This window comes from Talpa europaea (assembly GCF_964194135.1).
Source record: "Talpa europaea genome assembly, chromosome: 7".
Classification (NCBI taxonomy): Eukaryota; Metazoa; Chordata; class Mammalia; order Eulipotyphla; family Talpidae; genus Talpa; species Talpa europaea.
In genome coordinates, this window is record NC_140074.1 from 99,340,651 (window position 1) to 99,484,829 (window position 144,179).

The following is a 144,179-nucleotide window of genomic DNA, read 5'->3' on the forward strand; positions in this document are numbered from 1 at the left end:
ACCAAGCAGGAACATCCAGCGGCTTGATGACAGCCCTCAGTGGCCATCATGTGTAAAGGGATCCTCAGGGTACAGGATCTAACCAAATCTTTTAAAATTTGAGGCAGTGAAAGTACAGTAACTTCACCTAAATCCCACAAATCATCCTTACTTTGAGTCACCACCTCTCCTCCACATGCATTCAATCCATCAGCAAATCCTGTTGCTTGACACCACCCCTACCTACTAAATATCCACACCCCTACCACCACCCTAGTCCAAGCCATCACCAGCTCCAGTCAGGTTCCTGCAATATCCCTTGACCTGCCTCTCCCCTCTTGGGCTTTACATATGCCAAGTACTGTGGTAGGTGCTGGTATTACATTTACATTCTAGAAAGAAACATATGCCAATCATGCAATGTCAGCCAGGGATTATAGGACAAGGGCAAGCTTGCCTTAACCGAGAACAGGTGTTCCTGCCAAACTGGGCCACCATTTCACTCCCATGGAATACTTGATTTATGCTATTACAGAGGGAGAGAATAAAGCAGGAGCTTTTCAGACAGCCACTTTCATTATTTGCTTTTTGCTATGAGAATTTTCATACATTCCTAATTCTGTAATATCTCTATTCTTCAACAGGAAGCCTACCACCTAGGTTCCAAAGACAAAATAAAAAGTTGAGTCAATTATCTTAGATGTCAAAGAGGCAGGCAGGACACATCCCAAAGAGAGCAGCAGGAACCAGCCTGTGTTCACAGAGCTTCAGCAGAATGAATATTTGCCTGCCTTCTCTAGAAGAGTCTTATTCTCAAGCTGTGAAACAATTCAAGGACAGCCCTCTCCCTGCAGAGGGGGCAGGAATTGAGAGCTACTCTATGTTACCCAGGGTAGGCAGTACAGGGCAACTGCAAACCTTCACACTGCTGTCTGCGCCAATATTCTGGGTTTGTCATTCACTTTAAAAAAAAAAAAAAGGGCTTTCCTGGTGGCGCAAGGGTTAAGACGCAACCTATGAAGCTAACCGCAGCCACTGCAGCAAGAGTTCGATCCCTGGCCAGTGAGCAACCCACATGGCGCAGCAGACCTCTCTTGCCTCGCCCACTGCTCCCCTCAGCAGTGTATTTCGGTCAATCTGTTCCCTTCTGTCTCTGGTGAATCCTCTCACCCCCCGCACCTCTGGCCTGTACCCCAGTTCTTGTATGCATAAATAAATAAATCTTTAAAAAAAAATAAAGAGACAGGGGGACTTTACTTATTAATTTAAGACCTGAATGTTGGCCAGGAAAATCCCATAAATCTGGAAACAGAACAACAAACAAGTAAGCCAGTGAAAAGAACAAAGTAATTATAAATCATGGTAAGTGCTGCTAAGGATGGAAAGTGGGTAGCAGGACAGGGATGAATCCCTCATCAGTAGGTCTGCTGGGCGGTAGGAAGACGACTTTAGGTGGGATTTCAGAGAAATCCCCTGTCAGGAAAGGGCAATCAAGCAGAGACCTGCAGAAGCAGCAACAGCAGCTTCCTCAACCACCTGGTGCAATGGTGCCTCTGGGATGTTTTTGAAACATTGACTGCAAACTGGCAAGAGGACTACTCACCCACTCCTCCAAAGGGCAAAGAACTGAGTGTAAAGTGCATGATGACATCGTTGACCGTGACACCACCGCTCGACGTCTCATCAATCATGCGTTTGACAAGCTGAGGAACAGAATAAGGCTCCAGGTCAGCAGTGCCTGAGACGCTCACTGTGAGCTCTCCAGAAGGAACTCCTGGCTGTGTACATTAGCAAGCTATTTGGGCTTGTGGATATACTTGAGGCAAGACCTGTTTACTCAATCACCATGGGGGGCTGGGCTACCCAAAATGGCAGCCAAGGAAGTCTTCCTTTAAAATAAGGGGACAGTTCATTAACATTTCTGTCTCTGCTCTAAATTATGGCATATGATTAGTAGCTATCATTTAGCTTTATGAATTGCCAACAAAATTTGAGATTTCAGACTTCCTATTTCTGAAGACATGGTTGGCCTTGTATCTCAATAGGCACAATGTCCTTTCATCTGGCTGCTAACAAGCCCTGAGAGTCCTTTGTAGAGAGTGTCAAAGAGGACAATAGTCATCACAAGTGACCCAAATGCTGGGAGGCACTCCCTACTGCCTTGCACCCTGGCTGGCACATTTTAGGCTTCAGTGTCCCTACCTATTTTCTATGGTCACCTGAAATTCCAACCATTGTTTACTAATAACCCAGTCCTACTGGGCCCCAAACATTGGGCTTAACTTCACATATCTGTTGCTATCTGTATCTCCATAGCATCACAAGCTCTAGAAGCTGCCATGTGATAGACTTTCTCTTCATTACAGTCAGAGACATTCCAGAACATGTTTGGTTTGTGGACTTATCAGACCTTAATTGGTGCCATCTTCCTCCTTCTAGTTTTCCCTTTCCCTTTCAGGAGCAGAGGGCTCCTGAACCTACCTTACCTTAAAGCCACTGTCCCTTAGCAGCAATCGGTCACTGTGATGTGAATGCATGCACCATGCAGTAAGTTGTGGTATGATGCAGCACAAGTTGCTAAACAGGCTGGTACAGTAATATGACTCTAACAACAAAGGAACCAACTGGAGAAGCTGAAGTCCTGGACATCACAACCACTTCCAGGATAGTCCCAGAAATCCCTGTTCCACACAGCCCCACCACAAAGGCTGTGAAAACTGTTACAGTAAGAGGGGAAGACTCTTACACACGAATGCCCCGAGGAATAACATCAGGGAAGCTTCTAGTGCTGGTACACATAAGTCTTCCAATTATAGGGGAGGTGTTTATAAACCAAAAAACTTGTGATACCCACCCCTGAAGACTCAGAACTAACCCCAGGGAGTATGGCAAAAGTTATCGTAATAACCCCAGGGCCTCGTTAACCAAGACAAGTCTGTAAGTTCAGCCTCACTTGATGGACTCTGGTATTACAAAAATAAATCATTTGCCTTACAGTAACTAAGGACATGATTTGTAACAGTGGCTTATGCTAATAAGCTATTCTCTTTAAGTTTACCTTATTGTTATGAGAAAACACATAGAAAGCCAGGGGCTTTTCACGTTCATTTATGAATTGTATGGCTTCATCTGCATTCTTCACAGGCACTATTGGAAGAATTGGTCCAAAAATTTCTTCTTGCATCACCTTGGTTTCAGGATTAACATCAGTAAGTATTGTTGGGGCTGAAAAAAAAAACCCACAAAAAACAAGCAAGGTGAAAATGTAAAAGTAAACAACAGAAATACAAGATTCATCTTACATTTATTTTATCAGGTCATCTCCCTACTGGAAAAAAAGGCCTAAGTATGTGAATGAACCGTGCAAATTAAATTGGTCTCCAAGCACATGAGTAGGATCTCTGTGCAAGAAGGGGGTGATATGTACATGGATATAGTCAATTCAGCACCCCTAAAATATTTACTACTTATCCCTTTACAGAAAGGAGCTTTGCACTATTTTATTGTTTTCTATATTCCCTGAGCTGGTATTCCTACCAGTCATAGATGACAGTAAAACCACTCAATATATATATATATATATAATAATCATCTTTTTAGAAGTTTATAAAAAAGACTGTATATAAAAAAGCAGTATCTAATAATTTTTCAAACATATATTTTATTTACTGTTAGTAAAGAGTGTTATTAAAAACTATCAAGCTGCCATTATCAAGCTGCCAGGTAAAGGTAAATTTCCATTACCTATGTAACGTGTGGCTTCGTCAGCCTCCCCACCAAAAGCTATCTTTTGTCCTTCAAGCAAACTTAATATCCTCTTAAAATGACGAAGATTGATGATCCTTTCATAATCAGGAGATTCTTTGATATTTTCTCCATAAAATTCCTGTTTAAAACAACAGTATGTAATTGTCACAAAAGGCCTGTATTTCTTTTTTTTTTTTAGATTTATTTATTTATTTATACAAGGACCGGAGTATAGACCAGAAGCGCAGGAGGGTGAGAGGATTCACCAGAGACAGAGAGGGGAACAGAACAAGCAGACTGACAAAATACACTGGTGAGGGGAGCAGTGGGCACAACAGAAGAGGTCTGCTGTGCCATGTGGGACCCTCACCGGCCAGCCAGCCGGGATCAAACCAGTGCTGCAGAGGCTGTGGACAGCTTCACAGTGCAGCGCTCAACCGCCTGTGCCACCAGGGGAGGCCCAAAAAGCCTGTATTTCAATTTAATAAGTACAAAACCTACTCACTTTCCCAAAACGATCTGGTTTATATCCTCATAGGAGCCAACACCCCACTCCCCAAGGACTGTTAAGAGGAGCAAAATCGTACTAAGTCTGAGCATTTTGGCAGGTCAAGGATACAAATTAAAGAGCACACACAAGTCCATCATTTTTCAGTTCCAGGGGGGTCATATGGGCCCCTGGGGTGAATGTGAGAAGATGTGGGGTAGATCTGCCCTCTCCTGAAATGAGCTGGGGAGTAGCAGCAGACATCTTATGGTGCAAAGCCTAAAATATTGACTACTTATCCCTTATAGGAAGAGTTCTGAGCTTTACATTGTCTTCTATCTTCTCTGGGTTGTTTTTTCTACCAGTCATAGATGATAGCAAAGCCGCTCAAAAAATTCAAAATACAGTTTGCTAAGTTAACCACCATAAAAGAACTCCCGAAGTCACACAATGCTTCTTCTGTACAACAAACACAAAATACTGAATGGCTACAATATTGCAAAGCCTTGTCAGAGCTCTTAATTTACTCTCAAATCAAAATGAACATCACTCACTCACCTGCCACCAACAGTCTCAAATCCACATGGTTAAGACTCACCAGGATTTGAGGAGAGTCTTTACGCCTACATCCTTCTTAAGAGATGTACAATTCCCACATTAAGACCCTTAGCACCTCATGCCCCAGTGACCCAGCCTGGAGTACTCTACTTTCCTAATAAATAACTTCATTCTCTGATCGTATTGGCTACTCTCAGTGTTCTTGATCCCTTCCTTCTGTGTTTAATTAGCACCGGTTGAGTAAACAATGATAGTTCCAATAATTTCTTCACCCAGGGGGTTTAAGGACTGTCCCCCTGCCCCCGCCAATGAACTCATTCACACTGGTGGGTCCCATTCCTTTCTTCCAATTAAAATCCCAGATGTCTTCAAGGCTTAACTCAGGACACTACCATGCAGTCTTCCTTTACTTCCTTATTAAACATCTTCAAACACCATGAAAGATTGATAACCATGTCAAGAATATACTAGAAACATATTTAATTAACTCACTTCTCCAAATCACTGACCTTCCTAAACCCTCCACCTACATAACAACTGACCTCACAGCAATGGCCAAAATATTGGGTTGTCAGAAAGTCATGATGTATATTTTCTATGCAAAAATGTGTCATGACTTTTCTGACAACCCAATACCAAGGGGCCTCTGATTATACCTCAAAGGACTGACAACATTCTCTCAAGACAAAACCCATGCTTAAATATTTTCAACCATATGCCACAACTAGTCAGTTGTTAACATCAATCAACTAGACAGTTCAAGTGGTTTAAACACAGACTAACCTCATTCCCAACAGACATCCTATGAAAAGTATACAGAGCATTTTTAAATAGCCAATAAATTCAGTCACATATGCTACTGGAATTTTCCTGGGGGGTGGATAAGGGAACAGAGATGCTCTCTGCAAATAGTTAGTCGGACTTCATATCTTAATGAAACCAAGGAATGAAATGTGTCAAATACAAACCTGCACAGTCTCCTTAATCTTCTGTACGATTTGACTCTGGAGAGATGGTTCACAGAGAATGTAGTCGGGAGCAATGCAGGTTTGACCACAATTCAAGTACTTCCCCCATGTTATGCGTCTGAGGTGAGGAAGAGAAAACCCAAATAACAATGTAACTCAGTCGACTATTTACTTATCACATACCGTTATACAGTTTGAAAGTTTCACAAGTAGCAAGATTACTTGGTAATCTTTATAATAAATAAAATACTTAAAAAAGCTTATCTCTAAATCAGTTGGTTGAACCTTAGAATGCATTTTTCAACTGATGTAAAATATTCTAAGGAGCAGGGAAGTTCTCACTCCATGTACAAAAAATAGTACTTTATAAGCACTGTAGCCCATGACTACTGCAGGAAAAGAGAAAGTCTCCCAACACCCTCCTTCTCCTCCAGCTCCATCAAGAGAATACTCTGGGGGGACTTAGAGTATGGTGGCACAGGGGTTAAAGACAGTGCTATCAAGTTATCACCAGCCACTGCAGCACGAGTTTGAAACCTGGCCAGGGAGCTAACCCACTGGCACAGCAGACCTCTCCTGTCTTGCCCGCTGCTCCCTTTAGCAGTGTATTTCAGTAGATCTCCCTGTTCAGTTCCCTACTCTCTCTGGTGAATTCTCTCAACTGCCCCTGCACCTCTGGCTTACACCCCAGTTCTTGTATGCATAAATAAATAAATCTTTTAAAAAAAAATAAAATCACATTATAAAAAAGAGAGAAAGAATACTCTGGATGCCAGGAGTTCCACACAGCTCTGCCTGTGCTGGTTGTGGCTTTAGATAATGCTAGCAAGATGTTCAGGTGTAAAGCAGAACAGCAGTCAGTCTCTAAGATCACCCTCTTCTAGGTGGAGCCCCTCCCCGCTTTGGGAAGTCATTCTCACATATGGAATGATGCACATGGCCTGAAAACTCATTATCTGAGGGTCTCATTGTAAGAGCAACAGTGAGGAGCAAGCTCGGAGCCAGTGCTGGTGCTCATAACCTACTCTATGATAGAAGGTAGAGCTTTCTAGATTCTACCTCTGAGGTCAATTTGGTGGTAGAAGGTAAAGCTTTTCAAATTCCACCTGCCAAATAGTGGCCAATAGGAAAAGGGGCAGAGCTGAGGCTGTTGGCAGTTAAAGCGCTGAGATTCTTTATCAGAAAAACTGAGGAGGTTTTTGGGCAATTAAACTGCTAGGGCTTTTGACCAGTTAAACTGTGGGACTTTTGGCAGGTAAGCTGCTAGGCTTCTGATGGTTAAACTGCCATCTGTGGAGAAGCCTCCAGCTTGCCATGTACAGCTTCTGTTTGTATCTCAGTCAATGCTCAGTGGACACCGTCTCGGGGAGGACAGACAGCACCTGGTCACTTGCCAGCCTGTGAATACTCTTCCCTATCCCTTTTTCGCACATCCTGTGTAAATTGATCCTGCTACTATTGTTTCACATGTGCCTGCTTTGCGTCATAAGCACATGGCTGAGGACCCATCACCCTAGTGATCACCCCCTGGGTTTGCTGGAATTTCATCATGCTTTGGCAATTATACTTCTACTTATTATGGCAACCTGGACCTTGACCTAACTCCCTATATGTCCTCTTTGCTCCCCACCTCTGAAGGGGAGAAAAAGCTATACACACAGTCAATTCTGGGTTTTGTCACTTCCTGGTAACTAAATCTGATTTAGCAGAGAACATGAAATCTTCTGCTTTCTGGTTCCCAGGTGCAAGATGTTATTCTCAGATAAAATAAGAGTAATATGGTTTTATCAACAAGGAAATTCAGTTAAGAAAGCAATATAATGTTCATGCTGTTAGGAACTTAAAGATTTTGTTAGGCATTATCTACTTTAGACATTTTCTTTGCATTATCTACTTCCTGTTTCATCTGCCAGCATAACCATACAATTTCTCACCAGATCTGTAATTTAGAAGAGACAAATCATTTTCATAATACCTAAGGAAAGCCACATTATCTCAAGACCTACTGTACATTTTTTTCAGACAATGGAACCACGAGACAATTTGTGAAAGAATTCTGTTACGCTTGAGAACACCAACCATGAAAACTTAAGAATACATAGGGTTCAATTGCAAAGAGAACACACTGACCTGTTGGGAAACTCTCCACTGTGCTCAGAAAACACCAGATAACCAAAGGGCGAATCTCACCTGCAGGCAATGTCCAAGTCACAATCTTTGTCAACATAACATGGACTCTTCCCTCCCAGTTCAAGAGTCACAGGGGTCAGATGCTTGGCGGCAGCTTCCATGACAATTTTTCCAACTGTAGTGCTTCCAGTATAGAAAATGTGGTCAAATCGCTGCCTCAGGAGCTGTGTGGTTTCCTCAACACCACCATTAATAACAACATACAGATCCTGAAAAAAGAAAAACATAAACACTACTAGCAGAGCTAAACTAACCCTACTACTTAACATGAACAATTTCTTCCCCATAGACATGTACTATGCAGGAAAACATGGAGACCGGGCCCTGTGAGGACCGAAGAGGAAGCTGACTGAGGACAAGGTGGGAATACTTTCAGTGTCTAATGGCATCTGAGAAACAACAAGCGACCTAGAGAGCCCAATGTTTTCCAATGAGCTCAGCGGTGAAAACAAAAAGGAGAACAATGGTTGAATATGACCAGGGAAACGCATGAAATTAAGGATGGGGATGGAAGCTGAGGATACTGGTGCAAAGGTGGCCATAATCAATGACCACAAGATAAGTCCCAGATGAACATCTTAATCTGAACATTTTCTCTATACACAAGACAGCTTGGGACTTAGTCTATAGCAGAAACTAAGTATTTGCTAAGTAAGTGCTCAGCAATGAGCAAGAGCACTCACTTTGGAAGTCAGATCTGGATTGAATCTGGGCTGTTACTCACTAGCTTCTGTGACCTTCAGCAATCTACTGAGTATCTCTGAGCCTCAGTTTCCTTATCTATTATTGCTTTGGACTGAACCTTTGTATGCCCTTTTATGAAAGAGAAATCTTGGGTAATAACAGCATGAAAAAAATGATGGAGAATAGATGGCACGGAAGGAAGACAGAGGGAATGTCCAGAAGATTCTGAGGTTAAAAAACAAACAATAAGAAACAAAGGATTCTGAGGTGTGGCAGGAAGTAAAAGTTGGCTTTGTAGACTCATGTTTCCATTTGACTTCCTACTAGTTAGGAGGGCTCATTCTCTTCATAGTTCAACTGCCCAACAGAGGTTTCAAGTTTTAACTTGCATATGGCTTAATCTACAGAGCATATGTGAGTGGGTCCCCAACAACCTAAGTGAGATGGTGCAAGCATTATTATCCCCATATGGACAATGAATAAAGAATTTACCCTTGATGAGGGGCAAAGCAGGACCTTTAAATCTCTATTCCTAATCCTACTCAACCCAGGACATCTCACTGTCTTCATCATCCTTCTGAACTAGATACAACAGCTACTAGAACAATTAGTAAAATTGTTTTGTGAGCTGCCTTAACAGTGATAAGACAACAGAGACCATTATTATTCTAAGAGCCAGACTTGGCGTCTAGACTATTACAAATTAATGTGTACAATTTCAGGTATGAAATTTTAAAGTTGCCTTTCAATGAAAGCTAAATGAAGAGTCTTGCTTGCAGCAATTTCATGTAAAACTAAGTAGTCCCAACTTGATGGGGGCATCATAAACTTCATCCCTAGAAGGGCATGAAACTATCTGATTTGGGCAGAGATGAGCCACCCTATGGATGAGATCATATCCTTTGTTCAGCTTTTGATACTCTTTAATACCAGCACCTTAATACTAAATGAAAGAGGCCATTTTCTTTCTGTAATTCTCATGCTAACAAACACGCCCACTTTAAAAGCAGAAGTGTTCTTATATAACCAAACCCCATTTTGACAAGAGGTTATCAGTATCCAATACAGTACCAATTCTCATTAAATAATTCACTTCATGAATAGACCTAAAATTATGTTAGCTCAAACAATGGTTACTCCAAAATGACAAACAGCAGAAGAGTATGGCTGTGGTAAAATAGCAGGTGTTCCTTTGAAGCCATGGGCCTAAATATATTGTGTAACCATAACAGTTGAGCCATTCCACAGTTTATTTTGGAGCTTAAAGTCTTTGGACTAAGTCAATACAGGCTTAATGGAATGAAACCAAATCCCCAAGTAGTCAGTGACATGGAAAAATACAAAGATCAAATGTGTGTTCCCCACAATAAATACGCATGTTGAATCGAGAAGCTCTTACCTGATCTATATATTGAGGGAGGAGCTTAGCCAAGATATTGGCTGTATTTTCACTTAGTTCAGAAGGCTTGATAATCACAGCATTTCCTAAACAAAGCAAAAAGCAGAACAGTATCATCTAAAACTTGAATAACTTCAATAGTGACCAAAACATTGTTCGTGTGAGAAGTATAGGCAGGGTAAACACTCCAATTATTTCTCCAGTTCTGAATTCTGCTCATCCTCAAAATAAACATAAAAGCTCATCTTACTTTCTCTTCCTTTTTACTTTTTCTCATTATCTTCAAGTCATTAACAACAGGCTCTATCAGTCTCACCAGTCCTCCAGTTTTCTCTCACTTTTCTCATCTGTCCTTGGAAGGATCAGGCAAACAAGTTATGTCAAGATAAAACTGTTGATCTGGATCTCAAAGAAGTGACAAAATAATCTGTTGGCAATTTCTATATAGTCAACCTAGCATTATCCCCTTCTTTGAATGAGGAAACCAGTCAGACAGAATCAAACCACTTATTTACAATCAGAACTGGCAACTGAAACCACATTAGACTATGAATGCCTGACTCCAAATATCTGGACTCAGATGCCTCTATACTCTCACAAGTTCATTCCCTGTGTGCTTCAAAAAATAGTCACCACACAAATCTCCTCTAGAGTCCATTTTAAAAAATATTCATGCTGGGGGCCTCCCTGGTGGCACAAGGCGTTAAGACACAACCCATGAAGCTGTCCGCAGTCTCTGCAGCATGAGTTCAATCCCCAGGCGGCCAGGGAGCAACCCACATGGCGTAGCAGACCTCTCCTGACTCACCCGCTGCTCCCCTCGGTGTATTTCTGTCAATCTGCCTGTTATGTTCCCCTCTGTCTCTGGTGAATCCCCTCACCCCCTGCACCTCTGGCCTGTACCCCAGCTCTTGTATGCATAAATAAATAAATCTTTAAAAATATAATAAAATAAAAAATATTCATAAATTCTCAATACATTGCCAATGTAAACCCAGGCAAACATCACTATCCTTAATTTACAACCAATGAGAGGGTAAGTCCCAATAAAAAGATATAAAGATATATGCTAACACCAGACCTGCAGCAATGGCTCCTATCAGAGGCTGAATGACAAGAACAAGGGGATAGTTCCAAGCTCCAATAATCAGTACAACTCCCAGGGGCTCTGGTTGAACATAAGCCTCATCCATCATCGTGAGCAGGTTCTTCTTAGCTGGTTCAGCAGTAACCCATTCAGGAAGCTTCTCCATGACAAGATCAATTTCTCCAAGGATGGTAATAATTTCATGACTGTATGCATTGAATTCACTCTGTTATTAAAGAATCACAGTTAACCTTGCAGAAGTGTGACACACTGAGCTCTAAACATCTAGGACCTCAGGGCAAGTACATCTACAGTGACAATTGGCATTATCAGACTGGCTGGTCTGATATTCAGATTCCTTCTGCAACCTCCAAATCCTCAATAAGGACATGTTAACTCCCAGATATATTTAATTCCTCCAATACCCTTCTGACACAAACCATTTAACCTAGACTTAAATGTTGCCTCTTACTGGAAGAGTTCCCTGATGGATAGTGGTCTGCCTTGATCATACCTTATAAACCATAGTAACTGTGCTTTTGATTTGTATCTTAGTATTTCACCCACAATATACTATTTTTTAATTATATTCACATTTTATGCATGTTTTGCTTAATTGCTATGTATGTTTTGTTTCCCAAATAAATTTTAAAACTTCAGGGGCAAGAAATTTACTATATTTCTTCAGTGATCCTACATATACACATATTCACACAAACAATCTGACACTTATAGAACAAATGATTCAAACTTCTTAAGTATCTTACTTTTATCACTTCCTCTTCAAAAGTGATATAAAGGAAATTTTATAGTTAACCATTGTAATTACTGATACTGAAGTTACTACTCTGATTGGGGAGTAGTAGGGAAGAGAGACAAAGCCAGAGCAAGGCCTTATTATTCTTGGAACGAAAATTAAAAACAGGGCCTTCCTGGTGGCACAGGGGTTAAGCACAGCACTATGAAGCTGTCAGCAGTCTCTGAAGCACAAGTTCGATCCCCTGGGTCCAGGGAGCTACCCATAGGGTACAGCCTGGTCCCTTGGCTGCTCCCCTCAGCAGTGTAGTTCAGTCAGTCTGCCTATTCTGTTTCCCGGCTCTGTCTCTGGTGAATGGTCTCACCCCTAGCACCTCTGGCCTGTACCCCAGTTCTTGTATGCATAAATAAATAAATCTTTTTTAAAAATTGCAAAAAAAAATTAAAAACATAACGATAATATAGCGAAATATATTTACATCGTAAACACTACTTCAAACCTCGCTACTCATAGCATGGTTCTGTTGTAGAGCAACCCCGATACAAAACTGGGTGCCTGACTGCGGGTCCTCACCCGCGCGCTTAAAAGGACTTATCAATGCTCTACTGCAGGCACACGTGAAAGGTTAATAAAAGGTTTATTTACAAGGGAAGGGGAAATGAGGACATGTGCCACCCTCCCCTTGGTGGTGATGGGATTTGTCTTTCCCAATGTCCTGATGGCTTTAGTCTGGAGTGGGGGTGGAGTCCACAAAGCCTGTATGAGATTATCTCAGGACATTCTTTCCCCTTAACAGTTCCAAAACAGGTAGCCTGGTACCTCCTGGGAGCTCGTTAGAAATTTTTAATCTCAGACTCCTTTCCCAGCCCAAGTGAACCATAATTTGCAATTTAACAAGATCTCCAGATGATTCCCCAGCTCACTATAGTTTGCGGAGCACTGAGCTAAAACAAAACAATTAAGGGGAATTTGGGAGCAACAATGACAACCCAAAAAACCCCTCTGTCTACAAAAGCAAAAATAAAGTTAAAAGGCAATAAATAGACCCGGAGAAAATTATCCGCAATATATTAAATTACAGTAACCCAGAATTAACAAAATTCCTCCAAATAAGGAAAAGGGTCATAGATGCAACAGAAAAACAGGCCAGAGCACAAAAAGTAATTCACACGAAGAGGAATTCCCGGGCCAGAAACATGCACTTCTGTGTCTGCCAGAAGAAACACGCACAACAGGACTGGCTAAGCAAGGTAAGATGATCGGCCAAGCCAGGGGAAACGTGTGCTTTAATCCGCACTGTTCTATATAATACTCCCACAATGCTTGCATAATCAAAAAATTTAAAAATGCAAAAGCTCAAGGGGAATGCGGTCCTCAAGTGGGGCGTGGGGGTGGTGCAGGCTCCTCCCCCGCGCGCGTACTTTGCACAGGTCAGCACCGACAGCCGCCAGGATGTCCTTCTCGCGCTCCTGCATCATCCTCCGCAGGGCCTCGAGCTGCTGCAGCCGGAATCCCAGGGGGCGCGACCGGCCCGACCGGAACGCGTCTCGAACCCGCTGGACTTCGCGCTCCATGGCCTTGTCCTAAGGCGAAAGGGGAAATCGGGAGGCGCCGCCCGGCAGCGGCGGGCGTGATGAACGCCCTCGCGGGCGGGGACCCTCTTCTCTGTCATCCCTCCCGCCGACCCCGAGCGGTACCTGGCTGGCGTGCTTACAGCGCCGTCGCGTCCTCTACAACCGCCGGCCTCCAACTGCCGGATCCCGACGCCGCGGGGTCGGCCTCACCCGGAGCCACGCGCCGATTGGCCGGGGCTGGTCACGTGACACCCACGGCGCGGGGTGGGGACACCCCGGCCCCGCCTGCGCAGCAGCCGCCCTCTTCCTGACTTCTGACGGCTGCGGGACCAGGGGTCTGTGGCCCGGGGAGGCTGCGCGGGGTGGGGTCGCGGTGCGTCCCGGCCCGAGGAACGAGCTGGTGAGAGGAGCCTCCGGGTGGTTCCAGGACCCGGGGTGAGGCGTCCCCGAGAAGTGCGTGGAGAACGAAAGGCTGAGGCGCTGAAGAAAACAAAACAACAGTCAAAAAGCTCCCGATAGCCTGAGGAAGCGCGGCCCTAGCACAGAGATGCTCGGGAAAGGGCTCGTCCTCCCTCCTCCAGCCTGTAGTAATCAGACGTGGCAAAACAAACATCAGGGAGACCCGGGGCCACCTAAGGCGCAGGGCGTTGCCTCAGCGAATGTGGAGCGAGGGCGCCATCATCCAGCGCTGCCTAATCTCTGGGGCCCCGAAGCTGACGCCTCTCCTCCTCCAGGTCAGTTGCCCCAGCTCCTTCCCGCACTCTCAGTTGCCCCCTCTTGAAGCAGCATGGGTAGATTTCAAGACTCTCCTCCCTAAACAAAGGGGAAGATAAACAGCTGGGACTACAACAAACTTAAAAGCTTCTGTACAACAGAAGAGACTGTAATCTAAAGGAAGAGACATCCTGCTGAATGGGAGAGCGTATTTGCACACCATGCAACAGGTAAGGAACAGATACCTAAGATCTGCAAAAGAACTTACGCCAAGCAAACAACCCAGTCAAAAAATGGGCAGTACTAAAAGGACACCTCTCCTAAGAAGAAATGCAAATGGACAAACTGTTCACCATCACATGATCAGGGAAATGCAAATCAAAACTGTAATAGGGTGGTCCCCAGGAAAGGGGGAGGTTCCCAGCCCCACCCAAGGGAGGGTGGAGCTGAGCAGGAAGAGGAGAAGCAGCAGAAGAGACTGAGGAAGGAAGCAGGATGGAGCCAGGAGACCTGGAAGAGGCGCATGGAGCCTAGAGACACGTGGAGAAACTGTGCTTGTCTTTTGGTCATGGACTCAGTGACACAGATGTGGGTGAGACCCGTGGGGAGGTGACAATGGCAGCTTTTATCTTGATGTTGATTTTGCTCTTTTCCTTCCGGACTTGTCCGGTTGTTGGTGACCCTTTTCTGTGGGTCCCCACTGGAAGATGCTTTAGACTTTTAGCAGGCTTTGGGGCCTTGTTCTGGGCCGGATCCCATATGGATGGACTTTTACCCACGAGGGGACGGGTAACTTTGGGTGCTTCATTTAGAAACTAGACTCTTTGCCTTACCTGTATTGTTTCCTAGTTTTATTAAAGTTCCTTCCCATTAGTCTCATGTGTTTTGTGTTGATGCGGTGGATGACAGAACCCATTTAGAATAGGCAGGTTTGCGGGGCTTGGGCTGCCCCTCTCCCTGTCCTATAACAAAACCACAATTAAATACCACCTGACACCAATGAGAATAACTCACATTAAAAAAAAACAAACAGGGCCTCCCCGGTGGCGCAGAGGTTGAGCGCTGGGTTGCGAAGCTGCCCGCAGCCTCTGCAGCGCCTATTCGATCCCTGGCTGCTCCCCGGCCACCGGAGGAGGGTCCCACATGGCGCGCAGACCTCTCCTGCCGCCCGCTGCTCCCCTCAGCAGTGTGCTTCTGTCCTTCTGCCTGCTCTGCTCCCCGCTCTGGCTCTGGTGAATTCTCTCACCCTCCCATGCTTCTGACTGTACCCAGTGCTTGTATAAATAAAAATAAATCTTTAAAAAAAAAACAAAAAACTGGAAACAACAGATACTGGCAAGGATGTGGAGAAAAAGGAACCCTATTACACTGATGGTGGGAATGTAAACTGGTCCAGCCACTCTGAGAAGCTGTGTGGAGTTTCCTCAGAACACTAAAAATAGGGCCTCCCTGGTGGCGCAAGGCGTTGAGAGACAACCTATGAAGCTGTCCACAGCCACTGCAGCAGGGTTCCATCCCTGGCCAGAGGGCAACCCACATGGTGCAGCAGATCTCTCCTGATTCACCCGCTGCTACCCTCAGCAGTGTATTTCAGTTGATCTGCCTGTTCTGTTCCCCACTGTCTCTGGTGAATCCTCTCACCTCCGTGCCTCTGGCCTGTACCCCAGTTCTTGTATGCATAAATAAATAAATCTGTAAAAAAAAAAAAAAACCCACTAAAAATAGATCTGCCATATGATCCAGTGATGGCACTCCTTGGAGTCTACACAAAAAACACTAATTTGAAAGGAAACTTCACTCCTGTGTTTGTTGCAGCACTATTTACAATAGCCAAGATATGGAAACAATGCAAATGCCCCAAAACAGATGAATGGATCAAAAAGTTATGGTCATCTACACAATGGAATGCTACTTACTGATCACAAAAGACAGACTCATGCCACTTGTGGCAGCATGGATGGAACTGAAAGGGATTATGCTAACCAAAATAAGCCAGAAGAAAAAAGATAAATGTCAGATGGTTTCACTTATATATAGAATATGGAGAAAACTGAATAAAAGGTCAAGAAAAAAAGACAAAACTTGCAGGCTGACCATAGATCTTTGCCATACAGCAAGGAAGGGTGAGTAAGTAGGTCAAAACAGGAGGGAAGAACACCAGGGAATATGGTGATGGTTTACAGGTGATATGGTCGTAGGAGAACTATGGGTTATATACCTGAGGGAAGAAATCAAATACTGTACAAAAATGAACAATGATGTTAAAAAGAAAAAAAAGGAGGGGGGTGTCCTCCCAGGTTAGTGCCCTGAGGGCAGGAAGCCATGCCTCCATTTGTTCTCGATGTTAGGCAGCAGTGTAGGAACATCATCATCGCCAATCCATCCATGGCTGCAGATCGCTCCCCAGCTACCATGTCAGTTTCTGCTCCTCTTTATAGCAGATTGGAAACTTACTCAACTCAGATTTTTCTCCCTATTTTTTGGTTGCCAAATGAAGTAATTCTCCTATCTCATTTTACTCATTTCAGAAATAGTTGATACAACTGACCATTGTTATAGTCTGGAGATCTTTTCTTGGCTTATTTCCCATTATGATGTAGTCTTCCTCTGCTTGTCTTTTTACCTCCCTGACTAAGTCCTCTGGGTTTTCTTTTGCTGAACCTTTCTCCCCTTTCTGGCCTCTTTAGTGTTCTGCTGTCCTAGGGCTTACTCCTATGACCTCTTCTCTTTTCACAGTCACTCGCTCATCTATGATCCCTTGGATGGTGGTCAGAGAAGGCTTTAAATTCCATCTCCAGTCCCACTCTTACCTCTGAACTCCATGGATACTTTCAACTACATCTTATTGATCACTGTTTGAATTTATAGTAGGAACCTTAAAGTTAACTTTAGATAAAATTATGGTTTATCCTCCATCGAACAACTAAAATGTACACCTTCTCCAGTGTCCCCATCTCATTAAATAATAACACAGGAGGGTGTTCTTCCCTCTTGTTACTTAGAACAAGATACTGGGAATCATCCTGGACTCTTTCCTTTGGGCCTATCTTCAAAAAGTATATATTGAATCCAACCACTTCCTCCCTAGTTCAAGTCATAGTCACCTGTGCTATGCATATAGCACAAGTCCCACTGGATTCCCTGCTTCTTCTCTCAACTCTCTGGAGGTTATTTATCTTTCACTGTTCAGTTCTACATGTGCCCTTTTATAATCTTGTGTCACATGGGCTCAGAGTATATAAATTCCTTTCTCCAGGTTCTTATGCCACCGTGCTTCCAATACAATTCTACCACTTAGAGGCAGGAGTGGGAAATCAGGCAGAAGGAGGAGGAGCAAAAATAACTTTCTGCCTCTGGACTCAATAATGTAGTAGTTGCTGGCCATTTTGAGTGGAAGTAGAGATAGGATGATTCCTGACTAACAGTTTGTTCATTGGTTAAAGAGAAAAGACTGCAGGTGAGCAGGCTTCTTACATCACAGGGAAAATGTGTAGCCACCAACACATACCAAGTCTTCAGGCTAAATTTCCTAAGGGTTACCTGTGCTTGGCAGGCCAACCATGTAATGCCAGTATCTAGAACTGAGTCCCAAGGTTTAAATTAGGCCAGAGTTCACCATAGTATAGCCAATTATCTTTTTGATAAGATATGATACAGAAAAGTGACTTTTTTTTTTTAAACTCTGAGCTGACAAACATTATGTAAGGGACTAGATAAACTAAGATATAAATCATGCTACAAATTTTAAAAATAGTGAAAAGAACTCCAGTATTAAAATATGACAATAATCAGCATAATCTAAGGTAAATTTATCTCTGAGGAGCAAAGAATTGCTTCTCCCACTACAGATAAGATGTGGGGATTTCAGTGCCTTCCTGGTGGGCCTACAGGTTAAGTCTCAGTGCTACCTTAAGTCTCAGTGCTACCACCAAGACAGCCTGAGTTTGATCTGGGCCAGGGAGCTGACCCTCATGGCGCAGCAGACCTCCCCAGTCTTGCCTGCGGCCCCCGTCAACAACGCATTTCATTAGATCTGCCTGTGCTTCTCTCCACTCTGTCCCTGGTGAATCCTCTCACCCCCCTGCACCTCTGGCCTGTACCCACAGCAGACCTCTCCTGTCTTACCCACCACTCCCCTCAGCAGTGTATTTCAGTAGATCTGCCTGTTCTGTTTCCCACTCTGTTTCTAGTAAATCCTCTCACCCACTACACCTCTGGCCTACACCCCAGTTTTCTTTTTTTTTTTTTTTTTTTTTTTTTTAATATTTTATTTTTTTTTTTATTTTTTTTTTTTTAAGATTTATTTATTTATTTATTTATTTATTTATTCAAGCACTGGGCACAGTCAGAAGCGTGGGAGGGTGAAAGAATTCAACAGCGCCAGAGAGGGGAGCAGAGCAGGCAGAAGGACCGAAGTACACTGCTGAGGGGAGCAGCGGGCGGCAGGAGAGGTCTGCGCGCCATGCGGGACCCTCCTCCAGTGGCCGGGGAGCAGCCAGGGATCGAACCGGCACTGCAGAGGCCGCGGGCAGCTTCGCAACCCAGCGCTCAACCGCTGTGCCACCGGGGAGGCCCTACACCCCAGTTTTCTACACAAAAATTAAAGTGGAAAATGTCAGACTGACCTGTTGATTAGCTGAAGTTGGGACATAGCCTGTAGATTGAAAGTTTCAAGGAACAACTGGTAACTCTCAAGCCCACATACCTGATTCATGTATCCCAGCTGACTGTATCCCTTGCTTTAGACAAAAAATATTATGTTGCCTAAACTCTCAGGGCTCAGACTTTGGAGAGAGCTCCTCTGGGCCCACCAGTGTAAATAAAGAACTTCCCTCCTTCTGAGTGCTGCCTGGTTACCTGACAGAATCCTGCATAATGAAATAAAATAAATATAATCTTTTTAAAAATGTGGGGATTTCTTCAAAATAATCTATTGTGATTCTACTGGAACAGTTGCCAAGAATTTGACACTTTACTAAATGTTGAACAGTCTATCAGTTAGAACATGAATTGGTAGTGTTTTGTTGGGCATACTTAAAAACCACAACCAAATCCCTTAACAGAACAAGGTTATTTTTTTTTTAAAGATTTATTTTATTTATACAAGAGCCGGGGTACAGGCCAGATGCACGGGAGGGTGCGAGGATTCACCAGAGACAGAGTGGGGAACAAAACAGGCAGACTGATGAAACACACTGCTGAGGGGAGCAGCGGGTGAGACAGAAAAGGTCTGTTTGCCATGTGGGTAGCTCCAAGGCCGGCGGGGATTGAACCGGCACTGCAGATGCTGCGGATAGCTTCACAGTGCGGCATTCAACCGCCTGAGCCACCAGGAAGCCCACGGTCATATATTTAAGTAACCAAAGAGAGGACTAGGCATTCTTTTACCACACTCCCAAGTTGATTTTGAAAAATATGTACTCACTGATTAAGGAAACTATGGGCCGGATGAAATTACCACTGCAGGTAAAGAACAAGTTAGTTCTTTAATGTAGACTGGTAATGTTAGTATGCATGCCCACATACTCTTCCTAACCTCCCCCTTCTTTGTTTTTTTATTTTTTAATTTTTTTAAAGATTATTTATTTATACATACAAGAGCAGGGATGTAGGCCAGGGTGGGAGTGACAGGATTCACCAGAGACAGAGTAGGGAGCAGAACAGGCAGATTGACTGAAATACTCTGCTAAGGGGAGCAGTGGGCAAGTCAGGAAAGGTCAGCTGCGCCATTTGGATCAGCTCCCTGGCCTGGGACTGAACTGGCACTGCAATGGCCACAGATAGCTTTATAGTACTGAGACTTAACCCCTTGCGCCACCAAGGAAGCCTGGCTTGGATTTTGATTTTGCTGTTTTTTTCCCAGAGTTGCCTGGCTCCTTCTGCCCCTTTCCTATGCTTCCCACCAGAAGATGCCTTAGATTTGTGGCAGGCTTTTGGGCCTCGGGGTCCCTGCTTTGGGCCAACCCTTTTTGGCTGAGCATTTACCCATAAGGGGATGGTTAAACTTTTGTGTTTCGTGTGTAAACCATTTTAATTATATTCTTTCTCTTCTCTCCATTGCATACTAATTGTATTAAATTTCTTTTTATTGAAGGCCTTATACACTAAGAGTATGTTTATCTTTATGCAGTGGATGGCAAAACCCACTTAGAGCATGCAGGTTTGGGGGGACCCAGGATACCCCTCAGTGTGCCCTGCAACACCTGGAATTTTTGTTAAAACTATTATGAGGGAGGGGGGCGGAGCAACATGGCGGCGAGGAGACGCAGCGAGTAAGATCTCCCATTAAAAAAAGTTAATAGGGAGGAAAAGCGGCAGGTCCCAGTGAGAACTGGGACACGGAAGATAAACGGGTGACTCCAGCAAACTACCCGAAGAAGAAAGTGGTCATAAAAGAGGACTAGAAGGGAGGGAAGCGCAGAACCCTGCTCCCCTCCCCCGCCCACAGAGGCGGCACTCTCCGATGGGCAGAGAGGAGGAAAACAACAAACCAAAACGGCCAACAAGAACAAACGACGCAGCAAGCGGGACTGTGAGTAGAAAGGAACTAGTGCAGCCACCACACCCCGTGAACGGGAGCTGAGGCGAACCCTATAGGATTCGCCGCTGCGGTGAGCGAACGGCTCCGGGCGCCATTAGAGAAGAACAAAGACTCCGGGAGACGCGCACAGCCCAGGCTGCCGGTAAGCTTGCGCGGAATGGGCGCGCTTGAAAAGCAAATGCAGACCTGGATCGCGGCTGCCCAGGTACCCGCGCCTGTGACCTAGGCTTGCGGGGAGACGCGCGGAGGTCCTCACTGAGGTGAAGGTCCCTCCCTGAGTAAGCAGGAACCAGGCGCCCAGGCACAGGAGCGGTGCAAAAGGCGCCATTCCCGCGCCACTGAACTGGGCTACAGCCCGCGTCCTGGAACTGAGGGCTTTGAACTGAGACCCGGGGCACGAAAATTCGGGGCGTGGGTTCTCCACGACGGTGGGGCACAAGGCAGACACAGCACCCCAAAGCTGTTGAGGTGTACCCTACCATTCCCGCTCTGTTCCCTGTCCCACGGGGTGGGGGGAGGCGAAAAACAGCCCCCCAAGGACAATAGGAGAGATCTCTGGCGCCACCTAGCGACCAGGAAAAAAAAGTCACTAACACCCCATAGAACAGGAAATTTCTTAAGACTGCTTGAAAAGGGCAGAAAGCTTCTGGAGGACCCAGTGGCCAGCCGGGAAGTTAGCCCACTCGAGGCCCCTTCCGACCAGCAATCTGAGCCCACAGAGGGAGCAGGCACCCACGTCTGGGGCAGACCAGGTACGCAGAAGAGTGTGCCTGAAACCGGAGGCGCAGGGACTGCATCCCGCTTCACCATTTTAGAACAGGGACATTTCTTCAGTAAAAACTGCCTAAAACCAGCAGAAAGCTCCCCCAGAAGACAGAGATGGCTCCTGGAAGAGCCAGAGGGGAGCGGAGAAGTTCACCCAAGATGCCAGTCAGTCCGAGCAACACAGTGTCCCAACGCATACGACAAATTAGAAAACAGACAGTAGGGAGTAGAAGAACCACACGCAACCTAACAACTCCTCAGGAAAGAAGCACACCACAAAAAGAAAACCACTCCCCAGATTGCAATGACAGCAACTTGGAAGAACTTCTGAGCCTTCCAGAAAGAGAATTTAAAATTGCCATGATTAAAAAAGTGATAGATCAGAAGAAGGAAATTGAGTCCCTAAAGAGGGAAGTAAAAGAAATGCAGGAGATCAAAGAATTAATGGAGGAACTAAAGAACTCCGGGAAAAGCAAGGAAAGCAGAATAGATGAAATGGAAGAACGAATAAGTTCTCTTGAAGACACATAAATAAAAAGAACCAAAACAGAAAAGGAAAGAAAAGTACGAAGGAAAAAGAATGAAGAAAGACTTCGGGAACTATCTGACTCCATGAGGAAAGGAAATATAAGAGTTATAGGAATTCCAGAAGGAGAGGAGAGAGACGTAGGAACAGAGAAAATATTCCAGGAGATAATTGAAGACAACTTCCCAAATGCGAAGAAGGAGCTGAAAATTGATATACAAGAAGCAAGAAGAACACCAAACTTCCACGACGAAAGGAAAAACACAGCAAGACACATAATAGTAAAGCTCCCAAGAATCCAGGACAAGGAAAAAATAATGAAGCTGACAAGAGGGAAGAAACAGATAACATTCAAAGGAAAACCAATCAGGCTGACATCAGACTTCTCTGAAGAAACACTACGGGCAAGGAGAGAGTGGAGGGACATAGTCAACAGACTCCAAGAAAACAGATGCCAACCAAGAATACTCTATCCCGCAAAGCTCTCTTTCCTCCATGAAGAAAGAATACGGACCTTCCCAGACAAAGAGAAACTCCAGAATTTCATTACGAATAAACCCCCACTCCAAAAAATACTACAAGGAATCCTAAAGCCAGGACCTCAGAGGGACGAATAACAACGAAAGAAGACCAAAAAAAAAAAAGTTATTAAAAGAATAAATAAAATCAAAGGAAAGACAAACATAATGGCAAATACAGATGTTAACATATCAATATTAACTCTAAATGTAAATGGACTAAACTCTTCAATAAAAAGACACAGAGCTGCAGCCTGGATTAAGAAACAAAACCCAACCTTTTGCTGTCTCCAGGAAACACATTTAGCTACAAAAGATAAAAATAGGCTCAAAGTCAAAGGATGGAAAACAATCCTACAAGCAAATGGGCCAAAAAAGAAAGCAGGAACAGCTATACTTATATCAGATAAAACAGACTTCAAACTCAAAAAAATAAAAAGAGACCCCAATGGTCACTACATTATGATTAAGGGGACAATACTTCAAGAAGAAATAACACTCATTAACATATACTCACCAAACGAAAGAGCACCAAAATATATCAGACAACTGTTGTCCTCTCTGAAAACAGACATCAGAGAAAACACATACGTAGTGGGAGACTTCAACACACCACTATCAACAATGGATAGATCAACAAGACAAAAAATAAGTAAAGAAACTAAAGCTCTAAATAAGGACCTAGAGCATTTGGGCTTAACAGACATCTATAGAACACTAAACCAAAAAAAAAACGGAGTACACATTTTTCTCAAGCGCACACGGATCATTCTCCAGGATCGATCACATACTGGGGCACAAGACAAACATCAACAGATACACCAAGATTGAAATCATACCAACCATCTTTTCTGACCACGAAGGCATCAAACTAGAAATAAATCATAAAAAGAAGGCAAGGAACTATCCTACCTCATGGAGATTAAAAGCCACACTACTGGAAGACCACTGGACTAACGAGGAGATCAAAGAAGAAATTAAAAAATTCTTTGAATTGAATGACAAGGAGGACACCAATATCCTAAATGTATGGGATGCAGCAAAAGCAGTAATAAGAGGAAAATATATAGCAATAGAAGCTCACATCAAGAAACAAGAAAGAACTCAAAGAAACAACCTAATCTCGAAGCTCAAAAGATCTAGAAAAAGAACAACAAAAAAACCCCAAAACCAGTAGAAGAAAAGAAATAATAAAAACCAAAGCAGAAATAAATGAAATTGAAACTAAAAAAAACAATCCAAAAGATCAATGAAACCAAGAGCTGGTTCTTTGAAAAAATAAATAAAATAGACAAACCCCTAGCCAGGCTCACAAAAGAAAAAAGGGAGAAAGCACAAATACACAGGATCATAAATGAAAGAGGAGAAATCACAACGGACACAGCAGAAATCAAAAGAAAAATCAGTAACTACTATGAACAGTTATATGGAAACAAGTTCAACAATCTAGAGGAGATGGACAAATTCCTACAACTCTACAATCACCCAAAGCTAGATAAAGAAGAAATAGAACACCTAAACAGACCAATTACAAGCAGCGAAATTGAAATGGTAATCAAAAACCTCCCCAAAAACAAAAGCCCAGGACCTGATGGATTTACAAATGAATTCTACCAAACATTCAGAGACGAATTAGTGCCTATCCTTCACAAACTCTTCCAAAAAATTGAGAAGGAAGGGACAATACCAAACACGTTCTATGAAGCCAATATTACACTAATACCAAAACCGAATAAGGACAACACAAAAAAGGAAAACTATAGGCCAATCTCCCTAATGAACACTGATGCAAAAATCCTCAATAAAATTTTAGCTATCAGAATCCAACAGTGTATCCATAAGATAATTCACCACGACCAAGTTGGATTCATTCCAGGGGCACAAGGATGGTTTAACATCCGAAAATCAATCAACGTTATCCAACACATCAACAAAAAGAAATATAAAAACCATATGATAACATCAATAGATGCTGAGAAAGCTTTCGACAAAGTGCAACACCCATTCATGATAAAAGCCCTTGAAATTCTTGGGATACAAGGAACATACCTCAACATCATAAAGGCCATCTATGACAAGCCAACAGCCAGTATCATTCTCAATGGTGAAAAGCTGAAAGCAATTCCATTAAGATCTGGAACAAGACAAGGATGTCCACTCTCACCACTGCTTTTCAATATAATACTGGAAGTCCTAGCCAGAGCAATAAGACAAGAGAAAGACATCCAAGGAATCCAAATAGGAAAAGAAGAAGTCAAACTATCACTATTTGCAGATGATATGATACTATACATAGAGAACTCCAAAATCTCCACAGAAAAACTAATCCAACTCATCAATCAATTCAGTAAAGTGCCAGGATACAAAATCAAGACGCAAAAGTCAGTAGCCTTCCTATACACAAACAATAAATCTGAAGAAGAAGAAATCAAAAAAACCACCCCTTTTATTATCGAAACAAAAAAAATCAAATATTTGGGAATAAATCTAACAAAAGAGGTAAAGGACCTATACAAAGAAAACTATAAAACACTGTTAAAAGAAATAGAAGAAGACACAAAGAAATGGAAAGACATCCCCTGCTCATGGATTGGAAGAATAAACATTATTAAAATGGCCATCCTACCAAAAGCAATATACAGATTCAATGATATTCCAATCAAAATCTCAATGGCATTCTTCAAAGAAATAGAACAATTATTGATGAAATTCATATGGAATCACAAAAAACCCCGAATAGCCAAAGCTCTCCTGAAAAAAAAAGGAGGAAATGGAGGCATCACACTCCCAGACTTCAAACTATACTACAAAGCCATAATCATCAAAACTGCATGGTATTGGAACAAGAACAGACATACAGACCAATGGAATCGAATAGAAAATCCAGAAATAAACCCACAGATTTATGGTCAACTAATCTTTGACAAAGGAGCAAAGACTATGCATTGGAGCAAAGAAAGTTTGTTCAATAAATGGTGCTGGGAAAACTGGGTCGCTACATGCAAAAGAATGAAGCTTGACCACTACCTCACACCATACACAAAAATCAACTCAAAATGGATTAAAGAACTAGACATAAGACCTGAAACCATAAAATACATAGAAGGAAATATAGGCGAAACACTACGGGATTTGCACATCAAAGACATCTTTACAGACACATCACCCAAAGCAGTGATAGTGAAGACAAAGATAAACAGCTGGGACTACATCAAATTAAAGAGCTTCTGCACAGCAAAAGAGACAATAACAAAAACAAAGAGAAACCCCACCAACTGGGAGAACATTTTTGCACCCAACACTAATGATAAAGGACTGATCACAAAAATCTGCAAAGAGCTGATGAGACTCAGCAACAACAAAGAAAATAATCCAGTCAAAAAATGGGCAGAAGAGCTAAAAAGAAACTTCTCTGAAGAGGAAATGCAAATGGCCAACAGACATATGAAAAAATGTTCAACATCACTTGTCATCAGGGAAATGCAAATCAAAACTACCATGAGATACCATCTCACACCAGTGAGAATGGCACATATTAAAAAAACTAGCAACAACAAATGTTGGCGAGGGTGCGGAGAAAAAGGAACTCTTCTGCACTGTTGGTGGGAGTGCAAACTGGTCCAACCACTATGGAGAGCTGTGTGGAGATTTCTGGACCTACTAAACATAGAGCTTCCATATGATCCAGCAATTCCACTCCTAGGTATTTACCCAAAGGACACAGAAACATCAATTCCAAAGAGCACCTGCACCCCTATGTTTATAGCAGCACTGTTTACAATAGCTAAGCTTTGGAAACAGCCCAAATGCCCAAAAATAGATGACTGGATCAAGAAGATGTGGTACATATATACCATGGAATATTACTCAGCATTCAAAAAAGATAAACACATGCAATTTGCAGCAACATGGATGGCGCTGGAAGGGATCATGCTCAGCGAAATAAGCCAGAAAGAAAAAGAAAAATACCGGATGGTCTCACTCATAGCAGGAATCTAGAAAACTTAAATAAGGGACCAGGAAAATGAATATAAGAAAGTGAAAATCAAAATCAACAAAAAACTATGAACCAGAGACACTTTTTGGGGGGTGGGGGGCGGGAGGGGAAGGATTGGGGTCAGAATGGGGCGTTTGCAATTGTATGGGGGAATATAAAAATAAAATTTAATATTAAAAAAAAAAAGTTCAAGAGTGAAAACAGGAGAGAGAGGGAAAGATAGTTCTGTGAGCCTTTAAGAGCTCAAGGGATACAATGGAGATAAACGTTTCTTCTTGTTTGAATAGTTGCAAATACATTACAATGATTATTTGGTATTTCTGTAATAGTCTACTTCTTTTCTAACCACTTGCATGTGAAACAAAATGGTTAACAAATTGAAGTCAAATTTAAAAAGAAACAAACAAACCCTATGATCATATAAAAAAAAAAAAACATCAGAGATACTCCAATGGGAAAACCAAATACATAATAGCCAATGGTATTCAAGATGGCACCCATCTTTTGTTTTCCTGTACCCCGCAGGACTCCACTACTGGTGCACTAAAGAAAACCAAAACCAACATGCAGTCATTTAGCTGCCATGATATCAAGGTTTAGGATACAAGTTTGGATATGGTCAAATAGTTCTCTCTCAAAACAAGCATTGCACATTATACAAAAGATCAAAGAAAACATTATGCTTCTAAAGGTATGTTACCAACAACAAGCAATTGCAGCTTTCATCAGAAACCTACCAGGTACGCATTGTTTAAATCTCAAAAAATATTTTGCAAAAATGTATGTTTAAAAAAATGTAGAGGTTTCAAGTGTGGAAATCTCAGCAGAAACTAGTCTAACATCATGGCTGAAAAATAATGCAATCATGGATTGCGAAAACTTCCACTGCCAGAGTGGTGACCATCATGTTGCTCTCTTCCACTTTATTCTTACCACAGTCAGTATTCAAATATGGGAGCCATATCATCTGAGTGACACTGACAAAGTAGAAGTAATGCCTCAGGAAAAGAACAAGAGGGCAAATGCACCTAGAAATCTAATTGCTGAAACTGAGAATATGCCTCTAAGGATGATTCCAAGGTCTTCAAACACCTGTAAATTTACAGAAAATCGCCCTAGAGTGGAGCTTTCTTAGGGGTCATGACTAGCTCAGAGGTAGCACAGTGCACCACTTTTAAACTCAATGATGCTCCTTGCTTCCCTGGAGCTGTGTAGTGATAGGTCTAGGAAACAAATCTAAACCTCAATCTCTCTGAAGTTTTCTTAGGGGTCATGACTAGCTCGGAGGTAGCACAGCCTGCCTTGGACCACTCACCACTTGGCTAGGATAGCACACAGCATTCAAGTACCAGATAAATAGAGGAAGATGGATACCTCAGATCCTTCCACCTCAGGATGTTACACACTTAACCCATCTTTCTCACAAGAGACTAAGCCTGCCTGAAGCAAGGGTTCTCTCTTTTCAAAAATAAAATCACAGACATTTAATTCAAAAGATAGAAACACAAAACAAATATTTCTATGTATATTAGACAGAACAAAACCACTCCAAATACTCACTGCAAGTGAATCAAACAGATGAAATGGAGCAAAAATTGGCATCACTTGGCTCACAAGGGAAATAATATCTCTGTTGGAAGAAAAGAAAGCAGTGAGTGAGCCAAACAGAACATTTAAGTGGACTACTAATTAACTACTGATCTGACAAACTTGGCAAATGGAGCCGTTAATGCTGTCAAAACGCTATACTTCTATTTAACAAAATGAAACCTCACCCTTTTAAATTGAATTAGTTAGAATTTACATTAGGGAGATGTGCTAGGCTGCTACTATACAGGTTAATCCTTTTCATTTTTTACCACTCAGATACATATTTAATAATGTACAAATCCAAAGAATCTCTGCATCCAATCCTGAGCTCACGAAAGAACTGCCTTCAGGGGGTCAACTTGACAAGGTAGATGGCTCCAGCCTCCCTCTCACCCACGGAAGCTGTCTTAGTCAGCCAGAAACAGGTGTGATCATCATGGTGTCTTCTATTGTCTCTTAATCTCACCTTATGTATTATGTGTTTAGTCTCAATAGCATTGAAAATAATGACTCTGGAGTTGTTGTTTTTTTTTTAATGTATTTATTTATAAAGAACTGGGGTACAGGCTAGAGTTGTGGGGGAGAGGGGTGAGAGGATTCACCAGAGACAAAGTGGGGAACAGAACAGGCAGAATGACTGAAATACACTGCTGAGGGGAGCAGCGGGTGAGAGAGAAGAGGTCTGCTGCACCATGTGGGTATCTCCCTGGCCGGGGATCAAACTTGTGCTGCAGTGGTTGCAGACAGCTTCATAGGTGTCATCTTAACCCCTTGCGCCACCAGGGAGGCCCTGACTCTGGAGTTTAGAGGAAGACTAGGGATGTGTGGTAACTGAGTGAGGTATGGGCATATTCAACACAGTTATTCTTGAGAGAAAGGATCAAGAAAGCCGTAAGTGGCAGTCCGATCCAAGTGGACCACTAGGGCTGAAATACTTGACCTAACCTGTCTCTGAATAGGTTGCTGCTCTCCTGGGAAAGAGACAAAGAGCTTACAGTCAGTTTTCAGTAAATGAGGACAATGACACATCCATTCCTGATCCTTTCATCCAGCTGTTGGAAAATGATGAGTCAAAGGAGGCCACAAAGCAGGAAAATGATGAACCTGCAAACCTGAGGACAGAGAGTCCTGCCCTTATCTGTGTTAGGTATGACAATTAGTGCACCACTTTTAAACTCCATGATGCTCCTTGCTTCCTTGGAGCTGGGTAGTTATAGGTCTAGGAAACAAGTCTAAACCTCAATCTCTATGAAGCATGAGTTTTCAGGTTACCTTTGACGTATGTAGTCACATCAAAGATGTCACAGACATTGTGGCTTTGACAGGCCTGCCTCCTCCTTTACTGGCACTCAGGGAGTTAATGCTTTAAAACACAGGCAAGGAGCCTGGACCAAGTCCACTTAATGGAAGTCACATGAGATAGTGCTGGACTCCCCAAGAGCTGCCAAAGACCCTTGTGGTTATGAGAATTTTACTTGTGGATCATTAAGCATGATGTGAATTTTGTTCTCCCTGGACATTAAAAAGGAGGCCAAATGAAGTAAAGGAGAGAAAGGATACCAATATAAGAGTCCAGTACTATCAAACTAGCTGAGAGACTACACACAAGTCCCTATGCTTCTCCAATGCTTCAGGTTGAAAGTCTACAAAGTGCCAAGCAGAAATAATTTTCATTATTTCTTCAAGTATTTTTTCCTGTTTCCAATTCTCTCTATGCTTTGATAACTCTAATTATAGTTAAGTCCTCATCATCATTGATAGGTCCCTTAACTTAAAGTGAAAAGACATGTAATAAAACCAATTTTACCTTAGTTTAATTGATATAAACAAGAGCTAAGTTATTGTGGTCACAAAAACATTATAAAGCTTCTAAATTAAGATCCAATGCATTTCTACCATTAAACAATAATTTGTATTCATTCATTAACTCATTTTCCAACCAGTTTATTCCACTTCAGGGTAACAGGTAGCCAGAGCTTATCCTGGCAGCTCAGAGTATAATGCGGGAAATTTGGAGAGAAAACCCTTCCATTACAGGGCATACTCACACCCATATCCACACTCACTCATACAAGGACAACTGAATGCTAGTAAAACTCATGAGCACATCTTTGGGATGTGGAAGTAAAATGGAGCACCTGCAGAAAATCCATGCAAACTCTACACAAATTGGCCCCTGCTGGGAATCAGTTTTTTTCTTACCAATTTTATAATGAAACAATATTGAACCAAATGATGTTATTCAAGGACCTGCTGTACATGCTTCTTATGCCAATTATGGCTTGGCTGATATGCCATTCATATTGTCCCAGTCTTTTTTCTCTCTGCATTTCATTTAGGACATGTACTATTGCTCTATCTTCAAGTTTACAAATTTTCTTCTACAGTATCTAATCTGCTGTTAATATCATCTAATATATTCTCATCTCAGGCATTTTTTTTTCAGCCCAAGAAGTTCAGTTTTAATTCTTTGATGTCTCACCTTATTGAAACCATATGAACATAGTTAAACCAATTTCAACATTCCTATGTACAAATTCTTCGTGCTTCATTTTTAGGTCAGTTTCAGTCAATTGATGTTTCTCATTATTTTGGTTTCTTGCTTCTTTGTACATCTGCTAATTTTAATTGGATGCAGACATTGTGAATTTTACAATGTTGTTGGCATTTGTTGCAACAATTTGCAATTGTTAGATATTGCATATTACTGTATTATTCTAAATATTCCTATGCTGAGATGCAGTTAAGCTCAGTGATGCAGTTAAGTTTCCAAGAAATAGTTTGAGGTTTATTTTTAAACTCTGTTGAGTGGGACCAGAGCAGCATTTATTCTAAGGCTAATTTTCCTTCTCTATTGAGGCAAAATCCTTCTGAGAACTCCATCAATTGTCCCATTCATTACAAGTTTTGTTTATTCTGGCTGATAGGAACACAAACTCTTCTCAGCCCTCCTTAGCTCCAGGAGTGTTCTGCCTATTCTTTTCAATCAAGTGTTGAACATCCCACATGGCCTCCCTGAGCTCCCAACGTCACTTCCTCACTCCAAAGACAGAGGTGATTTGCCAGGGTCCTCTTCTGGGCGTGGTCTAGACACCCCGTCCCAGTAACCTGAGGCCATCACAGTGCTCTCTTCATTTATTTCACTCTTTAGGGATTATTATTCTTGCTGTCTGTTCCTAGTTTTTGAAAATTATTTATACACACACACTTAGATATTTTGTCCAGTTTTGTAAGTTGCTTAAGGCAGGTGGGTAAATCCAATACGTAATACTCCATAATCCTAAAATTTTACAGTATGTTTAAGCATTAGTCTAAAACCAATGAGGTCAGGAAAAACTAGGAGAGCACACTTGAAAGGAATAAAACTGAACTTCATAAGAAAATTTGAGGCAACAGGTACAAATTATTGAAGCTTTTTTATAAAGAGAATTTAGTTTATTCAAAGGATACTTTATTGCACCTAAATAATTATGCAAACACATAATTACCAAAATGCAATAAAATTCAACCTAAGGTTAGGTCAGTGATTTATGCAAACACTGTCTGTTCAATTCAGGTGTGCATGCTCTTAGCATGTTCTGGACTGGAAGGTGCCTTTCTGAGAATGAGGATCTTCATGTTCCGTTTTTGTGTAGAACCAGTATTATAAACAAGAACAAACCTCACTCTGTTTGATAAATTAATCAACCCAGTATTGGAGAAGTGGGATCATTTTCATGGCTTCGTTCAAATTTAGTACTGTGGTTCTCACTCCTGGCTGCCTACAGATTTCCAGTGAATCAAAATGCTACTTACCTTTCAGAATCAGAAAAGTATAGTGAATAAAGAAAGCATAAGATATAAAACACTTTTTTGGAAGATGGTACATACTTGTCACTTGTAAATGCATAAGCAACCACATCCTTCAAAGCTGCAAGCGAAACACCAACTGTAAGTCCACAAACACCTGGAAAACACAGAATTAACAAGGAATGAGAATTCCCCGTGTGATAAATCCTGGTACTAACTTCTCATTAAGTGTCTGTGTTGATAACTTAAGAAATGCAATGATTTAAATACTGTTTCTTATGAAAAGAGCAACTAAGGTCAAATGATTCTGACTCCCTTTTCTTAAGCCTGTAAGTCTTTAAGGGAGGCTTCTAGAAAAGATGCTCATTAAGATGTCAGCACAATGAGAACACTGAAACTGCCAGAGGCAGGACTGGTTCAGGAACATGGAGGGCTAGTCACACTGATTTTGGTCAGAAAATAAGCCTGCATATGAAAACAGTTGCCTTTAAAATGATGTCAGGTGTAAAATTATTTCATTGATAGCCAGTAATAGAAAATCACAATTAAAGCTTTATTTAACTGAGTAAATTGGGAACATGAAGTATTTCTGTGTACCTGACTTACATATACATGTAAGTCAATTCCTAGAGAAGTCCTTATAGGTATATTTTAACTTATCAGATGAAACTCCACGTGGACACTGGAGAGAGCTGCCATACTCACTGGCACACAGGAGGACAGTGATGCAGGAGTGCCATGCCTGCTGGGCATTCCCTGCCCCCAGAGCGTTGCCCACTCGAACACTGGCTGCCACACCAAGGCCAAGAGGCACCTGAGAGTGAGTGATCACAAGACAAAAAAGAAGTAAGAGGGCCTGAACATTAGAATGTTAGCACACTTCAAGGAAAACCACAGGGAGAGTCAGAAACCCAGGTTCTAGAACTAGTCTATTACACCCCAGCTGTGTGACCATAAGCATATTTCAGTTTTGCTGACACTCAATTTCTTGATTGTTAAAGATGTATAATGGCTGCCTGCTGCCTCCTGTATCCAATGTATCGGAACAGAACCTCTTAATAACGCTGGATTTGAGGGCCATAAAGGTATCGCCTTTATTGTCCAAACGCATACTCTCAAGACTTAACCCAGCCATATTCTAAAAGTATTAAAGATATAAATATATAGTTTGTAAAAACTAAATGAATGAGAAAAAACACTTAGAACAAAGTCTGGCACAAAGAAGGAACTCAAAAAATGCTGATGAAATCTGACTCCATCACTACATATTATGTGCCCACGGTTTCACATGTGTAATCACCCAGTACATTGAAATATCTTCCAATGCCAAAACTTTATTTTAATGGTAGATTATGGAAATCTGAAGCAATAAACATCCCTGCTTACTATTGATCTCCAGGGTCCTTTTGACCCCTTATTATTCTGTAATGCAGTGCTGCCCTCAAGTGCTGTTTGAGTAACATGGATTATATAGAAAACTGACGTTACCTATCACGTCTGCTTTTAACAATTTATGCACCAGCTTTACCTTCTCATTCCTACTAGAAAAGAAGCATCTTCCCAAGAGCCCTCTAACTTTTCACTGTTTTGAGAACTAGCCTGAGTATATATAAATATAAATGTATATTAAATTGTTAAGATTAAAAACTTGAAACAACAGTGTACTTGGCTATCTGAAAATTTATGAAGCCTGTGTGCCCAAAGTATACAGAACTAACATCTAGTTTGAGACGAATTAGTGGCTTCCATGTTCAACTCCCTTGCCCCCTAAAATACTATTAATAAAGAGGCTTAACCAAAAAAGAAATTCATTAACACTGAGAATGAGAGAGCAGATGTAGCAATACTTCTGGAAAGAGGGAAAGTAGGTGCCGTGATTCTGGGGTAGAACCCAGGGCATAAACAGGAGAAGGCCAGATGCTGTGAGTCCCTCCCGCCGCAGCCCCAGGAGGCATTCAGCTTCAAGTGGAGCATGGGGGAGCAGTGAGCATGAGTCTGGGAGAGTCACTGGAAGACAGTAAATAGCACAGTTGGACCCCCCGCCCCTCCATATCACCCCAAGACTCACTGAACACAGAAAGACTGGGTCAAAATGGAAGAGCCAAGTGGAGAGCTCCTCGTTGGGCGAGTACTCCTTTTTGGTTTGTTTTGGGGGATGAATAGAACACGAAAGGCAGAGGAGGGTGGTGGGTGAGGCGGTCACATGGTCTGTTTTATGTCCTTGCCCAAAAACTCGGAAATAAAGATGCTACTTGACAGAAATCACCTTTGTTTTCCGCTCCCTACTGAACCTTCTCATTCAGGGGAAAGGTCTGTGGAGGAAAATCCCAAAAACACAGGACAGGAAAACCATGTGAGCCATTTCTTTCGTAAATCAGAGTATTCATTCACACATACAAAAGGACTAATAAGGATCACCAGATTTTTGAGGAAAACCGAGAGCATCACCTCACAAAAAAGTAAGATAAAAGACCAACTGACCTAAGAGGAAACAAAGAGACGATTCAAGGAATAGAAAAGAATGTTTGAAGAGTCAACTTAGGACCCTCAGAACCATTTCAAAGACAATGCAGTGTAAAACAAGAACAGTTTTCCATGAAGAAGGGGCTATAGGAGAAAAAAAAAGTTCTCAGAAGTTAAAAATGAAATTGAAAAAAGTGTACTCACCAAGACAAGAAAGTTTTTTTAATGTAAAAAAAAAAAAAGATTAAAAGCAAGAAAATGAATCAAGGTGATCAACCTCTACCTAATAGGAAATTAAAAGAGCACAGAAAAAAATGTACAGAAAAGGGAGAAGAGATAATATTTTTCAAAATTTTTAGAGTTGAGAAAAACAAGTCTTCACACAGAAAGGGTCTATCAACTGCTAATAGCAGTTCATGTAAAATAGTGCCCGTGGAGAGATCTGCCCCGTGAAATCTCAGAACTAGATGGACAAAGAAAAAAATGCTAAAACTTTAAAAGGAAAATCATGTTGCTAGAAGGGAAAAAGAGCCAGGTTAAAATCAGACTTAAATTGCTTGCTCTAAATGCCAGACAAACATAAAGCAATGCCTTAACAATTCTGAGGCAAAATGGCTTTGAACCCGAATGTCTAGGTGCAGCCAAGTTATTAAATGTATATAGGAACATAAAGGCTCTTTCAAATATGCATGGCTTATGGTTTACCTCCCAGATAATGAGGAAACAGTTCTCTGACAGACTACTTCAAAGTTTTTTTAAAGGAGTCTAAGAATGTAGAAGAAATGGACTAAAGAAAATGCAGCTTAATTCCTAAGAGCCACAGGGTTATGTCACTTCCTTTCAGGTTGGCATTTGACCAGAGGGTAACCACATTCAACGTGCGCATGGAAAAGTGCTATTTGTGTTTGGGGCCTATATTGTTTGTCTACAGTGACTGCAAGCTGTTCAGATTCTTTCTAGCAATCTAAGTGTCACCAAAGCTTTTAAAAAGAAGTGCAACTCTAACAAAGTCAGGTGGATGAAAGCATTCTGGAAAGAATGGTAAAGCCCTTAAAGTAGATAATGCATTTGCTTTTGAACAACATAGACATGAACCTGCCAAATACCAGCAAGAGTTATGCAATAAAACTATTGATGCAATAAAGAGATCAAACAGAAACACCAAGCTAAATTTATAATGAACGGGTTGGAAAAAAAGAAAGAACTACAGAAACTTTGGAACATCAAAGGAGTCAAATAAAATATCCATCTTGTCTGGGCCCTTCTTGCCATCAAAGGAAAGCAGCTAGAAGAAAAAATGGTCTGGAAATTACAATAGGATGTGAACGTGGAAGATGTTTCTGCAAACTTCACTGCAACACTTTTTATAAGCGCATTTGAAAACCTCCTCTGGAGACTCAGAATTTCTAAATTATTGATTTTTTTTTAACATAAGGTCACCCAAATAAAAGGTGATGAAAAATACATATGCATTGCTATCTGAAAAACATCAGATATTATGGATGCCAGATTGCATCTCATTGGTACACCTTCTCTGATAAATACACTTTTGCAAATTCTGAAAATTCTGTGGAAATGACAGCCCATTTCAGCAGTCTCTGTTCCCTTGCCTACCTTCAAAGATAATGCATCAGATCCGGCTCTCACCCAGTCACGCCACAAGGTCTCTCATCATCCAAATCCAAAGGACACTTTCCAGCCATGTTGTAGCTCTCTCTCAGCAACCCACCACTGTCCCTCATTCCCCCCTGCCAGTCCTTCTTCACAGCTGCATCCCCCATGTCTTGTCTTTCTCCGTCCCATAGTGGCTGGTCCTGTCTCTTGGCTAGGCTTTCCTTCTTTTCCTGACTCTATTCTGGGGGATTTGCTAGGCACTAAACACTCTTCCTTTTTATTCCTAGGTGACCAGGTCAATTCCACTAAAAAAGTTGTTTTTTTTAATTTTAAGATTAAAAACAGATACATGGAAACAAAAGCCCATATTCCCACCACCCAGCTGACGTCTGTTGATATTTTTAAAAATAAGAAACAAAACAAAGGGAATATTGATACGGGGTTGGACTATTCAAAAGGTATCAAAAGGTAAAAGGCATTACTCCCACAAGCCAGAAGCTCTGGAGTCATTTTTGATTCTTACCACTCACTGCCTTGCTGTCCATATCCAAACCCGGCTCACAGCTTGACAGCTCTACTTCTGCATATGACAGATTCATCTGCTTTTCTCCTCCTCCACCAACAGCTTCCTTCCAGCCCTCCCCACTCCCACACCTGCTCTCCTCTAAGCTAGTTTCCCCAGGGCAGCCAGCCACACACCCCACTCTTTTCCTCATACCCCCTCTACCAGGTCCCTGTTTCACAGCCAAGTGCTCTTTTCCCTCCTGGGGCCTTTGCTCAGGCTACTTTCGGGCTGGGCACACCTCATCTTCCAAGTCTCAGCTTATTTAGCAAGTCAAAGCATTCCTGACTGCCCATATAAACAGGCATCTGTGTGATGCATCTCAGACTTATTTTGAGTTCTTTCACAGTACACTTGAGCATGCACGCACATATATGTAATGCTCTTATCAACATTTTACTTGTTGGTCTCCCCACCAGACAAGCTACAATAAGACAAGGACTAGCTCTATCATTCTCTTCATGGTAGTCTAGTGCCAACTCCATTTTTGTTGAATTAACATGCCAGGCATTGTACTAAGTGTTTGATAGGTTTTTTATTATTAAATCTTCAACTGCAAATTGGATTTTTTTTTCCTATTTTGTGTATAAGGAACTGAAGTTCAGAAAGGTTAGGTAACGAGCCCATGGTCACACAGTTGGGGAGCAGCAAGGCCAGGACTCAAATCTAGTGTAACCGGCTGTGAAATCCGGCCCCCTTCCCTTTATGGCTCTGTGCGCTCCCCCTCATGCCCTTTGCCTCCCTTCTCCCTGTGCACAGAATGATGGGCATCAACAAGGTGGCTGAGTGGATGCAATGACAGGCGCCCAGTGGAGTTCATGCAGGATGGTCCTGAGTCTCAGCCGGAGGCTCTTACCGTGTAGGCAGCAGAGGAGAATGCATAGATGACAGCCTGGGCTCCAAACTCTGTCACATTAACCAGTCCTGAAATGTTGGCACACACAAAAAACACATTTCAAAGGTGGGTTAGAGCAAACATAAGAACCTATCTTAATTTAAGGTCAGTCAAGATTGCTGTAGCTGCATAACCTGGTGCAGGAATTCATCATCTTTGCTGAGGAGACTCCCAGATGTCCATTTCAAGGAAGCTGCTAAGATGTTATGCAGTTTCATACTGCACAATCCTAGCTTCCCAACTTCTCCCCCCACTCCCCTACCCCCAGGGGGGAAAAAGCAGGTTTAAAGTAGAAAACGGTGAGGTTGCTCGAGTTGCAGGCCATTCCTCAGGGAGACACACCTCAGGGTATGGAAGGGGAAGGACAGATGGCAGTGGAACCCAATACAGAGCTTCCGGGACCAGTGGCACATTCAAGTGCCCATAGAAACCTTAACATCAAATATCATTATTCCGTCTCTGTTGCCTTACTAGCAATAAGATGGCAAAGGTGAATACCTATGACCCACATTATTGTAATTTTGATAGAAACATAAATTATGCCTAAAATGGAGTCAGATCAGTCACTCTATGTTTGTGAATGTCTTGAAAACTTGGCATCATGCCTGGCAAAAACTGGCTGAAGCAGAAGATGTGAAGGAGTCATAAGACCTGGATTTGGGCTTTTGTTCTCCCACTCCATGACCTTGGCAAACCTAACAGTGGCCTTCCTTTGTGAGTTTACAAAATGGAAGGCAATGAGAAAGAGCAGAAGCCCCGCCAACCTGAATGTGCTTATAGTTGGATGAGAATTTAAATCTATATTGAAAGCTTCTATGAGAGCCTGATAAAATGGAGGCGGGAGAAGGAAAACGTAGGTTTCTTGCCAAGCTCTGGAGACATGGCCAGTTATGTTTCTACTAAACTGTTGACCAACCTGCAAGTAAGGTTCCGATCTCGAAGGTCCACCACTCAATGCACAGCATGAACATACTGGGAACAGCCAGCTGGATGAAGGAGCCCCACTCCTGCAAACAGTCCCTGCTCCAACCTGGAGAACAGGGAAACAAACATTTACCTTTCAACTTTCTTTGATACCAGCAATTCTATTTCAGATGCCCTCCTCTACCAAATGGCCAGAAACTGGGAGTAAACACTATTCTCTAGAAAACAAATAAAGATGCCGAACGTGACCAGTTTGAGAATGGATCTTGCAATACTTAGTGAAACCAAATATATGCCCTATCACCCACACATTTCACTGCCGTTATAAATGACAGGGAAACTTTTGTAGGGGCCATAAGAAAAAGGAAACCATCACCGGGGAACTAGAGAAGTAAAGTATCATAGACAATCAGTACCGGGCCTCCCCTGGAGGTGCAGCGGTTGAGTGCTGGGTTGCGAGGCTGCCCGTAGCCTCTGTAGCGCCAGTTTGATCCCCGGCCGCCTGCAAGGTTCCCATAAAAAAAAAAAAAAAAAAAAACACAAGACAATCAGTACCATTTCTGCCCTGGCAAGACGCAGCCCTCCTGCCCACCTAGGACTATGGAGGTGCCTCCTTTTTCTCCTTTTCCTAATAAACCTGTCCTTTCAAAATGCAATATACAAAATATATATTTTTATATACTTTTACATAGATGAACATTGTAATTAAAAGCAGAACACTGGACAGACATATGGCAATAGCAGTAAATCCAAAAATACATTGTGCTCATGGGCAAGAAAAATTAAAGTAGATACTTTGCATAAAATTTAAAAATTATGGGCCTCCCTGGTGGCGCAAGGGGTTAAGCACCGCACTATAAAGCAATCCGCAGTCTCTGTGGCATGAGTTTGATCCCCAGCCAGTCAGAGAGAAACCCACCTGGCAAAGCAGACCTCTCCTGTTTCACCAGCTGTTCCCTCAGCAGTGTGTTTCGGTCGGTCTGCCTGTTCTGTTCCCCACTCTCTTTGGTGAATCCTCTCACCCCCCCACATCTCTGGCCCATGCCCCAGCTCTTGAATGCATAAATAAATAAATCTTAAATTTTCTAGATTCCTGCTATGAGTGAGACCATCCGGTATTTTTCTTTTTCTTTCTGGCTTATTTCGCCGAGCATGATCCCTTCCAGCGCCATCCATGTTGCTGCAAATTGCATGTGTTTATATTTTTTAAATAAGGGACCAGGACACTTTTTGTGGGGTGGGGGGAGGGAGGGGAGGGATTGGGGTCAGAATAGAGGGGTTGAAATTGTATGGGGAATATAAAAATAAAAGTTATTATTAAAAAAAATAAATAAATAAAAACAAATAAACCAAACATGGCTAGTAACTAATGAAATAAAAAATAAAATAAAATAAAATAAAATAATCTTGATCAAAAATAAATAAATAAATAAATAAGGGACCAGGAAAATGAATAACTATAAGAAAGTGAAAATCAAAATCAACAAAAAAATATGAACCAGAGACACTCTATGGGGGGTAGGGGGCGGGAGGGGAGGGATTGGGGTCAAAATAAGGGGGTTGCAATTGTATGGGGAATATAAAAATAAAATTTATTATTAAAAAAAAAGAAAAAAGAAAAAGAAAAAGAAAAAAAAAACATTGACTTCATAAAAAAAAAAAGACAACAAGCAGGAGGGAGAAGAAAAATTAAATAAATAAATAATAAATCTTTAAAAAAAAAAAATCCCATATTGACTTTTATATTTTCAGTAACTAAAGTATTTTTTATAATTTTAAATTTCCCAAGAGATAAAAATAAAAAACTCTGGGTAAATACCTATGAATGGAAAAATAATGTAAAAAATATATAAAATAAAATAAAATAAAAAAATAAAAATCTCTCTGGGGAAAAAAAATCCCCAAACCAGAATTACATCTTTCTGAATAACAAAACATGATATTGATGTCCTCGTACCTCCTCAGGTGTTGATGTAGATTTTTTTCCACCAAATATACAGGAAAAGCAGCACACACAAGAAGTACTGGGAAGTCATGTTTGCCCAAGCAGATCCTCTGAAGGAGAAAAAGTCATTACCTGTGAGTGTGTTCCTTGCAAATACCATTAAACAGACAACCTCTGACAAGTTTTTGCTCCTGTGTAAGAACTGTAGTTATTAGATGGGCCTGGAACTCCTAGATTGTCTTCTTTTACTGTTTTAATTACCTGATATATTTGGAATAGACTTGTTTTCTTTCCACTGAGGTTGACTTTTGAAATGTTACTTACTGTTCATCAATGGAAAAACAAACATAAAGATTATTGCTATTCCTTGTCCTAACAGCCTTGAATAAGCCCTCAAGTAAATTTTTAAACAGGATTTGAAAAAATGGGTCTATCAGTTACTGTGTTCAAAATATTGGTCTAGGTCACAGTAGTTTTATTTCCCAGGATGATAATAAATTTGTTTTCTGTTAGAAAATAACCTCAAAGCATCTTTGAGGTTAGATGACATTTACCATACAAACGACATGATGCCCCATTCTGTCACAGGGCCAGGAACCCCTCTGTTATTTTCTCATTTCACTCCTTTTGACCAGCCCTGTATTTTTTCCTCCTCTTGCCCACCTATCTCTAAACTGTCCTTTGTGCATCTGTTCAGGAAACTTCAGAGAGACAGTCTGTGAGGTGGCCCTGCCCAGGAAAGCCCGGTGCCCACTGAGGTATTCGTGGGTCCTTGTCACCAGCTCTCAAACTTGCTGCTGACTCTCATTTCACCCTTGACCAAAGCCTCTTTCAGTTTTCTGGCATAAGAAACAGATTATGAATGTTTTAATTGAGTACTCTTATGTTCCAACCCTACAGCATCTTTTATTTAATGGTTTTTGGATATATTTTATTGCAAACAACAGTAAGAAATAAATTTCCATCACTGTCCAGTACCCAAGTTACTACTATGTACACTACACACACACCCTCCACAGAACAAGTCTCAGAGTTACTCCCATAGCATCTTACATGTTTAATTCTATTCCATTTCATTCATCATATATTTCAACTTTTTAAAGTACTGGTCATGACTCACTAAACCAGTTTTCGTTTATAAAGAAATACATTCTCCTGAAGCACCTAAGCACTGGGCCCGGTCTATGGGGCTGGCAGGATCTGTCTACCAAATGGAAGGAGGCTGGCTCTGGGTCAGTGCACTGAGGGATGGTCCAACAGTATGGCACCAACTGAGAGACATCCAAACTGACAGTGCTTCCTGTGTGTGAGCCTCGTCTTGTCAAGTTTCATAAATATGGACTCTGGCTCCATTCTTACAATTCAGGCAATGGGAGAATCCCCACAGGCAACTGCCATCTTACAGACCACAACAACGCCTTTCTCGCGGCTAGCTCCATTCAACATGGCTTCCTTCCTCCAAGACACTCTCCCAGTATCCCCAGTCTAACCCCTGCGTCGACTCCTTCCACAGCCCTGACTGGTATGTTCTCCAATTGTCCAAGTCACCAGCTCTTACCCTGTCATTTGGAGCACACCTCCTCGTATTCCCTACGAGACTGCTTCACTCCCCAGCATGGGACCAGCAGCAGGCACAGGACCTGCTGAATGAATGGGCTGCTACTTACACCACTCCGAGGTCCAGCACATACAGCAGGACATTCATGCCCACGTTGATGACATTTGCTGCGATCCCTGTAATAACTTGAGGTAGGATGATTCCCTAAAACCCCCAAGCAAATAAGAAAACATTTGCATTCTCAAGAGCTAATCAGGTAGGTGGTGTGAAATTATAGAAGATAAATCTGTATGTGAATATATATTTATCTACACACTATTATCCATAGGTCTCTGCCCCCAGTTCCTGGCATACAGCTCCTAAACCCCTTGTAATTTCTGAAGTGATAAGAGCACCAGGGGCATCTTATGTTGTAAAATTTGATTTTTTTTATCTTATCCCTGACACAGAGCTCTTAAATCCCTTGGAATTTTTTGGATGATAACAGTGTGTTTTGTCCTAAAAAGGCTACTCTGGGTGGCTCCTAGATGAGGCTGAGTACCGGCAAGACCAAAGGATGCTTAGAAGCTGGGGGCTTTCAGCCCCAGCCCCCATTGTGGAGAGGAGTGGGGCTGAAAATGGAGTTAATGACCCATAATGCTTATGTAAGGAAGCCTCCAGATATATCCCAAAAGCACAGGATTGGAGAGCTTCCAGGTTGATGAACATGGAGGTGCTGGGAGAATACTCCCCAGAAAGGGCGTGGAAGCCCTTCCCACATACCTGCCCTATGTGTCTCATCCATCTGGATATCCATCTGTATCCTTTATCCTATCCTAATAAGCTAGTAATAAACATTCATCATAACTTAGTAAATAGTAAACAGTTTTCCTGAGTTCTGTGAGCTATTCTAAAAAATTATTGATCCTGAGGAGAGAGTGGTGGGAACTTCTGATTTATAGATGATCAGTCAGAAGCACAAGTGACAACCTAGACTTGCAATTGGCAAATATGAAACAGGGTGTAGGGTTAGTCTTATAGGATTGAGCCCTTAACTGGAGGGATCTGAGACCATCTCTAGGCAGTTCCAGAAGTGAGTTAAATTTAGGACACCCAGCTATTATCACTGAATTGCTTGGTGTGAGAGAAACCTCCTTCTCCCCTTACCCCCACGAGTATTAGAAGTGTTACAAGTGACAGTAAAGTAAAACACCCAGTTGTTCCTAAACAGGTGGTCAACTGAAGAGTAGAGTTAAGTAGACAACAATTTAAATGACAAGTTTCACAAGACTGCAACAGCCAGGAATTGAAATATAGCTATGTCTCTGCCATTGGTGTAAAGAAAAGATCATTTGGGAGCCACTTGGGCCAAGTTATTTAACTTCTCCATAAGGCCGTGGTGAGGGTTCACTACAGTTATCTTATATAAAACACTCAGCATGGTGTTGGCATGAGATTCATTTACAGGGTATGAACTAATATACCTAAAACATATATAATGTCATAACTCAACATTATCTCAGTAAACATAATTGAACACAACACATACATACGCATGCACACAAACACGCACAACACACAAAACACCCAGTGAATCTGCTTCCTAGCAAGTGTACAATAAATGTTCACCTTTTTATTTTATGTGCCACGCCTTTTGCATCTATTGCTTACTCTACACTAGTACTCTGATAAACATTCCTTTGCTAAGCAAGACTTCTACATTTCCCCCTGCATTTAAGCAGAATTGTCTACTACCGAAATAGAATGGCTGCCATGGACAAAGGCAAAGGGAAGGTAAACAAGCTGCTCAGTTACATGGTAGAGAGAGACAGTGTGGCAGACCTCAGCTCGCACCACTGCCCACACATACGCCCTTAGCCCTCTTGGGAACGTGGCCATAGGAACTCTGAATCCTCTTCCACTAAAATAGAGGCACCCAGTCAGGACAGAGACCAGAAGCCAACAGAAGAGGTGAGGGCTGGGGTGTGGGGGCTTCAGAGAGAAATAGAGGTGGCCCAGAGGAACCCGACAGATTGAAACTGGCATCTCCCCTGTGCTAGACAGAATTCATCTATAAGATTCTGTGTCTTCCAAAGAGCTCTTGGGTAATGTTGCAAGGGAAAAGAAATTGTGAATTACTTTTACAGAAAATTCCCTAAGAAAAGTGTAAATTTTTAGGATTATGAAGAATTACTATTATTAAAAATTATTATTAAAAAGAACCTGTACCTGATTTTGTAAATATCTTGTCTGGAGCTGGAACAGCAATGCTGCCTATAAGATAAAGCAGAAAAACAAACACCTGTCATTTAATATAAAGGTATAATCTCCAACAGTTTGCTTCAGTCTGATTTGTAATATTCCTCTTGATACATGACTTCAAATTCAGAGAGCCACAACCACACAAAACAAAGACTAGGGTGCTATGTAAATGGAGGTTTTCAAAGTGGACTCTGGGAAGATTGAACAAGGGCAATCAAACAGGCTGAAGGAGACGCTGCCCACTGCCTTGACGCCTGGGTGGCTCTGAGGGTGCCTACTAGCCGGACTTCTCAACATACCAGAGGAGCCTAGGAATGTTCTGATTAGTGAGCAGGCAAAGGTAACCAAAGAATAAGGAGGGAAATGCTTCCCCTTTTCTGTGTTTGTATTTAACTTAAACTAGTGGACCTCAAAGCTCAGGCAGGGGTAACATGAAAAACATGTCAAATTTCTGCATGCATAACAATGTTGTGTACAATAAAATAAGTAGGGGGTGGGGGATACATGCACTTGACAATATTCGTAAGCTGCTTCATGTACCCAAGAATATCCTTGAACTTACCGGAAGAGCAGGAATAAAAATCATCACATAAATTTGGGCTATCCTGAAATAAACAAGACAGCATTCAGTTAAGATGAAAAGAACTGGGTCAGACTATCTTCTATCAAATTCATAAGGCATTTTCAAAAAAATTAAAACTAAGGATAATTTATATAGGAGAAATTAATCACAGTTTTAAGTGTTGGTTTTTCTACAACTCAAACTAACATTCCATTAAGCCTGCTAAATGTCGGCTTTCCAAGCAGAAACCTGACAACTTCAAATTTTCTGCTCGTTCTTAGCACAAAAGGTAGAATGAACACAGCAAAATGAACTAGATGTTGGGCAGAATTCAGAAACCTTTTGAGCCAGCACTCTAGCTGTTCTTTATAGTAAAGCAAGCCCAACAGTCTTCTAGAAAGGAGAGGAGCCTCCTTACACTCCATATACCCGAATGACAATACCAGATGGCATGCTGGGATTGCAGGTTTAGAAAATCCAACTCTGAAAACAAAAGTGAAGGCAGCTGTGTTGCTGTTCTACTTTTCTCAGGGGAAAAATATTCTCTGCATTTGCAAAATACCCAAGCAGAGGAACTCCGTGATAGGCAGACGGGGTCAGGGCTATTATGTTCTCATGCTATGTCTGTTCCCTCTGGAAGGGTGTTCTGTCACTACATCAGATAGTCCTGTGCCAGCCCCAGGACTCTCTGTCCACAGTCACAGCTTCTAGTTTCCATAAGGCCCGAGTCCAGGTAAATGACTGAAACTGTCAACATAGGTAAGATGACCAGACAGCCACTTGCTCTTAACCTGGAGTTCTGACATTAGAGATGATACTGACCTGGAGACTTCAGGGTCTTGCTTTAAGAACAGCAGGATGTACTCAGTATTGATGAAGATGGCCCAGCAAGGAAAGCAGCACCACATCAAGATGAGGATTCCTCTTTGAAGTATGATCCCCACCCGTTTTAGGTTCTTGCCTCCAAAGGACTTGAAGAAACAAACACAATAATAGAGAGTATCAGTATGAACTCACACAGCAAAAGGTGGCCAAGGCCTGGACCACCTCACTACCAGAGGCTCCCACAAGGGGAAAGTGTACCATGTATTCTACCATGGCTTCCCAATGCAGCAGCTAAGCCAAGGGCAGCCGGGGAGCTAGTTAGCCCTGGTGACATTTTAAACATGCCCAAGAATGATCAGTTCCTGCTCTTGGGAACAAGGACAGTCAGACATGGGGGGCATGACAGCAAAGACCAAAGCTTAAAAGGTACAGGAAGAACTGAGGCCATATTGGAGCCTTCCAGATTCTTTTGGTAATTGTTTCTTGAGCTCCTGCTATGTGCCAGACATAGTCAAAGCCCTGTGGATGAATTCAGCCGCGAACAAAGCAGGCAGAAGCCCCTGCTCTCAGGGAGCTAACTCTCTAGTGGGAAGGGGAGAAAGACAATAAATAAGAGAAATAACCAAGGTAGTCTAGGGTGTGCTGTCTAGGATATGGCCTAAGTGCTGTAGAGCGAAATAAATCAGAAAAGGGGGAAAGAATGTGGAGTGGAAGAACAATTTTTAAACTGGGAAGGGGAGGCCCCGCTGAGAAGGTGTTCTCCAGCAAAGCCCTGTGGGAGCTGAGAGCATGAGTGGGTGCATGTGTGGGAGATGCACGACAGGGCAGCCAGGTGGCCAGAAGCAGAGTGGGGAGGGCAGCAGGCCCCAGCAGCCGCCACTGTGAGACAGGCTCACTGGAGAGGTCCAAACAGAACGACACAATCTGGGGGGAAAGACTCCTCAAGTGAACAGGAGCTGGGTCCTTGACGCATGGAGTGGGCAATGGAAGGGCAGGGCAGGTAGCAGAGAGAAGCAAAGCCCACCCAGATGGAGGGACCGGGTCTAGGACTCCAATATCTTTTGCAAAGCTCCATTTTATTTAAGTAACTGAATAGTTGTCTCTTTCTTACAACCCCCAAAAGAGCCTAAGTTAAAACTACGGTAAAAGAGATAATGAAAAGGAAATTTATAGAATACTATGCAAATATTTAAAGAGAAAGGTGTATACCTACTTCACCAAAACAGAACTTTCCCAAACACATTATTCAAGACAGGGTAAAGCTCTTAGGGGAGAATCAGTTTAGAGTGAAAAACAGGATGAGCTTAGTTCTGATCAAGCTGAGTTTGAGATGTTAGAACATGATCAAATATTGAATCTGCCCGTAAGATAGAAATATGGACAAGAGATGGAGATGGTGAGTTTTCAACCTCAGGATGGAGGGCGCACCACAGCAGAAGTTGTGGGCATGGGGCCTCTGAGCAGCAGGGAAACCTCAGGGAAAGCAAAAGAAGAACACAGCCAAAGAGGTGACAAGAAATTTGGGAGAGTCTGCAATTGTGGAAGCTAGGAGTGTTGTAGAGGGCAGAGAGCAGCCCAGTGGGTGAGGGAAGACTGGACCTGATGGTTTACTCACGATAAGCCTAGAGGCCAGGCTCACGAGATGTGCGGGAACGGAAATGGCATGGATGGGCATGGAGTTGAGGATGGGCGTCAGGACAGGAAGCACAGAGAATATGTCCAAGAAGGTTGGTTTAAAGTTTAAGGAGGGGCCTCCCCGGTAGCGCAGCGGTTGAGCACTGGGTTGTGAAGCTGCCCGGAGCCTCTGCAGCGCCAGTTTGATCCCCGGATGCTCCCCACCCACCGGAGGAAGGTCCCACATGGCGCGCAGACCTCTCCTGCTGCCCACTGCTCCCCTCAGCAGTGTACTTTGGTCCTTCTGCCTGCTCTGCTCCCCGCTCTGGCTCTGGTGAATTCTCTCACCCTCCCGTGCTTCTGACTGTACCCAGTGCTTGTATAAATAAATAAATACAGATAAATCTTTTTTAAAAAATAAATAAATAAAGTTTAAGGAGAGGTGATGGGGTGGTGGGTGAGGGAAGAGAGTATTAGGGTTGTGGAGATCAACTAAGACAGAAAAAGGAGCAGAAAGACCCAGAGGCCAGAATAAGTAAAGCTACCTCTATGTGGTATTTGCCATAAGCATCATGGTATTTGGCAATAAAAACAACTAAAACCAGAGTAGAAAGTCCCCTAGATTGTCTCTAATATGAAAGACAATTGACAAAATTGGGGGAGGGTGATCCTCACCTGAGACATTGGTGTGTCACAAGCGGAGGCCAAGCCAATTCCGACTGAAACCCCAGTGACATTCACAACCTGCAAGGAACAACAGGCCAGGTGACTGGCAAGAACAGAGTCACTGCCAAACAGCCCCCTTAAACCAAGGACCCACAGCAGCATCTATGGAGCAACTTAAAATTGGATATAGAACACTAAGGCTCTATAGCCACATCTACCCCTGTCAATTATCAACAGGAATGTACACAAAAAGGACCATTATCACGATAATCTCCTTGTGTCAGCCAGGTGAGCTTCTAACATACAAAAGGTGCTACACTCTCTGATAGCAAGTGGTCAGAGCACCATGTTTTCTACATGCTGGAATCCACCTTACGAAATGCTACAGGAGAAATTCTTCCAAGACTTAGTATCTTCAGCCCTCCTTCCTTTGAGGAAATGGTTGAGCAACATTTAGTGCACCAGGAGAATCCTTCAAGCAGGGAGGGAGCGTGAAGCGGGGCCTGCGGCATCTCTGGTGTTAATTACCCAGGGCTTGAGTCTTTTTCCATAGGTGTTTCTTTGATCCTATTCTGCTAGCTAGTCCTTTATCCTTCTGTGTTGAAGGTACTCTCATAAACCAATTCAAATTCTTTGTGGCACATGGTGGGGTATACAGAAATATTCTTCTATTTATAAAGCAAACACTTTGGTAAATCTTCTCATTATGCCCAGAAACTTTCACTATACATTCTGCATCTTCAAGATAGGCACTGAGAAAGAACAGTCTACTCAATAAATGATTCTAGGAATTCTAGATAGCCACATGTCAAAGAATGAAATTGGACCACCTACACCACATGCAGAAAATGGATTAAGTTTCTAGAAGAAAACATAGATTTTGTTTGACATTAGCCTTGGTGATAATTTTCTGGATTTGACACCAAAAATGAAGGAACAAAAGCAAAAACAAACAAATGGGATGACAGCAAATTAAAAAACTACCACAGACCAAACGAAACAATGAACAAAATGGAACAGCAGCCTGTCAAATGAGAGAAAATATCTGTAAAACATATCTGATAAGGGTTAATATCCAAAGCATTAAAGAACTTACACTTCTCCATAGAAAAACAAGAATAATCCAAATTAAAAATGGGCAGAGTATCTAAATAGACATTTTTTTTTAAATAAGAAACAGAGATGGCCAATAAGAATATGAAAAGGGATTCAACATTGCTAACCACCAAGGACATGCCAAAACCACTATGCACGATCACCTCACACCTGTTAGAATGGCTATCAGGGGAAGAAAAAATAAAACACACAAAAAACAAGAACTAAGGATGTGGAGTGGAATATTTTATAGCCATAAAAAAAAAAGAAGGAAATCTTGCCATTTGCCACAACATGGATGAACCTTGACAGCATTATCCTAAGTGAAATAAGTCAGATAAGACAAATACCTTATGATTTCACTTATGTGTAGTGATAGAATCTAAAATAAAGCTTTCTAATTGTAGAGAACAGACAGAAGAAGTTTCTAACTGTAGAGAACAGATTGGCAGTTGCCAGGGACAGAAGAGGGGTGGGAGGTAGATGAAAGGGGTGAAGGGGGTATAAACTCCTAGCTATAAAATAAATAAGTCATGGGGATGTAATGAACAGCACAGTGATTACAGCTAATAATAATACTTTATTTCATATTTAAAAGTGGCTAAGAGAGTAGATCTTAAAAGTTCCTATGACAAGAAAAAAAGTTGTAACATGTATGGTGACAGGTGTCAAACTATCATTTCCAATACATACAAATATTGGAGCATTATGGTGTACCCTTGAAACTAACATAATGTTACATGTCAATTATACCTTGAATAGAAATTGCCAATTTTTAAAAGGGTTCTGTGGAATAACAGTAATAGAACAAAGTGTCCCTTCAAATTTCAGGTAATTACCTGCTGTTAACGTCTGCTCACACCCAGTGGATGACCAGGAGTATACCCCATGCCAGGGTCACCACTGCCCTATGTGGTGAAGGGGTCAAGTTCATCCTTGGAGTGGACACCTTAATAACTGGTATATAAAGCTTTCTTCCTTCTTGACTCCCTAAAGGTTTAACCTAAACTTTCAAAGAAAGCAAAAATATCCCCAAAGCAGAATTAGTTTACCCATTAACAGACCTGCAAATAAAAATGTCTGAGTCCACACAGCAAGATCATCTCAACCAAAAAGTTGAAACTTCTGTGCCCCCTCCCCCCCATCTTAAGGGTTTATACTTGCCTCCAGTGGGGTCAGAGAGACATTTTATGAGACTGGGAAAGACCCATGCTATCACCAACAGGAGGTGCATTTTTCACTTTCTTTGAAAACCCTGGATGAAATGCAAGAGAGAGACAACTTTCCACTGTATCACTAACAAAAAATCAGGGCAAAAGACTTCAGAGACGGTGGAATATCAATCTAATGGTGGAGTAGTGCTACTGTTACAGGGCAGGGAGAGGGGCAGCCCAAACATGCAAACCTGCCTGTTCTAAATCGGTTCCACCATCTGCGCATCAACACAAAACATGAGACTTTAATGGGAAGGAACTTTAATACAACTAGGAAACAATACAGGAAAGGCAAAGAATCTAGTTTCTAAATCAAGCACCCAAAGCTACCTGTCCCCTCGTGGGTAAAAGTCCACCCAAGCAGGATGGGCCCAGAGCAAGGCCCCAAAGCCTGCCACAAGTCTAAAGCATCTTCCAGTAGGGACCCACAGAAAAGGGTCAGAAACTACCAGACAAGCCCGGAGGGAAAAGAGCAAAATCAACATCAAGATAAAAGCTGCCATTGTCACCTCCCCACGGGTCTCACCCACATCTGTGTCACCCAGTCCACGACCACAAGACAAGCACAGTTTCTTCACGTGTCTCTAGGCTCCATGCGCCTCCTCCAGGTCTCCTGGCTCCATCCTGCTTCCTTCCTCAGTCTCTTCTGCTGCTTCTCTTCCTGCTCAGCTCCACCCTCCCTTGGGTGGGGCAGGGAACCTCCCACTTTCCTGGGGACCACCCTGTTACACTACCTTAATGAACTGTGTACTTCAAACTCATGGTAGACAACTTAGTTTACTTAAAAATTCTTTGGTTTCATCTCATAATAGGAAAATAATTGTTCGTTTCACCGGTAAATTTACATACTTAGGACAAACTCTTTGCAAAACCTGGCCCTTCTGTCCTGAGAGCTCTGGGCACCACGGGACGATCTAAGCCTCCAGAACACACTTTTCTAATTAGTTGACACGATCTCCTTTCAAATCTAAAAATGGCTCTTGCCGGTCAAGGAAGACACCTTCCTATAAAGACATGTCAAAATAACACGAGACAAAATAATACAGATCAAATCCCGAGGCTTTATCTTGTCAGCCCAAAGAAAAAGATAAAAACGTCGAGACCTACCGACACCACAACCGTAACCGCATCCAGCTCGACTTTCCCCAGATGGCCACAGAAAATGGAACTGGCGACGCCGATGAGAAAGAGCATCAGCTGCGCAAGGAACTGCCAAGGGACAAGCGGGAGTTGACGGGGCGCCGGCGGGACGCTTCTCCGGGCAAAGAGAGCGACCCCGCGCGTCCCGGACCGGCGGCTGGGGCCAGGGGCCGGGGACCGCGGCCGTCGGGTGGGCGCTGGGCCGCCCACTCACCACGGGGCCCGCGAGCGCCAGCAGCGCGGTCACCTCCCGCCGCAAATCGGGCGGCAGCGCGCCCCGAAGGCTCCGCAGGCGGCGCCAGGGGTGGGCCGGCCTCCGGGGTCGACCTGGGGCAGCAGCGGGGGGTCCGGCGTCGGCGGCCGCGGGAAACTCCATGACCGAGCGGGACCCTGGGGGTACCGCGCAGGGTGGGGGCGGCCCGGCGCTGCGCCGCCCCGCCCATCAGCCCGCGGGCGGTCCCCACAGCCCCCCACAGCCCTCCCAGCCCGACCCCCGCGCTTCCGGACCCAGCCCCCGCCCCCTACTAGGCCTCGGGCCGGGGCGTCGGGCGCGGGCGCCCACAGATGGCGCCGCAGAGCCCAGTTGGGGTTTGGGGGCGGCGGAGACCTCGGAGAGGAGGGAGAGGGTCGCCGTCTGGGCCCTGGGTGTTGTGGGGGGGAAGCCGCGCGAGCGACGCTCAGCGTTCAGGAAGGCGACTGTGAGTCCGAAAAGTAAAATGAGCGTTTTGCAGGCGCTTCAGGGGGCATTTCTCTCTACCGCATTTTACCACTGTGTTGACGTATTTTACCACACCCCCGCACCCCCAGTGATGAGCTCCTTGCCAGCAGGGATATTCTGCCTATTTGAAGGCCCCTCCATGTCCCTGGGGAAGGGCTGGTGGAGCGTGAGAAACTTCTAGAAGATAGGGGTGTCCCGTGAGTCAGGAGTGAGGAGGGCCCTTGCTTCCTTCCTAACAGAGTTGGGAGGAGGGGAACTGCTGGGGCCACCTACACTCAGGCCCCACCCAATCCCCCAAAGGTGAAGGACACTTTCAGTGCAAGACCTTATCTTGGTCCCTGTAAAATGACCCTCCAGCTTCCCAAGAATGAAGCACTGTGGGTGGAGCTGTCTTTACTCCCCTGCCCAAAGCTGCTCCTCACAGTGACTGACTGCTGATTTATCCTTATTCTTTCAGGGAGAAGGCCAAGCGAGCCTAGTTGTTTGTGTCCATCCCAGTTCCTAGGGTTCCTCACATGGGCTAAGGCTTGCTGCCTTGGAGTGTCCCTAGCCCCACACGGTCAATTCGCCTGGTACTACTTAATCCAAGACCTCAGTTTGAAACATTGTCCTCCCACCACCCGGAGAGGAATTCTCATTGGTTGTGTGGATTTTTATAGCCCAAAGACTACCCCAGCTGTTTTCCAAGGCTGAAGGGAAGGGAGCATCAGTTAAAACCTCATCTTTTTGAGACAGGACCACACAAAACCTTCTGGATGAAACTTGTCCGCCGCAAAAAGCTTGTGCCCTTTTTAAGCAGGAGGATTGATGGGAACAGGAGATAAATAGAGCCTGCCCAGGTCACCATCCTCTCCTTTCCTAACATTCTCTTACCGTTTCTGCTGCATTTCAACTTTATAACCCCTCCCTATTTTTCAAAATAGGAAATGGTCTTCTTCCCTCAGTTTGCCTGGACTAGCCCTTCAAACTCTTTCTCTGGGATGCCGGCCAGTATAGAAGAATGAAGTGCTGATTCTGAATGAGGCCTTGGGCTATAGCTAGCATCATTTCTCCTTGCTTCTGCCAATCATGTCAATTGTGCAGGTTTTAAGACTCATCCTTAACATGCTGATCAACACCATCTGACTCCTTCCCTCTTAATAGTTTGTTTTCTCTCTTTCCATTTCTTAAAGCCTCTAGTATCCACAGTGCCTGAGAGCTAGAGCCCACATAAATATCAACAAGTGTCATTTGCCCATTGAATAATAATCTAAGACACAAGGAAATATATATTGTAAAATATATTTTAAATAATTCAGACGGTAAGAATCCTTCTGTACTCATTATATGGGTTTGTGTCTAAAAAAAAACAGTATATAGAAGAAATATCAATGCAGAAAGATGAATGCATTAGTACACAGTGGTCCTTGGTTGAGAAGTGATGGATGGATGGATGATCACTCAAATGTATACTTTCAGATATTGTCTTGAAAAAGCACATGTAGTTCCTTTTCTTCATTCAAAAGTTTATCTTTGAACTCTCAGTTCTTGAAATCCATGGGCATGGCTGAATTACATTAACTAAAAACAAATTGCCACCACTGGACCTATGAATGATTTGCTTGTAAGCCTGCCTGATCTGACCCTATCTCTCTCTTGCCACATCACTGAATTCTGACATATACTCGCACTAAAATCCCCACCAGTAACAGTAAAATGAACCCCAGGAACAGGAGTCCTCGTTGCAGCAACAGCTGTCTCCTGGACAACTTAGCTAAATCCCTTGGCTGGATATTCACAAGATGTTCTTCTTGGTGCATCTGCTGATCCCACTGAGTCTCATCTTTTTTTTCCACATCTGTCATTAAAATTTCTCCATGGCTTTCTGGGGCTGCTAGAGGGAAAAAGGGATTTAGTTAGCAGCTTAACAGGATTTTCTCCCCCTCTCTATAAAAGCTGATGTGGATATGTGCAGTGGGGAGGAAGTTGATTTAGGAAGCAATTGCTACAATGGAAATCAAAGAGGGCACCTCTTTGTGTGAGGGCACCTCTTGGTTCACTCCCTCATATATACTGAACAGACCCTACCTACTATTGTCCACTTGGGAACTCCAGACAATTCTGCCCAGACACAAGCACCAGAGAAATAAGGTGGTTCTCTGAGTTAAGAGTCAGGGGGGAATTTTTTTTAAAGATTTATTTTATTTATTTATGCATATAAGAGCTGGGGTGTAGGCCAGAGGTGCAGGAGGGTGAAAGGATTCACCAGAGACTGAGTGGGGAGCAGAACAGGCAGATTGAATGAAATACACTGCTAAGGGGAGCAACGGGGGAGACAGGAGAGGTCTGCCACGCCATGTGGGTTAACTCCCTGGCCAGGGATAGAACTTGTGCTGCAGTGGCTGCCAATAGCTTCATAGTGCTGAGACTTAAACCCTTGTACCACCCGGGAGGCCCCTCAGGAGGAAATTTTTTAAGGAGCCAATATTTCAGAAAGAGAACAAGGCCAATGGAAGAAAAAAAAATGAAGCTAAAAAACATTCAAGGCCACTAACAGAACTGAAGAGAGATGTGAATCCTCACATGGAAGGGCCCACTGCATATGAAATAGGACAGTGACTCAGACTAGGTTTTAGCCTCATGACAGAATATTAAGAATAAGAAAAATGTCCTAAAGGCTTCCCCAGAGAAAAATTAAGGCAGATAACCCAACGGAACAAGAATAAAACTGGCATCCAACTTCTTAGTGAGCATAAATGGATGTTGGGAATATGGCAATGCCCTCAGAGTTCTGAGAAAAACTAATGTTGAAAAGGACGGCACCAGCTGGCCCTTGCCAGACAGCTTCCTCCGTGTCGTGCACTGTTCTCAGTCCTTCCTGTGCATGATCTTGCTTAACTCTTCCCCACAAATGTATAGGGTAACCAGTCCATTACCCTGATTTTATAAATGGTTCATGGTAGGAAACTTGGACCAACACTTCCCCTGAAGTTAATTATAAAAGCTGGATAAAACAAATGAGAAATGCCATTTTGAAGAGGTCAGAATGCTAATAATATAAAAAGCCACCAGGGCAAGATCTGGGGGATGCAGGACACCCAGAGAAGCACTCTGGCCTTGGTGGCTGCTTTGGGCCTGAGGTTTCTCCATCTGAAAGAGGCAATGCTTTGGAGAGTTAAGTCTCTATCAAAGTTGGGGCCCTGGAAAACCCTTCATACTTGAGTTTGGAATTCTGAAGAGCTGCACCCAATATTTAAAGATGAACCAGCCCTCACAGTGGTTGTAGCTTGCGTTCAGGTCACCTCGGTGGTCCAGAAATCTCAATTTTTCTGAAACTGCTGTAGACCGCTGGCAACCCTAAGTATTTGACAGAGGTAGAGGAAAACCCTCTCTGAAAATAGAGGGCATCAGTTTAGACCGCAAATGACTCTTATCATTCCAATACTAATGACATTGACATTTACAAAGTCTAGAACACAATTGAAGATAATCAGACACCATGAATGAGAACTGGCAGAAACAACTGAAGTGACCACTGACTGCAATTTAGCTGATCTATGGACTCAAAACGTTTTTCATTGTAAAGGAGCAAAGACTAGTGTGAGAACATGACTAATCTCATAAGGAACTAGGATGACTAAAATGGACAGAACAAAAAAGATAAACATATTGACATGATGTTCACCTGATGTTCACCTGATGTTCACATGATGTAACTTGTTTAAAGCCCATGTGTGTTTGCCCGATGAACAGCAGAGACCCCACTGAAACAAACATGCAAATGTCTGATATATGGTCAAAGCACAGGACCACCAAGCATCAGAAATGCCTGTAGAATGCCTGGGGAAGTATTAGATGTCAGCCAAGGAATTGCCCGCCGGTAGCCATTACAATCATCGATAGCAGTGTGTTAATATCTGGAATTAAAGCAAACAAACTTCATCTGTTTACTTCAAAGTGGGTGTTAACTGAGACATTCTGCAGCAACGGAGAAAAGGGAGTAGGATCAAAAAAGGTGTGGGAAGGGCCTCCCTGGTGGCACAAGGGATTAAGATGCAACCTATGAAGCTATCTGTAGCCACTGCAGCATGAGTTCGATCCCTGGCCAGGGAGCTACCCACATGGCGCAGCAGACCTCTCCTGTCTCACCCACTGTTCCCCTCAGCATTGTGTTTCAGTCAGTCTGCCTGTTCTGTTCCCCACTCTATCTCTGGTGAGTCCTCTCAACTCCCCACAACTCTGGCCTGTACCCCAGTTCTTATATGTATAAATAAATAAATCATTAAAAATAATAAAAGGGGGGGTGGGAAGAGCACAAGGGACTGTGGTGATGGTACACAGGTGAATTGGTGGTGTGAATTTCACAGGGACTATAACCAAGATGAGAAAGCATAAAAAAAAAGAAGAAGAAGAACGGTGTAAAAAATTATAAAATATAAATAAATATTTTTAAAAGTGGGTGCTAATTGACTTTGTGGTTTGTTTCTGAAATAGTGTCGTCCTATTTAAAAGGGAGTTCACAGCAGCAGATCTAGTTGTGCCCCACAATTGGCCCCTCTGGGAGCTAGACAGCCCTGTTCTGAGAGCTGAGACAGCTGGATCGTACCTGGGTAAAGGAGGTCCTGAGAGAGAGGAGAAGTGCCATCCTTGTTGACTTTCAAATTGGCATGTACCTGAGCCTAGAAGATGAAACTCAAAGTTAATCCGCAAGGCTCAGTCACAATGAAGCAGGAAGTTTCCCAAGTCTGCTGCTTGGGGGAGTCTGCTCCTTAGATTCTGCTGCTTGCTGGAGCAGAGAAGTTGCTGGGTAAACTGCGCTGCTTGTTCACCAGTGGTAACCATGGCTACCTTGGCCCCCTTCCCAAACAATAAAGAATGTGTATGCTATGATGGTATGGGATAGCAAGTTTCCTCATACAAACTGTATAAAACTGCCATTTTTACCCTTGGGTGCTCAGCCTTTTGGGAGCTATCCCACTGAGCCCACCTGTGTGACAAGTAAATCTCCCTCTCCACCTGAGTGCTGTCTCATTTCTCTGAGAAATCGCCATAACAACAGTGTCAATGAAACACCCCACTTTACCACCCAGTATAGAAAAAGCCAAGTCATTTTCTTTAATTAACGTTTACCATTGGAGCTTCTCAAATTCACAAGTATGGAATCTTCTTTCATAAAGATTGATATAGGGTCAGCTGGTGGGGAAAGGTTAAGTGTAACAGCTTAAGAGGCGGGAAAAGGTAAGGCCCAAGATCATTTTGGATATTCTCTTCGGTTTTCCTTCACCTCTTTTATCTACCCCTGACTTTTGGGCCCCATATTGACCCTAAAAGTTGAAGAAAAACATGTACTCAGGTGTCTAAAAGAAATATTTTGAAATCATAAGAAATAGTAACAGGATGAATTTGATGGCATCCCACCTTTCTCCAAATCTTACCTGAAACTGGCATTTCAGGTGCAAGGTGGTAGACTAGCGTGGGCTGCAAGGGAGGAAAAAAGCCCCCATTTTTCTATTCAACAATTAAGCAAAGGGGGATGGAGGGAGTCAGTGGCATTAGCCCTTCATATCTGAATTAAATCTGTTTAAAACAACAATAACTGCAAAGCAACATTCGTGATAAAAGCACAAAGCACCTTTTAAAATGAAAGAGATGCCTCAGATGCTTGCAAGTTTTGTCTCTTTCCTACCCTTTGTTTGGTTTCCTTATAAGAAACCATGCGATATTTATCTTTTTCCTTCTGACTCATTTTGTTTAGCATAATCCCTTCCAGCTCCATCCTTGTTGCTGAAAATGGCCTGGGAGGAAGAGGAGAGGGGTTAAAATGGCAGGGAAGAGCACAAGTGACTGTGGTGATGACTCCCAGGGGCTGTGGAGGTGGAGAACTACATGGACTAAACCTGCGGGAGAAATCAAATACTATATGAAAATGAACAACGCTGTAAGAAAATAAATAAGTGAATTTCATTATAAAAATAAAATGAGAGAGAGACCAAGCTAATTGTGCTTGCATTCTAGGAGCAAGCCCTTTGCTGGGACAGCAATGAACATAATTACCTCTTGACAGGCCTTTTTCCAGTTTAGTCGAGCAATGAAGCCTAGAAAACACACAGCTTGAGAGATGGTACAGATGATAATTCCTGCCCACAGACCTAGAAGTGGAAATATTTAAAAGAGGTTAATTCTGTGGAGAACCCACCACCCCTGGAGTATAAGTTCGTCATATCTCACTTAGGAACATCTGTTCTCATGGCGGAAGTGGTGCCCACAGTGGCCGAGGGACCCCTCCCTGCTCTCTCCTTTGTTTCCCAGAAGGTTGTCGGGGAGGGAGTGTGCTTCCCAACACTACCTCCCAGGGTTCTGAATCTCAGAACAAATGTTCGGATGCTATTTTCGGGCCTTTTTAATCATAATGCTTGGCTACTAAGAATGGTGCCAGTTATAAGGAAATAAAATTTCAGGATAAACTAACTCCTATTTCTAATAGTATCTCCAAACTACTATGCCCTGTTCTCAAAAAGGTGGACTGAGATTGTAAAAAATGCTTCCTGCACTACTCACTTGCCTTAGGCACAGACTTTGCTAGAAGCTTCCAAAGCAGAGTTACCCCCCAGTGATGATTAGAGAAGAAAAAAGGAGCGACTGAGTGGGAAGGGAAGATGGGAAAAATCTTGCAGATCCCAAAGCACCATATAAACTCTGCCTAATATACCCACATAGGACCCACAGTGAGACCCCAAGTTACCAGGGTTTTTTTGTTTGGTCAACAGTGAATTAATGGTAGAATCAGAAACTCTTACTGATAGTCATGAGAGACTGAATACAGACACAATGATCAGACCATACATTAAAGTACAACTTTAACCGATAACCAAAAGCCACCTGCCCAGAAAACCAGCTCCTTATCTACAATAAACAACCCTGAAAGCCTGCCTATATGTCAGACTTGCAAGAGGCCAGATTGCTATCTCCATGCACAATCCAAGCAACTCAATAATGACTTCTGAGGCAATTCACCCAAAATGACCAGGACTTGCTCAATAACTGATAGCTTCCCTAATTAGGAACAACTTAGGATCAATCAGAGAAAACTAAATATGCATCCCTGTCCAATCACACAGAGTGCTCCATCTCTTGACAGCCCACCGCCAACTGCCTTAGGCCCACAGCCTCCCACCAGGCACCCTGAGTCTCCCCTTGTCCTTCTGTACCTCCTTCCCACTCCTCTGCCTGCCTTCAAATGTGTGCCAACGGCAAGTGATGGAGGCTGACTCCCTCTCTAGAGGAAGCTCAGAATAAAGGGCCTTTGCTTGATTATTCAGCTGGTCTGTGTCCACAGCCAATCATGGCAATCTCATCTGCGCCAACTATCATCGTGAGCTCCAATCTTGGACCATGTATGGTACTACAGTGGCCCCTTGTGCCTCTCTGTGGCTTGTCCATAATGACGTAAGTCAGGGCTGGCTCTGAACTTTTCACTCTCGTTTACCCTGAGTTTCTGGCTATTTCTTCTTTGGTTTAGTGTCTGGGTTTGGTAATGGTTTCCATGTATTTGGCCACCTAGATGAAATCAGACCTTTTCTTCATCCCCTTTTGCTGTCTTTCAGATTACAAGTTGGTGTTCTGCTATGTAAAAGTGTCATGTGTCATAGGGTAGAATGCAGGCACTGGCCCTGTAAGCCTGTTCAGTGAGCTGGTCTCATGGACCCATGAATTTGTAGTTCTCACTGGAACAGCATCCACTTGGACAAATTTTGCTGTGGGTTGCCAGTGAAACTGTGTAAAAGTTCTCCTTTCATCTCAACAGCATGTTCTGAGATGGTGGCTTTGATGCAGAGAGAATTCTCTCTGGTCTTCCACCTGTCAAGAGGCACAGATTTGTTGGGTCTGCACCTGGAGGTGGCTGACACATCTGCATCTGGAGGTGGCTGGGGGCCCTAAAACATGAGGTTCCTAGGTCTTCCATGCCTACTGGGCCTCCCCAGGCCTATAGGGGCCTTCCTATCATTCCTGGTCATCTAAGTCTAAACCGTTTCCTCTGCCTGCAGAAACTCCTACTTATATGTGCTCTCATCACAATTTGACTTCTTGTGCCTGTCTTTCTTTTCTTTTCTTTTTTTAATTATTATTTTTTAATAGTTTATTTCATGTAATTCTTTTTTCCCCATCATCCTATTATATAATTCTTACATCATTTTTCATTTTTGCACAATGTATGCATTTTCATTTTGTTTATATTCCCCATACAATTGCACCCCTCCTTATTTTGACCCTAATCCTTCCTCTCCCCTCCCCCACCCTCACCCCAGTGTGTCTCTGGTTTATAGTTGCTTGTTGATTTTGATTTTTACTTTGTATTAATTAGTCTTTTTCCTGGTCCCTTATTTAGGTTTTCTAGATTCCTGCTATGAGTGAGACCATCCGGTATTTTTCTTTTTCTTCCTGACTTATTTCACTGAGCATGATCCCTTCTAGCTTTTCTAAATGGCTTAACCTCACCAAGGATGAACTGGAACCTTGGTGGCCACTCTGGGAAACATTTGATTTAAAAAAAAAAAAACTTTCATTTGACATGAGCTTAGGGAAAAAACGGAGTAAGATTTCACAAGTCCAGTAGGCAGCATTTTTTGATTAGTACACTAAAGGGCTCTGAATGAAATTCTGAAGAAAAAAATTGCTCCACTAAGAGAGTCTTTGGCTCCAGTTAGTGAGCAATTTGACAAATTAAGTGGGAAAAAGTGAGACTCATTTCCCTAGGAAATCCTTCCCTCCTTCCCGTCCAGTTACTCACTCTCTCTTGCCTCTTATCTTTCTCCTTCTGCGCCTCCTTCCTCCTCTTCCTCTTATTCAGATCCTTCCATAAACCTAACAGATCTCCTAAAAATCTGCCTGTTCTGCTCCCGACTCTGGTGAATCCTCTCACCACCACCACCGCCCCTCTTGCCCTGTGCCTCTGGCCTATACCCCAGTTCTTCTACAAAAAAGTTTAAAAAATTCTGTTCTTGTGTGATGACAGTTTGCAAAGAGCATTGTGATACTGCATGCCCAGAAAGACACTATTTTCTTGAGGCCCCAGAGGGCCTCCTACTCACAGTCATGTGTGCTCTGTACCATCTCCATATAGTTGACGCAGCCCCCAGACTACGATATTGATCCTAGTCTGTACCTGATCCTGCATGGAAATACCTGAAAAATATTCTATCTACAGCCAAATAATTGGAGCATGATCCATAAAAGTTCAGGTAGCTCCTACCAAACATGACCTACATTTCTCTAGCATGCCTTGAAGACAGAAGAAAAGGCAGGGTGCAAACCTATAGTTGAGGGACTTAGATCCAGAGGTCTTCCCCTACCCTGCACTGGCCCTTGTATTACTCTTGTGCTGTCAGTAAAGAAACCAAGTGAAGGGGGATATGGATTTGTTCAAGACTGCAGGATCATCAACACAATTGTTATCTATGGCTTCCTGGGACCATCCTGCCATCAATTCCTCCTGAAGCGACTTGCTTTACTGTGGTTGATTTTGCTCTGCCTTTCTCAGTGCACCTCTACACCAAGGCAGCCAACGTTTCTTGCTTCACCTGGGGAGGACAACAGTTTACCTGCACAGTCATGCCCCAGAGGTTCAGTGAAGCCCACCATTTTTCTCAGTTCCTCAATCAAGATTTAAAAGATTTCAATTTCCCATGTAATTGAGTTCTGATACACATATGGATGGCTCCTACTTTGTTCAGAGAACAAGAAAGAATTCAGTTTTGTTGCTCTCAGCTTTCACACAAAAGGGACATAAACTTTCAAAAGATGACACTTTTGTGAGTTCATTTAGAGCTATTGAAGGAGAGGAAAACTCTCCCAATAAGCTAAAGGCTATACACAACTAGCCTAGACCCCTCAAAAAGTGACAACTGAGATAATTTCCAGATTAAATGAATATTGCAGACAATAGGGGTCTGAGACTGACCGCTCTTCATGAACTGACCAAGCCCTCAGTGAGAGACAATCTTTTCAGGCATCCCCAGTGTGAACGGGCCTCCGGAACCTGAGGACAGCTCTTCAAAAGCCTCCTCCCAGGCGACCATAACACGAGGCGCCATTTTCCTATTAGTGCATGAAACCTCTGGACCAATCCTTGGATTTTAACTCCATGGGAGCAATGCAACACCCACTATTTGCCATGCCTTACCCTTGACCCCACTGCAAAGTCTTGTCGCTCTTTGGCAATACTTCTGTGCTGCAAGACTTGATGCTTTTGCTGAATTAGTTCCAGGCTCCCTAGTGGACCTCACAGTTGGTCATGAAGTACAGATGTTATTACTGACCAAGAATACTCAGCACTCTTCAGCCAGTGACTAACCTCTTAGGAAATTCTGTTGGTCTCTCCCTCGCACATTAGCATTCACAGTTGCAAATCCTGCCATGCCCTGCTTCCACCAGAAGGGAGCCTTGTGATTATCTTCCCACACTTAGATTTCTTAGAGGCTCCTTAGAGAACTCTGACCTGGTTTATTTGTTGAGACTCCAGGTCATCAAGCAGCACACACTATCACCTGCCTATGCTCTCCTCCAGACCAGTCCTCCTCGTGAGGGCAAATCAGCCCAGATGGCAGAACTTATTTGTGCTTCTTTGAACATGTCAACCAGTCAAAGATCAGAGAGTGAACATGTATACAGAGAGCAGATCTGCTTTTGGGGGTCATACAGGATTTGGGATGCTTTTGGAAAGAAGCAGGCCTTCTCACTTCTGCTGGAACCCCCCATCATAAAATGGCCAGCAAGCTAGGGGACTTTTAGATGCACTCCCACTTCCTAGGGAGGAGAATATTATCAAGATTGAAGCCCGTGTTTGGCTGCTACATGAAATATGCTAGCAGAATACCAGATAAACTGCTCTCACCAGATTATGATCTTATTTAAGCCCTTAAAGGATAAATCTCCGCATAGATTCAAAAAGGCCATAAAATATCAGCATTTAGCCCCTGATTTTGAAAAAGGAAAGAATAGAAAAAATCTGGTTGTACCCTTCTCTTGGGAAATCTCTGCTACTATCAAGACACTCACTTGTTAGCACAGGTTTCAAATGGATATCAGCTAAGCTTCTCAATGAAGCCACTCATTGTGGAATAGAGAGGTTAATTAATACCTAAAGTCTACATTGGCGGGGAAATGTTAAATAGATAGCTGGGGAGGGCAAAGGGTAGGCAGACGAGCCTCTCTAGGTCATGGGTCACCTGTTGGTAATGTAAGTCTGGCCGCTTGGACATGACTAGGAACCAAAGCACACGGCCTTTTGAACACCTGCAAATGAGTTTTCCACCCTCCGCAGGATTTAACTACGTTTTAGTTATTGTATGTCTCTCTTCAGGATGGACTGAGGTATTTCCTTGCCACCACAAAGTGGTTTGATCTTGTGTTTCTAGCCCAGAGTATCCCAACTTTTACATCAGGTAACTGAGGTACACATACTTTATGGAACCATATAAAAGAACTCTGTGAAGTGTTAGCCCCTACTCAAAAACTATGCTGTCCACCTACTATCTTCTGGACAAGTAGAAAGGACCAATGCCATTCTTACATTCAAATTAACAAAACTTTCAGAAACCCTTGTGTTCCCTAAGCCAAAGGTACTGCCTCTTGTCTTTACAGTCATACGGTCCAGTCCCTCAGAGACACATCAGTTATCCCCCTTAGTGACTGAAGATCCGTGTATCTAGGGATTTCACCTCATACCTACACTCTGCCCTTTCACAAGCCGACATGGCAAAGTATTGCAGGGCCCTGCCACTTTCCACAACTTAACAGGATAAGGCCACCTTCCACAACTTCTCACCACAAACTCCTAGGTAACCTCATCAAGAGCTTCAAACCAAGAGCTATCCAAGAAAAACTACCCTTGAACCTGATAGGATGGGCCCCCACCAGAGGTCATGAAGCTGGTCCACTGCCTTTTATTCAGAGTCTTAAATACTTCCATGGGGCAGCTCTCTCATCAGATGGCCACCAGAACACACCAACAGAAAGGGAAAGAAGACCCTGCAGTACTGCTGACTATGCAGGTGACTGGACAACCTCCAAGTGGAAAAGATCTGGGTTTAGTTTTTAGTTTTCCTCAAATTGATTGGCCCCTCACAGTGAGAGAATTACCAAAAGGGGAGACCAAGACACTGAATATATGCACAGACAAACACAGAACCAGAACTTAGATCCACAAAGTGCAGCAACCTGCCCAGAAAACTAATCTCTTATCTACAATAAACAATCCAGAAAGCCTGCCTATATGTCAGACTTGCAAGATGCCAGGTTGCTATTTCTAGCGATAATCCAGTAAGCTAAACAATAATGTGTGAAAATCGACCCAAAGAGGCCAGGAAGAGGTCAATAACTAACAGCTTCCCTAATTTTTTGTTCGGTAGGTGGCAGAGACTGGCCAACCAGAGGAAATTAAATATGCATCTCTGTGCAGTCATACTGGGTGCCCCACCTCTTGTTAGCCCACAGCCTTCAGTCGGGCACACCTGAACCTCCCCTTGTCCCTCTGTACCCCCTTTCCATTCCTCTGCCTGCCTTTCAATGTCTGCCAATGGCAAGTGATGGAGGCTGTCACCCACTCTAGAGCAAGCTCAGAATAAAGGGCCTTGCCATCTAGATCTGGGCAAGGGTAAGGCGGCTAAACTGGGTAGCCAGACTTCGTACAAAGCTTACAATTCTCCTCTTTGGTACTGATCACCCTCATATCACTTTTCAGGTATGATCATCCCGTAAAGTTGGTGGCCACCTGACATTCCTATAATGAACAAATAAAAACCAACCACTGACTTTCTCTTTCAAACCCACTGTTCTCAGTCCAGACAAAGCACATGCTCAGCTTAGCCATCTTGAACAGAAAACCACCAGCTACCTCCACCTGTAATTTGAAAGTTGTGAATTAGATTTCCAGTGGTCATTTCACTATAGACCATTACAAACAATTCTGTTTGACTCACCCCAGGAATGCCCAAATAGGGTCATTGTCAGAATCCCCAGAATGGAAACCAGAAATGTGTGTATTTATATTTAACAGTGTCTCAGAGAACTGTGATGGCCATTATGATTTGCTGGAATTGCTCACGAGACTCAGTAAACTGATGCTCCTGGACAGTTGGTGCAGGTATAGTGCATACAGCACCAGAGTGATGCAACCTTCAAACCCAGTTTGAGGCAGCTCTCCTGCCCACCTGTGTTAATTCAGGCATCTCTTTCTTAAACCTGCCATTTCCAAATGGAGCTCTCCTGCATTCCTGTGACTATGCAGGTGTTTCTCTCCACCAGCCTTCGCCCTTTGCAAACATGAGCAGCAGCTCTCCCAAGACTGCCGCCTGTGTCTATGCAGGCGTCTCTTAACAAGCCTGTCTCTTTCAGGGGCAGCTCTTTCTGTCCGCTTGTGTCTGTGCAAGTATCCTTTATTTTGCTCTCCCTTTTTATAATAAACCTGCCATTTTGGATATTAAAAGGCAAACAGACAAAAAACACCAATAAAATCAGTGTGTACAATGCTTTTTTTCTAAAACGTCGGTAGGTGGCAGGGACTGACTGTCTTCTCCCCAGAGCCCACACTTCCCCCAGGGTTCCCAGCATTTCTATTAAGTGATTAACTCCCTCTACTTTGCACATAATAGTACACTTTTCTCAGATAAATGGATGGGTTCAGTACAACACTTGGGACATAGATGGAGCTACATTTTTAAGTAGATTCCTTTAGCTCTGCTATTGGCAAATCCAAAATAAGAATAATGCCAGAATGCAGCTAACTAATTTTCTGATCATGATATGCAAGCCCAGTGAACTTTGCATTGGCAACTCCATTCTTTGCTCCCATATTTTTCCTTAAAATATTTTGAACTTGAGAGAAATGTGCAAGGTAATGGGACACATTGGACTGGAAGTTCATTCTAGGTATCAAATGGCTTCTCACCATCTCTAAGTCTGCCAAGGACTGACAGATAAAAACAAACCACAATTAAGTGAATCAGTCCTTCACCCAAAGACAATGTGTTCAGGTTTGAATAGAAGCATTTATTACTGCCAATGTATTTCAAATTATTATTTTAGAAATCAAAGCTGGGCAGGCATTTGCTTACCTACATTTTAAAAGATTAGCTCTGGTAATTTCAGATCCTGTGAATTAAGTTCTTTCCTCCAAATGTAGAAAGACGATAAGAAGTCTTCCCACCCCACCTCTGCCTGCCTTTTGGGCTGGTCACACACATCACACATGTGCCCTTGGAGGGAAAGCCATAGACATAAGGCTTAAGAAGTTGTACAGGCAGGAGGCTGCAGAATGGCAATGAAAGTAACATGAAGAGAACAGCTCTAGGTTCGCATGTTATAGACTGCCCACTGTGAAGCCTGCTTTGCTGTGTGCACTAAGACACTGGGTGCTCTGCTCCAGGTTATATGCAGTCACTGAGGGTGCTGCCAGAAGTTCTGGAAGAAAAACAGCAAGGCTGGCCCAAAGCTTCCACTGCCTCACCTCAAACAGGTTAGTGTGGCCAATTTAGGATGGTCCCAGGCAGCAGTTTTCTCTCAGGGTCTCACCATACATGGGCTGTCACAGCAGTGTGGAGCCACTAATGGCATGTTTCTGAATGCTGTTTCAGTGGTCCCCACTGCCACCAAGAAGTGAGAATTCATCAATATAGGGTAGGAAGATGAGTAGAAAGAGTAGGGTAGGAAGATGAGTAGAAAGAGTGTCTTGCTCCGCTCAAGTATATCTAATGAGCATGGCTGCTCACTGGGTAAGAGGGGGCACAAACAGGTGGCCTTGGGACCCTGACTGCCTCTGGTCCTCTCCCTCCCTCTTGGACTAGATCCAGAATGAATGCAGCAAAGCGCGAATATTCCAGAGCTAAGTCTCAAAAAAGAGGCTACAGGGCCTCCCTGGTGGTGCAAGGGGTTAAGCACTGCTCTATGAAGCTATCCGCAGCCTCTGCAGCACGAGTTCAATCCCCAGCTAGGCAGGGAGCAACCCACATGGCGCAGCAGACCTCTCCTGTCTTGCCCGCTGCTCCCCTCAGCAGTGTATTTCAGTCAGTCTACCTGTTCTGCTCCCCACTCTCTCTCTGGTGAATCCTCTCACCGCCCGCCCACCCCACCCCCATCCCACTCCCCTCTTGCCCCCCCCCCACCGCCCTGCATCTCTGGCCTGTGTTCCAGCTCTTGTATGCATAAATAAACAAATCTTAAAAAAAAAAAAAAAAAGAGGCTATGTGCCCTCAGAGTCATTTCCTGGGCTGATGGGTAACTCAGTTCTGCCTGACCAAGGTTGAAACATACCAATCACGCCCAGTTTGGCAGCAAACATCAGTGATATTCCAATCGGGAGGCCGATGATGTAATACCCAAGGGCATTAACGATGGCTCCAACCTTCTGGTTTCCACTTCCCCTCAGAATCCCACCACTTGTACACTGTAGGCAGACAACAATCCATCAGTATGAGCACTGCACATGCTTCTGGAAGACTCCCAGCCCCCAGCACTTTCTGTTCCAAGGGACTCAGATTCAAAAGCTGTGACCTTGAGCCAGTGTTCTTGTAAAGTGAATACGAATATTCATTCGGTGTTACCTTTCTGGTTCTTCTTCTTCATTTAGATTTATCATCAACAGACAAAACACAGAAATCATAAAAGCGCTTATAGGAATACTGCATAATACTTACAGCAAGACCTTCGAAGAGGTGGGAAATGGCATAAATTGGAACCACCTGAGCCACTAGAGCAATTATTTCTCTGTTAGGAGGATAAAGCACATGGGGATTAGGAGACAAAGGTGGAGGAAAAGTGGAAACACACAGGACTCGGGTGAGGGCAAGGCTCATTCAGGGACAGTCCTCTTGAGGGGAACCTTGGGCTGCAGAGGAAACCAACTCTATGCTGTATCTCACAAATTTTACAAAAAAGTTTATTAGTCCATTGGGTAAATGTAGAGAGTCAAGTCAAATGATTTGGTATCCCTCCTCCACCCCCAAATAAAATCTGGATTATAGCATTCCTTATGGATGCTTTGGTGGTGGAGAGCTACGGTGAGCACACCTGAGGAGAGAAATCATATACTATCAAAAAAAAAAAAAATTAACGAGAATGTAAAATAATGGTACTTCATTAAAAATTTAAAAATATATATATATATAATTTGGATGACAGCGCCATCTTTCTTCTAACAGAATCCACACATGACTGTATCTGAAAAAGGACAACAGAATAGAGATAAGGTTCTCTTTATGGAACGAGGCTGGCAACTGATCAAGAGCTTATGCTCTTATCTAGAGCTTACGTACAACTTGGTTCCTAGAAATGGGCCCTGCCCTTAAAAGCTAGAGATTTGGATTTTTTTTATTTAAATTTTATTTTTATATTCCCCTTACAATTACAACCCCCTTATTTTGACCCCAATCCCTCCTTTCCCCACCCCCATCCCCCATAGAGTGTCTCTGGTTCATAGTTGTTTGTTGATTTTGATATTTTCTTTCTTATAGATATTCTTTTTCCTGGTCCCTTATTTAAGTTTTCTAGATTCCTGCTGCTACACTTGAAAGGAGACTACAAAAATGGTGTCACTGATCCGGGGGAAGCAAAGAGTTTATAATATCCTTGAGTGAGTTTCATCACAGATAATCCCAGAACACTGCCTGGCAATAACTATTTGCTGAATTAACAAATAAGAAATTCAGCACTGGATGGTCACTCCCCACTCCTCTCAAAAGGACAGAAATATAGTATTTTTATTCAAATTTTTGAATAGGTAACCTATGCAAATGGGTTAAAGAAATCAAAAATCTGAAAGGATGTTGAGAAAAATCTTCTGTAACTTTCCCAGTCCTCTTCATCACCATCTTTCCCCAACCAGGTAACAATTCTTAGTATTGCATTTGTCCAGTTTTGAAAAAAATATAAAGAAATGCAAATATATATTCCTATTTTCCCCATCTAGACTCCATTATGTCATGTGATAGCAGTTTTATGTGATGTTCTACACTTTCATTTTTCCATCTGTTATATTTATATTTCATCAAAATTTATTATTTTTAGTGTGCTGCTGAATTCTGTCTACTAGTATTTTATTTTAGATTTTAAAATGGATGTGTTAAGAAGTGAGGTTGGTCTGTGGCTTGCTTGCTTTTTTTAAAAAAAGATTTATTTATTTATGCATACAAGAACCGAGGCATAGGCCAGAGGTACGGGGTGGGGGTGAGAGGATTCACCAGAGAGAGTGGGGAGCCAAACAGGTGGATCTACTGAAATACACTGCTGAGGAGAGCAGCGGGCGAGGCAGGAGAGATCTGCTGTGTTATGTGGGTTAGTTCCCTGGCTGGGGATCGAACTTATGCCTCAGAGGCTGGTGATAGCTTGATAGCTCTGAGACTTTAACCCCTATGCCACCAGGGAGGCCCATTGCTTGCTTTTTCTTTATGGTACCAAACTATTTGCTCATAAACAGAATGTGGGAATATTCTTCTTCTGACCTCTGGAGCAGCCCAGACAGCACTGGAATGCTCTGCATTTTAAAACTTTAATAAAGTCTTCATGGGAACCCTCTGGGATTATGTTTTTTGAAGTTTAAAAAAACTTCCCCCTTACTTCTTTTTTTTTTTTTTAAGTTTGATTTATTTATTTATACAAGAACCAGGGTACAGGCCAGGTGTACGGGAGGGTGAGAAGATTCACCAGAGACAGAGCAGGGAACAGAACAGGCAGACAGACAAAACACATTGTTGAGGGGAGCAGCAGGCAAAACAGGAGGTCTGCAGCACCATGTGGGAACATCGTCGGCTGGGATAGAACCAGCGCTGCAGAGGCTGCGGACAGCTTCACAGCACTGTGCTCAACCACCTGCGCCACCAGGGGAGGCCCTCCCCCTTACTTCTTCTAAGGAAATCAGTCTATTTAGATCTGATAAATTTTCAAACTTACCTGCAAAGTTGTGCAAACTAATCTCTTAAGCTTTCAAAACATTACTGTTTTTTAGTAGTCTGCCCCCTTTCTTATTTTGCATAGTTTCTCTCTGCCTTCCTCCATGATGCTTAGGTTAATCCTAGTCATTGAGTCCACCGGTTTTATTCTCCCCATTTCCTCAAAGATACAGTCTGTGGGTCTCTTGTTTTTCATTCTTTTTCCTGCTCTATATAGCTTCCTGAAGTGGACAGATTCGGAACAAATTCCCATGTGTTTCTTTCTGAAGCCACCATCCCAGGGTACTCTTCTGAGAGTTAATTCTGATCCCGTTGAAGAAAATGAGGATTTATGGTTGCCTTCCCACTCGTTCGAAGTGAGACATTAAAACATCATATTCCCAACAAGCAAAATGACTGAGACTGAAAGATGACTATCTAATATTGGAAGTCAAGAGTCAAATGCCTTAAAATAAACCATGAAAGTTAATCCTACCCACTCCATCTGCTTTTTGAATCCATGAATGAAGAGTTAATTTTGCACTGAGTGATTGCTGATTTAAAAAAAAACATCCCAAATAAGAGATGTCCACACAATGCATAATATAGTCAGAATGCACCAGCTAACCTCGTTCGTTGCTGAAAACAAAAACAACCAAACAAAATCCACAGAGCTGGTGTTTCATCCTGTGCGAGAATGCTTGGATGCATTTTTTGGGATAGCTATATATATTTTGTATTATTGTTCATTTTTGTACAATATTTGCTTTCTCCTCTCAGGTGTACTCCTCGTAAAATTCCCACCACCAGTTCATCCATATAGCATCACCATAGTCCCATGTGCTTTTCCCTCCCCTGTTTTGATCCCTCTTCCTCCCCCTCCCTTGCACCCTGATTTACAGTTGCCTGTTAATTTTGGAGTTTTATTTATTTATTTTTCCTGATCCCTTATTTGGTTCTTCTCTATTCCTCCTTTAAGTGAAACCATCTGATATTGGTAAGATTTTAACTTCAATTCAGACTGACAAATGTGTTACACAATACTACAGAGCAGGCACTTTGGCCAATTCTGAGATATTAAGATAATTCTTGTCATTGGGAACAAAATAATTAACTGAAAATGTAACAAATGGCCCCAAAAAGAAGTGTCTCTCTTTAAAGTACATGAGTGGACTGACCACCAAAGCCCATTAAATTGGCATTCTAGATAATAAAGTAGCTCCTGCTTCTAGTCAGTTCTTCCCAGGTAACATGGGGAGATTCTGATCTTGCAAATGACTCAGGCACCCCTCCAAGATCCAACCACTGGAGGAAGGCCAGAGTGAAAAATCCAAGCACCCATGTCTTTAGCACAGATTTCATATTTCAAGGAAATTTCTAGCACTCACCGCTCAGTGGTGAAAATATACCCCACGAGATCCTTGCAGCTTAACAGCAGGACACATAAGGTTACAGCAAAGACTTCTAGGGACAAAATGGTAGAGAAACAGCACAGTGAAACAGGGGGTCCAAAGGAAGGGAGAACCTGGGTTTACGGGCACAGACTGCACAGGTGCAGGCTCTGAGTAAGGAGTCTAAGCACCTGTGATCACCAGGGCGACAGCTGAGGACCTCTTGGCCTGCTCAATGTTTCCAGCGCCCAACGCATTCCCCACCCGGACGCTGGCAGCCACACTGAAGCCTGTGGGTATCTAGAGTGAAAAAGGAAACCTATCATGAAACTATAGGAGTGAGAGCAGGGGTCAGAGAAGCAGCCCTGCCTGGGGGTCCAGTTCTGAGGCTAATCACTATCTTCCTCAGGCAGGAGGGACCTGGTAGATTATACTTCCCATCTCATTGCGAAAACGTGGTCCTAAAAGTTTGGAAAGGTGAATTTGCAATATCTACTTTGTCTAGTTGGGAGCCCCCAGTGTAGAACCTGGAACCCCAGGCTGTGGGCCTGTCACACACTGGACTTTTGTGAAGTCCTCTGAAGCCCTGGACAGTCACTTTCCCTGCTATGTATGGGAGAATAGGCTTATAAGAGAAAGACTCATACCAAGCTGATAGCCATGCTACCCTTTATGTGACAGGCAGGGTGGTACAGGGAAGCAGAGGAATTGTGGTTAGGAATGGGCATTCTGAAGTCAGACTGCCTAGGTTCAAATCCTGGCTTTGCCACCTGTCAGCTGTATGACCTGAGCAGGTTACTCACCCTCTCTCCACCTCAACTGTTATAAGACCTACTTTGCAGAGTTACTGTGGGAATTTAATGAGTTCACATGCTAATTGTTTAGAATAGTGTCTCATCTATAGCAACTGTTTGATTAAGATTAGCTATTACTGTTATGTATAAATTTGCCACCTCAGAAATTGGTATTAAAAAAGAAAGGAGAATTATCACTTGTTTAAATGTGGCTCTTGCCTTATGATCAGGATGACTGAGAACAGGGCTAAAGAAAATCTGGCACACAAACAGAGGCATATGAAAGAAACAAAAGACTGAATTCCTTCCTAGAAACTCACTAGTGGGAGCAACACACTATTTATTAATTACAAAGGGAAATAAAGTGACTTGATGGTGGAGAAACCTGACAGACAATGCCTTAACCAAGCTATCAGTTCCTATCAGCAACGATGGGACAAATCCACATCATATCTGCTGACACAGTGCATGAGAAGAACACAGCTCCATTCCTATAGCATTCCCGCCAAAAATGCAGGGTCAGAATCTATTCATGAGGAAGTATCAGTTACAACTAATTAAGGGAAATTTCTGTATATAGTAGTCTACATTACACAAAAATGGTAAGGTCCAGAAGGACAAAGAAAGGATGAAGACCCGGAGTTTTTAGTATTGGCATGACACCTTTATTCCAGGAGAAAAGTAGTGACAAAAGGCATTGTCAGAACAATCGGTGATATATGAACACCAATTGTGGGGATAATGGATGAGTGGATAGATAATAGACAGATAGATAGATAAGGCAATAGATAAAATGAGTGAGCAAATGGGGTGAAATGTAAACAACTGGTGAATATGAGTAAAGGGTATAAATTCTTCTTTTGATTAGAAGAAGCATAAATGTAAATTCCCGAAGCCTGTTGGAAGGTATATGGAAATATATGCAGAAGACAAAATTCCAAATAAGTTTTACTTTTAGGAATTATATTAAAGAAATAATCAGACACATCTGCAAAGATAATTGTCCTAAGATGTTCAGTGAGGTGCTGTTAATAATACTGAAACACCAGAAATAAGTTTCACGTTATGGTTTCAGTAAAACTAAGTCAAAGGAAGGCCTCTAACAAGGGTTCTTGTGTAACAAAATGTCCTTCATTTTCAAGGCTAAATAATATTCCATTGTATGGTTAAGCCATATTCATTGATGGATACTTGGGCTGCTTCTGCTTTTGTGGGATCACAAGTAATGCTGCAATGAACATGACTGTGCAAATATATGCTCAAATATTTGCTCAATATCGCTTTTGATTCTTTTGGGCCTGACCTAGGATTGGTCATATGGAATGTTAAGAGACACCAGAACCAGGTTAGGGTGGGGCTAAGTTGATGTAAAGAGTTTGGCCCTTAGTGTTATGCACTCAGGACCATCAACGTGTCCCCAAAGCATCTGTGTTGTAACAACTGGAAAAGATTCTTCATGTTTGGCAAGTCTTTCTGATGTGAATTGTGTTAGGACATGGAGAACCAGAAGTAATCAAGTTATTTGGTGTTTTTCTCCCCACCTACCTACAGCTCCCAGGGAAGACCCCACCATACCGACAAGGACCCCCCACACGGCTGGCTATCAGACGCTCACCATGTAGACAATGACAGCCAGTTCGTACACCACAGACTGGGCTCCCAGCTCCACCATGCCAAGGATACCTGGTGGAGAGAGAAAGCTGACTCTGTGCTCTAGACAGGACCCTGCATTTCCAGCAGCCATTGCCATCTCTCCCCACACTGACCGCTCAGGAAACTCCCGATCTCATAGGCCCACCACTCAATGCACAGCATGAGCATGCTGGGGATGGCGAGGCGGAGAAAGGAGGCCCAGTCCTGCAGACACTCGAAGGACCACCCTGCAGGCAGGACACAGACACGTTTGCAACACATCCAGCCATCAGGCAGGAACTCAGTCGGAAACGAAACCCGCATCCAAGTTGGAAGACAAAAGGCAGCCTTTACCTCCCCAGGTTGCTACATGCAGTTTTCTCCAGAGGATGAAGAGAAAGAGGAGCAGGGCCAGGACGAACTGAGAAATGGTATTTGCCAGTGCTGAGCCCCTGGGAAGAACAGTCAGGGTGAGGGGAGAAGCCAATCTTCCATGCTCTCCCCACCTCACTTGGTGTCACATCCCGAGGTCATCTTCTTCCCGGAGCAGCATCACACTCCATCCCGACAGTGTATCCCACAGTGGCCCAAGAGGGAGACCACGCATAGACACAATGATCAGGGAAAGATCCCACTTTCCTCCCCCCAGGAAAAGCCACATGGAGTCATTCCCACTATTAGGTTGGACTCACATCACCCCGAGATGCAGTTGATGGAGAAACACATAGTTGGTGAGAGCGTTGACAAGGTTGGCTGCAACTCCAGTGATGATCTGGGGCAGTATGATTCCCTGAAACAAGGACAGACCACACTTCAGATCCTCGAGATCCATAAATGTGATGGGCGTCATCAGCATATAAATAGAAACTGAAAAGAAAGAGACAGCTCCACTCAGAGTAAGGTAAGCAGAGAACCGTGCAATCAACTCCTCTCCCCCCTTCACCCAAAAGTCCAAGCATTCACCGGGTTTCATTTGCTTCTCTTCCTCTCTTCTTCCCTCTCCAGTAGTATTTCTCCAAAACCCAGCTGCTTCCCTGCTGTCCTACACTTACGAATGGCCTGGGCATCCAAGATGGAGACCTGGTTTAAAGGAATTCCTTCCTCTCCTGTGGTCTCTACAGCCAACCAGTCCTTCCAACCTACAGAATCCACCCACCTTTGTTTCCCATTGTCCTCAAAGGACAATCCTTTCTTTGTCCTAGACCTTCATCAGCTTCTCTTGGGACTACATCCATTACACTCATCTCTTTCCCTGGCAACTCATTCATTTCCCCCAAACTAAAAGCCACAGCAAAGAATGCAAGGCCTGCTCATGCTTACCCGGGACCAGCCTGCCCGTGACAGTCCACCGGGACCAGCCTGCCCGTGACAGTCCACGTTGCAGCCAACCCAGACTCTGCAGTCTTGCTCCTGAATGGGCTCCCTCTGCCCTTCCCCTCCTTCCCAGCCTTGGGAGCCCAGGGCATCCCCCATAACCCAAGGGATACCTCCCTAACCCTGGGGAGCCTTAAGCCTAGGGCTCCTGTTCCTTCTGCCTCAGGGCATCAGAGAGGCTTTCACATCCACTCTTCTCAGCAGATCAAGTCAGACCTGTGGTGAGGAGCCCCCACATCTGTTGGGAAACTGAGGGTCAGGGAGAAAGCCCTGCAGTGTGCTAAGACTTCTGCGTGGCTTCACATGAGGCTGGAGGCTTCCAGGGCGCAGTCCAGAGCCAAGACGTGCAATTTCTGTCTCTGTACAGGCATGTCAAGCATATGATTCTGATACTAATAAAGAGTTGACTTTTTTTTTTGTTAATAAGGTAATATCTTTCCCCCCTCCATTTTATTGAGATTACTTGATAGACATCACTGTGTAAGTTCAAGGCAGACAGCATAATGGTTTACCTCCCATAACTTGTGAAATGACTAGCACGATAAGTTTAATTAACATCCATCATCTCTTATAAATGCAATAAAAAAGGAAGCAAGGGGAAAAAAAGGGAAAAAATTTTCTCTTTGTGGTGAGACTTCTTAGGATCTACTTTCCAATACACCACATAGCAGGGTTTTCTTAACCACCATGGTAAATATTACATCTGTTAGGGGGAAAAGGATGTCCTAAAGCTAATTCCATACAGGCTTTGTGGACTCCACCCCCACCCCAGGCCAAAGCCAAAGACACAGGGAACTCCAAATCCCATCACCACCAAAGGGAAGGTGGCTGGGACCTGATGGTGGGGTTAAGCAGCCAGGTTGGTATAAAGTCAGACACGTGGGCTTTGGAGAGGTTCCCCCATTTTGGCTCCCCGCCAGCTTGCAGCGTCTGGCCAGCTCTGAGAGTGCCTTTGGGTTTACAGGTCCGCAGATCGGGTAGGACGCATTAAAGACTTTATTTCCCTATTTTCTCCCTGAGTTGTACATTTTCCTTATTTCTTTTTCCCTTGTAAATAAACCTTTTATTAACCTTTTGTGTGTGCCTGTAGTGGAGTATTAATAAGTCCCTTGTAAGCGTGCGGGTGAGGACCCACAGCCAGGCAATCCATTCAATATCGGGGCTGCTCTATAACACATCCTTTGCACTTATTTATCTTATCATATAACTGGAAGTTTGTACCTTTTTACTACCTTCAAACCCAATAGGATAATAACCTAATTTTAAGAACATTAAATAGATGGAAAACGTCTTTCTCTCCTCCCTTCTACTCTTTCTTATGCCCTGGAAAGCCAGCCTGTGTGGCCATGAGCCAGACATGCCCGGTGCTCTCATTTATCTGGATTTCTCTAGAAGGAGGTCGAGGACCCCATACATGCTGGCATCATAAATCCCTATCTACAAAGCCAAGGGCAACTGGCCTCTGGCCATCATTGTTAGCCACACATGAAGAGCTCTGACTCACGCCAGGCCTCATTACAATTTGAGCTTTCATATCCTCACTGAGGAAAGTGGCGCCTTTCAGTCAGAGGCTGTTTCCCGGGTACACGCCAGGGAGCAGACAGGTATGCATCCTTTCTCCCCACTCACTCAGGGAGTGGGGTTGTCATATTGAGCCAAAGAACACTACAGCTCCAATCCTATCCTTATTGCCAACGACAATATTTCCAAGTGGAGAGCTGATACAAATTTTCCAGAGCCAAAATAAATGCATCCTTTCCTTGATATCACTTAACAAAGCTCCCACTGCCAAAGCCCTGTGTGCGTTGACGGGAAGATGTATTTCAGTGGCTCCCTGCAGGCCCGCCGCTCCACCCTGGTCTCCCTTATCCTTGAGTATTCTCAAGGCCCCACAATCCCAGGAAGGTATAAACTCCTGTTGCATCCCCCCCCAACCGCCCACAAAAAAGGATAGTCTGCATTACCTGGTTGAGCAAATATTTAACTTGTAATGTATAAAGAAAGGTTGCCTAGAAAAGAACAAGAGAAATGAAAGTTAATATTTTGGCCTTGCCATCCATCCAGCAGTGAGCTGGGAGTCATGTCTTGGCTGCCTTCTATTCCCACACAGAGCCAAAAGGTACTCTATCTCAGGAGCGGGTGGGGGAAGGGTGGAAGCCAAGGTATCTAAGTTTGAGGTGCTCCACACATTTCTTTTAGATGAACATATCCAAGCAAACCTGGGGTTTCCTTGCTGCTTTGTTAGGACACTTGTGGGGGTGGGGGTTGGTAGCCCCAGGGCAAGGTCTAGGAGAAGCACCTACTTTGTAAACTATAGTCCTCCCATTTGGTGGAATATTTAAAGAATATTCAACTTAAAAGGCTTCAGCTTAAATTACAAGCCAAGGGCCAGGCCTCAGGGAAAATCAACCCATGAACACTTCCTCTTGAATTTGCCAACAACTTCTTATTGTTAAGTCACCCAGCCTGTGGTACTTTGCTATGGCAGCTCTAGCACGCTAGTCAGCATGACTGGCTCACTGAATATTTTCACTCTGAGGTTTTATTGACCACACATGACTGTGTCGACATGTACACACACTTAGGATTCTGCATGATCACATACAACAAGCAGAAAAAAAAAGTCTCAAGCTTCAGTGTGAGGCCTTCAGGGGTCCTGATGGAGAAGACTATCCCAATACAATAAAGGTCTGTGTTCAGTTCCAAAAAGATCCCTGAGGCACCTCAGGTGCTGTTCAGGGCAGTGACCCATTGGGATGGCCTCAACCTTGGTATTTCTCAAGGAGCAAAAGTTTGTGTCTTTTATGGGCCTAATTAATGCCTTTCTTTCTTAAAAGAAAGGTCAACACCATATGTGGGAATCATACAAGACGTGGTCAATTCATCAAGCTCATGAGCACCTCGGCTACTTGTACCCATGGATTTCAAGAAGGGGACCTCTTAACCCAAGAACACTTACAGGAAGAGCAGGAATGAAGATCATGACATAGGTCTGGGTAAGCCTACATAAAGAAAGAGAAAAAAGGATGATAGACATCTCCATTTCAGGGACAAGGTAACAAAAAAACCAAACTGAAACTGCCTTTTGCATTCTTGGAGTTCTTAAATCAATGGGCTTGGATGACTGGAGCGAATATGATACTTTACACATAGAGCTTATCATTCTATAACCCTCTTGGTTCCAAGTCTTTGGGTCTAAGACAGGGTTTGTCAACCTCAGCAATGTAGTTGGAGTTCTCTGTGATGGGCAGCTGTCCTGTGCATCATAGGATGTTTTGCAGCATCCCTGATTTTTACCACTAGCAACCCCCCAATATCAGTTCTGATAAACAGAATTGTCTATCAATATTGCCAGATGTCCCCTGGGTTCAGAGCCACTGGTCTAAGGCAGGAACTTTTAAAGATCTTTGTCAACTAAAACCATAGGCCTCAAAGTTGATGGCACATTAGACTCCTCTGGGGAATTTTGGCAGATACTGACACCAGGCCGCAGCCCAGACCAATCAAAACAGTACACTGTGGGGGGAGAGGACCCAGGCATGAGTGAATTTTCAAGGCACCAGAGGGATTTAAATATTAACCAGGGTTTCCCTTGTGGTACAAAGGGTTAAGCGCAGCACTGTGAAGCTATCCACAGCCTCTGCAACACGAATTTGATCCCAGCCTGCCAGGGAGCTACCCACATGGCACAACAGACCTCTCCTGTCTCACCCGCTGATCCCCTCAGCAGTGTGTTTTGGTCGGTCTGCCTGTTCTGTTCCCCACTCTGTCTCTTGTGAATCCTCTCACCCGCCCTCCCCTCTGCACCTCTGGCCTGTTCCCCAGTTCTCGTGTGCATAAATAAATAAATCTCTAAAAAAAATGAAAATAAATAAATATTAACTGTGAGACTGAGCCACTGTTCCTCCATCTTGTGTATAACCACCATTTTAGTATTTCAAGTTTTGGTTACTCAAGACTAAATAGCCTGCATTCCAGAGAAGGTTTCAACCCCCACCCCACTCTGGTCTTATCTTGGATGGCCAGCCACAGCAGAGCCGAGCAATGGGGTCTAACTAGCCATAAAATGGAGCCGAGCAATTTGGGCCACTAATGGGGTCAAACTAACCATAAAATAGAGCTGCATCTCGATGTGACTAATCAGCTCAAAAACTGAAACTGTGTACCCACCGTTGTTAGGAAATGCACCTGTGTCACCAATGAATGTTTGCCAACATGATTTAATTTTTAGAAATCTGCTTGTAACCCTATATAAGATCCCTGTTCCCTTTATTCAGGGCTCTCGACATCTGCCATTGCATCAGTGGGTGTCGTGAGGCCAGACTCAAGCCCGTAATAAACTCCTTTGTGTTCTTGCATCGGCTGTCTGTGTGTCCTTAGGGGCTGCACTGGTCGACGTTGGGCACAACATTAACCATGGTCAAGAATCACAAAACCATGAACAAACACCACAGACTACCATCCAAAATGAAGAGCAATTGCAAACCCAATTTCACTCAAAACTGTTTACCCTAGAAGTCACCCAGACAGGGAGAGGTCTAACATTAAGTCCTGATAGTCATGTGAGACAAGATCCCCTTTCTTAGTGTGTGGTCTTGTCCCTGGCATTTGTAACTCCTGGAAACTGCACTTGAGACTACCTTCTGTTGGGATGGACTCCAGTCCTGCCCTGGCATGTCCTGTCTTACCTGGACACATCCGGGTCCTGCTTGAAGAGCAACAGGATCTGCTGGGTGTTGAGGAAAAGCGCCCAGCAGGGAAAGCAGCACAGAAGCAGCACGAGCACACCCTTTTGCAGGATGACCCCCACATGCTTCAGGTTCCGGCTCCCGAATGTCTAGGTGCACATAGCCAAGATGAACCCATTAGCACTGTGTGGCACCCTGCTATTCCCCACCCAGACCTCCAATCATGTGTCATAAAGAGATAGTCCCCCATGTGAGGCTAATGTACATCAACCTGGGTTGCATCACCTGGAAACTAAAAATGCAAATTCTTAGGCCCCATGCAGAAATTCGGGGGGCAAGGCCAGAGGGACACTGGAGTCAGCTCCTATTGACTTGCAAAAGTCAAACTGTGCACATCTTTTCCCAGGTCCACATTCAGTGATATCTCTATTGCAGCTTGAAATTAGCCACAGAGTGAGTTGCTGATACCACTGGAATTGGCAAATCCTTCGTGGCAAAGCATTTCCCCCCATTCCTACCCATGGGGCCTTGTCTTTAAATATTTACCATCAGATCCCTGGATGGGGCCACCAGCCTGTGTTTTTTTTTTTTGTTTGTTTGTTTTTTTGTTTTTAAAGATTTATTTATTTATTTATACAAGCACTGGGTACAGTCAGAGGTGTGGGAGGGTGAGAGAATTCACCAGAGCCAGAGCAGAGAGCAGAGCAGGCAGACTGACGAAATACACTGCTGAGTGGAGCAGCGGGCGGCAGAAGAGGTCTGCGTGCCATGTGGGACCCTCACCTGGCAGCTGGGGATCGAACTGGCGCTGCAGAGGCTGTGGGCAGCTTCGCAGCCCAGCACTCAACTGCTGCACCACCAGGGGAGGACCCCCAGCCTGTGTTTTAACAAGCCCTCAGACTGAGATGCACATGAAAGTTTGACAACCATTTTGTCCATATTTTGACTTGGAAGGCAGCTATGTTCACCACTATACCATCAATGCTAAACTCAATGACATGGAAAGTGATAAAAAGGACTTTTACATAATATCCCTCATGTGATCAAAGTGTAATGTAGTTGTCTAGCTGTGCAGATAAACACTGGTTCACCAGCCTAAGAGTCACCCAGCCACATTTCAAAGAAAGCAGGCAAGGACAACTTGGCATTGATGGCTGACAAAATGCTGCTACAGGGTTTACTGGTGGGAATTTGTTCCCTCTGCACACGACTCTCCCTTGATGCAGTGGGGTTCTTCCAGCTACATCCAAGAGAACATGCCCAGGATCACCGTGAGAGTGGTCTGGGCTTCCTTTTACCTGGGAGATGAGGGTGTCACAAGCAGAAGATAAGCCAAATCCCACAGAGATACCAGTGACATTGATAACCTGGAAAAAATCACAAGAAGAAGGCCACACAGAGTTAAAGGAGGAAAAGCAGGCACATTCTCTGCTCAGAGCCTATGGATCTTCAGTCAGGAGGATCCTAACTCAATGACATCACCTTTGCTGACTGCCTGGGGTCCTCTGCAGGTGGACCAAGTGCATTTAAAGGACACACAGATTTAGAGAGGGAAGAAAATCTTAGTCAGAGTTTCTCATCCAGGCTTTTTCTTTTGCAAGTCTAAGCATTTTGTTCCCCAATTTCAGAGGAATGTGAATCCTTTTTAAGGGATTAATGCAATGTGGTACGATAGAACTTTGGGGCAAAGCCACATGCACAAACTCAAGTATGGTCTATCACAACATCCTGAAGGGCTCTGGGGGCACAGAAGCAAGTCCTGAAGTAAGGCTAAGTGTACTTGTCCTGACCAGATCAGCAACAACACCCAGGTGTTCCCGGAGCTTTGGGAAACCCAGGGTAGGGTCCCTAAACCAAGGAGTTGTATAACGTGTCACCTGGTGCTCTCACTGTCTTGAAACCATTAACGTCACCTGAGTCCACTTGGAGGTCCCTGGAGACAACCTAAACCAGGCCCAACTTTAAAACTCCAACACTCTTGCCTTTCCCTGGCCAGAGAGAATTTGCTGGAGGCTTGCTGAGTGCTTTTCTGTCTTCCTCCAAATTGGCAAACATTAAAGACCGAAAAGAAGCTTGAGGTTATTTTTGTTACTCCCTGAAAATAAAATAATCTGTACCTTGTGTGGCTGGGAACTAGTTTAGGGTAGTCTTGAACAGTTCAGAGAGAGCAAACACAGATGCCTGTGGGAATTAGGTGGGTAAACTGAAGGATGTTTAGGGAGACTGGGAGCAAAGGAAAACTGAGGAAGCTTCAGGGACCAGGGACACAACCTGCAAAAATCCATTGAACCCACTTCTATAGAAATACCTAACTTGGCATAGATAGTTAATCCCTGATAAATTAATGATATAGCTCTTTGGTTTGAGGAGTTTGCATCAAGGATACAGTGAAGATTCAGGGTTCCATCCACTTTTAGATTTGGACACTAGGGTCTAGTTCCATTTCTGGATTAGGACTGTCAGTGAAACAGACAAGTCATGTAATGGGGGAGTCACAGTTCCTCCTGATGCAATTTAGGAGGCAGACAGCAACCCCCACTTTCACAATCCCTTCTTCCAGATATGGGACCAAAAGTGGGAGTCCAAAGTCCATGGATTGAAAATTAGCCCATCAGGTAGACAGTATGATAGGCCTCTAAATATGTCCTCATCCCTTGCCCCCAGAACCTGAGAATATGTGAGGCTACATGGCAAAGGAATCTTAAATTTACAGCTCTGCCAACACCTTGATATGAACCAGTGAAATCCACTTTGCACTTCTGACTGCCATTAGTGTAAGGTAATCAATTTGTGTTGTTTAAACCACCAAAGTGTGGTCATTTGTAACAATAACAAGAGGAAACTAATACCCACAGCTTTCATCAATCTGTGTGAGAAAGCCCCATACGTACTGCAATGGCGAGTGTGACAGCATCCAACTCCAGCTTCCCCAGGTGGCCACAGAACACAGAGCTTATGAAGCTGATGAGGAACACCATCAACTGAGCCAGGAACTGGAAGAATCAGAAAAAAGAGGTTGCACCTGAGTGTCAAGTATCACCATGGAAAGAGAGAGGCACAGTTTCCAGGGGCTCCCCAGCCTCTCCAAATCAACTCCAGTCAGAAGGAAAGAAGCACAGATTTTAATGAGCGTCTGCCAGTTTTTCCAGTTTTTATTTTTTAAAGATTTATTTTTTATTTATACAAGAGCTGGGGCACAGGCCAGAGGCCCAGGAGGGTGAGAGGATTCACCAGAGACAGAGTGGGGAGCAGAACAGGCAGATGGACTGAAAGCACTGCTGAGGGGAGCAACGGACACGGCAGGAGAAATCTGCCATGCCATATGGGAATCTCCCTGGCCGGCTGGGAATCGAACCCACACTGCAGAGGCTGTGGACAGCTTCACAGCACTGCGCTCAACCCGCTGCACCACCTGGGAGGCCCAAATGTACAGTTTTTTAAAAAGATTTATTTATTTATGCATAGAAGAACTGGGGTACAGTCTAGAAGTGTGGGGGGTGAGAGGATTCACCAGAGAGAGAGTGGGGAGCAGAATAGGCAGACTGACTGAAATACACTGCTGAGGGGAGCAGCGGGTGAGACAGGAGAGTTCTGTTGCGCCATGTGGGTAGCTCTGTATAGTTTTGATGGACTTCTTGAAATATTAAAAAGTTCATTTGCAACCACAATTAGAATCATATTTTTGAGAATTTCTTGTCTTTTTCAATTTATTTTTCATTTCAGATTCTCATGCCATAAATCACAGGTGTGTTTTCTCTGAAATTTTCAGAGGCTGCCTTCTGGGAGACCCCTTTGATTCCTAGCAGGGACTAGGGATAATAAAACCTTTGATAACAAGAGTGTCAGCCAGCAAGACCTTCCATAGACAGGAACATCGAAGACAAAAGTGAGATCATCCAACTGGAAAATCCATGCGACCTTGACCCTCAGGGCGGAAAGTCACTGTATTGTGAAGCATCCTTAATTCTGTGCAATCTCTGATGTGAGGGCAACTCTTGTTCCTGGCACATGGAGCCATCCTTCCTCACAATTCCAGGAACCACCACAAGCCGCCCCACAGGGCTTAAGCTGCACTTGGACACGGCCTTATTTCTTTAGGTTGATTTAAAAACACCTCTTTCTCCCTGCCTCGGAAATCCAGTGCTTTTTGGGAAAGTCCCTCTCCCATGGGATGCTTATGTGGTCCCAGTGCAGGGTTCATCTGATTCTTACTTCCCAAGAGAGAGAACAAGTTCTGAGGATTCACTGCCACTCAGGTCTGTCCCAAGTACCCTTTTCGAAGCCAGTGCCCCAGGGTGTGGAGATGCTTCCTGCTCTTCCAATCAACCATCAGCCTCTCACAGTTCTGTAACAGAAACAAACTCCTCCGTGCTGTGCCCACACAGGGCTCCATCTTGAGTCCCCGATGACACATCTTCTACTCCTCACTTCCACCAGCCCATACAAGCCCATCTGCAGGCACTGCAGTCACCCCCAAATTACTATGTCAGGACCTGATCAGGTCCCTATCCATGATGGTTCAGATGACCACCTCCTTTTCTTCCCCAACTTCACATCTGAAGATAGATAGTTTTCAGCTCTGCTCAGGTCTTCAAAATATGAAAGGCCTATTTCTAATAGGTAGGGGCACACCTTTCCTGTGTCAGCTCCCAAACCATGACCCAGCGCTCTAACTGCCACAGGAATCACATGTGGCTCTAATCTCTAATGGGGCCTCTTGCTACTTACTAGAAGGGTCACTTTCAGTATGCATGGCAAAAGTAAGGCCAAATGGGACAGAAGCCATAGGATAATCAAGAGCTGGGAGCAGAGGTGTAAATAAAAAAGGGCGATATGAAAAACCGGATTCAGTAAACCTAAAGCCGGCGTGATGGCCACCTGCATGGGGACAGGCCACATCAGGCGTTCTCTGTAGTTTTATGGTATAGAAACTGCTGTGCCCTCCATTACCAATTGTATAACTTTAAAGGTCACATGTTTCTTTCTTTTTACAAACTTAGCATCACTCTGGAACCTTTTCAGGTCACCATCCTTTCAGCCTCTCTGTACTCAGACCGTTGCAACCGTTTTCTCCCTCTCCATGATCATTGTCTTTCTTCTCAACAGTGCTGTCTCCCCACACGCCCCATAAGCTGTTTTTCATGGCTTCACATGAAAACACACTCAGTCTCCTCTAATTGTCAGATCTCTGGGCCTTTTCCCAGATTTTGCTATTACAGATTGGACTGCTCAGAATGTCTTTTTTGTGTGGGTGGGGGGAGGCATTTTCTTAGGGCCAGAGCCCAGTTCAAGGTTAGGAATCACTAAATCTATTAGCTTAGAGGCCAGATAGTCTAGCTGATTTAAACTAATCTAGTTAAACTAGTCTAGCTGAGTTAAACTAATGTGAGATGCATTTTCAACGATCCCTGCAAGCTAAAACCATTTCTTCGCTGCTGCAGCTAGGGTTATGGCAGTTACGCAGGGCTCGGATTGCCCAATGCAGTGGCTCTCCTGAGCTGCAGCCCCAGGAGGATCTCGGCTCCAGAGTTCATATTTGCTAACAACAAACTTATTCTTAGATCCTTATTTCAAGCCTTTCAGACAAGCTCTTGGCCACAGCTTGTGGTTCGTGCACATAACGATCACCTGGGAGGTTGTTCTGCCCACCCTAGCCCTATCTCAAGAGATTGATTCCCAAGGTCCATTTGAACCTTCAATATATGCCCCATAACCCCTTCTAATACCCAATCAAGACATGGTGGGCAAGGACCAGGCCCTTCAAAACTGTCCCATCACAGGGCATGTGGCTGTGCCCAGGGAATTAACCAATTCTGGGCAAAGGTTGGTTCCCCCAGATGTCTCAACAATGCTGTCACAACAATAGTCTGATGTGGTCAAATGGACATGGAAATGGCCAGACCTCACTTGTGTTCCTTCTTCTTGTCTCAGAGACCCTGCTCATTTTCAGACCAGGCATTTTATTACCTCCTGGCAGCCTCAGAAGGGAGCTTCCAGGGCCAGAAGCCAGAGGGGAAATAGGTCTAAACCTGCCCAGTGTGCTGTACCAGCATGCTTCTGGAAGGCCCCATTCTTATCCTCTGTCATGGATGCCTGGAAGTTGACTCCTAGCAGCAAAATGTTAGCACTGGAAGGAGACAGCAGGGTCACTGAGTCACTGGATACAGCCTCTTCTTTGACACATGAGAGAGCAACAAGAAGTCAGGTTGAACGATCAGCCCAAAGTCATATAGCTAATTAGTGGCAGAGATGTAACTAGGACTCATGTCACCTTGTATTCAGATGGTCCATTTGGGCCCATATCTTCAGGCTATGGGTATGCGTGAGTGGAACATCATTCCATTCCTATCCCATGAGTACCTACAGTGTAGCAGGGAAAAGAGATCAAGTCGTAATAACTTGTACACATGTGGTGGGCCCTACAAAGGAGACAGCTATGTACACATGTGGTGGGCCCTACGAAGGAGACAGGACCTTGGAGACCATAGCACAGGAGTCAGAGAAGGATCCTAGAGGAAATGAAGTTCAGCTGACACCTGAAGGATGAACTGGCAGGTGAAGGTGGCCTGTCTATCCGGAGAGAATGTTCTAGCCACAGGGAACAGAGCACAGCAGGAGGGTATGGGGTTTGAGGCATGGCTGAAGTACTGAAAGAAGACTGTAGTGGAGGGCAATGGGGGAAAGTGAAACAAGGCTTTAGAGAGACAGAGAATGGGGGCAACAAGTTCTGATGTACTTTTGAAGAGGAGTTGGGTGACTCCAGGGGGAACACTTTGGGCTCCATGAGCTGAAGTGGGAGCAACCAGTTGGAGGTTGGGGGGGCCCAGCTTGGAGCATGCTGGTGGAGAGGGGAAGCTGTGCATCCAGCTGAGAGGTGCTTGGGTTCAAGTGAGGATGGGGAGGTGAACGGGAAGGTTCTGGGCCATCTCAGGTTGCTATTCACTCCCGTCACTGAATATTTCCTCACCCCTCACATCCATCACACTTTGAAATCTCTCCCAGATGAAGTCTTCTCCATTTAGGCCTTCGTCAGTGTGGCCTAGATTGTTTTCTGCCTCGTGTGTCACTAAACACTCCCTACTAATTATTCCCCCAATGCCTACAGGAGAAAATGCAACAGCAGTAAATCAGTCCCTCCCTTGCCCTTCACATGGCGGGGTCCTCCCTGGTCTTCCTGACTTGGAGCACTAGAAAGTTCTCTAGCTCTCTTCCAGGTTTTCCTTTCCTCCACAATAGATGAAAGCAAGCTCCCTCCACTCTTTCATACCCTTGGCAATGCTGTGGACAGCTGATGCCCCTAGGGAGTAACCAAACCCTTTTTGAAATTTTTTTCCAGGACCCTGATAATTCAGCCTGACTGGGAGATGCGAATGACAAAGAGAGAGCAAGGTTGAAATGCCTGAGGCTAGGTAATTCCAACCACCACCCTTACTCCCCCACAAATACACATTTTCCTAAAGCTTTCTGTGGGGTAGATGGAAAATGTATCGATAGCATCTTTTCCAATGCGCATGGTTCATTTCAAACGCTTTCCTTTGTGTCCTGCATTATTCCCTCTTGACAAGCGTCATTTAAATGAAGCTCAATAGGAGAATGGTGAATCCTAGCACCTTAGCCAGAGTCCTATTTTGGATTCTCCTAGCTCAGGGTTAATATGAGATGCCTGGAAGGGAGATAGTGAATGGGAGAGAAAAAACATAGAGAGGTCAGGCATTCTACTTAAATCCAGTGGAGTCTCGGAGAGCAGAGTGTACACACTGCGCAGGGGAAAGAAGGGGCAAGATAGATGGGAAATGGACAACTCACAAGAGTTGGGAATAGAGAGACCAAGAGGGGCTCTATCTACAATGTATGAGACTGAACAGGTGCATACTCTGTCCCCATTGGGGAACACTGTCACACAGAACACTCACAAATGACTGGAAGGGAAAATTGCCAAATTATCTCTCAATGGTGAGATTTCAGAGTTTTTTCCTTTTGTTTGCCTTGGATTTTTTTTTCTACAGGGAATCTATGTTACATTTGCAACAAACACAGTCACATATGTGTACACACAAACAGAAAGTGTGAGAGCCTGGTGTGTGCTCATCCCTGCGCACCAGAAGGCCCCCCTACATCGTGGGGACAGGTGACTGCAGCAGAGAGACAAAGGACCTGTCTCTAGGAGGAGTTGGGGTTCAAGAAACCTCCTTGTGCTATTTTTTTATACTATTAGAGAAGTAAATGACTTTCGGAGACCTTTCTTACAGCAACTTTGCAAGGAAATGTTGGGCCAATGCATAGATTATTATCCTCTTTATGGATAACAGGCAGAAGCTGGAAGAGGTTCGGTGAGCATTCGAGTTCACATAACTGTTTCCTACCCTGCCTTCTGAATTCAAAGCAGGGAAATGGGCCCCAGGTATTGAGTTTCCAAACCATTTGTTCTTTCCTTTCTACAAGAAATCTTTGAAAACTTCTTCCTGCTAGGTGACCTTTCATCTCAGAACTTATTCCTGCCATTATTCTTGCCACCTGCACACCACACAGTGGGTATCACAAGATCCCCTGAGTATCGGTGTCACCGTGCCAGGAGATCACACTTGCCTGCTTAGCCTTTGCAGGTGCAGAGTGTCCACCCCCATGGCCAAAGGCTTCTTCTCCACTTAAAAACATGCCAGGTTCTTCCTGTCCAATGAAATGGGGGCCCTAACCTGGTGACTTAAAATCACCCCACTGGAAGCAGAACCTGAGTGGGTTATATTTTTATAGTTCCTAAAGCCTTAATCCAAGATAGAACCACATTAAAAATTCTTTTCTATATACAATAATTGGGAGGGTGTGTGTGGGTGTGTAGGACCGGATCCTCCTGGTTTCCTCATACAGAGGCTGATGAGACTTAATTCCACAGAAATTGCTTAACAGCTCTAAATCCATGACAGGCACCATTCACTTTCCTCCACGCTTCAAAAACCTTGTTTAGATACCTGAGCTCCCAGGCTACAGCTTTTATTCAAACAAACCAAATGCCCAAGTGTTTCCAAGTTCCGGAAACTTGAGCTGAAATCCATGCCTAGGGAAGGCACCGGCTTGCACGCCTTTGGGCGAGCAGGTCCCGCTCCGCAGAGACGCCCAAAGCCTAGGCGCTGGCCAGCTGCGCCCGGCGGGTCAGGCAGGGCAGCCGGGGGGCGGGAGGGGCGGGAGGGGGGTTGCAACGCGCGGCCGGGAACTAGGGCGCAGCCACCCGCACTCCCCCCCCCCCCACCCCGGCCCCGCTCCGGGCGCTGATCACCCTCCCCGGGCGCCAGCGGGCGGGTCTGCCCGTCGCCAGCCAACTGCTCCACTCCACTCCCCAGTTATAATGGGCGACAGGGATCCCAGGTTCCCCAGTCCGCAGAATGTGACTGGGCCACTTTACTCACCGCGGGCCCCGCCAGGACCAGGAGCTCCCGCAGCTCCTCTCGGAAGTCGGACAGGGACAGGCAGCGTGGCCCGCGGCGCTCGGCAGTGGCCGCCCGGCCTGCGCGCTCCGGCTGGGGCTCCTCGCGAGCCTCCATGTGTCTGGTGCCTCGGATCCCGGAGCGCGGAGGTTGCGGCCGGCGGATAGGGTGCAGGGCCTGCCGCCCTTTCCAGTCCCCGCCCCAAGCCCTGGGGCCCGGCTGAGCGCGCCTCCTGCCAGTAGGCGACCTTGGACGCGCCCCTTGCACCTCCGCGCCTCTACTTAACGGTTTTTGGAAAGGCTCGCGAACTCCTGGCCTTGGACGGCAAAGTTTGGAAAAGCTCTGATAACAAACGGAAAGCTTGAAGGGAGAGGGGACGGGGTGCGGGGTGGGGAGGGACAGATTGAGAGGGGCTGGGTCCTCCGATCCTCGGACACTAGGGCTCGCCCTGGCTCTGAGCCTCTTCTGAGGGTTTCGGGTTCTGCAAGTGTGCGTGGAAGGACTAGTGTTCTCCAGCCTGCCAACCAGATGCGCGTTGGGGCACACGCCGGCATCCGGACACCGCCAAGCTTTGACGCTACCTGCTCCGCAGATTGTCCTCAACACATGCTTTGAGACTGGATTTGGAATTTGCGGACCCCCATTCTCCCCACACCGCCCCCGCCAGTTGTTCCATTCAAGGACGTAGAATCTATCACAGTAAAGCAAGGAGCCCACATTTTCCAAATAGGAAGGCTCGCCTTCTCTGAATAGCACTTTATTCTTTCACAGTTCTGGAGACCAGAAGTCTGAAATCAAGGAGTTGGCAGCTGAGTTCCATCTTGGGGGTTCACAGGGGAAATCTGTTCCTTGCTTGTCTCCCAGATCTCCTAAACACCTCCCTGGGTGTTTATCTATAAGCCAGAGATAGGGCAGGAGGCTATGAGCCTCAGGCAAAGGTGCATGAGGGCCACCACCTGCGTTCTGGTGGGAGCCCGTGGCAACTTGCTTGCCTTCGAGAGTCTCAGTTTCCTTCCTTGCAAACTCACATTAATATCTACATCGCTGGCTGTTGTGAGGATTAAATGAGATTGTATAGCTGGACCATGTGCCCTCAACCTGGTGCACAACACAAGCCTAATAAATGTCAGTTACCAGGACAGAGATGGTTTCTGTAATAGTCAGCATTCCTTCTGCTGCAAGTGACCCGACTTTAGCATAGAAAATGGGAAAAAAAATTGCTTGGCTCACATGACAAGAAAGTTCATTTTTAGGGATTTTTTTTTTTAGATTTATTATTTATTTATTTGTTTGTTTGTTTGTTTGTACAAGCACTGGGTACAGTCAGAAGCGCGGGAGGGTGAGAGAATTCACCAGAGCCAGAGCAGGGAGCAGAGCAGGCAGAAGGACCGAAGTAGGAGAGGTCTGCGCGCCATGTGGGACCCTCCTCTGGTGGCCGGGGAGCAGCCGGGGATCGAACCGGCGCCGCAGAGGCCGCGGGCAGCTTCGCAACCCAGCGCTCAACCGCTGCGCCACCGGGGAGGCCCTTTTTTTTTTAGGGATCTTTTAAAGGCCATTGGTATTCTCCTTCCTGCTCCTCTTCCCCTGTCCTGTTCTCCCAATAATTTTTTATTATTTCCTTGGTTTTGTTCTTTTTCTGTGGGCAGTCTCTCTCTTCCTGCGCAGGGGTAGGTGGTCTCCAGGGTGGGTCTTTCCCAACCTGTAAGCCAGAAAGTAAGACCATCTCCCATTCTCCTCTAGCGCCAAACAAACAAACAAACAAACAAAAACTTGATTGATCCTGCTTAGATTTCTTGCCCATCTTTGGAACGACCAAACTGATTAGGAATTCTAATTACCTGGACCTGGACCATATGCTCAGTTCTGTAGCAAAAGGATTGGCTGCTATCTGTGGCAGCAAAAATCTCACCAGGATAACCTGTAGGGAGTATTGGAGGATGCATTTCCCAAAAGAAATGAAAGGTCTTAATAGTCAAAAGTCCTAGGTTATAACTAGATCGCCAATCACTGCTATTCTTCACTAATGTTCTAGAGTCTTAGCAAATGTAATAAAACAGAAATTTAATACATAAATATGGGGAAAGAAGAGGCAAAATCATTACTTGCAGTAATAATTCCAGACAATTTAAAGAAATCAAATGGGAGGAAAATAATAGAACTAACAAAGGAGTTTGATAAAGTTGTTACATACATGTTCTTCACTAGATAATAGCAGTCTTTTATATCATTAATAACATATGCAAATATTAGAAGAAATCTCTTTCACAATATCAAAACTAACACTCCATGTGATGTGGACTACAGCTTCCCACCCCTCAAAAGTGAGCTGTGCACAGTAACTTCCTTCCAAAGAGAACAGTATGGAAATAGGAACTTAAATGATAAAAGTTGTTTTTTTTAATTCCTTATTTTAATTTTTTTATTTTTATATTCCCCATATAATTGTACCCCCTTATTATGACATCCCCTTTCCCCGCCCCCCCCATAGTTTGTCTCTGGTTTATAGTTGTTTGTTGATTTTGATTTTTTCTTTCTTATAGTAATTCTTTTTCCTGGCCCCTTATTTAGGTTTTCTAGATTCCTGCTATGAGTGAGACCATCCAGTATTTTTCTTTTTCTTTCTGGCTTATTTCACTGAGGATGATCCCTTCCAGCACCATCCATGTTACTGCAAATTGCATGTGTTTATCTATTTTGATTGCTGAGTAATATTCCATTGTGTATATGTACCACATCTTCTTGATCCAGTCATCTGTTTTTGGACATTTGGGTTGTTTCCAAAGCTTAGCTATTGTAAATAGTGCTGCTATAAACATAGGGGAGCAGGTGCCCTTTGGAATTAATGTTTCTATGTCATTTGGGTAAATACCCAGGAGTGGAAATGCTGGATCATATGGAAGCTCTATCTTTAGTAGGTTGAGGAATCTCCACACAGCTTTCCATAGTGGTTGGACCAGTTTGCACTCCCACCAGCAGTGCAGGCGTGTTCCTGATAAAAGTTGTTTTTTTTCCAGAAAGTTCTGTGACACTTTGTTCGTCTTAAAAAATGGAATTCATCTTCACATTGTGTGAAATAGAGAGGGATAGTAACATTATAGTAGAGAAACCTGGCCAATACTACTCCAGGCAGTTGCTCAAGATTACTATCTAAGTTGATAAGTCACATTGATAATATGTGACTGCCCATTTCCTAGGGCTACCACACCAATTGGTCACAAACTTTATGGTTTCACACAACAGAAGTTTATTCTCTCACAGTTCTGAGACCAGAACTCTGAAAACAAGTCGCTGGTTGGACTGGTTCCCTCTTGGGGGCTCACGGGGAGAATATGTTCCATCTTCTCTCCTAGCTTCTGGTCAGCATAATTCCAGTCTCTGTCTCTGCCAATGAGACAGGCTAAAAGGACAGTACCTATTGCTGTCAGCTGCTGGCTGCAAGCCACAAATGCATCCTGCTTACAGATCCATACAAGGGCTAGCTCCTAACCACACCCCAGCACCCAATGCCCATGGGAGGAAATCCCCTTTTCAAGAAAAGAATATGACTTTTCCAAAGAAGGGCAGAAAAAAAATGGGATGCACCCCAACACCCCAGAAAAATCCTCCCTTTTCTGATGAAAAGAAATACCCCTAATTTGCATACTCATACCCCTTGATGAGATAAGTGAGCCTACCCACCTTCACCACCCATTTGTGTGCTGAGGCAGCCTTACTCTGTCTATGGAGTGGTTCCTTTCAATAAAGCTTTTGCTTGCTACTGCTGTTCTGCTCTCGATTTCTATTTTGCAGTCTATTCCAATTAACAGCTCAGATTTTAGCCCACTTCAGTATATTTCATACTTTTAAATTTTAATAGTGATCCTAAAAGCATTTGAGAGTGTAAATAGGCAAGGATATGAAAAGAATTCTGGAAAAGGGAAGTAATGAGGAAGAGAAGTAACAATCAACTGATAAATCATTTCTAAAACAAGGTGGATTAGCATAAGACTAGCGAACTAGATTAAGGAAACAATAGGCAGCAAAGAAATGAACCTTATTTATGGGCCTCAGCCTATATTAAAATGTCACATGCATCACTGGAACCAATGACAGAAAGGATTACTTCATAAATGATTATGAAAAATCATGCTTGAATTAGAAAGTATTGGGATTTTGAATGACACTACATTTTATCTACAGATTTATTCAGAAAGATTGCCCTGCATTAAAATACTGAATTTTCTAGTTCAGTCATACCCCTAGTCCAATCCCTTTCTGGTTCCCCAACTGAGTAATATATTGACTTTGCTGATAATATTTGATAGTCATTATGTCCATATGTAACTCTTGTTAAGACTTTTTAAAATCATGTATTAAAGTTCACTTTTCTATTTTTCAAAATATTAAAAACAGATCTGCTCTACCATCCAGCAATTCCATTCCTAGGTATCTGTCTGAAGAATACAAAAACACTAACTCAAAGACAAAAATGCACTCTTATGTTCACTGCAGTACTGTTTATAATAACCAAGTTATGGAAACAACCCACGTGTCCAATGACAGATGAGTGGATTAAAAGCTATGGTATATATACACAATGGAGTACTCAGCTATGAAAAAGATGAAATCTTGTCAGCAGTGACAGCATGGTTGAACTGGAATGGATAATGCTAAGTGAAATAAATCAGAAGGTGAAAAACAAATACCAGATAGTTTTACATATATGTGGAATACAGAGAACCAAAACAAAGAAACCGATGAAACTAAACCAAAACAAACCCTAGAAATCTGATTGCAGAACAGAAGTGACCAGAGGCAGAAGGTTACAGATGGAGAGCAAAGTGGGGAGGGACCCAAAAGACTAAAGTGGTGGATTATGGGTGCTTTGGTGGTGAGTGAAGTGGTAATATACCTCAGAACAGGAGTGACCACACACGCCCGAGTCACATTCAGGATTGTAAACCAACATCACCTCAATAAAAAATAATGCAATTTAAAAAGTAAAATTCACCTTTATCTGATTTTTTTTCAGTATTGATTGAAATAATCACATTTTTCTTTTTTAAAAAAAATTATTTATTTATTGCCTAGAAGAACTGGGGTGTAGGCCAGAGGTTCAGGGGCTGAGAGGATTCACCAGAAACAGAGTGTTGGAGCAGAACAGGCAGATTTACTGAAATACACTGTTAAGGGGAGCAGTGGGTGAGACAGGAGAGGTCTCCTGTGCTTCCTGGCTAGGAATTGAACTCAGGCTGTGGTGGTAAGTGTGCTGAGACTTAACCCCTAGGCCATGAGGGAGGCCCCTACATTTTTCTTTTTTTCTGGGATGCTAATTTAAGTTCTTTATAGCTGTCCTAAAATTTAATTATCACTGAATTTTTAAATAAACTTTCCTTGATTGTGGCATAGTATACTTGGCATATGGTGAATTTATTACTAGTGTTCTATTCAGAATTTTTGTATCTGTGCCCATTGGTAAGACTCTTTTGAATCTGTGTTCACTGTCTTTTTCCAACGTAGGTTTTCAAGGTCATTTACAAACTTATAGAATCAGCTATGAAGTTTTCTATATGTTCTTGTGCTTTAAAGTATTCAAATATGTTTAGAGCTATCTCTTTGAAGATTTGAAGATACTTAACTAGAAGACCATCTGATGCCTTTTTGGAGAGGCATGTTTTGCTTAAAGATAAGAAGAAAAACAGAGAAGGGAAAGTTTTCTATTTTTCTGAGGTTGCCAATCTGTTCAGCTTTTCTATGTCTTCTTGAATCAAGTTTGAGCAGTCATGATAAATGAGGGTAGACTGCTGCTGGAACAAATGACCACAAACTTAGTAGCTGGGAACAAGACAAATATATTCTCTTACCGAGGTCAGAAGTCTGAAATAGGTTTTATAGGACTAAAATCCAGGTGTGGGCCTGGTTGCATTTAGGCTGGTGGCTTGAGAAAGGAATCTCTTCCCTTGACTTTTCCAGCTTCTGGAGAATGTAACTTCTTCCTCCATCTTCATAGTTCATCCCTCAAACCTCCACTTCATCATCACGTCCTTTTTTCGGACATTAGCCCCTTTGTTCTCCTCTGTCCACCCAATGATTCAGGATAATCTTTGCATCTCAAGATTACTAACTTAATCACAATTACAAAGTTCCTTTGCATGTCAGGTGACATTCATAGGTTCCAGGACTAGGACACAGATACCTTTTGGGGGTGGGAGTTATCTAATTCTATAACACTCACCATGTTCTCGACACATCCCTGGCTTTCTTGTATTCTTTTTTATTATTAACTTTTTCTTTAAGAGAGGGTATCTTTTCAAGTAGCTGTTTCTCAGGAAGGATATGCAGTGTATACAGTGTATACCTTGTGAATGCTTGCAAGTCATCATGTTCTCACACCAGCAACAAAGTACCCCTTTTTCATGGTTTTGCTTTCTAAGTTTTCAGTTATCTGCAGGCAATCACCGTCTGATAAGGCGGAGAGAGAGAGAGAGAGGTGTGATATATTCACATAACTTTTATTACAGTATATTGTTATATTGCTTCTTTTATTATTAGTTATTTTTATTGTGATTAGTATCTTACTGTGCCTAATATATAAATTAAACTTTGTCACAGGAATGTACATATAGGAAAAAAATACTACATATCGGGTTTGGTACTATTTGTTTCAGGCATCCACTGGGGGTCATGGAACATACCCTCTGTATTTCTTTGCTTCTAACAATATGTGTCACACATGACAAGTCCAATGCCACTCTGACTCTTCTCATTGTAGCGAACTCTGGTGGTCATACGGTTAATGTTCCAGAGCTCTTCTCACCCCAAATTCACCTGCCAGTATTGATAATCTCATTTTTCTTGTCTGGTCTCCGTGTAGAAATGGACACACATGTCCACATTCTTGTCACGAAACATGAAAGAAAATCAGGGGGAGTTTCTGGAAAGAATGACCATGTTTCTAAAAAACCATAGAAGAAGTCCTTTATTTTCTCCTTCACATGTTACTCTCTCCTGATGGGATGCCTGGAAATCCTGCTGTCATGCTACCAGCTCCAAGGATGAAGCAGTAGTGGAAAGGGCAGAGTTGGCAGAGTCACAGATAGGAAAGGGAGAGAGAGCTCAAAGAATATAAATAGCCCTTTGTAAAAAGCAAATCAATATCATTTGCAAGAAGAGAAAAAGATTCTTTTAATTGTAATATTGTGGCTTATAACAAGAAATGTGTATATATATATATATATGTGTGTGTGTGTGTGTGTGTATATATATGACCTTTACCCCAGTTTCTGATCTTCACCCCAGTTTCTGATATCGAGTTCCTAAAACCCTTAGAATTTCTTAAGCAATAAAAGAGAAAGGTGTCTTGTTATGTCAATAGGTAGCTTTTGGAAAGGCCCTAATGTTGGGAGCAGGTTGCCAGGAAAACCAATCTTGTTGATTCAAAGATTGAAATATTCAGTTCCATACCCTGCCCTCCCAGGAGGGACAAGGGGCTGGAGGTAGAACTGATCACCAGTGGTCACTGATTTAATCAAGCATACCTATGAAATGAAACCTCCATAAAAACTCCAAAGCACAGGGCTGGAGAACTTCCCATTTGGTGAACCAGTGAAGAGTAGGGGAGAGCCGAGCACCCAGAGGGCAGGGAAGCGCCACAGCTTTCCCCACACTGGCACCCTACCCGTCCCTACCAGCTGGTTGTTCCTGAGTTATATATCCACATACAATAAACTGGTAATCTTGTTAATTAAATGTTGTATGAGCCACTCAGGCAAATTAATAGGCTCCAAGGAGAGGGGTTGTGGGAACCTCCAACCTGTACCTGGTAAGTCAGAAGTACAGGCTTGTGATGGGGGGCTGGGGTGGGAGGGGGAGTAGGGAGTGGGAGGACAGTCTGGTGGCACTGCGCCCTTAACCTGTGGGATCTGATCTGAACTCTAGATGATAGTGTCAGAATTAAGTTGAATTGTATGACACCCTGCTGGTGTCAGAGAATTATTTGGTGGTGTGGGAGAATCCCACCCCCAGACACAGCAACACATTTGAATTGGGTGCAAAACCCTTAAAAATTTACGCAGAGAGAGAACCAACCACCTCAGCTGTCATCACTTTACCCACAGGTCTACAAGAAAAACACAGGATTCAAAACCCAAAACAGTTGGTTGAGCTGCAGCTATCAAAGGGCTACTGTCCATTCCAGGGGAAAAAAACAAAAACAAAAACAAAACAGTTCTCCTATTAAGTGATTTGAGCTCACACTGGTGTATAAACAGTAAAAACAAAACTAGGCATCCCAGGAGATATCAGGTAGCTCCAAGATAAACAAAGATATAAGCTAACAAGCAGAATTCCTGTTGACTGCATCTGGCTGTGCTCACCCAATGGTCACATCATAGCCTTCACTCCTACCCGCCCACTGAGACACAGTAGCTGTATACAAGTCAGAACCAGAACGAGACATAATCCAGAACAGAAACAGAGCCAGAAATACCTGGTCAGAAAACAGGCTCCATGAGATTCCCACCAGGCTGGACAAAGTGTTTTGAAGTGCCCCAGGTGGTGGTGTGAAACCTACAATGATGGAAGGGAGCCCAGAGATGATTGCATTTTAGCCAAGAGAAGAATGTTATCTGCAAAATTTGTTCCATGGTTAGATTTCAGAAATGGGTTGCCAAATAAGGAAATTTGAAGGGAAAAAAAAATTTAAAAATTTCAAGATTTCTAAAGTTACGAGTCCATTTGTTCATGAAGTAAAGAGAAAAAAAAAACAGCAAAAATTTTTCACGCACAAATATCATACCCATAAAGTCATGACATGTCTTCAAATATTGGCACTGCAAGAGTCAGGGAGAAGGATTTTAGGTCAGGGAGGCTGTAACTTGCAGGAAAGACAGCTTTCATTGATTTGGGGTACCAAAACTTGACATAGTGGCCCTGAGTTTTACTTTGGTTTAGCGCAGGGTCCAAAGTTTTTTGAGTTGTTGACCTCAAGCAAACCTCAAGTACGAGCAATTAATTATTTCAACAGCAAACAGGTTTACTCGAAACAAACAGCAGAGAGGACAGATTTGGAAAGCACCATTCATGGTGAAATCCTGGTGAGTGTATAGGGAGGTGCACCAACTCCAACAGCCCCCTTATAGCCTCTGGCCTACCACCCCTCAGTTCTGTGGGAGCAGGAATGAGGGCATGCTGTAAGGCATGTTGGTCCTGTAGTGGACTGATTGGCACATGCGTGGACACACTTTCTGTTCTCCCGATCTCATTTAAATAGGACTCTGAATACTAATGCTCAGAATCTATAATTTTCTCCTCTCCAAGGTAGCACCAAAGTGTCAGTTTTGCTTTCCCAGAACTTGAAGTCACAGCCTGCATGGCTCATACCCTGAGTCCTTCCTCCCTCTGATTCTTACTCTGTGTGGTCAGTTTGAATGATTGTACCCCATTGTTTGATCCGTAGCCTAACTGCTGCAGATACAAAAAGCTGGCTGCTTCTCTCTCATGGATATATGACTGATCTATTTATCCTTGGAATCTGGATATTTCATTAGCTTTTGTCTGAGAGAGGGTCTTCCTTCAGTTTCTCCTGACTGCTGGGCTCTTTATTTGGAAATCCACTTTTTTTTTTTCAGTTCAGCAAAACTGTCTCACTGCTAAGGAAATAACTACCAGTAGAGTGCCTCGCTCAGAGTTCTCACAAACCCAGGTGCCTCTGAATCCAAGTCTTCTCTGCTTTTTAAACTACCACAGTAAAGTCTTCTCTTAGGCCTTGGAAAAGTAGAAAACTCTTTAGCCAATTGGGTGCTATTTTATAGTTTTAATAAACTGTGATTTAGGCATCTGTGATGCTCTGAAGTAGCTTTGGGTGCATTTATGCATTGTGCTGTTCCTGCATATAGCTCTTAAGAAGAAGGGAAGATGGTTTTAATCTTATCTCGTTCCCTCTCTTTGGTAGTTAATAAACGCATGAACAACATCCCTAAACCGATGTTTGCCTCAGGGAAACATAAATTGCAGAGAGGCAAAAATCAAAGTAATCCCTGTTCATATTTGAGAACATAAATGTATTATTTTACAGTTCATGTGTACATAAAACTCTAGCACCTGGATGTCCCCAAATTATTCAACATGCTGAGGTCACCCTATCATCTTAAAATTTAAGATATTGAATCCCCTCTAACTACAGTGAGAATACCAACATTTTCCTCAAAAATAACTCCAAAAAGGCCTGTGGTAACTGGTTGGAGTATTGGGGTTTGATGTTTGATTTAGGTTAAAACCAGAATCCACCCCTTGAAACAAGAGCCGGCGTGGGGGAGTGACTCCGAAGCATAGATAGGAGAGAAGTGGGCAGAAGTGAGTGTCTGACACATGTGCTCAGCAGAAGCTCATGTTCCTGGCCCAAACATCAGAGGGCCATTCTCTTGTCCCCTGGGGTTTGGAGCGCTACCCTTTCGGGTACACCCGAATGCACCTAGACAGGGAATGCCCCTGTCCCCACCTAGTTCAGGCCTGTCCATGACCCAGTGCAGGACCCTGAGATTTTAGATTCCATTGAGCATGGCGCAAAGGTGGCTTAAGTTCCTTATTATTTCCAAAGCCAGGCAATGTCAGAGGTTAACTTGTGGGCCAATTGCCGCCACAATGTGGGTTTGGACATGCAGAGGGTATTGATCGCTCTGTTAAAATCCAAAACAGAGCAAGACCAGCCTTGAAAATTCCCTGAGCAGACAAATCTAGTTCAATCACACAAACAAACCTCAATTTTGCTTGTTTTGCAAGACTAACTTGACCTGGGTCATTTCTTGTTTATGCCTTTGGAAATCATAAGCAAAACTGAAACTGTTTCCCAAGGTTGATATGAGGTAACCACTGGCCAGTTCCCTATCACTTAAGAGAATTCTGATATTATAACCAATCACTGTGAAGAATAGACAGTCACTGCCTTCTCACTCCTCAGCTGCTTTATAACAATGTCCACCCCAGCTTCATTCCAAGTTTTGGTTTGAGTACTCCCAGTTTACAAACTACCTTTTTAGTGGTGCCCAATACTGTTTTTACTAATTGCTACTTCAGTGATTCATTGGTTTTTACTTCAGATATTTCTGAACTTTTGACATTTCATGCCAATCAGAGGTGGGATCCAAAGGAGGTCCCTAAGAACTCCACATCTGACAAGCTAACAGGTGCAGCTGGCACCACCGAGTCGCTGAACACAGGGCCTTCTCCCACCTTGGAGATCAAGGGTAAGTCTCTCCTGGATCTGAGTACACTCTTCTTGTGTTCTGAGCTCTGACTTTGTCATGTACACCTATGTTTTATTTGTTGACGTTTCTAGGTAAGTCACCCTATTTTCCTCAAAGAGGGTGAGGAGGACATTATTTCCTGTTTTTGTAGAACAGGACCCCTCATGAGTAAGACATTTTAGGGAATGTAAAGACAAACATGGGTCCCAGATATCTTATGTACCAGGATCTTGTTCCTTTTTGAAAAGTGGGTGAATGTTTGGACACTGGAATTGGGGTGGCCTCTTTAGGGGAGCTTTGAACTTAGATATGTCCACCTTCTCAAAGACAATGGAACGTATTCTTTGATTGGTGTGTAGAAGCTTCTAAAAGATAAAATTATTCCAAAAATAACTTGTAACAAAAACTTATAACATGCAAATAAAAAATTTTTGGTGAAAAACTTTGGTGACCTGAGCAGGTAACTTGCTCAGAAACACAATTTAGATCCAGCTACTCTTTTGAGTTTTATACCTGAGATATGACTAAAATTTTCAAAACAAAAACTAGAAGATCTCTGTTTACATCTGTATACATACTATGTTTATATATGGCTCTCTCTCTCTCTCTCTCTCTCTCTCTCTCTCTCTCTCTCTTTCTCTCTCTCTCTCTATATATGTATATATACCTCCAAATAGTATTGCCAAAGTTAAATTGTAGAGCTCTATTTAATTGGCTTAGAGTGAGCTTATAATAAATTAAGCATTTCTTAAAACTCAGATATATAAAAACTAACTCAAATGTTTTTTGACTTCATGTGACCAAGTATTACCTTTGATAAATATTAGTTAGTTTAAGCCTGCTGATTCAATAAAAGTAGAAATGTCTACAAAACTTGTCAACAAAAATAACTTAAGATAATGGTTAACTGTTTAATGTCTAATCCAAGCATAATTATTAAAAGAAAATAATTTAAATAATTGCAGATAACATAAAAGTTTATACTAAATAAAATAATGGATATTCACTGAGTATCTAAATCATTTCCAAATAAGATAAGCATTAAATGCCTAACATACATTTATCTACTTTCAACTTTTTAATTTTTCAGAGAGACAAAAGGTATTTGGGTCTATTAGTAAGCGTGTTTTGTGCCACACTGGAAAATTTACTTTTTACAGATTTGCCACAATTATTTGTTTTTGGTTTTTATTAGGAATTAAGGATTTTAAGTGTTAAGAATTCCAATTAATGTTATGCAATTAAAACTACTAGAACTAATAAAGGACGAAAGAAATCAACTGTATATGAAAAATAGGTAAGGAAAATAGAATGCATTTTGAATCAGGAATGATACGTAGACCTGGGGGGGGTGGTTGTTTATTTGTTTGCTTATTTGGGGGTAAGAGGAAAAGAGAGTAATTGTGTCCTGAAGAAAATAAATATTCCAGAATGAACACAAGGATTTTATATCCGAATGGATATCGAAAGTTGCAGAAGGAAGTTCAGCAAAATGTGGCAGAGTGAAGATAACGGGCTTATGCCCTTGACAAACTCACAACTAAATTGCAGCGGAACAAAGCCTTTGACCTCTGAAAGAAAAATAGACAACTAAAGTACATATCAGGAGCAGTCATCCAGCAGAAAGGGGTAAGAAAAACTCTAATTGAGCTGTGTTAACAGTGATACTGGAGCAGTATAAGCCATGGGGCAGTATAAGCTGCAGCACCCCTGCAGCTACTGAGTCGGGCACATACTCACATAGGGGACTTTAGACAACAGGCACTGCACCTGACAAGGGGTTACACAGATAGGGCAACCAGCAAAGAGAGTATATTGGAAAACTGTAGGAACAGGGGTGCAGAGTTATGATTACTGACTTGGTACCCAAAACTATAGGAAGAACCAGGTCAGATCACCTATATCTCCTCATAGATGAGGCAACTATGTAATGCCTAAGGCTGGAAAGTTCAAAACGCCTGCCATCACCCCACCCAAGATTAAAACTGAGAAAACAATTGAAGACTTTCACTGAACAGAGTTTACGCACCTCTTAAGAGCAGGAGCAGACACCAGGATAAGGTTCTATATTGGAAAAGTAAACAACCCCTGGCTCGTAACCCCATTCAGCTATAATCAGTACCCAGTGTTGTATCCAGTCCTCAAACATAGCTTAGAAATGAAAGCTAAGAAATGAGACACTTAGATTGAAGAGCTGACCTAAGAAAGGGATCACTGTGAGCCCCACCACACAACTCTGCTACCCACAGCCCAGTAGGAAGCTTGAACCCCTGAACTCTCTGAAGGTGACCTGTTAGTGCCCTATTGTCCTGATTCCATTCTGCCTACTACACCTTGTTCTCCAATAGGTTGCAAAGTTAGCAGTCTGAAACTAAAAATGAAGACAAAGAAAATCATAATACAAAAGCTGTATCAAAAAATCCCAAGAGAATTCTCAATCCAACAGAACTCTGGAACATGCATGAAAGGAGTTCAAGGTAACATAAAAATGCTAATAAAACTGAAAGAAAAATGATGACATAAAACAGGTATAGAATAAAGATAGAAGAAAATATGAGATCATTACAATCAGAATTAGTGGATCTGAAGCATATTTTAATTAAATTTAAAAACATAATAGAGGGCCTCAACAACAGACAAATTCAAGCAATGTAGAGAATTAGTGACTTGAAAACATAATGTCAAAGAACATGCAAATAGAAAAACAAAGAGAAAAATAATTTTAAAAAAGAAAATAGTGTAAAAGTCCTGTCAGATAACCTAAACAGAAGTAACACCCATACCATGAGGATCCAGAAGGAGAGAAGAATGAGAAAGGCATGGAAAATATACTTAAAGAAATAATTGTTGAGAACCATCTCAATCAGAAAAACAATCCAGATAGTCTGATCCAAGAGGCCGAAAGAGCTCCAAACAAAATAATACCACGGAGTCACATACCAAGACACATTATAATAAAACTGCTGAAAGCTGATGACAAGGATAGAATCCTAAAAACATCAAGAGAAAAAAAGAATGACATATAAAGAACCACCATAAAGTCTGTCAGCAGAATTTTCGGTAGAAACACTACAAGTAAGAAGAGAATGGCAGGAGATACTCAAAGTATTTTAAAAAAAAGATACCTTGCCTAGAATACTTTCTCCTACAAGATTATCATTCAAGACAGGAGAAAGGATAAGGAAATGCATTGAAAAACACAAATGGAAAGGATTTATCAACACTATTTACAATAGTTAGCACATGGAAGCAGCCTAAATGCCAATCAATAAACAACTGGATCGAGAAGATGAGGAATAGCAACACTATGGAATATTATTCGGTCATAATGAAAGATGGAATAGAGACTTTTATAGCAAAATGGAGGAAGTTCAAGGCAATTATGTGTAGTAAAAGGAGTCAGAAATGACAAAAAACAAAAATTTAGTGGACATTTATATAATGGAGGATTAGATATGGTAACATAATATAAAAGTAATGGACATTGAGGCTCTGAGGTTAAGAAAGGGGAGAGAATACATGATAAGGAGATATAAGGAATGGTGGTGATGAAAGTCAGTAAATACATTAATTAATTAACCAATTAATTAATTAATTAGTTCACTCATCTAAGAAACAGTCCTTTCCTGGAAAGTTGAGAAATAGTGTATTTAGCATTATCTGTAGCAACATAGCTGGCAGAAGCAGTTATAATGCCACTATGGATAATAGAATTAAAATATGTACTTGCAGTAGAATTAGAAAAAAAAGGATTCAAGAATTGGAAGGGAAAAAAAGAAACTTAAAAAAGGGATAGTGGTGGTTTTGATGAGCGTGTTTAGCAGGAAAAAAAGAAAAAAGCATGTGTAAAAGTTATCTTGAGAAACAATTTCATGTGTGGTCAAATTAAGTCTGGAATGGATTCATTTAAGGTAAAAACTAGTTTAATATCAAGAGTATACTGGCATAAAACTAGAACTTAGTTTTCGCTCTGTTGAAAGGACAAAGATTTTTCTTAGATTATCAGTTTGCTTTTATTATGAAACTGTAAACAAAGGTTTTTCTTGGATTTAGTGTAATCTGCTTAAGAAAAAAAGATGCTGTGCCTTATCAAAATGTTTCCTGTGTTCCACATTGTGTTTCTGACAACTTTGATAACTGAAAAAATAAAACCCAAACTGAGTTTTTTTGTTGCTCTGGTATTTGTGATGTGTTCTTCTGTCTCTTCTTTTTCAGTTTTTAATGGATTTTAATAGGGCTAGATTTTCAACTGTTGTCTTCGCACCTTTTGGTGTAATTTGGGGGACTGGCCTGAGTGGGGGGTAGTAGGTATAAAAGAGGACTGGGGCAGAGGGCATCAAAGGATCACCTCCAGTAGACTCAGGAATTTGAACTTCCTGTTGTGCTGTGGGTGCCAGAGTCCTGTGGTGGGGATCCCCAGTGATCCCTTCCTCAAGGCCAGCTCCTAGGTCCCAGTGTCTCCAGGCCTGGAATTGATTCCTCCCTAAGCCTTATCCTGGAGTTCAGCTCCCTCTGTTGGTAGGTGCTGAGCGCTGGTTAGTTGAAGCCTTTCTCTGTGGGGGTGGCAGGTGTTTAGGTATCTCAGCCTGAGCTTTGAGTAGTGACCTCTTCTGGAGGGAAGTCCAGGTGCTATGACCCGATTCAAGCAGTGTCTCGAGCCTCAGACTCAAGACAGCAGTTCTCACTCTGTGCGCCCACCTTCCTGCCTCTCCATCAATACACTCTCCATTCTGGGTGTCTGCTTATGCACCCCTTTATCCAGTGCAGTGTCAGGTCTTAGGAACCAAGATGTAGGCATGTGCCCTGGTCAATAAGTATAGGGGGCTCTATACGCCAGCTCTCCTCACTGCTGTGGGTTGGACTGCCCCATTACCCTAAAAGTTCTTCCTGCCACTTTCCTCCAGGTCAACGCTCCTACTGTGTGTTGTGGTCTTCGGTATTCCTGCCGGGGCTGCCTTTCTTTCTCACAAGTTTTGGTGTGCATGTCCTAGCATCTTCACTCTGCTGCCATCTTGCTGGACCTCAAAAATTGAGTTTTTTCATATTAAAAGAGCTAACGTTTGGGTTTTTACACCTATATAACATTCTGTTGTTGCTTGAATTTTTGGTCATTTTGGTTGAATGAATAACTAAGTATTACTATTTCAACAGGAACTGTGATTTTATTTGACCAAGTGTTTTAAATCTTTTGACATTTTTAACAAAGTTTACCCAAATAAATTCTAAATGAAGTAGATAGAAAAATGTTAATTTGTTCAGTCTTATTTGATATGTTAAATGACACCGGAATCATTGTCAAATAAAAAGTAACACTTAACTTATTTACATCACAATTATATGAGATATATATATTTAAAATAAGTAATTCAGAAACATACGAAATTCCCACAATCTAATATGCCCTGGTATAATGTTATCAGTGATAATTCCAGCTTTTATCTTAAAATATTTTATATCACACAAATAACTAAATTCATTTGTTAGTTAAATTATTTTTGTGTGTGTAATGAACTCTTGCCAGATCTTTATCTGTGGCTATTTTTAAGTCTCTTGTCACTCATAGACAGTTATTGTCTCTGAATCAGTTATTGTTGCTGAATTCTTCTCTGAAAGCATTTCCAATCAATTACAGGAAGAAATATTTCATCTTCAAAGAGATTCACCAAAAAGACCTTGACAAACATTCTAAAGTGCAAGTTTCTGATGACTTTAGGATCTTGACATTGAACTCATTGAACTGAGTAAGAATTTCTAAAAACATAATAGAAAATTGATTCCTGGGCCTCCCTGGTGGCGCAGCAGTTGAGCGCTGGGTTGAGAAGCTGCCCACAGCCTCTGCAGCGCCGGTTCGATCCCAGGCTGCTTCCCCGGCCACCGGAGGAGGGTCCCACATGGCGCGCAGTCCTCTCTTGGTGCCCGCTGCTCCCCTCAGCAGTGTACTTCGTCAGTCTGCCCGTTCTGCTCCCCGCTCTGGCTCTGGTGAATTCTCTCACCCTCCCGCGCTTCTGACTGCACCCAGTGCTTGTATAAATAAATAAATAAATCTTTAAAAAAAAAAGTATAATAAAACCTAAATATTTAAAAAAAATTGATTCCTAAAGTGAATCTTGCTGACCCAAGATGAAGCAAAACAAGAATTAATTACAAGAGAGTGAATGAACTGATGCAGATAATAATTTTACAATTTGATTTAAAATATTGCTGATTCTTTAATATTTTCCAGATTTAAAGGAATCCCTTTTCTCTCCAATCCTTTAAGTTACTATAACTTACAGCAATTTGGTAATATACACTTTTGTAAACAAAAGATGAAATATTGATCTTTTTTCTCCCTGATCCTTCCAAAATTCAGAAACTTTTACTTAATATCCTCATTTTTCATGACAATGTATGTCTCTACATAAGTTCAGTAAGATCTGTTCTCTGCCATTCTGCACTGAAATCCTTGCCTGAATCATAAGCAGAGAATCATTGGTGTCAGGGATACACAAGCCTCCACCCACAGCTCCCTTCAGGGCCCCATTCACTTTATTTCCAGTTGTAGTTTTGGCAAGTCCTGCACCCAGAGAGCAGGCTCACCATCACTGCTTTCCACAGTGTGCTCATCTCCAGCCACCTGCACTTGGCCTTGCCCAAACAAACCTACTGAGAAGCAGCAGGTCAGTACCACATGCTGCAACATAATGTATCAGGCCAAGACTCACACCACACTTCAGGAGTTCATGAGCATAAGCTGCACAAGTGATCAATCCTGTTTCTTTCTGTGAGGGCATAAATGACCTGCCGAGTGGAATCTGTGGGTGATACAAAACCATTATCTGTATTTGGATGTGTTGTATTTCATTTATCCTGGATTACCAAGTGTTTCCAAGCACAGTAATCAGTGTTACCCTCTCATTTTCTAAATTTCACTTGTTATCTCTTGCAGTAAGCCTTATTCTTGAAAACTTTAACAAACCCCATCCTGTGGAACAGAAAACCACCTCCACCCAGGGCTTGCCACAGACCTGCCAGGCAGGGTAAAGGGGGGAGATCAGCTTACATTTTTGTGAAAAGGTAAGATAGGGTGGTAAATAAAAGATTTTCAGCGTAAAAGTATATAAAAAGTATGAGGGGAAGAGATGAAAACACAAAGAAAAAGGACATGCAAATCACAAAGAACAAGGAAGAGCTTGTTCTTTTTTTAAATGTGTCATAATATCAAAGTATGGTGTTTATACTTCAGGGGATATATTTAAAAGAATGATGTAACCCTTTAATTTTAACGTGTTACTATTTACCATCTGCCAGCCCTTGCAACGATTTTAAATTACAGAGAAATTTCCAGGTACCCATTTGAAAATGTGCAAGGGTTTTATCATTTTCCAGAAATTCTTTTAGGGCTATTCAAGCAAATAAACAAACAAAAAGCTTAGCGCTGTTAGGGAGAAAAGATGGTCAAGTTTCTCCTGGATTCCGACTTCTGCCCTCTGCTGGTGAGCTGTGTTTCTGCTTCTAAATAGACAAGCAGGGCCTCCCTGGTGGCGCCAGGGGTTGGGAAGCAACCCTTTGAAGCCATCACCAGCCTCTGCAGCACAAGGTTCGATCCCCTAGCCGGCCAGGGAGCTACCCTGTGGCGCAGCAGACCTTTCCTGACTTGCCTGCCCGCTGCTCCCCTCAGCAATGTATTTCAGTCAGTCTGCCTGTTCTGTTCCCCACTCTGTCTCTGATGAATCCTCTCACTCCCCTGTATCTCTGGCCTGGACCCAACCTCTTGTATGCATAAATAAATAAATCTTTAAAAATAAATAAATAAAAAGGCAAGCAGTCCTTGTTTTCTCCATCCCAGGCTGTGGTCAAAATCCCCCTCCTGCAGGGATAGGGGCTTAACTAGAACAGTGATGGGAAGGGATAGGAGGGGCTGCTGCAGTTGAAACCTGTGGTAGGATTTGAATGACCTATTCATAGCACACAGCTCAGAGTCACTGGGTCAGAGAGGCAGCAGAACATTCTAGAGAGTGTCTGGTCTCTACTGGGTCAGAGAGGCAGCAGAACATTCTAGAGAGTGTCTGGTCTCTACAGTCTTTGCATTTTTATACAATCATCCTTTAGTGATTGATCTGATGATAAGATTCTAGCCTTGGAAATAGTAATAATGTTAAAAGAGAATCCTCACAATGCCAGTATCTGTGTTTACTATGTGCCAGGTACTTTCGATGCAATCTCCATAAATTTAGTCACTGAATCCCCTCCTTTGTCCCCTGAGGTCCTCATTTTACACATGAGGACACCGAGCACCGAGAGGTGAAATACATTGTCCAATGTCACACAACTGATTGTAGACAGAGGCAGGATTTAGATACAGTTCCTCCCACGCTAGATTGGTACACTTGTCATGATTCTTTACACAAAGAAAAAAAAACCTCTGTCATCTTACCACCCAGAGATAATTGCTAATATTCCACATCTTCCTTTCCAGTCCAGTGTGTGAGTGTATGAGTCTCTCCGTCATCTAGTAGTTCTGTGATCTGCTCAGGACACTTGAAAATATATCTGGGGTTTCTGTGGCCACTTTGGTCTTCATTTTCAGCCACTATGGGTTTTGTGTATCCCTTGGAGTATGAAGTAGGCAGACATCACTCTGTTTCTGACATTTTGCTTCTAGAGTTCTCACCCCAAAGGACAGTTCGAGGGAATGAGGTCACCCCTTCACCGCGACTTGACCTGGCAAGTCCCCCAGGGCTCGCACTTGAGAAACCTGGCCCTCCTTTGAGACAGGGGGAGGCACTGCCAGGCAGGTGTTTCGGATACTGAGCATCACGTTCTTACGGTACATGTTTTGGGAGGAAACCAAAAGGAGATTCAACCTGGATTTGTGCTGCTAAATTCTCTCAGCTTTGCAGTGGCCACACAGGGAGGCAGCTGAGAGACTAAATATGCAGCACATTTGAGAGACTGATGCTACAGCAAAAGTGGACAATGGTCAGACCATATATAAAAATACAACTTTGACCACTACAAAAGCAACCCACCTCAAAAACCAACCCCTTATCTACAACGAACAGTCCAGAAAGCCTGTCTATACTCCAGACTTGTAATTGGCCAGATTGCTATCTCTATGGACAATCCAGGAAACTGAAAAACTTCTGCAACAATTAACCCAAAATGACCAGGACTTGATCAATTTGCTTGAAGATATCTCTACTCTTACTTCCAGAGTATGAAACTGTAGGTTAGCAGTTACTTTCTTTCAGTACTTTGAAATTATTTGTGCATTCTTCTTTCCTTGTTGTGGCTGAGAATTCAGCTTCAGGCTAATTGTTATCTTTTTTTATACATAATTGCTTTTTTCCCCTTCTGGTTGTTTTAAAAGTCCTTACTTTCTATGTTATACAGCTTCCTTATTCTGAATATGGGCATGGATTTCATTCTCCTTATTCTAACCAGGTTATATTATTAGGATTCATGTCTTCCATCAATTCTGAAAAGTTTTTAGTTATCATTTCTCCAATTCTTACCTCTCCCCTATGATCTCTATTATCTCCTTTAGAGAACTCCATTTAGACCTTTTCATTCTATTCTCAATGTCACTTCATTTTCCCCCTTATTTCTAACGCTTGTCTCCTTGTCTCTTGTGTGATTTCTTAAATTCTATCTTTATATCAGTTATCTCCCTCCAAAGTCATATGCCGTAACTTCCACTTTTTCCTATTTGTTAGACACAAAGCATTGAGAATTAGGCATTGAAGAGAGAGTCAGGAATTTGTGGACATACTATATTTTGAACTGCCAAAATATTCCATTTCATTAATTTTGTTTTTAGCTCTATCTAATCTGCTGTTTACTGTACTGTGTTTCTATTTCTAGTTTCAAACATTCAATCTTTCATTTCCAGATTTTGTTGTTAATTAAAACATACCTGGTCCCCTTTGTTATTTTTTTTAAAAGGCTAAAATAGCCACTGTGTGTTCTGTATCTGGTAATCCCCATAATTGCAGTCTGTGGGTCTGACTCTGCTATCTAAGGTTTTTGCAGTTTTTTCCTCTATTTTCTTCTAAAACATATTATGAGTAAATGTTGGCTGGAAAAACTATAAGGCCTGTTTGAGGATGTCTTTCTTTTAAAGAGAATTTACCTCTACTTCTGCCAGCATGTTGTGGGTCTAACTAACTGGGGAAATGATGAGGTAATTTTTTGACTTGGAGGTTTGGGCAGGTAGAGTGAATACTAACCTGAAATCCATATTTCATAGTATTAGATCCTATGTACCCTCTAATCAGACCTAATAAATACTAATGTCTGGGCTATGTTTCGTTGTCTTTTTATTTTTAAGACACTGTCCCCATCTTTCTTACTTTTCATCCCCCCAGAGGTAACGAGTATCCTAGAGTTGGTGTGTATAATTCTCATCCATAGTTTAATATGATTTCATAGCAAGTATGTATTCATATATAGTTATATTACATGTTATAACATTTATAATTATAGTAACATATAATTATTGTTAATATTGTGTTTAAAAATTTTTTTTACAATTCTTATGCAACCTGATCTTTATACATTTCTCTGCTGGTGAACAGGCAGAGCTTTTTGATTTTGCATTAACTATTAACAAACAACATTGACAGGAATATCAGGCTTTATGGCACAGAGCAATCCACGTGGTGAGAGAAATGACCACCAGAGAGGGAACATTTGGAGCAGAGAGGAAAAGAGATGGTCAAAGCAAGTAAGGAGAGCTAAGTGCAAAAGGCACTAATCCTTCTTGGAATGCAGGGTCCACTTCTTGGACACGACACCCCTTAAGGAACGAAATTAATCATCCAGCCAAGGAGTTCAGAAAGACCCAGGTGGGTTGGGGCGGGGGGGAGGGAGAGGAGAAAGAGGAATGGTTCCCCAAAGGCTCCTTCAATTGGGTTGAGGTGGACTGGGGGCCCGCCTGAGCCTGGCTGGATTAGTACCCAGTCCCTCAGGTCACTCTGAGACTTGGCCTCCTGTCGATCAACAGATGGAGCCTCTTCCTCTCGCAGCCGCAGGTTTATAAACCCTATATTCGCGATGAAAGAAAAAAGGGAGGTTCTGTCTGGTTAGAAGGATAATAAATCTTGTAGGAAGCCAAATTTCTCATCAAGGAATTTTACTCTCCACCTTCCATTCTTTATAGCTGGAAAAAGAAAAAAAAAACCTCCATCCATGACCCCGACGTGACTTGAACACGCAACCTTCTGATCTGGAGTCAGACGCGCTACCATTGCGCCACGAGGTCACAGCGAGCAGGCGACTCTGCATCGCTAAAGGCCTTGCTGCGCCGGTGCGGTCCCGCGGCTCAGACGCCCACGCTGGAATACCGTCCTCCCGACCCTCAGCGCACCGCCCACAGAAGGAGCTCGGAAGTCTCGCTTCCGGGATTTTGGGAAACTCGCTTCTGGGGCATTCGAATCCGAACGCGGCGTTGCGGACTCGGGCTCCGCCTTTCGGTGCCCGGGCAACTCACGACGCCGGGGCGGGGGCTTGGTCGGGGTGGTCGCGGGGGCGAGAGGAGGCTGCGGGAACTGGGACTAGGGTGGGGGGCCGAGGGAGCGGCCCCAGAAGTTGAGGGGCCTAACTCGTCCGACGCTCCGACCCCTCTTCATAAAATGGCGACCGCAAGCGGCCTGAGGGCGGAGTTCCCTGCGCGGGGTGGCGGGGACCCCGCGGACCTGGGGTGCCCCCTCGCGGCACTGCCCCCCGACGGGGAAAGTACAGGCAACTGCACCTCCCATTGCCCGGAAACTGCGCGAGATAAACAAACTTGAAGCGCAACAATTTTATTATTTTTATAAAATAGAAAAAAAATGTTGTCTTTGAAGAGAGTTGGAACAGTAACCGAATAAAATTGGAATCTTTCAAAACCGCATCAGCCGGAGAGCACCCCTGCTACCATCGCTGTGCCCTGTGTTTCTTTTTGGAGATTTTTGCTAGCCACGTGGACACCCCAAATATATTTTTTTTACCTTTGAATTGACAGCGCATTTTAGGGGGAAATATTGATGAACGTTCACAAAAACTTGTGTATCCAGCCTCCAAAGAAAACGTTTACATCCCCTTCCAGTCACCTCACTTTTGATTTTTTCACTTGTTTCATTGCCCGCACACTTTAATTCATATTTGTCACTAGTGTAATTTTAAATGGCTTATTGCCCACCTCGTGGGAATCTTAAGTTCTTGATTTTGGACACTTGTTTCCTCCCTATTAAATAAAAGTATTTTATAAGTATTTAATAATACTTTTAAATGAAAGTATTTAAAAGTATTTAATAAATAAGATCTTAGATTAAAAAGTGATTAAAGAAAGAGCACTATTCCGGTGTTTACTTAAGAACATGAAGCACCATATGAATTTCATCGAAACAACCCAAATGCCCAAAAATAGATGACTGGATCAAGAAGATGTGGTACATATATACCATGGAATATTACTCAGCATTCAAAAAAGATAAACACATGCAATTTGCAGCAACATGGATGGCGCTGGAAGGGATCATGCTCAGCGAAATAAGCCAAAAAGAAAAAGAAAAATACCGGATGGTCTCACTCATAGCAGGAATCTAGAAAACTTAAATAAGGGACCAGGAAAATGAACAACTATAAGAAAGTGAAAATCAAAATCAACAAAAAACTATGAACCAGAGACACTTTTAGGGGGGCGGGGGTGGGAGGGGAGGGATTGGGGTCAGAATGGGGGGGCTGCAATTGTATGGGGAATATAACAATAAAATTTATTAAAAAAAAAAAAAAAAAAAGAACATGAAGCAAATTATCTTAACTACAGCACCTACAGGGCCTGATGTTCCGTAGAGAAGGAAAGATTTGGAATGGATCCTGGTCTTTGCGTAAGGAAAAGAGAGACTATTGTGCTCCAGGTGAAGTTTGGGATGAAGGAGTCTTCTCCCTCTACCCCCCTCTCCCCTCAGCTAAGACCACCAGGACTTCTACAAGACCAAAAAGAAAGTGAAGAGGAACTCGATGGATTCCTTCTCTTGGTGGGTGTCTGAGCCAAATAAGACACAGTCAAGATGTAGTACACAAAGCACAAGTATTTATATCCTTGTTGCAGTGGAACTAGTCTTTGCAAAGAAACCATCTCAAAGAGAACAGTTAGGTCAAGTTACATAGTATTATTTATTGTGGGAGGGGGATCTCAGGAATGTTTATTCCCAATGCTGCATCTTCTAGTTCTTTCCTTCAGCCAGGGAGGGAAGGTCTGGGGAAATATGTACCTTCAGGAAAACATGCAAATTTGTGATCTACATGAGTCTTACCTCATCTAGGTTTATGGTCAAGAAGCTAGTGTAAAGGTTGCCTATGCTTAGTGACTTGGGCCAACAAGGAACATTTCTTATCTCTTACTACCACGTGCTTACAACAGGAGTCTTGGCAATTTATGTGTTTGTGGTCAAGTGTGAGACTAACAGGCTTTGGGGATTAAGTGTGAGTCTTGAGGGGCTGCCCCAAGGCTGTCAGAGAAGCAGGGAGCAGAGGCCCTCTCTATGCCTGCCCTCCATGGGGAAGTGTCAGCCCAGCCCATGGCATGATACCGCTTCTGTCTCTAGGTAGCAAGAGAGATATGCATTATTTTTGCTGGCCCAGAGATGAATTGGACCCTGTTGGGGGGGTGAAGGATTGGGGGGACTCAGAACTAGGACATGAACGAGATGCTATACCGCTGAGGTCTGAATTTGGTTTCAGGTTGATCACCCTCAGACTTCCTTCCCTCTTCCCCTTGAAGCCCTCCAGCACTGGGCATGAATCAAAATTGCTGTGAGGAAAAGCTAGTGTCTTTCCCACAGAGGTCAAGAATCCAGAATATACTGGTAGGAATGCCTCACAACCCAGGAAAGATCAGTGACATGCTTGAAATTCCTGCTCTGATTTTTTAATATACCTGTCATGTCCTCTCCTAGGATGTGGAACCAAAATCTGACTTTTATTCTGATGTGGAATTGCCCTTAAATTACAGTATGTTGATATAATTGGATGAAGGGATTAAGGCGATTCATGCCAATATGGTTAGAGTCCTGCTTGGCAAGGCAAAGACTAGAATGAAGCCAGAGGCCTTCGGGAAGTTGTCAGGGTATAATCCTCATATAAATATTTGTTCATCAGAGATTCTTACATTTTTTTAAAAAATTACATTATTTATAATATATTTTAACTGCTGAGTTTTTGGGCAGTGCATACACACACACACACACACACACACACACACACACACACACACACTTGAATTTTGCACCAAAGAGAATTCCTCATTGCTTCCCCCTGTTCTGACCCTCCTGCTCACTGAAATTCAGCCGCTGTCACAACTGCTTCCTCATTTTAGGACTAAACTATTTTTTAAATTTCTGTAAAACATAGAAATTTCCAAAATTACAGTTAATGTTCAAATAAATACAAGAGATGATAATCAACATTGTCAAGAATGTGGGGAAGCTTTCTTAGGTAAGACTGAAAAAGAATAAATTGTTTTCCTAGCTTTTTTTATTATAATGCGGCAAATATTTTTTAATGCTTTGTTCAAGCATTTCCTTTTCTAGAAAATATGCACTAAAGAAACAGATAAGGATGACTGCAAAGATGTTCTTTAAGATTGTTCTCATGAATATTGTGTTTGTAAGAATGAAGCACCAGGAGCTATCTTGATTGCCATGTTACACAATTTCAATCTAGATTTCCAGGGGAGTAAGACAGAGAATCTAGACTGGGGACTTCCCTTTCTGAGTGACTATATTGATACAAGGCTACTGGAAGAAAAGGGATTTAATGGTGAGAACTGTGGAGGAGAACAGGTGCAGGGATTAAGCCAAGAACTTCTGTGGCATTGAGAAAAACAAGTTAAGTTTGATTTCTCAGGGGCCTCCCTGGTAGTGCAAGGGGTTAGGCACTGTACTGCGAAGCAATCCAAAGCCTCTGCAGCACAGAGTTCGATTCCTCAGCTGGCCAGGGAGCAACCCACATGGTGCAGCAGACCTCTCCTGTCTCACCCGCTGCTCCCCTCAGCAGTGTATTTCAGTCAGTCTGCCTGTTCTGCTCCCCACTCTGTCTCTGGTGAATCTTCTCACCCCCCGCATATCTGGCCTATACCCCAGCTCTTGTATACATAAATAAATAAATCTTTAAAAAAAAAAAAAGTTTGACTTCTCCATATCCGCTTAGATTAATGTCATCTCAGACCTGGGCAATGGTCATATTTGTTAAACAAGAATAGTTTTTAACTGGCTCCTATTTTCTATGGGGCCGAAAATGTTCCAATTCTCCAAAGCCTATTGAATATGTCCTCTATCTTTTAGATTTACACATTTCTCCCTGAATTATGAACATTTATTTAAGTCTATTTAAATGAGGTTAGGAGGCTACAGAATGCCTAACCATGTGTAAATTAGCAAACTACAGCACCCAACTTGCCTTGCATCTTCCACAGGAAGTGATGCTGCTTCCTCCTATAGTGGACCTGGGTAGGAGATCTCCAGAGGTTATTTAAGGGTTTGTTAGCCTGTGATTCAGAAATGTGAAGGTAGGTCTTACCAAGAAAGCACTTTCCAATCTTTCCTCTTTTCTCTTATTTTCAAATAAGCCCATTATGTTGTTGGGATAACTGATAGGTTTTGTTTTAGGTTAACACATCAAACTCCAACCAAGGACTTGAAAACTGAACCCTAAAAAGAAAAGCCTGGTGCCCTGTGGAGTGGGTTATCTCTGTAAAATGCAGTTTTGAGGAACAGGCTTATTGCAGATTGGGGTCTTGGATGAAAATGCTATACCAGGGGAGTGACTGGAAATGGGAGCAGAATTAGATGGGGTGGTGGTGTCAGGTCATCAGCCCAGTGAGCAGCTGCTAGTTCCTGCCAGTGGATGAGGAGCCCCAGCTCCAGAGCAAAGTGACTGTGGAGGGATCCCACGTCTGATGGAAGAGGTTGCGCCCCGGTGCCACTGCCTTGTTCAGTCACTGGCAAGAACCACCCCTGGAGGCTGGCATCTTGGCTTGCCAGCTTCAGTGGTCAAAAGCCAAACTGGAGGCTGCTAACATCTCCACTCTTCAAAAGGAAAAATGTCCTTGAAACTGAATTCATCAGGAGTATTCTCAGGAAGTCAAGGTGCTGAAATACGGAGCCCCAGATAGAGGCTAGTTCTCCCGTAAGTTGCAGCCTCCTGATGGACAGAAATGATCAACCATAAGCTCCTAAGAGGGAGACTTAAGTTGAGTTTGGCTGCGACATAGAAGTAAAAAAAGAGAAAAAAATGCAGCTGGAGAGGTGAACTGAACACATTTAGGTTTTCATGACAACTTTGAAGCCAGGTTTTCATTCTTTACTGTGCTTCAAAAACCTTGATTAGGGAAAAACTCGTCCTTAAAATAGGAAAATCCAGAAGGATTACAAGTGAAAACAGTTGTTATGTCCTTCCCCCTTCTTAAAATGTCTGTGACCTATTAGGTTTTTGCATGAGTTTAAATTCACGTAAATTTTGCTAAGTAGTCAGGGTTTGAATGCTTTTCACTGGTCTCATTAGAAGGCTGCCATGTCAGAGATGGAGGCAGTGGGATGGAGGCAGGGGACTGTCTTAAGCTCCCCCAATGTACCACTTCAGCATGTAGATTATGTTGAGCTGAAGGCGATCAAGACCCAGCAGACTCAGGAAAAAACTTTCACCTTTTTCTTAATTACCTAAAAGAATTTATCAATATATAGGAAGCCTGAGCCAGAAAGAGAACTATTACCTGACATAACTTTTTTTTTAAACAGTAGACATTAATCCATCTAATTTTTTTTAAGATTATTTATTTATTTATTTGTTTGTTTGTTTGTTTGTTTATTTATTTATTTATACAAGCACTGGGTACAGTCAGAAGCACGGGAGGGTGAGAGAATTCACCAGAGCCAGAGCGGGGAGCAGAACAGGCAGAAGGACCTAAGTACATTGCTGAGGGGAGCAGCGGGCGGCAGGAGAGGTCTGTGCGCCATGTGGGACCCTCCTCCGGTGGCCTGGGAGCAGCCGGGGATCGCACTGGCGCTGCAGAGGCTGTGGTCAGCTTCACAACCCAGCGCTCAACCTCTGCGCCACCGGGGAGGCCCCCTGACATAACTTTTTATTTGAATGACCGATCTGTAAGGCAGAGCAAACATCTAATTGTCAAATATTTGCTATTTTTTGTCATGCTTGTTTACCCTCCTCCCCTTTGAAGTCTCAGGCCTCTAACCCATTCCTGATCGAAAGATGGCATCTACACTTTATTTGTCTGACTTGCCCTTGAGTCTCATGTTTTTTGTGGCTCTTTTACGTAAGAAATTGAATTTGTTTTTCCCCAGTTAATCTTTCTTGTATCAATTTAATTATTAGACTAAACAAAGAACCAAGAAGGTTAGATTTTAAAATATTCATTCCCTACACCCTTTATTTACGTTGGAGAAATAAAATGCTGGAAGCATAAAGTCATGCCTGTTGGGATAACAGCTATGGGTGTAGCTAGCAAGAAACAAGAAGTTCAATCCAGGCAGTCCCTTTGTGACAGTCAGTGTGACTTTCTTGATATCTTCACCCCCCATGTGACAATGTTGGCTAAACTCATCTTTGGAGATGTTTTCCAGCCTAGAGATCTGCACTCAGCATTTTACTAACCCCAAAGGCCATGCTTACTGATGCATGAGTGGGGGCTACGTGCAGAGAGGGGTCTTTATGGCATACTTCCAATAATAGCAAAATAAACATGATCCCATCTTTATAAGGTAAAAAACTGTTCTCTTTCAGTGTGTCATATGATTTTAACTGTAAAAGGGAAAGCCTTGTCCCTATTGTTTATCAGAATCTAATTATGGGCTTAAAATGCCTTCAGCCACAGACAGGGGGAGGTGACATGGAAATTATGAGGAAATGTTATGAGGAAATTATGAGGAAAAGCATGTGACCTCGGGGAACCCAGGCACTCTAAATGGTTAAGGGTTACGTACACACTGTAAATACCTCAGGTGAGTGCAAATCCAAGTACCCTGTTTGTCCCTTTATCCCTTAAACCAGCACAGCTTCTCCCTTGGGGGAAAGAGAAGTGTGCAATGTGTGTCCATCATTTCAGCTTTTCAGAGGGCTGGTAGAGTCTCTCCTGACTTGTAGGGCTAACAGAGCCAGCCTAGTTTGGATCACTGGGGGGCAAAGAAGAATGGGGACAGCTTTCTACTGCACCAGTGGGCCTGTGTGCTAGAGACAGAGGCCAGAGCAAAGTGGTGTGATGGGGAGAACATGAAAATGTAGCTTCTCCCCCAGGAGGGAGGAATAAGAATAGAGCATGAGTCCAGCTTCCTTACTTTTTTGATTGTTGCTCCTGATCTGGGGAGCTGGCAAATTTTGGATGTCTGAGGGTTGCTTGCTGCTGTGGTGCCAGAGAACTGCAAAGCTACAGACAGACACCAGAGGGAGCAAGAGATTACTGGAAAAGAAAGCAGCCAGTCTTTCTAATTGGGAAATTGTATGCATAAACTCAGAAGGTGCACCCACAAAGGTTTCACAGACCCTAAAAATATGTAGTTGGGGTAACTGGTGAAGGCTTTTGAAGACAAAGAAGAAGAAGGACATTATATAATGATAGAAGAGTAAATCCACCAGGACGACATAACAATTATAAATATATATACATGCACTTAACAACAGAGCACCCACACATGTGAAACAAACATGCACAAAACTGAAAGGAAAAACAGACATAGCACAACAATAATAGGAGATTCAGTATCCCACTTTCAATAATGAATAGACCAACCAGAGAGATGATTAAAAAAAGATAACAAAGGACTTAGCCCAATTGGACCTGACACTAGAAATGTGATTAAGTCATTACAGAGATGATGGTGTGAGCCACCTTGATTAGCATTGCATGCTGCATGGACTTATTTACAGAGCCATTTGACTGTTTAACAGTCCTGGCTGCTGAGTTGACACCCTATAGTGATGCCTCAGTGTTACCATCCTGTGGTGGGTGCAAGCTCTCCTTTTTTAATTTGCTCACAATGAAACTGCATGTATAACTAGAACTAAGTGAATGTTGGTTAGCTCTGTGTCTTGTGTGCTCCTTCCTTTAGGGACATGTTGCAACTGTTTGGCAGACATAGGAGATTTAGTTCAGGATGGAGACATGGTGAAACACTGTGTACGCTTTAGTTACATGTGCATTTTTTTTAGTTACATATATTGACAATATGTCCTCAGTGGAGATAGATGCTTGATTGTTCAACATACAGATATGTTGTGAAACATTTTATTTAGTACTATGTGTCCTGATTCTGTTTAGTGACTTTTTTTTCCAAATCTTTGAGATGAAATTTTATGATCATATAATTTAAATGCTAATATGCAGTTAAGAAAAAGGAATTCAGTTTTTTGTTGTTGTTGTTGTTGTTGTTATTGTTACATTATCAAATACTTGGTGAACCCTTTGTAATATATGCTGCACATATCTTAAATTTTTGAAGTGTATTTATTTTGTTATATTTCTAGCATTTTATCAAGGAACCTAGGATCTAAACTCAATTCCAATTACATATGCACTTACAGCTTTTCTTAAGTGATGTATAGTTTAATTCTGTGTTTAACAGATTTAGGTGCATCCTGGAGTCAGTATAGCGATATCTCTGTGAAGCGGTGTATTTACCAGTATGTTATGCGTGAACTCATTTCTTTAGTGACTGTGTTTCTAGTGTCATAGTCACAAAGCATCACACCAGGTACCTTAAAACAAAATTAATTTGTTGTCTTCTAGTTCTGGAGGCTAGAAGTCCAAAATCAAGTTTACAGCTGGTCAATGCTCCCTCTAAAATTGGAAGGGAGAATCCATCCTTGCCTCTCCTAAAGTCTCTAGAGGCTGGCAATTCTTGACTTTCCATGGCTTATAGATGTGTCATGCCAATTTCTACCCCTGTCATCACTCAACTGCCTTCTTCATTTGTATCTGGTTTTGTACTATCTTCCCCCTTCTGTTATGGACACAATTAAATTGCATTAGAGGCCCATTTCTACTCCAGTATGATGTCATTTTAACTAACTACATCTGTAAGAAGCTTTTTTCCAAATAAGGACACATTCCATCGTACTGGAAGTCAAGACTTTGGCATTCCATTTTAGCAAACAACGTTCTGTCCACAGCAGTGACACATGCTGTGTTAAGAGGCGTAGATGAGTTGTTGATTCAGTATAATGCTGCCTCTATAGTGCATTGTGTGTGCGTAGCGTCATGTGGTACATGTCATCTGTTTTTAGTGATAGACATTGAGACTGTGTTTAAGGAGCCAGGTGTGTGAATGAGTCAGTGTAGTGACACCTGTGAAATACTCTGATTGTCACTGCATGTGATAAACCATATCATTTGGGTGATACAGGCTGAAATTCTGTTTTGAAGAGAACCAGGGGCCTGATCGAGCACAGTGATGTGACTATGCATCACTGAGTTTAACAATGTGTGATGCATGTACTCATTTTTTGGCAAATGTGTGTTGAACTCATGTTTGATGAATCTAGTCGCTGGTTAGATTCAAAATACAGTTGAACTGCACGGGTCCAGTTATACTCAGATTTTCTTTAAACGAACATAACACACAGTGTCAATAAATACAATGTAGTATTGTAAAAGTATTTTCTCTTCCCTTCTCTTTTTTGCTTTCCCAATTTTCTATTTTTTTAAAGATTTATTTATTTATGCATACGAGAACTGGTGTATAGGCCAGAGGTGTGGGGGGGTGAAAGGATTCACCAGAGACAGAGTGGGGAGCAGAACAGGGGGGATCTACTGAAATACACTGCTGAGTGGAGCAGCAGGGAAACAGTAGAGGTCTGCTGTGCCATGTGGGTTAGCTCCCTGGCCATGATTTGGGGCTCAAACTCATGCTGCAGTGGCTACCAATAGCTTGATAGCCCTGTGTCTTTAACCCCCGTACCACCAGGGAGGTCCCCGCTTTCCCAATTTTCTTTTTCCCCCCTAATTTTCTTAATAAAATTTTCTTCTCTCTAGTTCACTTTATTGTAAGAATACATATATAATACATCAAACATGCAAAATATGTGTTAATCAACTATTTATGTTATTGTAGGGCTTCCAGTGAACAGCAGGCTATCAGCAGTAAGTTTGGGGAAAGACAAAAGTTATGCTCAGATTTTTGACTGTTTGGGGGTTGGGGGCTCCAACAGGTCACTGAGGAACTATGACACACTTGTGTGATCTTTTATTGAAACACAAAGTGAATGATTCAGTGTTCTGGAGTTTCTGTGTAACACATGTGGGCCATGTGTTACATTCTTTAATGATGTATGATTAAGCACTGTGTTTTACAGTGTAGTTGTCAAACCACGAGAAGAGAAATGTCTCCATGAAATACTGTTTTCAGTTGTGTAGAACTTGTACTTCTTTTCTAGTGGCAGATAATGAAATTCTAGCTCAGTTAATCAAAATATGGCCCTTAAGGGAGGTTATGTGACCTGCACAGGCCAGAACATAATGTTTCACAGTGTGTCACCAATTGAGTGTATGTTGGATTCTCTATGACTGTGTCTTGGGGTGTATGATGGATTCTCTATGACTATGTGTCTTGGGGTATATGATGGATTCTCTATACCATGCATCTCTGAAAGACTGTTCATTGTGGTGTGATGCATTTACTCATTTCTGATTTTTTTAAAAAAAGATTTATTTTTTTATACAAGAACTGGGGTACATGCCAGAGGCATAAGAGGGTGAGAGGATTCACCAGAAACATAACAGGGAGCAGAACAAGCAGACAGACCAAAGACACTGCTGAGGGGAGTAGCGGGAGGGGAAGGAGAGGTCAGCCCCACCATGTGGGTTTCTCCGTAGCTGGCCGGGAATCTAACCTGAGCTGCAGAGGCTGTGGACAGATTCACAGCACAGACTCAACCCTCTGGGGCACCAGGGAGGCCTACTTATTTCTGATTGATACCCATGAAACTCTGTTTCTAGACATTGGTGTATCTTTGATCCAGTGTAGTTATAGTTCTGTGATTCAGTATGTTTTGCAAAATGTAGCGCATGTACTCCTGCCTTTAGTGACACGTCGAAACAGCTTAACAGAAGTGGGTGGGTGATTGATAAATGCAGTGATGTCTCTGGGAAAAACTGTCCTCGTTTCTGTATTAACGGCTGTTAATACAGCCGTTGGAACTGTTGGAACTCTGGCTTTAGCAGAGCTATGCGCAGAGTTGATATGATGTAGTGCTGTATCTCATAAACACTTTGCATAGCACTGTTTTTTGCATGTATTCCTTTCTTGAGTCACACTTACTTAAGCTTTGTCTTCAACAGAGCTGGGTGCATGATTGATTCAGTACATGACACTTCTGTGATCCAGTGTGCCTCATTGCGCTCAACTCTTTGCTAGTGACACCCACTACAACTCTGCTTGCCGGGTGCTTGCTTGAGTCTGTTCAGCAACATTCTGAGAAACACTGTTTAACACTATAGGATGCCTATCTGCGTTTTTTATGTCAGGTCGAAAATCTGTATGTTACATTCTTTGTTTAAAATCCTAGTAAATGATCCATTCAGTGCAGTGGCATGTGTGTGAGACACTGTGTGTAATGGTGGGTGGTGCATATGCTCCTTTCAGGCATGAGATATGTGTTTCCAGACATTGTGTTGAACAGAATTATGTGAAGGACTGGTTCATAGAGAGATGTTTCTGTGAAATACTTTGTTTGGGGCTGCCTCTTGCATTGCATCCTCTTCTTTCTTTGTAATGTATGTAGCAACTCTACACTTAACAGAACTTGGTGTATAACTGACTCCATCAGTGATGCTTCCATGAATTGGTGCAGTTAGAATATCATAAGGTGCATGTACTTATTTCTTGGTCATCAAATGTTGAGTGTCTGGGTTTCATAGAATTAAGTTGGCCTTTGACTCTGTGGAGAGAGCGCTCCTTGAAATGCCTTTAGGATGGGCTGTGCACGTTTCTCTCTTTGCTGGCACATGCAGAACCTCTTTTTTTTTAGGGGCTGGGCTGAGTGGCTGACACTGTGGCAGTGTCTCTGTGAACTGTGACTTGAGTGGGGAGGTCAATGTCTTCCTTTCTCTAGCAAAACGTGTTTAAGTTCTTTAAGGAACAGAGGCACCATTGATTCCGAACGGCAATATCCCTGCAAGTGACATTTATCCTATGTGATATGTGCACACCTTTCTGCTGTGACACGTTTTGGGACTGTTTAAAAGAGCTAGGTACGTGGTTGACTCAGGACAGGGACATCGCTATATAACACTGTTCAGCATCAAGCGAGTCAAGAGTCTATTCTTTTTTTTTTTTCTAAACATAATTTTTTACTAACAAAACCCAGGACTCCCTGCAGAAATGTACAATATTAGCTTGGGATATCTTTTTTTTTTTTTTTCATGTCAGAATTTTACTCTTGCATCAATTGTTTTTTTTTTTAATAATAAATTTTATTTTTATATTCCCCCATACAACTGCACATGGCCATTCTGACCCCAATCCCTCCCCTCCTGGCCCCCACCCCCCAAAAAGTGTCTCTGGTTCATAGTTTTTTGTTGATTTTGATTTTCACTTTCTTATAGTTATTCATTTTCCTGATCACTTATTTAAGTTTTCTAGATTCCTGCTATGAGTGAGACCATCCGGTATTTTTCTTTTTCTTTTTGGCTTATTTCGCTGAGCATGATCCCTTCCAGCGCCATCCATGTTGCTGCAAATTGCATGTGTTTATCTTTTTTGAATGCTGAGTAATATTCCATGGTGTATATGTACCACATCTTCTTGATCCAGTCATCTATTTTTGGGCATTTGGGCTGTTTCCAAAGCTTAGCTATTGTAAATAGTGCTGCTATAAACACAGGGGTGCAGGTGTTCTTTGGAATTGATGTTTCTGTGTCCTTTGGGTAAATACCTAGGAGTGGAATTGCTGGATCATATGGAAGCTCAAGAGTCTATTCTTAAGCACAAACACTGAGATGGTGCTTAAGAATGTGGCAGAGGAGTCGTCATTTATAGCCTTTGTGATGTTATATGGTGGTGAAGGTTAACTAGATGTGCAGTGGTGATGATCATTTTGCAATATATACAAACATTCCATACCTGGAACTAATACAATGGTATCCATCAATTACACCTCAATAAAAATGCATGTAGATTATTTACTTCATCCTATGTATCAAAATAAATTCCAGATAGATTAAATATCCATGTATAAACATGTCTCTTTGGTGAGAATTGTTAATCAGTTACTATATATCCATAAGATAAAATACTATGAAGTACTATGAAGTCATTTAAAAGAATGAGAAAATATTTTCTGATATAGAGTTCTCTTGGTTGCCACATACCATTAACCAAAGAAGGTCAGTTAAAAAATAGCACATATATTGCTATTCTACTTAGAGTTTTATGTTATATACACAGTTGGTTAGAGAAACGACTAGAAAGTTATAGGTCAAAAATTATCAGTAATTTTTCTGGATGATAAGATTATAGGTAATTTATCATTTCTTTTTTTTACTTATCTGGGTTATTTTAATATTTATTTATTTATGCATACAAGAGCTGGGGTGCAGGCCAGAGAGGTGCAGAGGATGAGAGGATTCATGACAGACAGAGTGGGGAGCAGAACAGGTGGATCTACTGAAACACACTGCTGAGGGGAGCAGCGGGTGAGACAGGAAAAGTCTGCTGCACCATGTGGATAGCTCTCTGGCCGGGGATCGAACTCATGCTGCGGTGGCTGGCAATAGCTTGATAGTGCTGAGACTTAATCCCTTGTGCCACCAGGGGGGCCCACAGTATTCTTTGTTTTTTAAGATTGCATTGCCCCTTACCATGGGAGGCTAGTGTGCACCACAAAAGGCGAAACACTGAGTGAGACGGAGACATCACCACGCTGAGTGAGTGACAGACAGAGCTAGGACTACAATAGGCAGGTCTTTTCCTGAAGAAAGGTCAAGAAGCACCACACACCCCCAAGCATGTCTATTCATAGGCACATCACTATCCTGCAGAAGGCATGCACGTGGTAGGTGCAAACACAGACTTTGGTCGTACGTCAGCCTAACAAAGGAGCACGATGCTGTGCAATGCTGAGCAGTGCCTCACAGGAACATACTGGACAGAATCAGTCACACACCTGGCACTGCTGAACAGTTTCATTTTGACACAAAGAGAAATACACTACTGAAATACACGGCTGAGGGGAGCAGCGGGTGAGACAGGAAAGGTCTGCTGCGCCATGTGCGTAGCTCTCTGGCCGGGGATCGAACTCATGCTGCTGTAGCTGGCAATAGCTTGATAGTGCTGAGACTTAATCCCTTGTGCCACCAGGGGGGCCCACAGTATTCTTTGTTTTTTAAGAGAAGGTATAAATTCACTGCAATGCTAAACAGTTTCACTGCGCCTCTCTCTCCTGAATTGATTGTGGCACTAGGTCGATGAGACACACAGGACCAGCCTGTGTCACTAGAGGCAGGAGTCCAGGCATCACAGGGTGCTGGGAGCAGTCAGTCATCTAAATCAATGCCCTCCAACTCTGTGACATAGTTTCAATGTTTTTTAAGAAAGAAGTAGCCAGGACAACACACAGTGTTGTTGACACCATCATGTGCTGCGCTATTAAACGAAGTTTTTGTTCCTTCTGTAGCATGCTACACAGTAAGAGTCTTTAGTACCATAGCACTAACCGCAGAGCACTTGCACACGAGTGCCACAGACCTTTCACTCCTGAATCAAACAGCTCAGCTGCCCACCGTAGGGCTAAACAGTGCTGGGCAGAAACCTCAGAGGCTGAATTTAAGCAACCCAGAAATGAATCCATGCACACATTGTTTCACACAGCCATCTATGTACCAAATCAATTACAACTGTTGAAAAATAAAATTCACAATTTTAGAGGTCTAATTACCTTATTAAATGATTCACAAATTGGGTGGGCTCCCATCTAGATACTGCAAAGGATTACACCAAACGGAGGGTATTGATAGACAGAAAGTGGGTGGGGCCAGGTACTTAGTAAAAGAAAAGACTACTCTGGGTAAAGCCATCTTCCCTTAGAGGAAGGCAGGAGTTCTATCTTACAGATGCCCTCACTGGCTGACTGGAAACACCAGACCGGCTGGTTTAGAATTATGCTTTTGGAAGAGGGTGAAACTGCAGTGAGATTAGGTATGCTGTCTGGGTGGGGAGCCAGAATGAATGACTCCATTTTGGGCTTATATTTTCTATTTTTAACACTTCCTACCATAGTTAGATGAAGTTTCAACATATGTCACTGATTCAGGAGCAAATGTACTACACAGACCTCGACAGAAATGTCTCGCCAGAAGTCCCCTTAGAGAAGTCTCAGGCACCCAGCTCTGTCATAAAAGGAGTTTCCACTAATGTCACTGAGACTGGAGTATAACTGGAAAATGCTGGGGTTGGGCTACCTGTCGCTGCCAGAAGTCAACTGAACAGAGACAGGGATTGAAGCTGTAAGGCTCACTTTATTGTCAGAAATCAGTGATCTGAGAGTTTTACCGCCCAAACCCCTTCTCACATCAGGGGTGCGCTTCCTTTCCCCCCACCCCCTACCAGGAGTATGTGTACCACACAGTGTAAGATACTGTCTCACACCCATGTCATTCTAAGGAGCCTCCATCTGTTATTCCAAGTGTCATCCTTTGTCGCTTGGTGACACAGGGCACATGCTTTTGAGCTCAGTTTTTCAGAGACTTCTCTTGACAGAGTCAATCCTATGCTTGGCTATTTTTAAAACAAGGCTTAAGCTTGTGTCACAAAAAAAAGTGCATGCCCCTCACTTTGCTGAAAATAACAGGTGTGCCAGGAGCTTCAGGACACACATGTCAGGGCTTTATGTTGAAAATGTGCTTAATAAAACTAGATGCACTGTTCATTCATAGCATGATATCTCTATCATCACTGAGTTGAAAGCTCTGTTCAAACACTCCACGCTTTAGTGAGATAGTTTGAAACCTTGGATTTATAAGCATTAGGAGCATGTTTGATTCAGGAAACTGAAATCTCTGTGGAGAATTATGTTTGGTGCATCTACTCCTTTCTTAGGTTGAAATATTGTGTTTAACAGACTGAGGTGCATGTTTGTTTGTTTTTTAAAGTCTTTTTTTAAAGATTTTATTTATTCATGCATAAAAGAACCAGGGTACAGGCCAGATGTGCAGGATGGTGAGAGGACTCACTAGAGACAGAGTGGGGAGCAGAAGAGGCAGATTGATTGACATAAACTGCTGAGGGGAGCAGCAGGCAAGACAGGAGAGGTCTGCCGCACCATGTGGGTATCTCCCCAGCAGGGCAGGGATTGAACCCACACTTCAGAGGCTACGGACAGCTTCAAAGCACTGCATTCAACCACCTGTGCCACCAGGGAGACCATGAGGTGCATGTTTTATATGCCCTCCTCCCTTTAAATGTGTTGAAATGCTGTGGGTCACAGAGCCGTGTGCCAGATTGATCAGTAAGGTCACCTTCTGACATACCGTGTTCAACACTGCCTGGTGCATCTACATTTTTTAAAAATGAAATATTTTTAAATTCTGATTTTAAATAACTAGGTGCATGATTCATTTAGTAAATGAATTTTCCACTCGACTTCCCAGGAGAATTGTGCTTGGTACACCCTCTTTTTCAAGTGATGTGTGTTGATTGTCTTAGCAAGGCACAGTTTTGTCAGTGTGCCGTTCATGAGCTCCATTTTTTAGCGAGATGAGTTAAAAGGCAGTGTTTGGTCATCCAGAGTGATGTCTCCGTGAAACACAGGTTCTCCTCGTGTGAAACACAGATGACTTTCCTGAGTGTTCTGTGAGAGCCAGTGCGTGATAGACTTGGCATAGCAAAGTCTGGGAAACGGTCTGGTATGTGTATACAGGCGTCCTCCCTCTATATAGAAACTCTGTGTCTCCTGGAGCCTGGTGCCTGATGGAAGTCTTGTCTCTGGAAGGGCTCTGGAACAGTGCCACAGACACTGTGTGGCATGTGATCTGTTTTCTTTATTGATGTATTTTGAAAAACAGTGCTTACCCAAGCTAGGTGTGTGACAGATTGTGATGATTTCTCCATGGAACACAGTGTGTAGCACTGAGTGCTCTTTGTACATCTTTCTTTAGTAACTAACATCTTTTGAAGCCGAATTTAAAAGGTACTTGCATATTGGTTAGTTCTGTGGTTTCACTGCAAAACATGTTTTTATAGATGCCTGGTGCTTGTGCTCCTTTCTAAAATAACGTGTTAAAACTCTGTGGTTAACATAACCAGCTGTGTGATCAATTCAGCCTCTGAACCTGTGTTCTGCGATATGAATGCATGTCTTCCTATATGTATTGGTGTTTGTATAAGCTGTGTTGGCAGAGACAGGTGTGATGTTCATTATAGCAACATCTCTCAGAAACAACACGATTGTCGTCTTGCAGCTCACATAGCCTTTTTCAGTGACATACACTAAAAGCCTCAGATCAGCAGCTAGATGGTTATTGATCCATGACAGTGATACCTTTGTGAAGCACTGTGTTTGGCAATATTGATGGTGTACTTGTTGCTTTATAAAGTGACAAATGTTGAAACACTGTTTACTGGGCTATTTGCATAAGTGAATGAGCACAGTGCTGCCTCCATGAAAGTAGCAGAATGGTAAAATTCACTCTTTTGTGATATATTTATAAATACAGTGGAACAGAGTCAGGTACAGAGGTAAAGGTCATAGTGTTATTGCTGAGAAATACCATCTTCAGAAGTACAGAAGTATGGGTTCATGTAACTCATTCTTTGGTGATTGTATTTTAAAGCTTTATACAGCAGAGCTTTCTTCGTACAACAGAGGGAATATCGTCTTATTATCTCTGTGAAATACTGTGTAAAACTGGTTTGCGCTTTTAAACAACAGGGGTAGAGGAGTGCATTTAAAACATCCACTTTAAAGGGTAAGAGTGGTGTATCCTGTCAGCCACAGCGCGGTTCACCCGCTACAGTTTTCAGTGACACACTTGAACTCTGCGGGAATCAGCAGTGGCATGAGAAGCCCATCGTGTGTAAGTGGTGAATCATGCTCTTCGTGCTTCTGTTTCATGATTAAACTCTCTCTTTGCTAATTGTGAGTAATGTTATTTTGTGAGCTGCTGTGTTTAGATGTCTGTGAGTATAAGACCTTCTCCTTGCTGTATTTCATACTGGTGGTGCTGGGTGTGTGAGGGAACACAGTGCTGTCTCATGAAAGTCTGCGTTGAGAAGTGTGTGCTTCGGGTAATTGATTCTTATTAGAACTGTTGGAACAGTGGCTTCGGATTGCTAAATGCAGCTCTGTTTAATGGAGCCAGTTGCATGAGTTTTCTTTCTATGTTAAAAACTGTGTTCAGGGGCCTCCCTGGTGGCGCAAGGGGTTAAGCACAGCACTGTGAAGCTATCCGCAGCCTCTGAAGCACAAGTTCGATCCCTGGCTGGCCAGGGAGCAACCCACATGGCACAGCAGACCTCTCCTGTCTCTCCCGCTGCTCCCCTCAGCAGTGTATTTCTGTCAGTCTGCCTGTTCTGTTCCCCACTCTGTCTCACCCCCCCACACCTCTGGCCCGTACCCCAGTTCTTGTATGCATAAGAAAATAAATCTTTAAAAAAAAAACTGTGTTCAAAAGGATGCAGTTCAAGTACTTCATGGTTGAGTCATCCATATTTAAACCTGTGTTTCACCAATCCTGGTGGGGGTAAATGAGCACGGTGTTATTTCTGTGAAACACTATGCTTAGAACTTGGCCGTTCATGTCATTTATTCCCTGTGACGTGTGATTCCAATCTACGTTTCACAGAACTAAGCGTTTGAGTGAACTTGCTCCATGATCTGTCCCTGAAACACTGTTTGGGAATTTATAGTTCACATACTTCCATCATTAAGCACTATTAAGAGAGCTGGTTGAACAACTAAAGAGCATACTGTTATCTCTGTGAAACCCTGTGTGTAGCAGATTCAGTAATTCAAGTCGGGTTCATTCACAGAATTCAAATGAGGCCAAGTATTGTTTCTTCAGTATCTCAAGTCCAGAAGATGAGTTAATTCTTGAAGGAAATGACATTGAACTTGTATCAGATTCAGCTGCTTTGATTCAGCAAGCCACGACAGTTAAAAACAAGGATATCAGGAAATTTCTTGATACTATCTATGTTTCTGAAAAAAGAACAGTTCAACAGGCTGATGAATAAGATTTAAGTTGTCCAGCTACAGAAACAGCAAGATACTGGCTGATTTCTCAGAACTCTTTGTGATATATCTTTAAGATGCATTGAAAGTCATTATTGATTTGGGACTCATTTTCTTAAACTGATTGTCCTTTCCAAATTTTCAGCAAATAAACAGTTTGAAGGTCAAAAAAAAAAAGAAAGAAAAAGACACCAGACAGGAAGACAAACAGGCACAAATAAAGATCTCTTAATTTTCATCTAACATATCAGCCACTTTGTGCCAGTTTTAAGAAATGGTTACTAAGACACTGAAATCTTTCATTGATTCAATTTCCAAACAGTCCCCTCTCTTACCAACTCTTCAGTGGTTCCACATCAGGAAAGGGACACTCAGAGGACTTCAGGCTCCTGTTCACACCCCAGACCCTTGAGTGAGAGTGTCACTAGGAGAAGGTTTCCATTGTCCAAAGCCCTGAATCAGAGATTTTGCAGAAAGAGGGGAGCACATCCTAAAACAGATCATAAAAACTATTCTCTTCCCCAATGAACTGACTTCACTTGAACAAGGCATGGAAAAGTTCCAGCATACTCTGAAGAATGGTGGGACAATCGGAAGGAAATTCATGGATTGAGTGAAGATACAAGCTAAACTGTAGACTGGCTAGTTAGCAGGAGAAAAGGGGAGGGAAAATAAGAACAAGTTAGGGGAATAATACAAGTCAGAAGAACCCTCCTGAGGTCAGAGTTAATATCAAACAATGTTGTCAGGAACTATTTCTTCAAAAGAGCCAAAATTTTATTAGATTGCTTGGTAAGACAATGTATGCCCTAGGAAATAATTGAAAACAATGGAGCAATCAACCAACAGTTAGTGAATTTAACGGTGGATATGGTCAGGGAAAGAGGTTCAAGAGCCCTGCCAATACCATTGTCAGGTCCAGGTAACTATAGGTACACCTAAAGCTGCCTCTTTCTGAAAAGCAACAGAAGAGACGTAACACTCTGTGTGTGTTGGGTTGGGGGAGTACATAACGAACGTGAATAAAACAATTCACATTTTTAGCCTAATAGCTAAAAAACAAACAAGTAAATAATAACAAGTCATGGAGGAAGGGGTAGCAGGCCCAGGGTTATGCAAATAATTATCTGAAGTTTCTAGTTTCCAATAAAAATACAATGACTCAAAGAAACAAGAACGTCTCACCCACACACCAGGACAAAACAGGCAAGAAAAAACTGCCTGTGAGATTGACAAAATACTGAATTTTAACGGAAAAAGACTTGACAGTGGTCATTATAAACACAGAACTAAATGAAACCATGATCGTAGAAGTAAAGGAAGAAATGATGATAATGTTGCATCAAATAGTGAGTCTCAATGATGAAATAGAAATTATTTTGAAAGTACCAAACAGAGATTCTAAGTTGAAAAATATAATAACTGAAATTAAAGATTCTCTCGAGGGCTTCAACATATATCTGAACTAGTAGAAGAAAGAATTAGTGATCTTGAGGATAAATCAAAAGAAATTATGCTAGCTGTAGAAGAAAGAGAACAAAAGAATGAAGAAAAATGGGCAAAACCTCATGGCGGGGGTGGGGCGGGGCTAGAGCCTGAGTTTTGCCGTAGATTGAGAACTATTAGGAAGTGGAGGACAGTTCTATGGCTGGGTGCTTTGGGTACTTTGTAGGCTTTACAGGGACATCATTTATGTCTGTTCTTAGATAAAATTCAATCCATTACACCCTGAACTAGTTTTCATTTACAGTCTTATATTTTGTTACATTTTATCATTTTGAGTAAACTCTGAGGTTGATAGTCTGTGAGAGCTTTTATGGCCAATGGGAGAACAACATGGCTTAGCTTGGCTTGGCTGTGAGCCTCAGTCCACCCCAGGATCATGCAGAGATATAGCTATGAGTGTCAGACCAGTTCCAGATGTTAAGAGCTGCTTTTTTCTCTCTCAGTTCCTCTTTTGGTAAGGACAGATGCCATCAGGTGGCAGGACAGTTCACAGTGTCCAGATTTTTACCGTTTTTAAGATTTTATTAATTAATATCAGAAGCTTGTGTGTTGTGCATACTCTGTAGTTGCTCCATGGTTAATCATTTTTCTATTGTAGGGTGAGTTATTGAACCATCCTGTGTGACAATGACGATGCAATAGAATTTTAAACTCTGGTTAAAACACATAAAATAGGCAATAACACAAAATAATTATTAATATTTGCAATAGGTCTTGCAGCCAATAGGTCCCAGAATCTAGCTGAATCTGTGTTAAAGATTGAGGCCCTGTTTCTTTCAGTTTAGTCACATACTGTTCTATTTTCCCTGCAGGGTTTATGTAGGTGTAACAGGAAGTATTTGCTATAGCATTAACACCTCCTTGACTGACTAAGAGCAAGTCAAAGATTGTAAGATTCCCCATGATCACTTTAGTTAATGCCTTTATGTCAGTTTGTTGGGCCTTCAGAATAGAAGTAACATTGTTTATGATTTTTGTGAAGATTGAAGACAAGTTTGAAACACCCTTTGTGGTCTTTATATTCCCTCTGTGGGAATTATATTTTGTGGCATATTCATGAAAAGTGAATCAATTCTCTTTTCTGGGAGGTTTTTTTTTTTTTAAAGATTTATTTATTTATGCATACAAGAATGCGGATACAGACCAGAGGTGCAAGAGGTGAGAAGATTCACCAGAGACAGAGTGGGGAACAGAACAGGCAGATGGACTGAAATACAGTGCTGAGGGGAGCAGTGGGCGAGTCAGGAGAAGTCTGCTGAGCCATGTGGGTTGCTCCCTGGCCGGGGATTGAACTCGTGCTGTAGTGGCTGCAGTATGCTTCATAGGTTGCGTCTTAACCCCTTGTACTACCAGGGAGGCCCCCTCTGGGAGTTTTTGTTTGTTTGTTTTATTATTCCTCTTTATTTCTTTTTTATAATTTCTTTTTTTATTTATATCCTTTATATCATTGTGTATTCCCTGTAAAATTCCCACCACCAGTTGACTCATGAACCATTACCATAGTCCCTTGTGCCCTTCTCTTCCCTGTTTTGATCCCTTTTCTTTCCCCTCCCTCGCAGAATGTCTCTTATTTATTGTAGCACTAGTCACAAAAGGTAAGCTATGGAAACAATACAAATGCCCCAGAATGGATGATTGGATCAAGACGATGTGGTATATATACACAACAGAATACTATTCAGCAATCGAAAGGATAAACTTATTCCTTTTGCAGCAACATAGATGGAGCTAGAATGGATCATGCTCAGTGAAATAATCAAGTGGGAGGTTTTTTTTTTAATAACTTACATTTATTTTGTTTAGAGACTTCTTGGTTTCCTTTTTAAGATATATGATTGACTGGAGGGGTGGTCACTTTAAATATCCAAATATTGCTAATGATTACTCAGAATGCACAGGCTAAGTGAGTTATGGTAGACAAGGACACGTTCCACATGTAAAGTAATACCCTAATGGAGTCTAGGTTTATGTTGGTTGTATAAATAGCATTTCTTACAATAGGAATAAGCCAACTGGATACATGTTTCCAGATTTATGGTGTCCTGAGGCTTCACTTACACCAACACAGTATTTCAAATTGATTATTTGCTCAGCACCCCTGAGGTTTTTCACCCAGCTATCTGATTGGGAACTCATAGACTGTAAAATTATTGGCACTGACTCGGAGCTGGGCAGAGTTCTTGCATGGAAAGAACTTGTAACACATGGGGCTAGATGATATTTTGCTTGAAGGACTGTTGCACTTTGTTCTGAAACACAACTCGGGATCAATCTGATCCTCCCAAGCTGTTCTCAGCAGAAAATCCCACACTCTTTTAAAGGAATTCAATATCTTGGACTCAACAATGTACCATTCACAATGTTTAGCATCCAATTAAAGATCAATAAGCATAACTTTAAAAGGAGGGGAGTTCTGACATGTGCCACAACACGGATGAAACCCCAGGACGTTGTGATGAGTGAGAGAAATCAGACAAAAATGACAAGTGTATGATTCCATCAGATGAAGTATCTAGAATATCACATTCACAGAGACAGAAAGCAGAAGGGTGTTTCCAGGGGCTGAGAGGGAAGGGGAAATGAGGGGTTTGTGTTTAACAAAATGAGGAGTTCAGTTTTGCAAAAAGAAAAAAAGTTTGGAGAGAGCTAGTGGTGATGGATCATGATGAATAGGGTGAATGAAATGAATGCTACTGAATTGTATACCTAAAAATGGATAAAATAGAAAATTTTGTGTTATATATATATATATATAACCACGATTTAAATTTAAAAAATCAATAGGAATGAAAAGAAGAAGGAAAATATTACCCATAATCAGAAAAATGATCTATTAGTAGAATCAAATCTGTATATGACAGAGAAGGATGAAATGAATACACAAAAACATAGAAACAGCTGTCACAAACATGTTCTGTGTGTCCAAGAATGCAGAGGATAAGAGAGAAATAGAAGATTTCTATTTTTAAATTTTTTTATTTTAGTACCAGTGGTTTACATCTTTGTTAGTATTTTGGAAGTGGAGGCTCTCCCCGGTCAGGTGCAGTCACCATAGGGCACCCACCACCGAAGGACCTATAGTCCTCCCCCATGGTCCATTGTGCTCCCTCCATCTCCTTCTCCTCCTCCTCTCCAGAGGCCACAGTTCCGTGGTCAGTTTTCAAGGGCTGGTTAAATAGTTTGTGTTTGTCTGATCCTTTGTTTGGTTTCTCTATATTCCACATATAAGTGAAACTATTAGATATTCATCTGTCTCCTCCTGGCTTTTTTCACTTAGCATAGTCCCTTCTAGTTCCATCCATGTTGCTACAAATGGCATGAGTTTATCTTTTTTGATCGAGTAACATTCCATTGTGTTTGTATACCACATCTACTAGAAGACATTTTTTAAAAGAAAGACTAGATGGGGGCCTCCCCTGGTGGCACAGGCGGTTGAGCACAGCACTGTGAAGCTGTCCACAGCCTCTGCAGTGCAGTTTGATCCCAGCCGGCTGGCGAGATACTCTTGGGTCCGAGATAACCGCACACGGTGCGGCAGACCTCCCTTGTCTCGCCCATTGCTCCCCCTCAGCAGTGTATTTCAGTCAGTTTGCCTGTTCTGTTCCCCACTCTGTCTCTGGTGCATCCTCTCACCCTCCTGCACATCTGGCCTGTACCCTGGTTCTTGTATAAATAAATAAACCTTTAAAAAAAAAAAAAGAAAGAAAGAAAAACTAGATGGGATTACAATACATATCTTACCAAAAAAAAAAACACAAAAAAGCAGAGAAATGAGAGGGGAAAATGAGAACATCAGGGACAATGGGACAGTATCAAATAATCAACATACATGTCATTAAAATCTCAGAAAGGGGAGCAGGAAAAATGAGATGAGTACTATTCCAAAATTTCCAGATTTGATAGAATTAACAAATCCAAGAAATTCAATGAACTCTAAGCACAGGAAACAAAAAGAAAACCACAGTGAGGCATATTCAATTAATAATTATTTTAAATGTAAACAGCCTAAATACTGTGAACAAAAGGCAGATAATATCAAAATGGATAAAAAAGCAAGACCCAAAATATGCTGTCTATAAGAAACCTACTTTAAATACAAAGACACTGATAGTTAAAAGTAAAAGAATGACAAAAGCTATACCATACCACCACTCAATGAAACACACCAGGAGTAGCTATTAATATCAGACAAAACCGACTTCAAAAGGACTAGCTTGCAGGGTTACAGAGAAACATTGCATAATGCTGTGTATATACACCTAGACAGCAGGACTTCAAAATATATGAAGCAGAAACTGATGGAACTGCAAGGAGAAATAGACAAATTCACAGTTACAGTTAGAGGTTTCAATATTTCTCTCTCAGCAATTCTTAACTAAGTTCACACAAAATCAGCATGAATCTAGAAGATTGGGCAATACTATACACCATGTTGACCTAATTAATGTTATTAAAAGACCCCACCCAACTACAATAGAATTCTTTTCAAGTGTTTCTTTTTTCTCTGGACTTCCTACACAGGCCTCTGATACTCTTCTGCAAAGTTTTCCTCTGTAGTTGACCTGTGTTCTGCTGTTTTCTTTTTCTTGTTTTCTGTCCCTTTAACTCATGAGTCCAAATTCTCATTTGCTGTTACCTAAGAAGTCCAGTGTTTTCAGCAAAGCATTCCTCAATAGTTTTGGGACTCCTGCTATGTTATTAGCCATTTGGGGGAAATCTGTCCCACAGGAGGGATCTAGAATTACTCTATATGTAGATGATTTGCTGGTGGCCTCAGAAACTAAACCACGTGTAAAGCTGGTACTGTTGGCTTTGCTACAATTCCTCACCTGGCAAGGACACGAGGCCTCACTAGACAAATGATAATATTGCCAAACTGAGGTCAAATATTTAGGACATTTGTTGTGGAAAACCACAAAGTGTTAGAATCTAGGAGCTAGCCAACTTTGCATATGACATGGCTTACAACAAAAAAGCAACTTAGACTATTTGGGGGACTAGTAGGATATTTTCCACAGTGGATTCCAACTTTTGCAGAGCAAAAAAAAAAAATGCATGACAATTGATCAATTGATTGATAATGCCCTAGCCCCTCAGACTGAATCCTTGGAATCTAAAGGGGCTTTTGAACAACTGACATTGGCTATGTTCTCTCCCCAGGTTGTAAGGATTCCAAATTTCAAAAAACCTTTACACTTGATTTGCCATGAAAACAAATGCATTGCTGGCAGAATTTAATTCAAAAGTTGGCATTAGATTCTGGACCAATAGCTCATTTCCCAGTTCTTCTGGATGCTTCCAGGCTATGGCTGTAGCTGCCACGCCTACTGAAAGAGCTCAAGTCTTTGGGTCATTGGGCATATTACATGTTCCACACAGTGGGACAAGTTCTTTCAGTGCAGAAGATCCAGCATTGTAGGTGTGCATCAGATGGCTACATGCACGAATTATTATCCAATCCCAGTATCATGCTTGGCAGTTGTCATCTCCAAAACCCTGGCTCTCCCTTCCCAAACAAACAAACAATGGTGACCACTTAGTGATAATAGAGAAAGATGGCAGGCCTGTCTGATTTACTTGACATTGCTGTTCAAAATTCAGATTTGATCATGTCTCCTGCTGGGTCATGTACCAGGTAAAAATAGCCAAGGGAAGACTTCCTATGGTATGGTAGCTGCCTGTGAAATTGCAGAAGCTTCAGTTTTGCCTGGAATTACATCAGCACAAGTCAAGTTACCTACTAGCAGTTGCAAGGGCCGTGATTCTCAGTTTAGGACTTAAAGTAAAATCTGCATACTGATAGTAATATCTACTGAGGATCTGTTGTGCAACACAGCAATTTGGGAAAGTGGAGGATTTTTGAATTTGATGAAACCTAAAATATCTCACAGAAAATTAAGAGTTGGAACCTTTCCAATCAATCTATCAGCAATGCGTTGTTGCATTCACAGGGGACAAATGACGTTTAAAGGAGATGGTTTTGCTGACAGAACTGTTAAAACATGGCAGACCCAAGAGTGAGAAATTCCACCTTAATACAGGTCATTTTTGTACATTTTCAGAAACATGCTTCATGAAAGGAAATGGATAAATGAATTTAAAAGGGGGTTTGAAAATGTGACTGGACTATGAGAATCATCAGTTAACAAAATAATTCTTGTACCACTCTTCCCATCTGCTTAATTAGCAGCATGTCATCAACAAAATCATCTGAGTCAATCATCGAGAGGGATTTTAAAGGTTTTTATCAGGCCTGCCAACCAGATGCCATTATCTAAAATGTGTGTGTGTGTTGGGGGCAGGGGGGGGGTTGCTTGTCAGCAGAATTCTATAGAGGTCACTGCCAAGTACAGAAGGCTCTCCTTGACCAGCTTGGCCAGGGACCCGGTGGTAGTTGGATTCCATAGAATCAAGCCTGTGGGAGGTAAGAGATTTTGTCTTGTTATGCTTTGCCGGATATCCAGATGGCCTGAAGTTCACTGTCACTCAGGAATCATGCACACCATGCTGTCACATGCCCTGTCATCCTCAGTCCTCAGACAAGCGAAGTAGAAGAATCCAACTCTGAAAAATCTCATCAGTCTACCAAGTTAAAATGGACTGAGTTTTATCATGAGCCTTGTTAAAAATGAGATCAGCTCCTGGGGCCTCCCTGGTGGCACAAGGGGTTAAAGACAGCACTATCAAGCTATCGCCAGCCACTACAACATGAGTTGGATCCCTGGCCAGGGATGCTGACCCACATGGCACAGCAGACTTCTCCTGTCTCTCCCGCTACTCCCCTCAGCAGTGTATTTCTGTCAGTCTGCCTGTTCTGCTCCCCACTCTGTCTCTGGTGAATCCTCTCACCCCCTACACCTCTGGCCTACCCCCCAGTTCTTGTATGCATAAATAAATGAAAATAAATTTTAAAAAATGTGACTAACTCCCACAGCAAGCAACGTGTGGCTGCCTTTGAACTTATGTTTGGCAGTTTTATGAATTTGGGTCCAAGTCCATGTTCTGTGCCCAGATGACCTGAATTCTCTCAGAATCATATTCAAGACTTAAAAGGGTCTCTCTGCTTTCTCTAGAATCCCTGCGACAGAGTCATAAGGACCTAGACGGACCCAACTGGGTCCCCTACTATTTGCAGGAGATTTCATGAGCATAATGGTGTTCTGGAGGAAAGATGACTGTCACACTGGGAGCAACATTTTCCAGGGTTAGATCCAGTTATCATGGGGGAAAAAATCCAGTTGACTCATGTTTCTGATGTAAAGCCATTGGAATGGTCTGAGGTTCCCACAAGGACTTGAAGTTTAAGTTTTCTAGAATCACTGATATTGACCTCAACAAAATAGAACTTTTCTATAGTGAAATTATTATTATCCTAAATAGCCCTGCTGTCCTGTACACAGCAGTGATTATCTCAATTACTCTAAGACTCACAATTTACTAAAAACAAGCATGTTATGGGCCTCCCCAGTGGTGCAGCGGTTGAGCGCTGGGTTGCGAAGCTCCCTGCAGCCTCTGCAGTGCCGGTTCGATCCAGCCACCGGAGGAGGGTCCCACATGGCGCACAGACCTCTCCTGCCGCCCACTGCTCCCCTCAGCAGTGTACTTCGGTCCCTCTGCCTGCTCTGCTCCCTGCTCTGGTTCTGGTGAATTCTCTCACCCTCCTGCCCTTCTGACTGTACCCAGTGCTTGTATAAATAAATAAATAAATAAATCTTTTTTTAAAAAAATTAAAAAAAAACAAGCATGTTATTATTAACACCATATTTTTTTTTCTGTCTTCCTAGTAATGATCTCCACAATTACATCTTTTTCATCAGCTCTATTTTGCACTCCCAAGGTAGACATGGTCTGTGCCGGCATTGGTGGTTCAGTGGTAGAATTCTCGCCTGCCAAGGTAGACATGGTCTGGATGTAAAGTCCAACAGTCTGACTTTGTTGGCAAAGTCACATTGAAATTATGTTCATGAATAATTTATAGTCTGACTAAAGTAAAATAACTAACATGCCTCTAGAAATGTTTAAGAAACAATTATTCTTGACACTTGTTAAAGAACCTAAGGCAGATTTTATTCAGGACAATGATGATCAGTATAGGGACCACTGGAATAGGACTTTGAGATTGGGCTTGACTCTTAATACAACAGGAAAAGTGGGAAATAATAGCTGCGGTCAGTGGATGGGCTATTCCTCAGAGTAAAATTGAGTAAGGGGAATCCTGGCTAAAATTATCTATTGGGAGTCTTACTAAAGGCAGGCCAAGGGGATCAGCATCACCTGGGAGATGAGAAACCCTACTGGGAATCTAGGAGGATCATGTATGAAGAGAGGGGGTTCTGGCTAAACTGACTTTCCAGGATTCTTGCTAGAGTCAGACAACACAGAGATGAGCAGTGAAGCTCTAAAGTCAGGTCTAATTGAGAAAAGAGTTCAGAAAAGCCTGAGTGGAGTTTGCTTCAACAAGAGAGTCTTTGAGGACCTCCCTGGTGGTGCAAGGGGTTAAGACACATCACTATGAAGCTATCTGCAGCCTCTGCAGTATGAGTTCTATCCCTGGCCAGGGAGCTGACCCACATGGCGCAGCAGACCTCTCCTGTCTCGCCTGCTGCTCCCCTCAGCAGTGTATTTCAGTCAGTCTGCCTGTTCTGCTCCCCACTCTGTCTCTGGTGAATCCTCTCACCTCCCACACCTCTGGCCTGTACCCCAGTTCTTGTACACATAAAAAAATAAATCTTAAAAAAAAGAGAGTCTTTGTCAATATTCAAACCCAAAATTTGACACAAAATGTCTGAAGCTAATAGTTTCATAACTGGAGTCATATCCCCTGAGTCCTTTCGTTATGAAATCTGTTTATTAAGGTGTCTGTTGGATTCATACAAAGATCTATTAGATAAAATCCTGGAAACACAGGCAAGATCTAGCTAATACTTTTTAAAATATTAATACTTAAGCAAATAAACTTAGTGTTTTGGGACAATTACAAAAACAGAATACAATTGTAATGGAAATGGAGAGAAATTTGGACCATTGGACCACTGGAAATCATTTTATACTTGAAGAAAAATTCACCACAAAGATCTCAGAAGCTCTTGGTGATTAAACAACTTCACAACTAGCTACAAATTGACTTCGAGTTAGCACCACTAGTTTGGCATGTCTGGCCTGTAGTTATAATATTATAACTCCTGATATGGATTGAGGTGAAAGAGGACTAATAGGTGGGTTTGTCCTCAAAGACATCAAACAACTAGAACCATGGAAATTGAATCTGTGTTCTTCCAAGGTGCGTCATCAAAGCTTTGATTCTAGATAATGGCCATGGATTTTTACGTGTTACATCTGGGAAATATTATGGAGGATGCTTGAACAATATGCTGAAGGGCCTAAATAATCATGTAAGTCTGAGCAGGATGGTTAATGGGAACTCAGGAGAAATGTTTTGGGCCTTACAAGAAAAAGGCCCAGATGATCAGCCCCAGCATTAGGCTACTCCTTAGACTTAAACTGGGTAAGACTTTGTGAGCAACTACCAAATAGTACCCAAATAGTTAATCATGTAAAAGTGCAAGCAATCAAGACAACACATGGTTTGAAATTTAATGTTGCCAAAGGAGAATGTTTGTGCATTGCGAATTGATTGGTTCAGGACATGCATCCCCAAAATATGGCACCTTGGCCAATTGAATATTTTAAGCTAAAGGAATCTGAGAAATGGTAGGGTGAGGGAAAACTTTCTGACCTCCTGAAACAGATCATAAAACTCTCATGAGAGGCACCCTCCCTACACCCAGGGAGTATCCTTCTTTCCAAGGATGGAGACACAACCAGAGAAATCTGAACAAACAGACATTGCTTAGTTTCCCCTTTTACTGCCCTGAGCTCATACTCCTCTGGTTTGATCACTTCCCATGCTTCATCAAATCTGTAATAGCATAAAAACATTCAGACATAACCATTTCTTCAGTCTCCTGATGGAGGCTCTTATGTCACATAAAACTTATATTAAATAAATGTGTCTTTTTTTCTCTTGTTAATCTGTTTTTTGTTACAGGAGCCCCAGCCGAGAATGTAGAAGGGTGTTAAAAAACAAAATTTAACTGAGTAAATTTTAAAGATCTTATTGGCTCTATTCAATGATTCTTGAATTGGGCAGCATCAGAAATTCTCTGACAGAGAGAAATTCTCAGGCACTATACAAAATGAAAGCCAGGAGGGAGCAAGATAAAGGTGAAAAGGCAGGTCAGTTATGGGAAGGTTGCTGACTTTGGGGGAATGCAGGGGGTCTAGTAGGCAGAGTCCTAACTAGTGCTGGTCAGCGATTGCTGATTGGCTGCTTTAAATCCTGTTTCTCAGGGCCTCCCTGGTGGCACAAGGGGTTAAGTCTCAGCACTATGAAGCTATTAGCAGTCACTGCAGCACAAGTTTGGTGTCTGGCCAGGAAGCTGACCCACATGGTGAAGCAGACCTCTCCTGTCTCACCTGATGCTCCCCTCAACAGTGTATCTCAGTAGATCTGCCTGTTCTGTTCCCCACTCTGTCTCTGGTGAACACTGCACCTCTGGCCTACACTCCATCTCTTGTATGCATAAATAAATCTTAAAAAAAAAAGTATTCTGTAGGTACATGTTTGCCCTACCATAAGTTGGATTTCTCTAATAACAAGGTTATTTCTGGAGATGACCCTAAATCTGGGTCGTTAAGGGAGTGGCAAAAAGTTTCTCTTAGACACTTGGAGACCCACATGGCCTCCATTGAACTTAGCACAAAATAATCCGCATGCCTTGGTGACACTTCTTGGAAAAGTCTGATCAGGACATCTTGCGTAGGCCCATCTGAATCTTGGGGAAGCCTGTCCTTCAGTTAGGGTAGATTCAGCTATGGTGTAGTAACAAACAAATCTATGTATCTCAATGACAATGCAGAAAATGCCTTCCTTGCTCATAACACAGTTTGATGCAGGTCAGGGGAGGCAGGGCCTTAGTCCATTCAAGCTGCTATAACAGAATACCATAGGCTGGGTGGTTTGTAAAAAGCAAGCATGTATTTCCTATGTAAGGTTGGGAAGAGCGAGATCACAGTGCCAGCAGATTTGGTATGGTGGCTGGTGAGGGCCACCTTGGTTCCTGGCTGTATCCTTGAAAAGTGGAAGGATCAGGGAACTATCTGGGTCTCTCTTTTTTTTTTTTTTTATAGAGGCATGCTTTTATTTATTTATTTGTTTGTTTGTTTTGTTTATACATGCACTGGGTACAGTCAGAAGCGCGGGAGGGTGAGAGAATTCACCAGAGCCAGAGCAGGGAGCAGAGCAGGCAGAAGGACCGAAGTACACTGCTGAGGGGAGCAGGGGGCGGCAGGAGAGTTCGGCGCACCATGTGGGACCCTCCTCCGGTGGCCGGGGAGCAGCCGGGGATCGAACCGTATCTGGGTCTCTCTTATAAGAGCAATAAGATTCCACCCTCCTGACCTAATCACCTTCCAAAGGTCCAAAGGTCCCATACCTCCTAAAGCCATGAGATCAAGCACTAGGATTCCAACAGGTGCTATAGAGCAGGGGACACAGAATATTTGGAACAAAGCAGAGGCTAAGGATCACAGACTCCTTTTGTGATGTAGCTCTGGCATCTTCAACACCAGGGAGGACTCAGATGCAGGGGATGCAAGTTCAGTCAGTCTAACCCGGAAACTTGTCACTGAGAATCTTGCATTGGTGACCCTTCAAGTCACAGATGAGACACCAGTCAGCCCTCAGCACGCTGCTAGGACCTAGACACAGTCACATGGATGCTTGTGAGTTGCATAACAGATGTTGGGAGCCACTTAATTGGATTTGGGACCCAGAGGCCTGGTCTTGGTGTCTGGAGAGATGTGTGGATGAGGGTGTCTCCGAGCAAGGAATACGGCATCAGAAATCTTGGGTTCATGTAATGACTTATCTCTGACTAATTGTTTTAACTAAGACAAGTCATTTCTCTGAGCTTCTGTAAAAAAGGACATTCTATGTACTACATGAGGTCATATGAAGACTTAAGGGAGATGATATTCGGGAAGATGCATTAAAAGCCATTAGACACAAGGCAAATACTACTCAATATGACTCATCCTGCCTTGCTGAGCTCTCCCCCACTAGACCAACTTCCCTTCTGCTGGAAAGG

General features: G+C 42.8%; 3 protein-coding genes across 3 annotated transcripts in view; all 3 read right to left on the reverse strand.

The window, feature by feature from the left end:
* Positions 1–13,430, reverse strand: part of ALDH3A2 (aldehyde dehydrogenase 3 family member A2) — a gene marked incomplete at both ends in the record, with an annotated part of 15,975 nt that extends 2,545 nt beyond the window's left edge. Inside the window, 8 exon segments of the mRNA XM_084236663.1 lie at positions 1,583–1,682; positions 3,038–3,204; positions 3,724–3,865; positions 5,740–5,857; positions 7,930–8,138; positions 10,013–10,098; positions 11,094–11,325; positions 13,278–13,430. Of these exon segments, the coding sequence (XP_084092789.1) occupies positions 1,583–1,682; positions 3,038–3,204; positions 3,724–3,865; positions 5,740–5,857; positions 7,930–8,138; positions 10,013–10,098; positions 11,094–11,325; positions 13,278–13,430 (1,207 nt within the window).
* A 13,185-nt stretch (positions 13,431–26,615) lies between these two features.
* Positions 26,616–51,564, reverse strand: LOC311173836 (multidrug and toxin extrusion protein 2-like; the record flags this gene model as incomplete). Its single annotated transcript, XM_084237927.1, is given in 15 exon segments — positions 26,616–27,034; positions 28,052–28,121; positions 31,952–32,027; positions 32,576–32,684; positions 37,366–37,433; positions 38,321–38,434; positions 40,286–40,289; positions 40,293–40,383; positions 41,941–42,035; positions 44,040–44,084; positions 44,635–44,677; positions 45,457–45,605; positions 47,749–47,817; positions 51,156–51,257; positions 51,403–51,564. Coding segments are annotated over 15 exon segments (1,371 nt in total). The 3' UTR covers positions 26,616–26,860.
* A 1,985-nt stretch (positions 51,565–53,549) lies between these two features.
* On the reverse strand, positions 53,550–89,218 carry LOC311173335 (multidrug and toxin extrusion protein 1-like; the record flags this gene model as incomplete). Its single annotated transcript, XM_084237217.1, has 17 exons — positions 53,550–53,779; positions 56,492–56,564; positions 57,940–58,034; positions 67,192–67,324; positions 67,575–67,644; positions 71,192–71,267; positions 71,386–71,494; positions 73,604–73,671; positions 73,755–73,868; positions 73,975–74,072; positions 74,313–74,410; positions 76,959–77,003; positions 77,954–77,996; positions 79,683–79,831; positions 80,981–81,049; positions 82,574–82,675; positions 89,084–89,218. 17 exons carry the CDS (start codon positions 89,216–89,218, stop codon positions 53,550–53,552), a joined length of 1,707 nt encoding a protein of 568 aa, XP_084093343.1.
* Positions 89,219–144,179: the final 54,961 nt, after the last annotated feature.